The sequence below is a fragment of the Eumetopias jubatus genome, unplaced genomic scaffold (assembly GCF_037043125.1).
Source record: "Eumetopias jubatus isolate StellerSeaLion01/CBP00866 unplaced genomic scaffold, mEumJub1_p1.0 scaffold_3, whole genome shotgun sequence".
In the NCBI taxonomy this organism is placed as follows: domain Eukaryota; kingdom Metazoa; phylum Chordata; class Mammalia; order Carnivora; family Otariidae; genus Eumetopias; species Eumetopias jubatus.
In genome coordinates this window covers 3,989,254-4,131,670 of record NW_028274809.1, presented here as the reverse complement: position 1 = coordinate 4,131,670, position 142,417 = coordinate 3,989,254, and the positions used below count along the sequence as shown (strand labels likewise).

The 142,417-nt window shown below is 49.2% G+C and overlaps 1 protein-coding gene across 7 annotated transcripts; it reads left to right on the top strand.

Annotated features, from left to right (window-relative positions):
- The first annotated feature begins 60,559 nt into the window (after positions 1–60,559).
- LRRFIP1 (LRR binding FLII interacting protein 1) lies at positions 60,560–141,628 on the top strand. Of its 7 annotated transcripts, XM_088021474.1 has the most exons (19): positions 60,828–61,136; positions 77,504–77,590; positions 88,692–88,736; positions 89,281–89,331; positions 91,916–91,954; positions 95,893–95,952; positions 98,201–98,263; positions 100,778–100,855; positions 102,172–102,216; positions 103,426–103,494; positions 107,942–108,019; positions 115,613–115,648; positions 116,050–116,172; positions 117,669–117,740; positions 119,511–119,681; positions 121,525–121,617; positions 123,797–123,889; positions 125,147–125,288; positions 127,600–130,590. In XM_088021474.1, exons 1-19 carry the CDS (start codon positions 61,071–61,073, stop codon positions 129,291–129,293), a joined length of 3,105 nt encoding a protein of 1,034 aa, XP_087877600.1. In that variant the 5' UTR covers positions 60,828–61,070; the 3' UTR covers positions 129,294–130,590. The 7 variants fall into 7 exon arrangements, with proteins under 7 accessions (XP_087877599.1, XP_087877600.1, XP_027961148.2 ...); XM_028105346.2 differs by lacking the exons at positions 88,692–88,736; positions 89,281–89,331; positions 91,916–91,954; ... (7 more) ...; positions 123,797–123,889; positions 127,600–130,590 and adding exons at positions 135,371–135,420; positions 136,948–137,065; positions 137,754–137,833; positions 138,932–139,036; positions 140,757–141,628 and having other exon boundaries at positions 60,838–61,136; XM_088021473.1 differs by lacking the exons at positions 91,916–91,954; positions 95,893–95,952; positions 98,201–98,263; ... (4 more) ...; positions 117,669–117,740; positions 123,797–123,889 and adding an exon at positions 60,560–60,651 and having other exon boundaries at positions 60,955–61,136.
- The last annotated feature ends 789 nt before the right edge of the window (positions 141,629–142,417 follow it).

The following is a 142,417-nucleotide window of genomic DNA, read 5'->3' as shown; positions in this document are numbered from 1 at the left end:
CCGCTGTCTCCACGTCTGGCGTCCCCGAGCGTCCCAGGCCCAGTCCCACCTGGCGTCCCCGCAGGTCCCCGGCGCCCCAGCGCCCGTGTCCCCGCTGCTCCGACATGTCCCCCGGCCCCCGCGTCCCCTCTGCTCCGGCGTGTCGCCGCGCCCCCGGCCCCACGTCCCCCCCTCCCGCTTGTCCCTGGCGCCCCGGCCCCGCGTCTCCCGCTCCGACGTGTCCCCGCGCCCCAGCCCCCGTGTGCCCTCCACCCTCCGGCGTGTCGCCGCGCCCCCGGCCCCACGTCCCCCCCTCCGGCGTGTCCCCGCGTCCCCGGCCCGCGCCCGCTGACGCCATGACGCCGCGGCGGAGGGAGGGGCGGAGCGGGGCCGGGGCCGGCCCGAGAGGGGCGCGAGCGGCGGGAGCGGCGGGCCCCGCGGCAGTAGCGGGCGGCGCGGCGGATGGACATGGGCACGCAGGGCTCGGGGCGCAAGCGGCTCCCCAACCGGGAGCGGCTGACGGCGGAGGACGACGCGCTGAACCAGATCGCGCGCGAGGTGGGCGGCCCGCGGGCCCGCGGTGCAGGGGGCGGGCGGGGGCGCCGCCGCAGCGGTCGCGCTTCGGTCGGTCGCTCTGTCCGTCCGCCTGCGGCGCGGGCGGGGGGTGGGGCGCGGGCCCGGCGGGATGTCGGCGGGCCAGACACCGGCCTTCTGGCCCCTGGGGACAGGCTGGCGACGCTGACCCCTCCCCCACTGTGGGGCCACTGTGTCCCCCTCCGGTAGCGGAGCTGGGGTGGCGGCGCGGAGAGGGGCGGGACCGTGGGGTCGGGGCTGAGCGCCCCGCTTTGTCGTGCCGCTTGGTGGGGGTGGAGTAGGCCGCCCCCCGGAGGCCCGTGGACCGTCCCCGGAGGCCACATGGCCCTGGCGAAATGGCCTGTTTCTTGTCTGTGACCATGGGTCATCGATTGTCACGCAGGTGCGTGACATGGACATGAGCTTGGGGTCACTGTGAATCTTGTTTCTGGAGGGAGCCTGAGAACGGGTCCAGGCGCACTGAGGGGCTTTCGTCCAAGCTTTCTGGACAGTTCATTTGAAAGATTGGTGGTGAACTTTAAGCGTGGCAAATTAAAGGAGCACTGTGTGCGCGCTGGACAAGTGCCTTTCCCTCTAAGGATCCAACCTTCAGGTGAAATAAACCGGTGACATGGGAAAGTTGCCCCTGGGATTGGCGGCGGCAGCTCCCTGGGGAAGGGGAGCCCACTGGGCCCCAGTGACAAAGGATGCCTGATTTTTCTCGCATACCCTTTTGTACCTTTCCAGTGTCCCGTGTGTGTGTGTGTGTGTGTGTGTGTGTGTGTGTGTGTGTGCGTGCGCGCGCGCGCTAACTATAGAGCTGCAGCTCATCCCTCCTCATGCGCTCCCTTCCAAGTGTTCCATATGATGTGGAGTTCGTCGGCATACCACACTGCTCTCAAGTGGAAAAACTTCCAGGCCATTTAGGCTGTGGGCTCTGGTTGCGTCATTCAGCTATTTACTGAGGTCCACTCTATAACAAGTTCTTAGGTGTTTTTAGTTGCCAATACTCGATTTTGCTTTTATGGACATAGGGCTGTCAGTCAGTATTTGTTGAATATTGAAATGGATAAAGACTTCGGTTTTTCTCTGTATGAAAAGAAAAGGGCTTTCCGGGCAAACTCTTATACATCCCTTAAAACCCACTGCAGATTGGTGGCCTCTGTGAGACCGCCCCCATCACCCCAGGCAAAAGGCTCCCTGCCTCCATCTGGCTCCTCTAGCTCTTCTCCCTGCACCTGGTATGGGAGTCACCTCTCCTCAGCATAATCTGCTCATGCTGTAGAAGGTGACACCCAGGCAGGCGAAATCTTTCTCTTCTGTTTCCCCAGAGCTCCACACAGTCAGGCGTGTAGTAGGTGCTCCGAAGTGTGTTGCGCTAATTAACAAACAAAAGAAGTACCAGGACTTAAAGTACATTGGGCTAAATAAAGACATTGGCTAAATGCAGTAGCTTGAATATAATCCCCACTCCTGTGAGGACAGTCACTTAGGTATGTATTTGACCCTAAGACCAAACGAGTGTTCCCTGGGAGGACAGAGGTGACGGGTGACCCCTGGGCCTCGTCTTTCTGTCGGTGCTTATGGACAAAGGAACAAGAAGAATGAGAGCTCCCAAAGTCTACTTCGTACCTACTGGTTTGGATTGGAAGCAAAGGCTAGAGATGCTCCCTGGGTTGACATCCTGGAGGTCCCGAGGATTGGGAGCCCGTGGTCTTGGCCCCCAGCCAGGGAGACGGTGGTGGGCAGTGACAGATTCAGACTGGGGAGTCAGTGCGGGGCTATGACAACACACACACCTCATGGAGGAGCTATGCGATCCTGGGGAAGTGAGTCATTCAACCCCCCTGAGTGTCTGTTCTCTTGTCTCTAAAGTGCGGGAAAGAAATCCCCCTTGGCAGTCAGGATTAAAGAAAAGGGCTTTCCGGGCAAACTCTTATACATCCCTTAAAACCCACTGCAGATTGGTGGCCTTTCATACAGTGAGTAACCAGGTAAATGTGAGCCTCAGCCACCTATCCTCCCGATAAAACCAACCACAGATGGGCTTGTTATAAGCACTAAGTGGCAGGTATCTATAATGTTGGAGGGAGCAGGTGCAACATTTTATGTTTTACCACAAATTGAATTATATTTCCCAACTGTAAAAATTAGAATCACGATCGAAATGGCAAGTATCTGTTCACCGTCGAGTTCTTGAGTGCTTATAAAAATTAACAAAATTGTCTTAAGTTTAGTACATTCTTATTTGTGCATTGATTCAGCAGATGCCTGCCGTGCTCTCCAAACACCTGTCCTAGGGAGACTGGGATTCAGAGATGGACCTGAAGAGGATCCACCCATGAAGAGTTGGGTCAGAAAGGGGTCTGACCTGTAGATCAATAAGAGAGCGGAAGATAGGAAGAGATCTGATAGTAAAAGGCCATGGATATTGTGCCCTGAAAGTTTGGAAATGAGAGAGTTCCAGTTTATTGAGGGGACTAGGAGTGGCAATCAGAAGTGGCTTCCTGGAGGAAGTGGCATGTCGAGTTATTTTGAAGTGACAGAAACGCTGACCTGGACTGGCCTCCACAAGGGGAAATATATTGGCTGGAGCATGGATTCCTGGCCACCAGCCCCACCAGTGGCTGCTTCCCTCCATAGCACCTTGCAGCTGGATCTGCTGCGCTGTCCTTTTTGGGTGGCCTCACCTTCAGGCTCACATGCGTCTGCCGTGTTCCCACACTGCCCTCCATGAGCCCACACCCAGTCTCTCTCTTGAGAGCTAGAAGTATCTTCCCTGACAAATCTCCACGTGGCTCCCTGGCTACCCCCGAGCCAAACTGTGAGCAGGACTGTGGACTCAGCCGCCCACGGCAGTCCCTGGGCCAGGGTGTGCAGGGCCGGGGGAGTCCTACCTGGTGACCCGTCAGGCCCATCCTGGAAATGGGGGGAGTTGGCTGTTGCCTCTGAAGCCCTCGGGGAGGTGTGGGAGACTCAATGAAAACTGGGGACTGTTTCGGAAGGTGGCAGGGGGTGGGTGGGCATGGGCCAGGCGTCCGGGAAGGCGCCCTCTAGAGAATAAGCAGAGCCTTCTGGGCTGGGGTGACCTGGGGCCCACGGGCAGGGTCACTGGGCAGGAGGGAGAGCGGGTGGGCAGGGCTGGGAGGGGAGCTCAGCTGCCCCTGCAGAGGGCTCGAGAAGCGCACCCTGACCGGTGGAAGCTGACACAGTCCTGTTTCTGCAGTTACGCTGTGGTTTAACCCGAGGCCGGTTTTTAGTAAATGGACTCGTAACTTGAAAACACTGTAGATGTGTTAGCACAGGTACTCGCTTCTGAGGTGGAATTCGGGCAAGACGTTGTCAGGAAGAAGGTCCAGTAAGCACCTGGAGATGCTCATCGCCGCTGAAGGCGTGAGCAGTGTTTCTCACACCCTGGGGAAAGGTGTTTTGAAAGCAGATATATTTTTCTCTCCTGCCATGTTTAACATTCGGCTCAAGATTTTTGGTAGCATCCCACATTGCTCATTCAGCACTCGGCCACGGAGGGGCATGAGCCTGCTCTCACGATGCCTGAGGCAATTCAGAGCATTCCTCTCAAACGGAGAGCGACAACAAAATTTTAACAAATAGTGATAACACACAAGCTGCCTTGTGAGTCATGCCCTGTGGCCACACGGGCCCTGGTCCGATGCCCTTCCCCGCTCACAGCACAGTGCCCTCCCCGAGACTGTCCCCACGGCCGCCTCTCCAAGACCCACCCACTGCGAGGTGGTCCCTTGGGCACCGATGGTGCCCACCCAGCTCCCCCCTGTGGGCGGGTGCTGACTCCCTGGCCTGTGAGCGCCCTTGGCCACCCAGCAGTCGCTGTGGGGGAGGGGTATGAGCCCACCCCCACCCCTACCCCCCGGGGCAGTCTGCAGCTGTTGCCTGAGGGGTTGAGGATATAAATGTCCCCTCCGCTCGCTTCGAGTTCGAGTTGGAACCCACTCTGGTGCCGTTCCGGCTCCAGAGCTCCCTGTGGGATGGGGCTGAGGGCACACTCCAGCGGAGGCCCCCTCCTGCCCCTGCCCCCTCAACCCCTCTTCTGCGGGCTGTGCTCCCCGGATATAGAGCCACAGACAGATCCCTGCCTCAGGCTCTGCCTCTGGGGACCCCGGCTTCGGACGACCCCGTGCTTCATTCTGCGTGGTCCTGTACACACAGGACATTCTCATCCTCAAACCCCTTTCATGTTACCCCCTCACCACACCCTTCCCAAATAGCCTTCACAGGCCAGCTTGTCTTGAGGGACCCGTCTCCTTTCTCCTCAAGCCTCAAGGCGTCTGTGGGCCCAGCTGGGGGGGGTGGATACACAAGTGCTTTTCCAGAACGGCCCCGGGGAACCGGCTTCAGCTTGGAGCCTCCGTTTCACCTTGCTCTGGCTCTCGGCAGGTCCGGCGCCTCTGGGATGGTGCAGCCCAGGAGTGAGCCCACAGCTGGCGTGACACCCACTCCTGGTCTCCCGGTGCCGTCGCCTGCCCTCAGTGAGAGGACAGAGCGCAGCATTTAACCGGACATTTAACCCTTGCTGCTACAGCCGAGCGGTCCCCCTCAGGCCTTAGTTCCAGGTGAAGTTGCTTTTCTGAGGTGGGCCGCCAGCTCAAAACATGGTGGCCACGGCCTGGATGGTGTCCTCGGGTGTTGCCAGTGGTTTGCGAGCGGGGACACTGTCGTGCCCCCTTCTTCCCGGGAGTGGGAAGGGATGAGGGGAGTCAAGACGCCGAGCACCGTGGGAAGAGCTGTCCTGCCCCCACTTCTAACACAGGCCCTCCCCGAGCTCACCTTCCCAGACAGACTCGCAGAGCCTGGTGCACCATCAGTGAGCGCTGGGAACACGAGCGTTCACGGGGGATGTGTCGCACGGAGTCTGGGCCCCGGGGGAGCTGCACGTGGCGCCCGTGACCTTGGGCCATCTCGGTGATTCCCAAAAAGATGGTCCTGGTGGGAGTGGAATCAGAAACTCAGCTGTGGACGGTCCTGCCGGTGGCGATGGCGTGCGGGCCCCGCCCCACAGCTATTTCTGTCAGAGAGCCAGCCATCTGTCTCCCTCTCCCCCTTCTGGGTGACCCTCATGATTCACTGGTTTTGTGGCTGGGGCTGTGATTTGTATGTGGGTGGCCTGCAGAGGTGGCACGGTGGGTAGAAATCAGGGGACCTGTGTTCCAGTGGAGCCTAGTTGCTAGTGAGCCTGGTCAGGGTATGGGGGTGGAAAGGGGGCAGGTGGGAGCTGAGGTAGCTTCGGAGGCCTGCAGGGTGCCAGGCACTCCCAGAAGCTTCCCCCCATAATTACATTAAGTCCCACCAGCAGAGCTGAGAGTATCTCTGTTTGACACGCAGAAGCGGGCTCACAGGTGCTAGTGACTTGCCCAAGGTAACTGAGAAGGTGCCCATTCAGCATCCAGGCTGCTGCCACTTCCTGGATCCAGTCCTTGGCTCCATCCGGGGCCCAGCTACCGGCCCTGTCCTGCAGTCAAGCCGACTTGCTTCCCATCTCTGGGACTGTTGTCCCCAGCTGACCTCTGGCCACCGGGCTTGACGGTTCATGGGAAAGCTGATACTCTTCTGTCCTTGCTACATCTCTCCCCATTTTTTTTTTTCATTCTCTCAACTTCTAAAATGTAATGTTTATTTAACTAAGGTGATACGTGTTTTTACCCTTGTCCCACATTCTCAGGCCATTCTCCACACAGCAGCTGGGGGATCCTTTGAAATATGTCAGCTCATGTCGCCTCTCTAATTAAAACTCTCCAGCAGCTTCTCATATCACTGCATAAAGGCCAAGTTCTTAATGACCCGATGAGACCCTGAACAATCTGGCGATTAGCTCCGTGTTTATAAATAATACGCGTGCGTACTCTATTGATCGCCTGAGTGTAGCCGTGGACCGCTGCAGGTCCTGGCTGGGAGGCTGGGGCCCTGCTCAGGCCCTCTGCCGGTTCTGTCTCCCCTCATCTGCACACCACAATAATGTTGTAGTAGAACCACAGACCGGTACAGGGTATGGTGCTAGGAGGGTCAGATTCCCGGGTTCGAACCCTGGTCCTGCCACATGCTCTGTGACCTCGGGCAAGTTGCTTCACCGCTTTGTGCCTCAGTTGTCCCGTAGGTAAGATGGGAAAATTTTGAGTGCACTTTCCACAGGTGTTTATGAGGGTAAATGAGCTCTTTCATGAAAAGACCCCAGCACGAGGACGGGTGCCTTGTCAAGGCAGGTGGTGATGGGGACGTCACATGAGGTGTGGCTGCGGAGCCAAGCAGCACACTCTGACGTTTCTCTCCTTGGACAGCTTTCTGCCTTTTCTGGAGTTCGTGACTTGTTTTTTTTTTTTTTTCCCCCAATTGCTCTTCTGTCTACATATCAGTCACATCCAGTTCTTCAAAAACTTTTCAACAGGACCCCTCACAGTACTATTTCCTGTGTAACTCAGCAAACCAGGCAGCCTACCATTTCCCCTTCGTCCCCTCCTGGATATGGACCCCTGGGGACGTCTGTCCTCTAGACCCTCTCCGGACTTCGGCTGTTCTTCCCTTTGCCACCATTCTGGAGCTCCCCACTTTTCTGTTGTTGTTCGATCCCTCTTTGCCAGATGCCGTATCAAATTCTTCCTCAGACTACTCTCTCATTTTGCTGGAACACGTCCTTCAGTAGCTTCCTGAGAAAGAGTGCCTTTTCCAAGTATTTGCATGTCTGAAAATGTCTGTATTCTACCCTCATACTTGAGTGATAGTTTGGCTGACTATAGCGTTCTAGGTTAAAAATAATTTTCCAAAGAACGACAAAGATTTCTACGCATTCTTTGAAATGATTTCCAGCATGTATTATCAACTGAAAGAAGCAAGGTGCAGAAAACAAAACTCGCGTGCTGTCCCTTTCGTGAGAAAGGCGGTGATTTGTCTGCATTTGCACAAAGAAACCCTGGGAGACCAACGGAGTGTGGGGTGTGAGTGGAAGCAGATTCATCAAGTGTCACTTTTCATGCTCTTTGGATATTTTTTTAAGATTTATTTATTTATTTTAGAGAAAGAGAGAGAGTGAGGGATGGAGGGGCAGAGGGAGAGAGAGAATTTCAAGCACACTCCCTGCTGAGCGTGGAGCTCTATCTCACGACACTGAGATCATGACCTGAGCAGAAATCAAGAGTAGTACACTCAAGCAACTGAGCCGCCCACGAGACCTGAGGCTCTTTGGTTGTTGAACCATGTGACCGAATTGCCTCTTCAATAAAATAAACTAATAGTGATCAAGAAAGTAAAATTTAAAGGTATTTTCTACCACAATTTTAAGACATTTTTTTCCACTTGATTCCAGCCTTCAGGATTGCTTTGAGAATTTTGATGCATTGTGTATTTCCAGTATCTTGTATAATCTCTGCTTTTACTCTGTAGTGACTTTTAGGAACTTCTCTTGATCTTTAGTATTTTGGATGGGTTATTTTCCATTTATTGAGCATTCACTGGGGTCATTGGGTCTGAAAACATGTATCTTAAAGTTTTGGGAAATTTTCTGAATTTTCTCCTCCCCATCATTTCCTCTGCTCTCTTTTACGTCATTTCCTTTGCTGGGAATAACTTTCTTTTCATTCCACTTCTCTAAATTTCTTCTCTTGGTGGTGCTTTACAGGAGATAACTCACCTTTATCTTCCACGCCTTCTGCTAAACTTATCTGTTCTGTATTTAATTTCTAAAAGGTGGGGGGTTTTTTGGTTGTTGTTCTTTGTTCCTTCTTTATGGCATTCTTTCTGATTCACAAATGTGGCTCCTTTTCTTATCATTCTGAGGATATTAATTTGTTGTTGTTTTCTCCAAAACTTTTCTTTTGTCTCCTGTACTGTGGTCTGTTTCTTTTGGTCCTTTGTCTGCGGTGGCCTCTGTCTTTCATCTTGACCTCTCCCAGATGCATGGTGATCTTCGGCTGTCCATTCAGCTCTGAGAATGAGTCACTAAAACACTGTGAGAACAATTTTGTGAAAGGCCAGGAGGAGAGGTGCCATAGGATGCAAGCAGGACAGCACCAGGGGTGCAGTAGGGTGGCTCAAGTGCTGGTACATTCACTACCTTCTCAGGGGACAGGCACACAGCTTGGATCTGAACCCAGGTCCCCCAGCTGCCAAGCCAATGCCCCGGACTGCTTCAGTGTTAGAAGGGAATACTGCTTAATGCTAGCAAGCCAAACCTCTCTAATTTGGTGCCTACAGATAGAGTTCTATTTTCGCTTAAGGGGGTGGTGGGATTGAGAAGAATGCCAAAAATTAATCTGAGATTTATACCGGGACAAAATAATCTCTAATGTCCATACAGCCCAGACAAGGGAACCGGTCATTATGATATTCTTTCATTGAGAGTGGAATAAAATATCAAACTAGGTGAGCAAACAAAGGGAGTTATAAAAAATAAAATTTTCATAGCTGTACGCATCAAGGATAATTCACTTATTTGTTAGGAAAATTCTCTAAGATCTGAGATATAAAACAAACATAAAACACCTGGAGAGTTTAGGTAGGCAGAATGTGATATGGTCTTGGCAGTGGGTAAACTCTCAGATCAGCAAGTATGGAAGAGCCAGAGCCATTTGCTGGAGTATTATATTGCAATGCTTCCACCCACTTCTTGGCTTGGGGGAGTAAATGAAAAATCACACAGTGGTCATGTAGAATAGTTAAACCTAAAAGAACCAGGAAATCTAAAGTTTTTGTTTTGCTTTTAAGCTGCATCTTATAAGTTTACCCCCCCCCTTTTTTTTTTACCATCCCCCTTGATTTATTTTTATTTTTCGCCTCCTTTTATGAGATCCCTTAGACATAGGGGAGGATGGGGAGTTTTCCAGGTTGATAGAGAGATGGGATTTCCATGCTGACTGAACAGCTAACGTGTCTCTACCCCGGGTTCCCTAAGATACTGCTTTAAGTGATGCCAGATATGTCTAAAATCATCCAGAACGGTGCTGGTTAGTAGGACCTTCGGCAGTGACGGCAGCCCTCTCTCTCCCTGCTGCGTGTTGTGGTAGCCGCCAGCCCTGGGTGGCTGTGGAGCACCTGCATCATGGCTAGTGTGTCTGAGAAATGCATCTTAAATTTTTTTTTAAGATTTTATTTATTTATTTACTTGAGAGAGAGCGAGCATGAGCAGGGGGAGGGGCAGAGGAAGAGAGAGAGAGAAAAACAGATTCCACGCTGAGCACAGAGCCCGACACGGGGCTCGATCCCACAACACTGAGACCTGAGCTGAAATCAGGATCCAGACGCTCAACCAACGACGACGGAGCCACCCAGGCGCCCCTTGCATCTTAAATTTTATTTAATTTTAATTCATTTAAATTTAAATAGCCACTTACGGCTCGTGGCCGCCAGATGGGCAGCCAGGCTTTAGAGCGATGATTTCTTCTTTGCCGAAATATGCCGTGACAGAGGTGTGTTCCGTCATGCAGAGCAGGGCTGAGCATCAGAGGGAGGAGAGCCCTGGGGCCCCAGCGGCAGGACTGCGCGGGAACCCAGTCCGGCCTGGGGACACGTTTGGTCTGTGGGAGGAGCACCATCAGCCTTCTGAAGTTGGGGGACCACAGGGGGTATCGTATCCCTGTATCCGAGCCTCCTTTCCTTATATTTCCTGGGGGGGGTTGGGTAATGAGCGGTCCCAGGGAAATGCAGCGATGGCAGCCTGGCCCATGTGGGCGCTAACTGAACCCTGGGGTCCCCTGCCTCCTGGGGGCGGGGTCCACCTCCAGAGAGAGACCGCAGCACCGCCTGACTGGCCAGCATGTGCCCCGGGGGAGGACAGTGCCCGTGTGCAGGGGGCGGCCACGGTCCTGGGACTGGCTAGATGGACGCCGAGTGAGCACATGGACCGTGGCCACCTCAGCTCCGCGTGCACCTTCAGGGTCCCGTGGCTTTCTTAGCATCCGGAGCACAGGTGCAGCTGAGCATCGGGACAGGACAGGCGTTCTGTTTTCAACGGCACTTTTGCTTCTTGGCCTTGAATTTAAGAATCCGGAGTAAGACGCCACCAGGCTTTTCTGGCTGCTTCGTCATCAGGCAGCCTGGCCTCCGGGCCTGTGGTCCACATGCTGGAGGCAGCGGGCCCGCCACCCGCTGTAGGGTTTATCTCTGGGCTTCTCTGACCTCTCAGAAGGTCGCAGGGAAGCGGTGGTCACGCGGCCTTCCTGTTACTCGTCCTGTGCTTCAGGGACTCCCAGCCTCTACACTGCGGACATTCAGAGGGATCCCTCTCTGCTGGGGGGCCGTCCTGTGCCTTGTAGGAGATTTAACAGCCTCCCTGTCTTCTATCCGAGAGTGACAACAGAAATGCTCCAGACATTGGCAGATGCCGCGAGGGACAAGAAGGCCCCATGGAGAAGCTCCCCTTCCCTTTTCCCACCACTGTGCCACTCACTGTGGCCCCACAAATGGGACCTTTGTGCAGCTGTCTGTGGGCACAGCAGTCCCGCTGCTGAGGGAGGAGGGAAGCCTTATGGGGGGGGATGCTGGCAGCCCATCAGGACTCCAGAGTCCCCCCCCAGACCCCCCCAGGTAGAAGGGGGCGAGGTGTGGGACAGCGGGAAGGCCAGCAACAGCACATTTCCATAGGATTAAAAGTGTCCCCATATTTCCTAAAAAGTATGTTGCTTTTGCCGTTCACAGCTGAATTTCTTAAAATAGACCGCTAGACCGTGGGTGGTCCCGTGCAGGGTCCCTGCCTGGTGCCCAGACACTTGTCCCTGAGAAGGTGGCATGCAGACCACCTCTCCCTTCCCCCCCAGTGACAGTGTGAAAATGGGTGCTGTCCCAGCCCTCTCCTTCCCTCTGCCCTCTCTGTGCCCTTGGCCCCAGGGCATGTGTGTCCCCCTCAGGCTGCAGGGTGAGACAGGAGTGACTTAACCATGACAATGTTCTGTGCCCGTCATATTCCCCTCCGTGGCTTAGACCCCTGGCTTCCACTGTGATGTGCAGTTTGTTAAGGAAAACATGCTGTGTACCCTCCCTCTCCATAACTGAAAATTCAGCTTTAGGATTCCTTTTGGCTTAATAGATCTTTTTTGCTTGGATTTTTTGGGTTGTGTGTGTGTGTGTGTGTGTGTGTGTGTGTGTGTGTGTGTGTTGAACAATGTCACTATTTTAGTGTATTCTTTCTTTCCTAAACATTTTTCCAACTTCTCCTAGATAGAACATGGTGGTTCATAATTATATAGAGTGGAGGACAGAGTGGGGGCACTGCCTTGCAGTTTGGCAGGCCATACCCTAGACTGTCTGATTACTGACTTGTTAAAATGATGTCACATAGAAAAGTGTAACAGGTAAGAGCATCACGTATGTTAAAAACTAAAATCCAGCGGAGTAAATGTGAAGACCCGATCGGCTTCGTTCAGTGATCCATGAATGGGCAGCATCCCATCTAGAAGTAAAGGGAGCCCCTCGGAGCAGAAGGAAATGAAGTCTTGTCTGGGCCAGAGGGGCAGGGAAAGGAAGTCTCTGGTGAAGAGTGGATTGTTTCAGTCAAGACCGTCTCCATGTGGGGATGGCAGGGAACTGGCTGGCAGGTCACCTCCCTGGTAACTCCAGCCTGACTGGCTAAGGTTACGCTCCTGGGAGGGGCTGAAACTGCAGTTAGGTGGAGTTCTAAGTCTTGGTTTGCCGACGTGGGGCTTAGCACAAGTGACTCCATTTTGGGCCTGTCGTCTCTTTTTTGATGCACGTGATAATACGCCATCAATGATACAGTAATAACTAATTCTGTTTATCCAGTTTTATATCCAGCTTTTTAAAATTCTGAGTTACTGGATTTCACAGACACCGTCAGGCCTCCTTCCTTACGCCCGTGCCGTGTTCTCTGTGGATGGTTTATCTCTTCAGGAGACATAGAAGCAGGCCAGCTCTGCCACTCAGGGGCTCTGGGACGTGGGCCTTCGCTGGCTTGAAGCTTCAGTTCCTCAGCTGTAGGATGAAGACGGGGTAGCTGGGGGCCTCGTGAGATGAGGCACGTCGGTTGCCGAGGTCTGGGCCTCCTCTGGGAGTGCTCAGTCCCCTCCACCCTCACCCGGCTGGCTCTGCCTTCTCCTGGGAAGTCTCAGGCCTGCGCAGCTCCCACCCAGGGCCTGAGGTGGCAGTACGGGTTCCCCACCCCCCCACCCCCCCCCGCCCCTTCACCTCCCATCACACTTCTATTCTCTGGGCTGCACTTTCCTTTAGCAGCTCCAGTCTCCAGTCAGAGGGGGGCGCTCTCAGGGGCTGCACCAGACCCCATGGCCGGGGGACCCCCGAGCCCAGCATGTAGGAGCCACTTGAAAACCACCTGCTGAGTGAATGCAGGTCAAAGCAGAAAGGGGAATTCCTCGGCAGTGTGATGGTGACTGGTCTTCGTACTGATACGAAAACCTTTGAATGTGGGATTTTTCTTCCAAGTGGTTGGAGCTACTTTTGTCAGAATTCATGCATGGATTACACGGAGTGGCTTTCACTGATGACTTTTTCTAAATCCTGAAACCTCATCCACTGTCACAAGAGATCAGGAGATAGAATCGTCCGTCTTCATACTGATAACCTCGTCAGAATTCATCAGCAAGAGGCCAGTACCACCCACAAACCACAGTTATCCCCGATGTCACACCGAACTGTGCCACTGAGGCCGGGGCTGTGTTAGTTGCTTTTGGGTTTCCCTTGGCATGATAGCTACTTTCAGTAATGGATGGCAGTGTGGGAAAGCCTAAAAAAAAACCAGTGAAATAAATTTCCCTCCTGATTCCCATGAGGAGAGATACTTTGCACACCCTTAAGAAAATACAGCCTAGAGGGTCAGGGTTGGACTCTGAGTCAGAAGACCTGGGTCTGAGGCCTGGTGTCACCATTTACTGCTTTTGCCACCTTGGACAAGCCACGTGGCCCCTCGGTGTTCCCACCTATAAAGTGGCAGTGATGATTTGTGGTTGTGAGGACCAGATGAGGGGATACACACACAATGCTTGGGGCAGGGACTCCTGCTGCTCACCAAGGCACCTGTGTCTCCTCACACCCCCCCCCGGAAACAAGGCAGGGGGTCATTGTGGCCACCGACCATGTGTGTTCACTGGCCCCCTGCCTGTCACCCACCCACATTTACAGAGATCCAGACTGACAGACAGAGGCTTGGCTCCCACCCTCAGCTCCAGGCCCTACTCCAGGCTTCAGGCTCCAGGTTCTAGGTTCAAGGCTCTGGGCTCTACTCCAGGCTCCAGGCCCCAGCTCCAGGCTCCAGGCTCCAGCTCCAGGCCCTACTCCAGGCTCCAGGTTCTAGGTTCTAGGCTCTGGGCTCTACTCCAGGCTCCAGCTCCAGGCTCCAGGCTCTGAGCTGCCTGACTAGGGACTAGGCCTGGAGACAAGCCCCACTCAGCTGGCCTCCTTAACCGTAAGGAGGGATAGCACCTGCTGCCTGTCTCACAGCATTTGCATGGGGCACAAGTGAGAAAATAGTTGAGATCATGCACGCAGAGCCTCAAGGGCTTTGCAAATGTAAGGTGGCAGTGGTATTACTGTCAGAAAAGTGTAGAAAAGATTCTTAACACTTAGATGTTTTGTGCTGGTTTGTAGCTGCTTCTGAACTTGGAGCAGATTAACCTCGGGAGCTGTGCATTTTTCTTTACGCAGAGCACTCTCTATTTCTTTTTTGGTGGTGCTGTTGCCTTCTTCTAAAAGTAGGGGAGGAAGCAGATGCAAGCCTAGTGTGGGAGTCAGGGAAGGTGGGAGGTAGAGTTGTTGGGGGGGAGGGCAGGAGCCGCTCTCTGCAGGCGGTCCTTCTCTGAGCTTCCAGACCCCTGATTCTTTCAGGTCCTTGTGGAGGTGAGGAGGAAACAGACAGGGGTCACCATCACCACGACGACCACAGACCCCCCCCCGCCATGTTCCAGGCTCTTCAGGGAGGGCTGGGGGGGGGCAGCAAGGGCCCAGGCCTTCTCCAGCCTTCACTGAAATCTCTTCATGCCTCAGTTTCCCTGTGGTCTGACCCAGTTTGCAGCCTGCATTGTGCCGGGAAGGCATAAGCGTGACAAGACCCCATCCATGGGAGAGCAGCTTCGCTTCTTTCTCCTTTCAGAGTCCTGTCCGTTACAGAAGGGAGTCGCTGAATCAAGCCTTTCCTCAAGAGCAAAGGAAGACCCTGGACTCTTCAACCTTTATTTGGACGTTGCAGTAAATGGCATCTATTTGGCTCTGTGCCTTCTCTTGCTAACCACTGGTCCCTCATGGGGTGGAATCAGGGCAGCCTGTCACCTAGATGGTTCTAATCACTCAGATAGGGACGTTTCCAATAGCGTCTCTGAAGGAAGGTGGCTGTTGAGTTGCTTGACCAACTTTGAGAAAACAAAGCACGTTGGGCTGGAATTGAAGGCGGTAGATTGTACCTAAGATCAATGGTCCTCAAAATGGGGCCTCCGGACACAGTGCCCACAGCACTCGGATGACGTTAGAAATGCTGCCTCTTGGCATCCGTCCTACTGCACCAGAGCCCTGGGGGCAAGCCGGGCCATCTGTGCTCGGAAGAGCCCCCCGGGGGTTCTGATGCACACTGAAGATTAAGAGGGGCTGCCTTACGTGAGCTGCTCTACTGCTGGGTCTGCTTCCAGAGCTCAGGAACGGCGGTGACGCTAGGGTTCCTGTTTGAACAGTGTGGCTTTTTCCTGCTCACCTGCCTGGGGACTGGATGATTCGTTCTAGTCACAGATATGAGTGTTGTCATGCCCTTCCGGCTGGCGAGGCTGCCATGGAGGAGCTCCCCTCCTGAGAGGCCTCCCCCCTCCCCAGACAAGAGCCCGGAGTATCCTCCCCCTCCCCCGAGGGGCAGCCTCCGGGTTCTGGTGAGTGAGCAAGCAGAGAGATGGATGGACGACGGACGGACAGACGGACAGCATTAACCTGACTTCAGTCACATTGGACAGTTCAGTTTCTTCTGAGACTAGAGCAAGATTTCAGCAATCATCAGTGGTCACCTATGTGCAAATGAGATTTAGTAGAAGGCCATGGCGAGCAGGATCTGGCTCGGCCAGGCGTCGAGTCTCTGAAGTGTGCATTTTGGGGCCAGCATAGTGAGCCCCCCTGTCTCCCTCTCACATAACAGGACCTAGAAGGAGCGGTCAAGCAGGCAGCTTTCTGACCGCCCCCCTCCTGATTATCTGATAATTGCTCCCTCTTTCCTTGTTTTGTGACCTTTTCTCTCTTGTGCTTCTCCAGTGACTTTTTGTGTTATGTGGGCACTTGGAAAAAATCTCTGAACGATCCTGGGGATGGGGCTTTGATTTCGTTGGCTGGCGTGTGGGCGATCGGGTTGCGCTGCACGTTGCCAGCACAGTGAGCTCTCGTTCCCTAAAAAAGGCACACACTGTGTCCAGGAAAGCTCTCCTGAGGTTGATGGCACGCTACCAGGGGCTGAAGAAACTTGGATCGTGTTTGCAGAACATTCTATTGTGTGACTTCCCTGTTGGGGTGCAGGGTTGGGACTGGAGGAAGTGAGGTGTGTTAATAAGCCTGCCAGGTGCAATAAATAGCTGTCTTTGCCTGACCTTAACCTCACGTAAGCGACGTGGTTCTAAAAAGCCCTGTGCACACCAGGAGTCACTGGAAACATCTAGAGGGGAATGGTGCTGGCCTGCGCGCAAGAGACGTCGAGAGCATGCAGGTGGACGTTTCTGTGAAATGTTCTCAATTTGGATTTGCCTAATTAGACTGAGCTTATGGATGTGGAGGGAGAATTTCATGGAGATGAAGGACCCTCTTGCTCACGTCATAGCAGGCAGTGCCGTGATGTCATCACTGACGACATTGACCTGGACCACTGGGCTAGGGAGGGGTTGGGTATACTCCGCTGCAGGGTTAGTATACCCACCCCCAGCTCTGTTCCCTGGAAGTGAGTCCCTACATGCAGCCCCCACCCAGGGAGGGGACTTCAGCTCCCCGTTCCTAAAAAAAGGTGTAATCCTAGGTTGAAACGTTCACCATAATTAGTAAATTTGAGAGGGATACTTTGAGGCTGTGCAAATGTCCTGTCCCACTCTGAAGTCCATCAGCGGATCAGTAATTCTTTGTGACATGTGGATGCAAAAAGCAGGTTATTTGGTGTGAGCAGTGAATCGGAGAGCCAGGATGGGGAAGCCCTCGAGCGTGTCGTGGTGTCATGGTGCCTGATCTTGGCCCAGCCCCGTGGCCTTCACCTCTTCCCCTACTGCCGGCACGCCAGCCAGCTCTCTGGGCCTCATGAGCAACTGTACGTGTGCTGCTCACTGCTGTGGATGCAGACGCCTCTAACCTTCTTTCCGTGCTCCCAGAGCCCCTTCTCCTGCTTTCCACTGGCACTCCGGCTTTCACCTTGGTGTGGCCGGGAGAAGTCATGCTCCTTCCCAGTGCAAACCAGATAGGCAGCGAAGATAATGCTGTGAAATTTCTGGTTTTGGAGGGATGGGGAGAGACTAAATAGTGGGTCATTTTTTGAATGAAGGTCTTGCATGATGAGTAGAAAGAACAATGACTTTCTTCTTTACTCTCTGTCACTTTTCATAATCTGGTCATTTATGGCCTCAGTTTCAGGAGAGAACTCAATGTTTAACAGCACAGGTTTGGCTTGGAAATGCTTTTTGATACGTGACATTGACAAACGTCACAGTAGGGAACAATCCCGTTAGCCAAAGTTGCTTTGCCAGTCAACCCCAGATAACTGTTATTCAGCGGATGGCGTTTTTTGCTTATTTTGTTTCCTGCTTTCTACTGTTAGAGTAACTGAAAATGAGGGGAGAAGTCTGATGGGAAGAAGTGAAAATGCAGTATCTGTCTTTCAGAAAACATCTTAAATACAAGCATACCTCAGAGATACTGCGGGTTTGGTTCCAGACTGCAGCGGTAAAGCAAGTTACCGAATTAAAGCGAGTCAAATCACATTTGTGGTTTCCCAGTGCACATAATGGTTTTGTGTACACGATACTCTAGTCTGTTAATGCAATAGTAATGCAATAGCATTTTTTTAAATGTACACACCTTAATTAAAAAATACCTTATTGCTAAAAAAATGCACACCGTCATCTGAGCTCTCAGCGAGTCGTAGTCCTTTCGCTGGAGGAGTTTCTTTCGTTGATGTTCGCGGCCGCTGATGGATCGGGGTGGTGGCTGCTGAAGGCTGGGGTGTCTGTGGCAGGTTCCCAAAATAAGACAACAATATGCCACATTGATTTATTTCCTTTCACGATTTCTCTGTCGCATGTGAGGCTGTTTGATGGCATTTCACCTACAGGAGAACTTCCTGCCACCGCTTTATCCCCTAAGCCTACGTAATATCCTAAATCCTCTGTTGTCCCTTCAACAGTCTTCGTGACATCGTCACCAGGACTAGATTCCGTCTCAGGAAACCGCTTTCTTTGTCCATCCATAGGAAGCAACTCCTCACCCCTCGCGTTTTATCACAAGATTGCAGCAATCCAGTCCCTTCTTCCGGCTCCACTTGTAATTCCAGTTCTCCTGTTCCCAGCCCATCTGCAGTGGCTTCCTCATAGAAGGATTGAACTCTCCATGTCATCCATGAGGGCTGGAATCAGCTTCTTCCAAACTCTTATTAATGTTGATATTTTGACTTCTTCCCATGAGTCATGACTGTTTTAATATAAAACATATAGAATGGTAAATCCTTCCCAGAAGGTTTTCAGTTTACTTTGCCCAGATCCATCAGCGGAGCCACAATGACAGCTAGAGCCTCATGAAATGTATTTCTTAAATAATAAGACCTGAAAGTCAAAATGACTCCTTGATCCATGGGCTGCAGGATGGTTGTTGTGTGGGCAGGAATGAAAACAACATTCATCTCGTCCATCTCCATCAGAGCTCTTGGGTGACCCAGTACGCTGTCAGTGAGCAGTCATATTTTGAAAGGAGTCTTTTTTTATGAGCAGTAGGTCTCAACAGTGGGCTTAAAATATTCAGCAAACCATGTTGTACACAGATGTGCTATCGTATTTATAGAGCACAAGCAGAGTAGATTTCCCCCGGAGTAGATTTGGGGATTTCTAATCCCCAAATCCCCAGGATTTTCAGAATGGTCAGTGAGCATTGGCTTTAAGTCAGCAGCTGCATGAGCCTCTAACAAGAGAGGCAGCTGGTCCTTTGAAGCTTTGACGCCAAGCACTGACCTCTCTAGCTGTCGAAGTCCTAGATAACCTCTTCTTCCAACATAAGGCTGCTTCGTCTACAGGGAAGATCTGTTGTTTAGTGTAGCCACGTTCATTCATTATCTCACTAGATCTGGACAACTTGCTGCAGCTTCTCCATCAGCACCTGCTGCTTCACCTTGCACTTGTATGTTATGGAGACTGACGACTGACTTCTTTCCTTAAACCTCCTGAACCAACCTCTGCCAGCTTCCGACTTCTCTCCTGCAGCTTCTTCACCTCTCTCAGCCTTCACAGAATTGAAGAGAGTCAGGGCCTTGCTCTGGACTGGGCTTTGGCTTAAGGGAATGTTGATCTTCTACCCAGACCATGAAAACTGTCTCCACATCAGCAATAAGCCTGTCTTGCTTTTTCTCAACCGTGTGTTCACTGGCGTGGCCCTTCTAATTTCCCCAAGAACTTCTCTTTTGCATTCACAACTGGGAGGACTGTTTGGTGCAAGAGGCCTAGCCTTTGACCGGTCTCAGTTTCGACATGCCTGCCTCACTAAGCGTCAACATTTCTAGCTTTTGATTGAAAGTGAGAGACATGTGACTGTTCCTTTCACTTGAGCACTTAGAGGCCATTGCAGGGTTATTAACTGACCTAATTTCAATATTGTTGTGTCTCAGGGAACAGGGAGGCCCGAGGAGAGGGAGCGGGATGGGGAACAGCCAGTTAGTGGGTGGAGCAGTGAGGACACACACGACATTTATTGGTCACATTTGTTGTCTTCTATGGGCGCCATTCATGGTGCCCAAAAAGATTGCAGTAGTAACATCAAAGATCACTGAGCACAGATCATTATAACGAATATAAGGAACAAGTTTGAAATATTGTGAGAATACCAAATGTGACACAGAGACACAAAGTGAGCAAATGCTATTGGAAAAATGGCGCCAGTAGACTTGCTTGACAATGGATTGCCCCAAACCCTCCATTTGTAAAAACTACCGTATCTGTGATGCACAATAAAGTAAAGCACAATAAAATGAGGTATGCCTGTAACGGTGATAGAATGTGAGAAAGATTGAAGAAAACACAGACCCGATCATTAAAGACAAAATGTCTGGATTGCAGAGAATTATAAACCTCTCCGTAGAAAGTGTCAACGCTAAATCATGCAAAGTAGTGTCGATGGCATTCTGAGGAGCACAAGAATTGCCTACGTGCTGGTCTAGGTAGTTCTTCCCTCCTGTGATACAGCACCTCTCCCCACCCTTAGCTCGATCATTCATGTGGGCGCCCTTGATGATAAGATCACAACAACAACAGACCAGCGGCGTCAGCAGTGAGCATGTCCTGGGTGGTTTGTACCCTTTGTACTCACTAAACCTTCACATGAAGTAGTGTGTATACAGAATGTTTAGGCGCCCCCAAATTCCTACACGGAAGCTCTAATCTCTAGTGTGGCTGTATTTGGAGATGGGCTCTCCACAGAAGTAATTCCGTCTAGAAGAGGTCATGAAGGTGAGGCCCTGATCCAGTAAGATTCGTGTCCTCGTCAGAAGACACCCCAGGAAGTGATCTCCCACTGTGTGTGCACAAAGAACCATGCGAGCAGGGAGGTGGTTGTCTACAAGCCAGGAGAAGAGCCCTCACCAGAAACCACACTTGCTGGCACCTTGATATTGGATTTCTAGCCTCCAAACCGTTGTGTAAGCCACCCAGGAGGTCGCATTTTGGTGTAGCTGCTGGTGCAGACTACGACAGGTAGATGCAGGTGGGATGTTATTCCCACCTCAAAAGGGAAGAAACGGTCATAGAAAGGAGCAATGACCTGCCGGGATCATTTATTATCAATCTGCCCACTTGCCATCACATGGCTTTTCCATGGTTGACCTTTTTCACTCTGAATTTCCTGCATCATCAGGATAGGCTAGGTTATGATGTGGGAGCAAACACCCCCAATCTCAGAGGCCTACAGTGGCACAGGCTTCTCTCTTGCTCCCGCATGAGACACCCATCACAGGTCTGGGAGGCCTCACAGGCTCACCGCTGGGTGACTCCCTCTGCAAGGACTTCAGCACGGCAGGGACAGAGGCCACTGACTTGTTCACTGGCTCTCGGCCTTTCTACCCCGCATGACACACCATTTCCAGGTGCAGTTGGCGGAGGGTGCCTGACTTGCTCCTCAAGCCAACATGAGGGCCTCTGTACAAAGTAGAAAGGGAAGGAAGACCCACCTGCCAGGTGCAGGGCCAGACGGGAGAAAGCACCCCTCCCCTTAGATGAGGCAGCCCCCGAAGGGGGTGTATGGGACTCAGGATCAGGGGCTGGATTTCACCCCTTGGGCCCCAGAGCCTGGTGCTGCCATGAGGGGAAGCCATCTGGACTTTTCTTCTAGCCCCTCTGCCGGCTTTCCATTAGCATGGACTCGCCCGGGTCCTGCCTGCAGCTGAGGTGGTGGAAGGTTTGCCTTACAAACGATTATGCCTTCGTGGGTATTTTTGTGAGAAGTTGGGGTTGCTGGCAAGACTGCATTTCACACTGTTCCTAAGGCAGGAGCCACATCTGTGTGTGGATGTTTCCAGAATCTGGGAGAAGAACTTACTCTTTTCTTCGATATTCTCGAATACTGAGTGCTGGTTCTGAGTACAGCAGCATCTAAACCTACAATTGAGACAGCGTATAAATACACTGGTCGTTTTGCTTGGCTCTGCTTTCTTTGTTTTTTAGCTGGGGGGGGGGGGATAGAGGGAGAGAGAACCTCAGCCAGGCTCCACGCACAGCATGGAGCCCGACGCGGGGCTCGATCTCACGACCCTGAGATCACGACCTGAGCCGAAATCAAGAGTCAGCCACTCAACCGCCTGCACCCAGGCGCCTGTGGTTCTGCTTTCTTACTTGGGTTCTAGTGTTACACTCGTTTTGTTCCTGTGTTGAAGCTGCCCCTCAGCCAGCTGGGGGTGGAGGCGAGCCCCGAGCCCCCCCACCCCCACCCCATGAACGTGCAACGGCCACACTTGGTGTCGTAAGAATGTGGAGACCGGAAATAGCCACCCTGCCCACCACGTCTTCCTGCAACTGCTGATTCTCCGGACGCCCGAATGCTCCTCTTTCCCCTATTTTTAGAGACTGCTCTTTTCTGAAATTGTGTGGCAACACATCAAAAGTATGTTGCTTCTCGAGTGCCCAGTGTGTCCACTGCACTCCGGACACTTGAGAAACAAGTGACATTAAACAGGACCTGGCATTTAATTTCAAGTCACAGAGTCTCAGCTTTGGTTCTCTGGGGAGCAACTGCAACCATTTTTCCTTGAACCCGCCTGGGCCGCCGCCTCCCCCTGCCGGAGCAGCCTAGATGGGGGAGGGATGGGAGTGTGTGGCGTGCTTGGAGAGCATCCCCCAAAACACAGGTGATGTCGGGGTTCCATGAGAAGGACGGAAAAAGCGCTGAAATCAAGCAGTTTATGACCTCTGACCTCATTGTCTCAGAATCCTGGAAGACTCAGATCTTTTCAGGATTTTCTTCCTTTTGCCTTCTGGGTGTGATGGTGTGGCGGCAGCCAGAGCTTCCATTCTGCTGTTCTGGCTGCCCCAAGGAATTCTTTATTTTATTAGTTATTTTTTTGAGAAAAGGGGAGACACAGAGGGGCAGAGGGAGAGGGAGAGCAATCTCAAGCAGAGTCTGCACCCAGCACAGAGCTCAGTGTGGGGCTCCATCCCATGACCCTGAGATCATGACCTGAGCTGAAATCAAGAGTCAGAGGCTCAATGGACTGCACCTCCCAGGCACCCCAGAATCTCAAGTAGACTCCCCACTGAGCATGGAGCCCGATGAGGGGCTTGATCCCACAACCCTGAGATCATGACCCTGAGATCATGACCTGAGCCAAAACCAAGAGTCAGATGCTCAATGGACTGCACCACCCAGGCGACACCCCCCCCACCCCCCGCCAAGGAATGCTCAGAGCAGACAAGCCTACGCTCTAACGGGGGCTTTCCTTCACTGCCCGGCCTCCGTGCTCAGTGCTGTGGCTTCTACAGGAGCAGGAGGGAGAGCTGCAGAGTGGGGGCGTCCACACCGCTGCTTGGCCCGGAGCCGGCCCCCTCTCCCTGGTGCATTCACAGGGTGGGCACTATTTAATCAGTTGGACTCAGCTAAGAGCGTGGTGACGTTAGATGCAATTATAGGCCAACCTTGGGCCACTCAGTGTATTTTTAGGTTTCATTTCCTAAAAAGAAGATGGTGTTTTTCAGGCTGCTGTTGCCAGTGTCAGTGTCTTGACATTGTTTTATTTTTCATTTCATGCCCCCGGTCTTTGCCTCCTCCCTCTCGTGGTTCAGAACAGCATGGGGGACGGCATCACTCTGGCCTCACGAGCCCGGGGCTGCCTTTCTGTGTGTTGACCTGTACGTTCATCTCTTCATTCCTTTGCTGATTCAACAAATCTCTGACCAGCCCCACCGGGGAGCAACGTGCTGGGGCCAGAACGTACGATGTGGTCCTTACCTCAGCCACCTTTCTTTCAACACCCATCCGTCCTCTGGGCAGGTTTCTGCTGATCATGTCCTCTGTGCCAGGGCCACAGCAATGCACGAGGCAAAGCCGTCACCCTCCCCGCCCCCAACCCTAAAGATAAACTTCTGAACAGACAATTCTGTAACAGGTCAGGTGTTGAAAAGTGCAGGGAAGAAAAGCGGGGACGTAAGGAGGGAAAAGGGGGGTTGCTGTTGTGATGGGGTGTCAGCAGAGGGCGCCCTGATAAGCTGCTATTCCAGGCAGAAGGAACATCGGTGCCAAGGCTGCAGGTGGAGAGCAGACCTGAGCAGGGAGGCTGTGTGGCTGAGTAGGGAGAGAGACAGCGGGGAGCTGGATCCTATGGGACCTTCCAGGCCACTGTTAGACTCGAGCTTCTTCCCCTAGGGAAATGGGTGGTTGTTGGACGCCTCCAGTGGAAGACAGGTCTGCTCTGGCCTCTGTTTTAAGAGGGTTCTTCATGGTGCTGTGTGTAAGACCGTTGTATATGGCTGTGTAGGTTGTGCACTGCAAAACCCAAGCGCACACCCTTCACGCTGACTCCTGTATGGATGGCCATCAGCTCTGTGAGCAAGGCTGGCCCTGCTTGAGGAGCACACTCGGGGTGGGGCGGGGGGGACCAGACTGGATGCAGGTGCAGTGAGCTGGTGGAAAGGTGGTAGTTGCTGCATCAAGTGGAGCAGTGGTGGTGGTGAGAAGTGGTCAGATTCTGCATTCCTTCCACAAGCAGAGCCCACAGGGCTTGCTAACCGATCGAACACAGGAGAGGAGAGAAACAGAGACACCAGAGATGACCCCAGGGGTTTTGCCCTGAGCCACCGAGTGAGTGGATGTGGGGGTTTGACACAAGCTAGCCTGGGTGTTGAGTAAAGTCAGTTTTAGAAGAAAACCCCAACTGCTCTCTTGGCACCTCTGCCCTCCATCCCCCACATGCTCCTCTGAAATGGTCACAGGTCACTCTGGGGTGCAGATTTTTGATTAGGAGAGTTCAGAGGCAAATTCGTAGTCCCCAAGATGCATGCCAGAATTAGTTTCTACAATGTGGATCACAGTCTTTATGTTGGAAGTTTTTAAAAATGAATTGTAATATAAAAAACTTGAAACATACCCAAATTAGGGAGATGACTACAATAAACACCTGCACGTTGAGTAGCTAGATTCCACGAGACTTTGCCCTATGAGCTTCCCCTAGCTCTCTTTTTCTTTTGTCCTTGCTCGTTCGAAGCACATTCCGGAGACCGTGTCGCTTCACTCCTGCACGCTCCAGTGCACGGAACTTCAGAGCAGGACGTTCGCTCCCACAGCCACAGTTCTCTCCCAAATAGCCAATCTGACGTGAATTCATCCCATCGTCCAGTCGGCAAACCCTAATAACACTTTCCTAATAATCTCCAAAATATCATTTGACAGTTGGTTTCCCTGAATCAGGATCTACCAGCATCCAGGCATCACGGTTGGGCATTCTGCCTTGTCAGTGCCTTTCCATCTGTGGCAGCCCACCGTCCCTGCCATGTTGTGGAAACCGGGTCCCCCGACCACGAGACTGTCCTGCAATCTCGACTTAGGGGTGGCTCCCTTCTGCTGTCATTATACTCATTCCTCTCTCCTCTGTATTTCCTGTGGAGGAGAGTTAGCTCCAGAGTAGTGCCATCCAAAACGTGGTGTGAGCCACAGTGTAATTTTATAGTAGCCACATTGACAAGAAGCAAAAAGAAATAGGTGAAATTAATTTTTATAATATATTGGCTATAACCCGATATATCCAAAATAGTACCGGTTCAACATTAATCAATTAAAAATTATTAATGAGATATTTTACAATCTTTGTATCTCACCAAGCCTTGAAATCTGGAGTGTGTTTTGCTCTGGTGGCTCAGCTGGGTTTGGCTGTTCCCCTGCTCAGTAGCCACATGGAGCTGGTGTGAGAAGTGATTCTGCAAATCCTGGCGCACCTGTCCCTCCTGGGCAGTGCTGTGTGCTTCCTTCTGTGTCACATCAGAGGTCCTCAGCGGTGGTGCCACTTTTAGTGATCACTGGGCACAGGTGGTGACAACAGATCCTTCCACTGTAAATGTGTCCATCTGAAAAGCAATGGGCTCCCACTCTCTGAGTTGGGAAGGCTGGGAAAATCGGGGAGTGAGGAGTTGCATTTGGCACATGCAATATCTGAAAATCCTATTTTACATCCAAGGAGAGAAGTAAATGGGGCAGGTGGATGTGAGTCTGGAATTCAAGAGAGAGATCTCAGCTGGGGGTATAAATTTGGGAGTCGCCCATGTACCGATGGGACAAGACGAAGTGAGATCACCCATGGAACAAGGACTAGGGCTGAGGGGTCAGTGGGGTAGGGAGCCAGCAGGCGGAGCTGCTGCCCCGACTCCAAATGGGGAAAGTGTTTAAAGAAGGAAAGAATCACCTGTGTCGGGTAACACCCATGGATCAGGGAAGGGTCGGGTTGAGAGGTACCCAGTGGATTTGGAAATGACTTTGTTGAGAGCTGGTTCATGGAGTCATGGGGGTGGACCCCCAATTGAAGCAGTCTCAAGAGAGAATGGGATTCCTCAAGAATTAAGCATAGAATTACCATATGATTCAGCAGTTCCACTTCTGGGTACATACCCAAGAGAATTGAAATCAGTACCTAAAAAAGCTATCTGGGCACCCATGTTCATAGGAGCGTTATTCACAAGAGCCAAAATGTGGAAGCAACTGCAGTGTCCATCAGCAGATGAATGGAGAAGCGAATGTGGTCCATCCATACAAGAAAATATGACTCGGCCTTAAAAAAGAAGGAAATCCTGTGCCATGCTACATCATGCAGGAACCTGGAGGACATTGTGCTCAGTCAAGTAAGCAAGTCACAAAAGGACACACTGTAGGATTCCACTTATAGGAAGTCCCCAGAGGAGTCAGATTCAGAGATAGCAAGTAGAGTGGTGGGTGCCAGGGGCTGGGGGAGTCGGTAGTCGGTAGGCACAGGGTTTTGGTTTGGGAAGATGAGAAAGTTCTGGAGATGATGATGGTGGTGGTACAATGTAAATGTCCTGAATGCCGCTGCACCCCACACCTAAAAATGGTTAGAAAGGTAAAATTTTATGTTATGTGTATTTACCACAAAAGAAAAGGCACAAGGCACGGGGTTGGGGTTGAGATAGGGCTGCGCTGTGGGTCAAGGTGGGTAGTGGGAGCCGGAGTGCCTGATGGGGGTGGGGATGAGCGTGTGGGGACCAGAGAGAAATAAAAAACAGGGGGAAATGGGGCGTCATTCTGTGAGGGAGCGCAGCTGTGTAGAAGATCAAGGGCGACACATAAAAAATGTCACCAAGTTAAGGAGAGGAAGTGATTGATTTTGACTACTCCATGGTGGCCTTGGAGGTAGTAAAAACTCCAGTAAAGTCTGGATACCAAATATCTCAGGCTGGGCTAAAAGTGCTTCTGGGGAGTGCGTCTGCACAGCAGACTGTACCAAAGAGATTATATAAAACATATCCTTGGGGTGATGGAAATGTTCTAAAATTAGATTGTGCTGATGGTCGGGCCGCTCTGTAAATTTGCTAGGACTCCGTGGCTTGCGGATGAGTAGATCATGAAGTAGATGAACCTTACGGTGTGTGATTACACGTCATGGAGCTGGTCGGTCCTGCTGCCCGTTGTCCGCAGCTGAGCCCTTGGACAGAGGCGCCCTGGCCCACTGTCCCCCTGTCACCGTGAAAGGACCGCAGTCTGGGGGAGCGGGCCACGCCTCCCCGCATCTGTGCCGTGTGTCCAGGCCCCTTGCCGTGTTACGACTGTCCAGTGTTCTCAGCTGGGTGCAGTGACCTCATCAGAGGCCATGCCCCAGGGGCCTGGCGCCTCCTGGCTCTCCTTCTGGCTCTGTGATTAAGACTTCCCCACAGTTGGGGGCCATCAGATCCACTCCCACAGATGACAAGGAGACTCGGAGGGTGGCCCGGGCTCCTCCTCACCCCCACTGGTCGCTCGGGACCTCCTGTGGCTCCCATTGTCTGCCTCCCCACCCCTAACCAGGCTTCGGCCCAAGAAGCAGCCCCTGGCTCAGCAGCTAGGAACTCAGCAAGGCAGGCCTGCCGCCGAGAGCCTGAACTTCCCTGAGACACTGTCTGTCTGCAAATAGCTCTGAGGCCGGCCTTTTGTGTTCGAGCCATGCACCACTTCATTCCTTTCCATTCTGTCACTTGGCCCGCGGACACAGAGGGCGGGCCGACCCGGGGTGTTTATTAGCGGGGAGGCATTCGGGCCTCTTGGTGACTGGATGGGGAGCAGCTGCTCCCGCCCGGGTTCTGACTCCATAAAAGGTACGTATTAAAAAGCATCGCTGAGCTGCCTGCTCAGACCAAACAGGGACAGCTGTGAGGTGCCCTCCTAGATGAATGGCATTAAATCAAATGACCACAGTAACTTAGCTGGAAGGGGTCTTAGAGATGATTTATCTCTGCCCCATCCCCTTTATTTGAAAAATGAGATTCTTCCATTGCCCACGGTTGTCCAAGAACTCAGCGTCAGGACTCAGACTCGCCCCCCGGGGCCGCTGGTGGCTCACGTCAGGCCCCATGCCCCCTTCCTGCTACATATCGACGCCTTGACAGTGCTGTTGTCCATGACCTTCAACAGGCCCCAACAGGCCCATTCCTGGAGGAGGTAACACACACATTCATCGTAATAGCAACCTGACTGTGTTAAGGAGCTCGGTGCGTGGCTGTGAGTCTCGGTGGAAGTAAGATCTTGATCTAGAATGAAATGAGATCAAACTCATGGTCCAAGTCGCAGATGGAGTTGTTATCCACATGATTTTAAGGTTCCTGAGTATTTAGTTGGTTTCAGGGTTTATGAGGGACTTTTTCAAATGTTAAGGGTGTGTGGCCCGGAAAAAACACGTTTAAAGGTTAGCTATTATTTCACGGTGTGAGTCACTAATTTGAAAAGCAGCACATGATTTCGAGAGGCCGCCCCTCTGGGAGGGACATGCAGCCCGGGAGGCTGGGAGCTACGGATGGGCCCGGGGTGGGCTTGGGCACCTCCCCTGGTGAAAGAAAGTACTCCTGTGCACAGTGACTTAGGAACTACGATCTAGGGCACAACAATCAAAAATAATGCTTTGAAATCACAATTGCACAGCAAGGAGGCTGAAGTGATTTTAGTTAGGCTTTCATTTGAGAAGACTCTCAAGGCCACCCTCAAGAGAGAGCATCGCTCACATTTTCATGGAGAGTGTTTTTATGCTTAAAAGGAAGGTGGAAGGTGGATATTTACAATTTTTCAAAGAAACTGAGTTCCTAGTGGCAATTCGATGAATCTAAAATCCCCATTTTGTGGAGTGCTGAGTGACGTTCCCATTGTTTTATTTTTAAGATTTTATTTATTTATTTGATGGGGCAGGGGGGAAGAGAGCACAAGCAGGGGGAGCAGCAGAGGGAGAGGGAGAAGCAAACTCCCCGCTGAGCAGAGAGCCCAACATGGGACTTTATCCCAGGACCCTGAGACCATGACCCAAGCTGAAAGAGACGCTTAACTGACTGAGCCACCCAGGCGCCCCCCCCATTGATTCTTAAGTTAGCCATAACTCTGCCATGTTTAAACAAGAGAAAAAGCTCTGGGCAGGTCATCTAAATCTACTAAATCAGGGGAAGCTCATCTGCTCACTTGTGTTGTGATCAGAAGTAGATGGTCCATCTTTTTAATCCCATAATATGATTTAACCAAAGCCAGCTCTGTGTACTCACTGTAGACAACAATATGGCAGGTTGGTATCGATTGAAACCCAATCGTACGAACAAAAGAAAAAATATCCAAAGATATTTTTATGTCTTTTTATATCCAAAAATATCCAAATCCTCAGTTGAAATTATAGAAAACAAGAGAAAGACTGCTGTTTTTTCCTCATTAGATTGTGGTTGAAGACCATGATTCTATAACCAGGGTAGACGTCTCCTTCTGGCCTTGATTCTCAACTCTAAGTTCTACGTTCCCAGTCTGAGGTGCATTTTTTTTTTTTAATTTATTTGTCAGAGAGAGAGAGCACAAGCAAGGGGAGTGAGAGAGGGGCTTGATCCCAGGACCCTGGGATCATGACCTGAGCCGAAGGCAGACACTTCACCAACTGAGCCACCCAGGCGTCCCAGTCTGAGGTGTATTTGTGCAGCAAACTGTTGGTTTTGCTCCTGAGGTTGTTTCTGTTTTATTTCATCTCATTTCTCACCTTGACTCCCTGGACCTACAGTTCCTGTGCAGGGGTTGGGAGATTGGGGGTGGGGGAGGGAGGTGTCTACCTGGTAGGAATTACAGCTGTAGCCTTAAAGAAGAAAAAAAAAAAGACTGATTTTTGATGCATTCTACATTATGTATTAAAAATCAAAATAAAACAAATATTGCCTAAGCAAGTCAGTACTACCTATATAATTCCCTTTTGCTTATTTGGGATTGCAGACTTCTTTTTTATGCAGTTCCAGGTTACCATAAGAAAAATGAAAGGAAAGGTAATAGCTATTATCCTGGGTAGCAATGGGGCATGAATTTTAGGATATTCAAATAGATTTACTCAAATTACATTTATGCCCTTTTATGGCAAGTGAAGCTACATGGTTTTTACATCTATTGAAATACCTTCTCAAAGGTGCCTGGGTGGCTCAGTCATTAAGCATCTGCCTTCAGCTCAGGTCATGATCCCAGGGTCCTGGGATCGAGCCCCGCATCGGGCTCCCTGCTCGGCGGGAAGCCTGCTTCTCCCTCTCCCGCTCCCCCTGCTTGTGTTCCCTCTCCTGCTGTGTCTCTCTCTGTCAAATCAATCAATCAATCAATCTTTAACAAAAAAAAAAATACACATGTACAGTTACTTACTTATAAGTTATACATGTCCCAGTGCAATAAAAATGAACTCATTGTATGGTGCAAATAAAAACAGAAAGGCAAAAGGAGGACAGAAAATATAACTAGAATGTGCATTTCACTTTGGGGAAGCGGGCGCACAGAGTAAAAATAAATATGCCTTGTATCTGTGTGTACTTATACTTTTTACACCTTTGTAGATGCTATTGTGATTAATAAAACAAGCAGGGGAGAGTCAACTTTTGCAAAATTGGAGTCTCCAAAGAAGAAAACCAAAATAAAAGGAACAGAATGAATATTTCAAAATATAAATTAATAAAGCATTCCAGAAAGAAAAAGAGATTTGAATCTACACTGTATCCCAGAAAACATAGTCCTAGTGCAGTCGATACTGAGACACATCAAGTTTCTCAACAGCCATAATAAAGATTTCCTTGGGCAGTGAGCAAAAAGATCAGGTCACTTGTAAGGGGAAAAATATTCACATTGGCCTCAGACTTCCCATGGCAACATTCAAAGTAAAGGACAGTTGGAAAGGAAGTATGACCGAGAATTGTATACCCCGACCTGTCATTCAAACATAAAAGAGGAAAAAGTTGTATTTGTTTATACATGCATAGAATTTCTCTGAAAGGATATGTAAGGAAATAGAATTCCATTTTTGAAAGTGCAAGAATTCAGGAATGTCCCTCACATAAGCCCTTTGTGAACAAACTATTGTAGATAGTGTTTTCCATTTCACGTTGCTCAGTGGAATCACTTGGAGATCCTTTAAATCCCGGTACTTGGGCCACACCCCATACTCACTAAGTCAGGAGCTCGGGTGTTGGCACTGAGTTAGCAGTGTCTTTTAAAAAACCCAAGTCTGAGAATCAATGCAACCAAGAGATAAGTTAAAAAATTGCACAAAAGGACTGGCTCTGAGCATTGCACTGCTTGAACTGCAGGACCAAGATTAAAACAGGTGAGGAAGTGCTGTTACCAAGGAAACCACCTGAGAAACTATTAGAGACAATGCAAGAAGTCCGTGAGACGGTGGGGCGTGAAGCCCTGCACCAAAGCCAGTAGCTTCCGTATGGTCGTGCAGTACTTGCTTAGAAAAAAATGACAGAGGGGGCGCCTGGGCTCTCAGTCCATTAAGCGTCTGCCTTCGGCTCAGGTCATGACCTCAGGGTCCTGGGATTGAGCCCCGCATTGGGCTCCCTGCTCAGGGGGGAGCCTGCTTCTCCCTCTCCCTCTCCCCTCCCCCCCTGCTCGTGCTCTCTCTCGTGCTGTCTCTCTCAAATAAATAAATAAAATCTTTAGAAAAAAAAGAAGAAATGATGGAGGATACGGCCCCATTTTTAATAACTGAGGAATACTGAAAATAGCAAGCAATAAGGCCGGCCTGAATACAATTTATGCAGTGAATACGGAAGGCATACTATGTTCCTGGATAGGATGATTTAACATTGTAAAACTATCAAGCCTCCTCGTGTTCATCTACATAATGCAAGGACCAATAAAAATAGTAATAGGATTTCTTTCCTTACTAGATAATCTGATTCCAAAATTTATATGGAAAAGTTAGCAGGCGGTAATAACCAGGAAATTCCAAAAAAAGTAAAATTAATATGGGCGATGAGCCCTAAGATATTAAACACATCACAAATCTATAATAAATAAAACTGTATGGCCCTAGCATACCTCATGAACAGGCAGGTCATGGCACAAAGTAGAAAATGCAGAAATGGATCCCAATAAATAATGTACTTTTGTATATGGCAAAAGGAGCATTTCAAACCAGTGGGGAAAACATAAATTATTAAATAATGGTATGGGCACAGATGGAGAACCATATGGAATAGAATAAAGTCAGTTAATACTTCACGATCTATATCAAAATAAATTACAAGAAAATCAAAGATTTTTTTTAAAGACTTTATTTATTTATTTGACACAGAGAGAGAGAGAGCATAAGCAGGGGGAACAGCAGAGGGAGAGGGAGAAGCAGGCTCCCCGAGGAGCGGGGTGCCTGATGCAGGACTCGATCCCAGGACCCTGGGATCATGCCCTGAACCGAAGACAGACGTTTAACTGACTGAGCCACCCAGGCGTCCCAAAAATCAAAGATTTAAATTTTTTTTTTAAGTAGGCTTCATGCCCTGGGTGGAGCCCATCGTGGGGCTTGAAGTCACGACCCCGAGATCAAGACCTGAGCTGAGGTCAAGAGCCACCCAGGTGCCCCAGATTTAAATATTTTTAAAAGTGAAACCATAAAATTACAGGAAGAAATGAGGGAATTTTAACATAGTATGGGAAAGCCTTTCAAAGTAAGGTATGAAACCTAGAAGTTACAGAAGGAAAAGTGTTTAGATTTGTTTTACATAAATGTATTCATTATGGCAAAAGCCACCATTAAAAAGGTGAAAAGACAGCGAACGGAACAAATATTTGCAGCTTGCATCACTGAGGCCAATCTTCCTGATACATGTGAAAAAAACTCAAAAGTATCGTTAAGGAGACCAGCACTACTGGAGAACAGGCAAGAGAAAGTGAGGTCACTCCCGAGAGTGAACCCCCTCCTTCGTCCTCTTCGAAGCCGGGCCCCCAGCTCCAGACAGGAACCCCTCCTCCATCCTCTTCGAAGCTGGGCTCCTGCTGCACCTGCAGCCCGGGCACTGGCCTGAGCTCTGCTCTAAGGGGAGCCGGCCTCCCTCAGGAAGAGAGCCCTCCAAGGCAGCGTCCTCGTGGGACCGGCGTGCGTGCATGGCTGCCCTCGGAGCCCTCAGGAGAGTTCTTCCTGTTCTGTTCACTGAGTGCCATGCAAGGTCAGGTCATTTGCGTGTCATCCAGGACGCCATCCAGACCAAATCAACAAAGAAGGAGGCGGCATGCTAGATCCGGGAGGAAACAGGGCAGTGCAGGCCACCTGCTGCCCTCCCAGAGGGTCAGCTCCAGCTGGGGCCCGGGTGCCGACAGGAAGGAAGATCAAGTCCTGAGTCACGGGCCAGCGCAGCAATGGTAAACTCATCCTAACGCAGCAGCTCCTTTGTTCCAACTGTTAAGGCTGAGGTTGCTGCCTGCTAGCCAGATGCAGAGAGCTTGTCTCGGCTCTGTCTCTGGAAGGGCACTCACTCACACGGTCCGGGGCCCGAAAGCCCCCGAGAAAGTCGTGAGGTGGGTGGAGTGGGTGGAGGGCTTCACTTGCAGATGAAATGGAAGATGGGAGGTGGGGGCGGGGAGCCAAAGACGCGGGGACAGTTTCAGGTTCCAGAAACCCTCAGTCCTGAGGTCCCGGGGCTGGGGCCAAGCATCCCCGTGTAGCACCGCGTCCCGGTTGACCGGTGCCTCATGGCCTCTCCCGTGAGGGACAGGGCGCTGGACCTGCAGGGACTTCTGTTCAGGTGCTCTCCAGGGAACCCAGGATCGTGCAGGGGAAAGGCCCTCATAACCACCCAATAAGAGCAGTCTGGAAGAGAATGAAGCTGGGCCGTCCACTTCTTAAGGAAAAAGGTGTAGCCGGGCTCAGCCTCACACTGAAGGTGGGCAGTCCCTGTGCCTGCGAGCCTGCCTTGCTCTTTCTCTGCCCCTGGGGAGCCTCCTGGGCTGGGGCTGCCTCACTGGGGCTGTACCTGAGGTGACATATGCCAGGGGCCAGCCCTGGGGGTGCTGGCCTGAAGCCCCCGAGGTAGCCGACTGTCCTTGGACCCCCCTGCTTCTTCCCTCTGATGGACGGTCAGCTTGGCCCAGTTGCTACTAGTTCTGGGGACACAGTGGAGACTGGCTGGGGTGTCCAGCCTGTCTAGGTGCCCCCACACCTCCGGGCTCCCCTCCTGCAGAGTCCAGACTGACTCCCCGATGCTGCTGCTGCAAGTTGTCCTCCCAGCAACCCGTCTGTCCTGCCCAATCTGAGTCAAATCTGGGACTTCGGCTGTCGCTCCATCATCCTTATCTCTCTGCCTTGCTCTCCACCCTGGGCCGGCTGCCACCCCCGCCCTGGGAGCGTTGGTTTATGGGCGTCTCTGTCCCCACTGTTGATCCTCTCGGGCAGGAGAACAGTGAAGATACCTACGGCCTCATCACCATGGTTGGTATTTCAAAATGATGCTAACATCTGTTATGGAGACGTAGGAGTTGATGAGCACATCCCAGGAGGAAGTCCGGGCCCCAGGTACAGAGCAGGGAGGTGAGTGCGCGGCCGTGTGCTTGCCCTAGGACAGCTCTGGAAAGCTGAGTGCACCATCTGCATCTCTGTGGCCAGGCATCGTGGCGAGGGCTGGCCTCACCCAGGTACCGGGAGGTCCCCAGAATATGAGTAAATGTAAAATCTGGCTGAAGGCCGTGTGTGCCCAGCTCGACATATGACAGTGTTTGGGTTCCCGAGGCTGCCATAGCAGATTGCCACAAACCGGGGGTTTCAAACAACATAAATGTATTATCTCACAGCTCTAGAGGCCAGAAATCCAAAATCAAGGTGCCAGCAGGATGAGATCCTTCTGGAAGCTCTGAGGGAGAGTCTGTTCCTTGTCTCTCTCCCAGCTTCTGGAGATTGCCAGAACAAAACTCGGCTTGAACACACGTCCCTCCGATCTCTGCCTCTGTCTTCACGTAGCGTCCTCCCTGTATGTCTGAGTCTCTGTGTCCAAGTTTCTCTCTTCTTATGAGGACACCAGTCACTGGATGCAGGACCACCCTAACCCGGCACGACCTCCTCTTAAGCTTGATTGCATCTGTAAAGAGCCATTTCCAGATAAGGTCCCATGCACAAGTTCTGGGTAGACATGAATTTTTGGAGGACGATATTCACCTGGCACGGTGTTCTTAAGCATCACCTGTATGATTTTGTTCTTCAGGGTTGAAGTATGTGGTGTGTGCTATGTGCTCTTAAGCCCTTAGATGACATAAGGAAAGCCTTTTTTTTTTCCCTTCGGGTCCAACGACTGAATGCATTTTTTCCTTTCTCTTGGGAAGATGTATAATGATATGTCATAAACTGACCTGAAATAATTGTTTGTCCTGCAACACCATCCATTAATAACACCTTGTAACTGGGACAGTTTTATGCTCCCATTTTCCATCTGGCTATTTATAGTGAAACCTATTTTCTCTGAATTAAAATGCATTGATTAACACTAACAACTATAACTGATTTAATGAAAAGGACCAGGATTGGGGGCTTTAAAAAATGATTGATAAAGATCCCTTCTGTAGGACAAGGAGGGAAAGAGGTATACAGCAGAACTTCCAGGCTTCCGGTGAGCGTGCTTGGGGTGGATAGTGCGAGGTCACTGCACCATTTATGGAGACTGGGGAGCTACTGGGTTGGTGGGCAGGGTGGGGAACAAGGGAAGAGTTAGGTTCTGGAAGTGTTGTGCTTGAGGTGGTGGAGGGCTGCCCTAATGGAACGATCCAGCAAACGTCCACCGAACATGTTGGCCTGGATCATAGAGGAGACAGGGAGGTCATCCAAGTTCAGGGATGGTGGGAGCCACGTGGGCCCATGAGATGAACTAAGGAGATCAGGAGAGCGGGGTGCTGAGGACGGAGCACTGGGGCTCTCGGAGAGACGAAGCAGATGAGCAGGAGGTTCACCTGGCCCATGCCTGGAGCTGGGGGCAGAGGAGCGTCACCCGGCAGGGAAATGGGCAGTGCAGTGAGCGGCCGAAAGACCAAAGGGCCACAGGGAGAAGAATGTTGCTGGCACTTTTCGGTCGGGAGGCCCCTGGTGGCCTCAGTCTGAGCAGGGTCCGTGACATCGTGGAGGGGGCAGAATCCCAGGGGACCGCAGCTGCCAGGGGCCCGAGACCAGGCTTGGGATGATGGCAGACACCCTGGGGTGTCCGGCCAAAGCTCCAAGGAAGCAAGGCTTTATTCTGGATAAAAAGGAGCTTTCCACCAAGAAATGCTGCTCAGAAGCTAAAGGCACTTCCTTTCCAAACTGTGAGTGTCTGATCTCTGGAAGTGTGTTGTTGCCTTCTTTTAATTTCTCTGTTTGAATTTTTAGATTTTGAGGAAACGACGTTTTATAAAATACTCATTTTACTTTTTCTGCCCAGTGGCTGCATTGTATTTTATGTGTATTTACCACAATTATCTCCTTAAGCCCCTGTTTTCCTCTACTATAAATAATATGGAAATGAGCACCCGTGTTCAGTCATCTGCGTGCATCTCTGATTGCCGCCGGCAGTAAGAAGTAAGATTGCTAGGTTCAAAGGCTGTGCACATCTGTGGAGACTTTTGGAGCATACTAATGTTCACGCCGCCTTAATTTGGTTTTCCATTACACTGCAGAATTTCATGACAGCCAAGAATTTCTATTTATAAAATTGAGTGTAGGGATTTTTCTGGAAGCTAATAAATGACTTCAGACTTATCATCGGCCATTGCACTGTGCTGACTCTGAAAGATTTTAAGTTTCTCCCACATCTTAAAGAATACTTACAATTTTAATTACTCATGAAACATTTAAATAAGCTTCTTACTCAATGTCAAAAAATGCCGCATTACTTTTTGTGGAAAAAACTGTGTGATGCTTTTTGAAGTTAATGAAATTAAACTCTGGGAGTTTCACATAAATGTTAAGGTAAAATACAACACTAATTTAGTTTAAGAAAAACAACAGTGATTTTCTTATTTACCAGAGTGAATTTTCTCCTGCTGTGTTTATATTTTAAAATAATTTTTAATTTAAGGGGCACCTGGGTGGCACAGTCGGGTAAGCCTCTGACTCTTGGTTTTGGCTCAGGTCATGATCTCAGGGTCATGATCTCAAGGTCGTGGGATCAAGCCCCACATTGGGCTTCGAGCTCAATGGGGAGTTGGCTTGGGATTCTCTCTCCTTACTCGTGCTCTCTCTCTGTCTCTAAAATAAATAAATAAATCTTTAAAAATAATGATTTTAAGAGCCTGCGATTCTGAATAAAACATATATAAATGAAGTAATCTGTAACCTACAAAACACAGAGATCCGAACTTTTCTCACAGATTTTAGAGAGAGAGCCAGGGTCGGCATCCACTCTTTACATAAGAATGAGTTGCTTCCCAGATGTAGCTACAAGCCAAAATATCTTTTTTTCTTTAAATTTTTTTATTGTTATGTTAATCACCATACATTACATCATTAGTTTTTGATGTAGTGTTCCATGGTTCATTGTTTGTGCATAACACCCAGTGCTCCACGCAGACTGTGCCCTCTTTAATACCCATCACCAGGCTAACCCATTCCCCCACCCCCCTCCCCTCTAGAACCCTCAGTTTGTTTTTCAGAGTCCATCGTCTCTCATGGTTCGTCTCCCCCTCCGATTTCCCCCCCTTCATTCTTCCCCTCCTGCTATCTTCTTCTTCTTTTTTTTTTCTTAACATATATTGCATTATTTGTTTCAGAGGTACAGATCTGTGATTCAACAGCCTTGCACAATTCACAGCGCTCACCATAGCACATACCCTCCCCAATGTCTATCACCCAGCCACTCCATCCCTCCCACCCCCCCACCACTCCAGCAACCCTCAGTTTGTTTCCTGAGATTAAGAATTCCTCATATCAGTGAGGTCATATGATACATGTCTTTCTCTGACTGACTTATTTCACTCAGCATAACACTCTCCAGTTCTATCCACGTCATTGCAAATGGCAAGATCTCATTCCTTTTGATGGCTGCATAATATTCCAGTGTGTGTGTGTGTGTGTGTGTGTGTGTGTGTGTGTGTGTGTGTGTGTACACACACCACATTTTCTTTATCCATTCATCTGTCGATGGACATCTTGGCTCTTTCCACAGTTTGGCTATTGTGGACATTGCTGCTATAAACATTGGGGTGCACGTACCCCTTCGTATCCCTACATTTGTATCTTTGGGGTAAATACCCAGTAGTGCAATTGCTGGATCGTATGGTAGCTCTAATTTCAACTGTTTGAGGACCCTCCATACTGTTTTCCAGAGTGGCTGCACCAGCTTGCATTCCCACCAACAGTGTAGGAGGGTTCCCCTTTCTCCGCATCCCCACCAACATCTGTCATTTCCTGACTTGTTAATTTTAGCCATTCTGGCTGGTGTGGGGTGGTATCTCATTGAGCTTTTGATTTGGATTTCCCTGGTGCCGAGTGACGTTGAGCACTTTTTCATGTGTCTGTTGGCCATTTGGATGTCTTCTGTGGAAAAATGTCTGTTCATGTCTTCTGCCCATTTCTTGATTGGATTATTTGTTCTTTGGGTGTTGAGTTTGATAAGTTCTTTATAGATTTTGGATACTAGCCCTTTATCTCATATGTCATTTGCAAATATTTTCTCCCCTCTGTTGGTTTTGTGGACTGTTTCTTTTGCTGTGCAAAAGCTTTTTATCTTGATGAAATCCCAATAGTTCATTTTGCCCTGGCTTCCCTTGCCTTTGGCGATGTTTCTAGGAAGAAGTTGCTGCGGCTGAGGTCGAAGAGGTTCTAGCCAAAATATCTTAATATGATACCTTATTTATTAGCAGCCGAACATTTAAAATTGGGATTTTGTTCTGAGTGGCTCATTTTATGGCACAAAACTGCCAAAAGGTACTACAAAAATAAAATAATTCTACGCTCTTCACAAACTTTATTAGTATTAAAACTGGATGCCATGCAAAGTGATCTTGTGTGTCAGGGGCCGGGGGCTTGTTACGCCTATTTCAGCGTGAGCTGGCTCGCTTATCAGATGGAAGGATGAAAGGCCTTGCAGCCTGGCTGGGTGATGCCGCCTCCAGGCAGCAAGCATGGACAGGCATCCTTTGTTGTTGGAAAATGGGCTCCAACTGCCCTCAGTACTATAGGATCCTCTGGGGCAGGCTCTTCCTTGCAGCTGGATTTGCAGGAGAGTTTCTATGCCGACGTCCACCCTGCTCCGTGACCCCTTACCATGAAGTGTCTTTGGTGCAAAACTCCTCGGGGCCTGCAGCCCCCCCAGGAGGTGCCCCGGGCCCCGGCTGCACCACCAGCGCGGGGGCAGGTTATTACACCTTTTTGTGCCTCAGTGTCCTTACTTGAAAAACACTAATTCGTGAGCTTGTTGTTAGAACTCAGTAAGAGAATCCAGGTGCGGTGCTCAGCAGAGCCGGGCACTGGGCGAGCTCCAGAGCCGGCTCCTTGCCCCGAGTCCAGCACCTTGGCTGTGTGCGCGTGGGACGCTGACCAATCCCACCGAGCAGCACTGGCGTGGTGACAGGTCCCACCGAGCAGCGACAGCGAGGCACCTCCGTTGTTATCGTGTTTAGGCTCCTGGGACAGCTGTCGGGCGGCCCCGACTGACTGGTATTTCATTCTTCCTGTCCCTCTTCTGGGGCAGTGGGGTTCCATCTCTCCCCGAGAGGTGGGGTGGGGGCCGAGGGGTGCGAGGCAAGCCCCGGGTCACACTGCAGAGGCCACCCTGAGCACCGGTCCTCCGACATGACGCTGCCCACGTGGGACGCCGACGGGAAATGACTGGAACGGGCGCCACCAGGCGGGCCAGCGCCCCCACCTGGCTTCCAGACACCGCCTGCCCTGTCCCCTCCACGTCCCCAGCTGCCTGGCCCTGCTGCGGCCCCCTTGTCAGTCCTCGGGCCTGTGCAGCAGCTCCAACCATGCTGACGGCCTTGATCCCTCACGACTCCTCCACGTCCTGCCCCGACCCCGCTCTGAGCTCCCCCAGCTGGCCGGCTGTCCCTGCCATGTCTCAGAGCTGCCTGAGCCGGAGCGCCCCCATTTCCCTCCCTCTGCAGAGCGGGGACCCCGGCTCAGCTGAGGCCCAGTCACCTCACGTGGCTGCCTCCACGGCCTGCTAGTCTGTCTGCCCCCAAGATCTCCCACCTCAGATCTGTCTTCGTCTCGCTGTCCCCCTGACCCCAGAACACAAACCTCATGCCATGCACCCCCTCTTTACCACACTTATTAATGGTTCCCTGGAGCTGCCAGAATAGATTTCGAACCTTAGCCTCCTCCTGCAGCCTCAGTCGGTTGAGCATCCGACTTTTGATTTCGGCTCAGGTCATAATCTCAGGGTTGTGGGATCGAGCCCCTCAGTGGGCTCTCAGCTGAACATGGAGCCTGCTTGAGGCTCTCTCTCTCTCTCCCCCTCCCTCTGCACTCACCCCTGCTTGCACACTCTCTCTCTCAAAAAAAATAAAATAAAATCTTTAAAAATCTTAGCCTCCCCTCTCTCCTCATTTCCATCTCCCTCCCACGGCATCTTGCATGCCAAACATACTGAGCTATGCAACAACAGTGTCTCCCATCGCTCTCCTTCCAGACTCAGTTCCTCCTTCCTCCAGAAAGCCCTCCCTGGTTTCACAGGGGTGGCATAGGGCCATATTATCCTCACAGCATTTGTCCTAAGGTTTGGCTAAAACAAGTTTTTTTGTTGAATAAATGAAGCAATTACTGAAAAAGATAAATATTGTTGATGAAAAGAAATACTTGATTTATTATATTAACTGTAATACATGTTTATTGTAGGAAATAACAAGGAAAATTCAGACAATAGAAAATAAATATTATGCCCTGTACTGTGACCAAGTGTAAAACCTGTTAACGCTTTGTTTTATTCTCCTCTGATCTTTTACCTATGGACGTTTTTGAACATAGTCTCAATTGCGTGTTTGGAAATACTGCATTTTTATTCTCTCTCTTTTTAAATATTTTATTTATTTGTTTGACAGAGAGAGAGAGAGAGCTAGAGAGGGAACACAAGCAGGGGGAGTGGGAGAGGGCGAAGCAGACTCCCCGCCGAGCAGACTCCCCGCTGAGCCCGATGCGGAGCTCGATCCCAGGACCCTGGGATCGTGACCTGAGCCGAAGGCAGATGCTTAACGACTGAGCCACCCAGGCACCTCTATTCTCTTTTTAAGGAAAGAAATAAGCTCAACTTTTGTATCAAATGCTCTGAAAACCGCTGTAATGGTCACAGAATGTGGCACAAAGGACGTCGCATCAGATCCTTGTTTTCGTATTGTTGGACACAAAGAGGTTGCGTTTTGTGTTTGTTCACAGTTGTGAATAACATGGCAGCAAATGTCTTTATGAGTAAATACTTTCTGGTACTTAAACTTACCTCCTCAAATCAGAATATTACATGAGCAAATACAAATGTGAGAAGCATAAACCTGTGTGAGGATCCTGAGACTTGTTCCCAAAATGCTTTCCTGAAAGTCTGTATCCGTTTACACTCGCCTCCCTGTGGTCTGGAAGCGGCTTCTCCTCCGCAGGGTCAAGAGCTGTGATTATTCTTAGCCTTTGTGAGTTTGGCAGCAATAAACTGGTAGCTCTTTGATGCTTTGGTTTTGGAAGCTCTTTTGCTAATTGTCAAAGCATGTCTTGGAGGATTAGGTTTTTTTGCTTTTGTTTTGGTGATCTGCAGATTATTTATTTACCTTTCCGTAGCCATGGCGAATGTTTTTCTCCATTGAGACTGCCCAGGCAGATGCTTGACAGCCCTAAGAGTGATTCTCAGCTGGGCTTCCTCCTGTAAGAAGTTCAAGTTCTCAGGGCAAGCTGAGCAGATGAAAGAGAGCCGAAGGGTGGGGCTAAGTAGGATTGAAATGAGGGCTCCACCTTTGGGTAAACACTTACACACACCTGTCTTTCAAAATCACAGTGTCCTGCTGGCCGTCCCGGCACACTGTTCCCTAGGAAACAGCTGTTGACGAGCAGAGGCCCACAGGACTCCTTCATTCCCACCCCCATGTGAGGTGCCTTCACCTGGCCCTGTGTCCCACATCGCGGCCTCCAGAGTCAGTCGGCTTCGGGCAGGAGACCAGGGGCGCCGGGATGAAAGAGAGCACCAAACCTGTCAACACAACCCAGCAGGGAGGAGCAGGTTTTCTGTGCTTTTGGACATCTGAAAAAGGGTGGTGGGTGGCTACAATTCTAAAAGGGAAAAAGTAATGCATACTCTAAGGATGATCTGTCAACTGGATTTTTTCACAGAGAGGAAGACAACTGTCCCAAATGAAGCTATTTGCTGTCGCTATAAACACAGCTGGGGGCCAAAAGCAGTATTGTTCAAATGGCGGTCACTCTGTTCTAGGACGTGTGCGCCCTGACACGTTGGTGTGTCTGCTTGGCCGCGAGGCCTTAAGTCACTTGTCAAGACTGGAATAATGACATCTCCTGTAGGAGCTGGATTGGGTTTGGAGGCCCCTCCCAGCTGTGGTTTTAAGAGAGGGAATAAACATTTGTCCGACGGTAGCCAGGGACGGGGTGGGAAAGAGTCAGGACCATGGATAGTCCTGCACCGCTTGAGTACACTACTCACCCCCAAGCCTCAGTTTCCACCATGATGCCACGGGAACAATTACGCTGACCTTTCAGGGCCGCCGAGGCTTCAGTGAGCTCGAAGGGCGCCTGCGTGAGCCAGGCTCCGGCATCCGGGAGGCTTGTGCAGCAGTGATCACATGGACTCTCCCCCCTCTCCTGTTCTCTCTCCCTCCTTCGCTCTCTCTCAAATACATAAGTAATATTTATTTATGTATTTGCCAGAGAGAGAGAGAGAGAGAGAGCACAAGCAGGCGGGAGGGGCAGAGGCAGAGGGAGAAGCAGGCTCCCCGCTGAGCAGGGGATGCGGAACTTCATCCCAGGACCCTGGGATCATGACCTGAGCCGAAGGCAAACGCTTAACCGACTGAGCCACCCAGGTGCCCGAAATAAAACCTTAAAAAAAAAAAAAAGTAAAGAAAAAGAAACCCAGGATAGCCCAAAGAGGTTCTCGCTGGCATACAGGTGCGGTTGGTTGAACACTTAAGTCGGACAATTTCCAATCAGAAGTGAACCATTACAACGACAAAATGTGTGTAGTCTTTTATATTCTAGCAACGACTAAAGAGAAATGTAGTAGGAGGAGCTGGGAGCGCACAGGGAGCGAGGGCTTCTCTGGGGTGCAGGGGCTTCTCTGAGCGGTGCACCAGCTGCGCGCTCCTCCTGCCCCCAGTTCCCGCGGCCCCGGGGGGGGGGTGGGGGGGGGGAGCCGGCCAGGGGCTGGGGCCCACCACCAGCGCCTTCGTCTAGTCAGTACCTGTACTGGCTTTGTGTGCCTGGGCGCGCGCGTCTGTCACTGGTTTTCCTTTGAAATATCTTCAACCACCTAAGTAAATTATATTTCAGTGATGTTACTGACCAGTCTGACAACATGTTTCTTAACGCTTTTTCACTGTTCAGCAGGTGGGAAAGAAAACTCTCCCTCGCTTTGATATCTGCATCTTTTACTAAGTGATAGAAGGGAAATGGTAGTAAGTCCTCACAGTTTCTAGAATTCTGTGGATGCACACAGCCGGCTGTCTCAGCCTCGGGACCCTCAGTCGCTGACGGACCCGCTTTGCAGAGGAAGGGCCAACACCGTCGATTTCTTGTTAGAAACTTGTTAGTGACTTTTTAAATATAGTAGACCACAAAACAGAGCTTCTTAAAACAAAAATGGAACATGCAATTTTTGTGCAAGAGAGTTAGACTTTTGTGTTCAATGAAAACTGAATATTTGAAAAATAAAATATTGGGTAAAATAAAAGATTAAAAATTCTTAGGTATCTGATGCCATATTAGTTGTTCAAAATGGAAAGCAGAGAATTTTCTGCACCCCTGAAATACTAATTTTATCTTGACCTTAAAGAAAAAATTGACTGGGGCACCTGGCAGGTGTGGGACACTTGATCTCGGGGATGTGAGTTCAAGCCCCACGTTGGGGGTAGAGTTTACTTGAAAAAAAATATTGACTTAAGTTTAATTGTTCTAAATTTGGGTTATTATTCTGATTTTTTTTGAAGGTTTTATTTATTTATTTGATAGACAGAGAGGGAACACAAGCAGGGGGAGTGGGAGAGGGAGAAGCAGGCTTCCCGCAGAGCAGGGAGCCCAATGCAGGGCTCGATCCCAGGACCCTGGGATCATGACCTGAGCCGAAGGCAGACGTCTAATGACTGAGCCACCCAGGGGCCCCTATTCTGATTATTCTAGGAAAGTAACTATCATATATTGAAATAAAATCTTACAAATATCTAAAAATGGATGATATGTAATTTTAAAATATTTCCCTTAGCTTGAAGGTCTAAACAAAGCCCTTCTGTATTTTCAGTGTGATTCATCTTGTCTTTTCAAGTATTGCTATACGTAACCCGCAAAGTACTGACTTTCATTCTCTTTAATAGGTAGTTGCCGTGTTTTCCTAGAGCTTGATGGAATTCTGTTACAATATGGGCAATAGAAGGGTTCAAACTTTTTAGATTAAAAATAGACTTATCAATGCATGTATGTTCACTGTACAAGACGTAAAAAAGTGAGCTTGTTTTTATATTAAATAAAACTCTGCTATGGATTAGATTGCTAACTAAATTCTTCAGCCAAGGGTTGGGCCCTCCTTTATTACAAATACTTAAATTTTTGTAAGTTGCTTTAGTAAAAAAAAAAAAGAGAGAGAGAGAAATTTGGGGGTTCTCTCTCTAAGGCTGGAGTCACCACCAGGAGGCAGAGTGGATTCACCTGTCACTGGTCGGTGAGCTGAGAGGGACAGTGTAGGCGTGGCCCGTGGCAGGGCGCCTCATCAAGGAGAGCTGGACGGACATCTAAAAGGCCTTCGGGCTTCACCCCATTCTCCAGGGGAAGGCCGTCAGAGGTTTCACAAGAGGGCTTAGTTTTTCTCCCAGACAGGCTACTCACTTCTCACTTCCTCAGAAGGCCCCAAGCTTTGTGTCCCCATCGGCATTCCCCAAGCCTGGCACCCTGTGGGCACATTTCTGTTTAATGTCATGGCACTTCTCACAATTATAATTAATTACTTGCGATTATCTAACACCCGTCTTCCCCCTGGGATGTGTGATGGCCTGTTGTCATTGTTAATCCAGAGTTGGCTTGGTACGTGACAAGTGGTAGGCCCTCGATCCGTGTTTGTTGACTGAATGAATGAGCGAACGAGGGGCTGGAAGGGATGGCGCTGGCAGCAGTGTTGGGGGCGCTGTTGGGGGGTAACTGAAATCACTGTGAGGAGGCCCGCTGAGACCTGACTGGTGGGAGGGCACCACGGTGGTACTGAAGCAGAAGCTGGCTGCCTGGGGAACTCAAGGGGGAAGCGGGGGTGCATCGTCCTTGAGAAGAGGGCCAACGGCAGGCGTGTGTGGGCGTTGAGGACATCAAAGCTCTGTGAGCGCACCGTGCAAGTGTGGTCTTCTTGAGTCCCTACAACAATCCTGTAAGGTCGGTGCCATTATTGCCACACCTTTACTTACGGGGGAACTGAGGCACAGAGACGTTAGGTAAAGCTTGCTTAGGGAGCGCTGGTTGGTCGTGTCCCCATGGGAGAGGAAATGCAGGAGGAGTCTCAGAGACAACAGGAGTTCTGCTTCGGAAGTGTCGAGTCTGAGATGCCTTTGGGACGGGCAAGGAGCAGGTGGACTGAAGCTTGGAGAAGTCAGGGGGAGAAATACTGCCCTGGTGCTCAGGACAGCGAGGTCATGGTCAACTTGGTGGGGCCAGGGGAGCCCCACCAAGAGGCAAGAGGCATTACAGGAAACACTCTGAAGACCACCCAGGAATCTGAAAAACCCACCTCCACCATGAGTGTGGGACAAGGGTGTAAGTGCAGTGTGTGTTCTCTTTACTTTCTGTGGCATTCAGAAATAGGTAATTCGTCAATAAAATGCAAAGATCACTATTCACTACTTGCAGGAGTGGTTGATAGTATCAATGAAATGAGAGGTATGCACAAAGGCATGAATTTGCATTATTTTTATTTTCTCTTTCAAAGCATAAAAGAGATGTGGTATCAATGATCAAGCATGTGATTTTTAAAAAAATATTTATTTATCCTTTTCAGAGGAAGAGCGCAAGTGGAGGGGCAGAGGGAGGTGGAGGGAAAATCTCAGGCAGACTCCGTACTGAGCCCAGTAGCTCAGGACCTGAGCCAAAACCGAGTCAGACACTCAACAGACTGAGCCACCCCAGGGGCCCCAAGTGTGCGATTTTTAAAAGCAAAATTAAACAAGACAAAGAACTGTATTTGACCTCTTAAAAGACCCAGAAAGATTCTTAACCTTGGGTCCACGAATCCCCCAAAAGGCTTCGGTTAGATCTCAAGAGATCCCTGAAATTGCATAGGAAAAACAACAGCATTACCTCCAATTTGAATATAGGCCAAACACCTCAGTGTATTCGAAGTGTGTGTGACTTGGCCACCAGTTGAGAGCCCGGGTGTTGCTTGGCACTTCTCAGTGGTTGCAGGCAGCTGGGGAAAGTGCACACCACTGTGTCAACACTATGGCAGGTACGAACTCTTGTTACTGAATGCACTAGTGCAGAAGCCCGCCTCTGTGCTAGCTGTTAAGCTCCAGCCCCCACTCCTTCCCCCTGCTGTGAGGCTGGGGCTGGGGCTCAGCCAGCAGGGCACGCGCGGCACAAAGAACCACTCCTCCTGCCTGCTTCCTGTTTCTCTGCGCGTCTCTGGGCAACGGCCGCAGGGTTCCGTTCTGCCTCCAGTGTTTGTCCCACACGGAGAAACTCCCGTCGTCGTCAGGGAGCCCTGCCAGATTCTAAAACACCCTGCTCAGAGCTCTGGGTACCCCCGGCCTTTGGAGCACGGTAACCCAGCCCTGGCTGTCCCCAAGGTCATTGCCTCCGTGCGACCTGAGCCCCTTTACCTTCTCAGGCATCCAGCACCTGCTCGTTGGGTCCCCTGTACGCAACCCTTCTGTTACCAGGACTGGTGTAGACTTCCTGATTGGACTCTGACTGATACACTGTAGCACGATTTAAAAATACATTTTAATAATATATTTCAGAATAACCCATTTACTTTGTAACCCAATATACTTTGCTTTAAGCATTTAAAAATATTATTCTGAGATCAGCCACAGGTCCCCACTGGCCTGCCGGAGGCGTGTGTGATAGAAAAGCAGGGATGAAGTAGAAGTGGTCGCCCACCTCATTCATTACAGTTTCTTTCATTAGGTTTAGAAGCCTCTAGGAACACAAAACATAAAGGTTTTTCTTTCCATTCTTCCTTCCTTTCTTTTCCAGTGAAGTTATGGAAGAAAATGAACTTTGTGTTATTTTTTTCCCCCTTTAAAAATAGTACATGCTCATCAAAAAAACAAAACATTTACCATGTAACCGTTCTAGGTGAGTGGCATCTCAGGTATATTCACATTGTTTTGCAACCATCACCACTGTTCATCCACAGAACGTTTTCACCTTCCCAAACTGAAACTCTGTCCCAATCAAACAATTCCCTGTCTCCTTCCGTGAGCTCCTGGAACCCACCATTCTTCTTTCTGTTTCTGTGAATCTGATTAACATGATTTTTACTATTGCGTGTTGCTTTCCCATGGTAAAATGGCTAAAATGTAAAATGTGATACTTAAAGCAAACAGTATTTGCCTCATGCCTGCCCCGCTCCCTTTTTTAAGTTAAATTAGCAGCTGTCCGCATAGAATGCCATCCTGCCGGTCCTAATTGTTCTTGTTGTGCTGATGGTATCTGAAAACTCATGTAGGGCCGTGATGACTTAAATCTTTCGACTTCCATGAACTGCAGCTTTAGAGAGGTCATGGCAGGGAGATGGCTTTAAAATATGTGCACTGGTCACATACTTGGAAGATTTCTTCCACACGGATTTCCAGATCTTCCGTGTGGCCAATTTCACGTGGAGTGCAGACTCTTGGAACTCACACCATATAACTTCAGTTTTCTGGGGAGAACTCCACACTGACGTTCCTCTTCCTTCTTTTGTGATACTGCATAAACAGAGTAAATTGGAGTTTTTTTACCACTATTTTTAAAATTGTGCTAAATACACATAACAAAGGTTAGCATCTTTACTGTTTTAAAGTGCATTCATGCTGTTCAGTCATCACTGCCATCCGTCTCCAGAACTTTCTCATCTTCCCCAAACTAAAACTCTGTCCCCATGACACACGGACTCCCTACCCTCCTCCCCCAGCTCCTGGTGCCCACCCTTCTGCTTCCTGTCTCTGTGAATTTCACAATTCCGGGGATCTTGTATAAGTGGAATCGGACAATATTTGTCCTTCTGTGTCTGGCTTCCTTCACTTTGCATAATGTCTTCAAGTCTCATCCACATGGTAGCAGGTGTTGAAATCTCCCTCCTTTTTAAGGCCCAGTAATATTTCCATCGTGTGGATGGATCACACTGTGTTTATTTACTCATCTGCTGATGGACACTCGGGGTTACTTCCACTTATGAAGGAATAAATTGGTTTTTGTATTTAATATGAATTAATTAGAATTTCTTACGTGGATTGACATAAAGAGAACATGGGTGCTAAGGCCCCATTTTATCATTATATTATCTGATATTATTAAGCAAATTTGGAACATTTATCTCAGGGCCCCTGGAAATGCTCCCCTGTGGCCACCAGGAGGCAGGTCTTAGAGTTGGACCACCCCTCCCCTGCCTTTTCTCCCAGACTTCTGTTCTTCACTGCCTACTTGCCTTTGCCTTCTTCCAGAGATAAAGATAGTTCTATTATGTTTTAGTCTAAATGTAGGACATATATGTTAGGTAATCATAGAATATTAGAGCTGAAATCTCTGAATATTTCTATCTTTTTAATGTTCTTGATTGCAGGGGGCGCCTGGGTGACTCAGTCGTTGGGCGTCTGCCTTCAGCTCAGGTCATGATCCCAGGGTCCTGGGATCGAGCCCCACATTAGGCTCCCTGCTCCACGGGAGGCCTGCTTCTCCCTCTCCCACTCCTCCCTGCTTGTGTTCCCTCTCTCACTGTCTGTCTCTCTCTCTCTCTCTCTGTCAAAAAATGGATGGAATCTTAAAAAAAAAGATTTAATATTCTTAGTTGCAGATAATTTCTTCTTTTTCAAAAACCCATACCTACTGTAGGAGAGCCTCTTTACCCGAAAAGAGAAGTTCATGAGCTTCTCTTGCCTAACACCATTCTTTGGAGACACAGTCATATCTCCTTATCGGGCCTGTGAAGTTCAAGCCCAGCATCTAGATTAGAATCGCAACTAGGAAGTGACCATGCACCTCAAAGAAAGTAACGGTGGCCAAGTTCAGGCCTCTTGTTCTAGGAAGGTAACTTGGTCACTTCTGCAAGAGCCCCCTGACGTGGAATTCCAGTTAGTATTAGGATTCTAAGGGTTGAACCAGCGCCAGGGGGTACATGCAAGCTGTGCATTCTGAGCAGGAGACTGGGCAGGCAGAGCCGTGCTGGGCGGGGCAGGAAGGCTCATAGGGAGGGGCGGTTGGTCTGGGACAAAAGTTAACTCCCACACCCTTTGGTAAATGACTGGATATGTAAGATTTAGATTGCATGCTCCTGAAATTATTTTGTAACATTGTGCATTATAGAGACCAAGAATCTGCCCTGCATTTACAGTTGGCTTTTTATTTAGTTAAATATTGATTACGAACAATTACCCATTTGATGCTTATAAGGCCATACGAAGTAGGTAACATCATTACTCCTATCTTACAGATGAAAACACCGAGGCCTAGAAAGGAGTTGTATCACTGGCCGGAGGCCAGCAGTGAGTTTATCTATTTATTATTATTTTTTAAGATTTATTTTATTTATTTGACAGAGAGAGAGAGAGCATGTACAAGCAGGGGGAGCAGCAGAGGGAGAGGGAGAAGCAGGCTCCTGGCTGAGCAAGGAGCCCGATGCGGGGCTCGATCCCAGGACCCCGGGATCATGACCTGAGCCGAGGGCAGCCGCTTAACCGACTGAGCCACCCAGGCGCCCCCAGCAGCAAGTTTAGACAGACTCGAAGCTTTCCGCCCAGGCAGGGCTGGCCCTACAGACCTGAGCCCGGTGTGTTCCTCCACAGGGGCCTCGCCCTGCAAAAAGCAATTGTATTCAAACACCAACAATAATTAACTTTCCACCCTCTTCAGTGCTAGTCCTTCTACAAATTGCTTTGACTATGTATCTTTTATTGATCAAAATTAGATTCTAGCCTTTAGCCAAGAGCGTCTTATTCTCAGACTTGTCATTTGCTTCCTTTTGGGTCCCTCGGCAGGTGACTGACAACAGATCCTGTGCTTACCTTATTGGCAACTTTAATGCTATTTAAATTCTAACAAGCTCTGAGTCCTGCCCTGCGTGATTACAGCACAAGCACTAACTCGCGAAGCTGCTGCATCCTTGCTGTTTTGCTGGGTGTGGAGGACCCATGTTAAGATGAGACCAGTAGACCAGGGCCGCTGGAATTTTATTCTGACAGCCCTTCTGATGTGCAGACAGGACAAAGAAATCCGCAGTGTAACTCCGGAGAGGAGGTAGAATGTGTAACCACCCGCAGATTGTGCGTATGCCTGATGCAAAAAATCAGTCAAAAGCTGGGAGCTCAGTTTGCAATCGTTTGTAATGACATTAAAAAAAAAAAAAAAACCCACAGGGGCGCCTGGGTGGCTCAGTCAGTTAAGCATCTGCCTTCGGCTCAGGTCATGATCCCAGGGTCCTGGGATCGAGCCCCGCATCGGACTCCCTGCTCCGTGGGGAGCCTGCTTCTCCCTCTCCCACTCCCCCTGCTTGTGTTCCCTCTCTCTCTCTCTCTCTGGCAAATAAATAAATAAAATATTAAAAAAAAAAAAACCCATAGCACTGCCATATCCCACAATGATTTTTTTTTTTTTTTACTTAAGGTAAAAAGGTAGTATTTAGGACTAAAGAAATACGCAGGACCTATATGAGGAAAACTATTACAGTATACTGAAGGACACATCAGATTTTAAAATGGAGAGAGACACGCCTTGTTTCTGAATGAGAAAACCCAATGTTGTAAAGATGTTAATCCATCCCCAAATAATTTATAAATATAATGTAATTCAAATAAAATTCCAGTTTAGGGGACAGGACTGGTTCTGTGTTTGACAAGTGGGCTCTAACATTAATCTAGAAGAGTAAATAGTGAAACCATCAAGAAATTTTTGGAAAAGAATGAGGGCGATTTTCAACTTGTTTTGTAGCCTACAGGTTCTTTGTTCAAACAAAATCCTACCTCCCTATTCAAATACTTTCAGTGAGTCCTTTACTGCTCCCGGAATAAAGTTCAAGTTCCTTAACCTGTTACAAAAAAAGAACATTCTAACATATCTAAATGTGCTCTGAAAAGCAATAAAATTCCCACGATGCCATTGCTTGCATAGGACAGCTGTGTTGCTTATTGTGTTTCCTTCCAGTCTTTGTCTATATGCATCCATTTTTACCTAGTCATATTCATAATATACTTGTCTAAGGGCGAGAACACCGAAAGCCTGGCTTTGGGAAGAGCAGTAGGCAATGCCAAAATTCTGGGCTTGAGCGGGGGCAGCTGCCTGACAGAGGGCAGAGCTCCCTGAGTGCTCCAAAAATGCTGATTAAAGTTTTAAACCTAATCCAAACTAATTAAATGACCAAGACTACCTACGGCTTCTCTAAACCTGTATGTGAACTGTAATTCCAGAGTCCCTTATCTTGCAGGAAATATAGTCTGTGTGCTTTGGAAGAACAGACAGAATGTGCCGCAAGCTCTTCGGGCCAGCCTGGGGTCCCACTGTGAGCTGCCCTCCTATATGGTAGCTGCGTCCCTCCCCTTTTACATAGGACGCTGGAAGGGGTCACGGGAGTCCCCGAAACTACAAACTAATAAGCAGCAAAGCAGGGATTCCAGCCAGATGTCCCACCACCACCCCCCCAATCTCCACTTTGGAGGTTTGAGGGCTTTCTGCAGGAATCGCTGGGCCTCCGGGTCAGCTGTGCAGGCTGCTGGGGATCCCCTCAGCCCCGACTCCTTGGCCCTTACCCGCCCAGATGGGCCAGGAAGCAAAACTCCATTCTTTGACCTTCTTGCTTGCAAGGCTCTTACTTCCACCATTACCCCTTGGCCTTGGCCTTGGCCTTGGCATGACTGTACTACATCTGAAATCTCAGCTTCCAACTTCCCACCCTGTGGCCCCCACGTCCTGTCTCGCAGTGCCTGGTGCTGACTTTCTTCCTGCTACAACTAACCTTGCTTTTGAGTTCTCACTTAAAGAAAAAAAGAGGACCAGAGATACTAGGCGGTGGCTTGAAATAGTTCTTCTTGACCATGATTTCTGTGCATGGGTAGCTGTGAATCTATTGGAGCATGACTTATTTGGATAAGTTGATAAGTCACTGTTCTGGTACAACGTGGATGCCTTTGATGAAGGTATAAGCCCCTCTAGACCAGGACTTCTCCCCGGGGGCATTGTGCAATATCTGGAGACGTTCTGGGTTGTCACAAGTAGGGTGGAGAGGCCAAGGACTCTGCTAAACATCCGTGACAGATGCCACAGCAAAGAATGGTTTGGCCCACAATGTCCACACTGTTGAGGTTAAGAAACCCTGCTCTCTCTTTATGTTAGAGTTCCCTCATAAAGTCTAATCCCACATTTGATACCGGATGCCTCCACGGAAGTGGGGTTAAGAGGAGGGTGCTTCAGTATAATCTGAGTAGCTAAAACCAAACCTCCTGGTCAGAAGAAGCATTTCGAGAGCCTCCAGTGGGCTCAGAGAACCACGCCCTCCCCTTGTTCAAAGGCGGGTCGAAGCCGCCCCACAAGATGTTGGGTATAAAAGTGCCTGTAATTGACCTCTTCGCTGGTACTGGGAGTGACGTGGTCAGGAGTGGCTATTTGATCTCCAGTTATTCCAGAATTTCCACTCTTGTGCCAAACATGCCTCTCCAGACTGCTGGTCTTTGCTCTTCCTCAAACTTCCCTTGAATTTCATCTGAAATACTCATTTTTCAAAGGTAAGACTTCTTGATTCTATGTTAAAGTCTTCTGTAAAGATACACAGTTCATACAAATTGATGATAAAGTAGTTGTTCATGATCTGATACTTTTCTGGCGTCTAGTAGCTGATGACTGATCTTGGCCCTGTATTTCAGGGCATCGGGTGCAGAGGGGAAATACCCTTATAGTAGGGTGTGGGCATGTGTTTCTAGTGCCATGCTGAAGTGTGCTAACTAGTCTTTATTTTCCTTAGAGAGATGATTTTAGGGGTGCTGTTTCAGGCGTTTCTGTACTTTGGGGTGGAAGGGGGCTCACTTCTGATGTTCTCATCTGTCCTTAAGTCAGGTCGTCTTTAAGTCAAACGGCTTATTAGTGGGAGTGCCTGATTTTTAAACCCTTGAATTCATGTCACCTGCCCTTAAATTTCCCCGTTGGCTGTGGGTACCACTTAAAATCACATCATAAAGGGCGCCTGGGTGGCTCAGTTGGTTGAGTGACTGCCTTCGGCTCAGGTCATGATCCTGGAGTCCCGGGATCGAGTCCCTCATCGGGCTCCCTGCTCAGCGGGGAGTCTGTTTCTCCCTCTGACCCTCCCCCCTCTCATGTGCTCTCATTCTCTCTCTCAAGTAAATAAATAAAATCTTTAAAAAAAATCACATCATAAAGTCCTATGTTCCCCACACTTCTTATCTGTGAATGACATTTGTCAATCACATCTGTAGCCTGATTGATTTCTGGAGGGTAAAAATTTGCTCCATGGCTCTGATTATAAGGAACGTTCTATCTTTTCTAGAATGTTAAACTCATAGGCAAGAGGACTAAGGCCCAAGCCAAATAAATGAGTGAGAACCTCAAAAAAATATTGCTTCCATTTATCTAATCACCACATTCTGTTCCTAAGTATATACCGAAGCATTTGGTTTATTTCTTATTGGTGGGGTGTTCGGTTAGCTAGGGAACACAGTTCTCCAGAGTAAAGCTTATTTTTCCTTGTCACTATTTATTCTGAGCAAAAGCATTTTAAATTGACTATTCAGAGAACATATATAGATGTATCTTTTTCTTTGCTTTGGAGTTAACTTAAGGGGATTTTTCACAATTTATTCCTACATGGCTGAGAAATACATGATGGATTTTAGTTGTTTTATTTTCCATCTTTTTAGAGAGTAATCAGTTGATGTTTGTGGTGTGTTGTGTTCATGAAAAACACGACTGGTTTTCGTAAGAAAATTCACATTCTGGTGAATGTGGCTGTTTCCTTGGTCAGGATATATGGGAGATGTTTCTGTGATCTCTCAGGTCCTCGGTCTGGCCTCGGATCACCAGTTCTGAGGGATGGCATGGAAAAATGGATACATTTTTCCCCTCAGGATTGCTGTGGACTTATGGCTGGACACTCTTAGAGATGAACTTATTTCCAGAGTACAATAAATTAGAAATTATGTTAAGTGTGGATCAGATTTTACCCTGTGACAGCATTGTTGGGCTTTCTGGGGCTCCGTGACGGGGCTCTGTGCTCGGGAACTGGAAACAGCATCACCCCGGTGGGGCCTCAGGCAGCTCCGTGGCGGGCCCAATCAGTTTCTCTTCTCCTGCCCTTCTTCCTCCCTCAGCTCTGTGGTCCAAGGTCCTTGTTATCTGGCCTCTCCTGGCCACATGATTTATTTCTCTCCATTCAGCTCAGAATCAGGGCCAAATCCCCAAGTCCATACATGCCCCACCCCCACCCCTTGGGCACCAGTCTCAGACCCGTCCCCACACCTACCCCAATTTCCCCCACTCTCCTTTGGCTCCTAACTTTCAGCCTCCAAAATCTCTCCCATCCTTAAAAAGAGAGAGACAAATGAACACGTACCCTACCTGGACCCTCCCCCAATCCCTTCTTCCTCGCAGGCTGCGATCTGCCATTCCTTACACATGCCCAAACCACTGAAAATGGCTGATTGTAGAATTTTAACAAGAGCATGCAGTAGCCAATGTTTTCCTAGTTGTAAATTAAAGGCTTCCTCAAACCCGTTCTCTTCCTTCCATCCGCCTTATGAAACACGGATCTTCACACCAGCCTTCTGGGGAAGCGCGTGAATGGTGGCTTTCGGGAGACGCCTTTTTCTCTGTTTCTCTGCCCACCCGTTGTCTGTCTTGGCGTATTGCTGACACGCCTCTCACTCCCTACATGTAGGAGCCCCGTGATTCCTCCCCCCTGCCTCTTTCCTCTTCTGTGCATGCTCCCATGTTCCTCAGCACCTTAACCCCGTTCGCACGTCCAACAGTGCAGCCGGGCCTGCTGGACCCCTCCCCAGGGCTTCCTGCCACCAATTCCAGTGAAGTCCAACCAAAACTCAAACTCACCACCTTCCTTAGAAAATCCAAACGGTTTGAAAGAAGTCTGGTGAATTGCTGAGTAGTAGGTAGTTATTAAAACAAACAAACAAAAAAGTCCTGGGGCGCCTGGGTGGCTCAGTCAGTTAAGCGTCTGCCTTCGGCTCAGGTCATGATCTCAGGGTCCTGGGATCGAGCCCCGCATCGGGCTCCCTGCTCGGCGGGGAGCCTGCTTCTCCCTCTGCCTCTGCCCCTCCCCACTCTCGTGCTCTCTTGCTCCCTCACTCTCACTCCCTCTACCTCAAATAAATAAATCTTAAAAAAAAAGAGTAGATCAGTGAGAGTTAATGATAACCTGCCAAAGTCCTCCATTTTATCAGGAGAATCATTCACGCACCCCTCCATCATTTGTGAAGTGCTTCCTGTGTCCCAAGGCGAGAACACCCTCCCATCCTGGAAGGGCCCACTCCTAGTGGAGGGGGGGTGAGCGCCAAGTCGTAGGCAGCTGAGAGAATGAAGGATGTGGTTGTATGACACCCAACACAGGCGAGTGCCCCATGAGCAGGAGCTATATGTGGGTATGTATGTATGTATTAGAGAGAGAGAGAAAGCGTGCGAGTAGGTAGGGGGAGGGGCAGGGGGAGAGGGAGAGCAGGAATTCCAAGCAGGTTCCATGCCCAGCACGGAGCCTGATTCGGGGCTCCATCTCACGACCCCGAGATCATGACCTGAGCTGAAACCAAGAATCAGATGCTTAGGTGCCTGAGCTACCCAGGCGCCTGAGCAGGAAACTAGCTCAGTCTTCTTTTCAGCTACTCTTGCTCCAGATGCTTCTATCCACTGGAGACAGTCCAGATTCTGGCCCGCCAGCTATGTTCACTGCTGCATGGGGTGCAGCTTCTCTGCAGATGCCAGGCAGCGTCTGCCCTCCATTAGATGCCCCCTACCAATGCCCTAAGTCTTTCTGGGGAAAGCTGGCTAGCACATTGATCTGGGTGTGTACACGGCTTTTTCAGCACCCCTGGAGTGGAAGAGGGGGTTACTGGTACAGGCTAAGCCCGGGGGGGGGCCACTGAGAACATTCACCTGGCCTGTCTGCTGACTGTCCATTCCCAGTGAGGACCCCTGGGTGGTGGCTGGGAGGAGGGCAACTCTGTTGTGCTGTGCACGGGATGCTAAGGGCTCAGACTTTTGGTGGGGACTTGGGTCAGTGAGCCCAGCCTCATTCTTACAGTGCAGGTCTGCGGACAAGTTATCCGACCTTTGTGGGCCTCGGTGTGTGTATAAAGTGCTTTGTAAATGGAAAAGTGCTGCGCAGGCCTGGGTAATCTCCTCATGAATCAGCTTTTTAATATGAGGTGTTCTGTGATATTAGTCAAAAGGATCCATATAAAGTAAAAAAAAAAAAAAAGTAAAATAAGCTCATTGTTTGTAAAAGTATTTAGAGTTGTTTATTTTGTTGTAATCAATATGAATGGTGATTCATGTTCACAAAAAATAGCAATTATGGGTGTGACTTAGAAAAATGGTTTCGGGTCAGTCATCTGACTAAAGGGGAGGCTGAGAGCCCCTCCCCCACCTCCACCGTCTGCCCTCTGCTCTGTGCTAAGATCCCAGGAAGGGCTTGTCTCTGTGGTTCTAGCACTTAGAACCAAACCACAGGAGGAGGCGAAGCTCGTGAATCAGGCAACAGGCCAACACTGTGGAGATGAGTAAACCAAGTTTGGGTGTGGCCACGTTGGTTAAATGTTCTGGCATTTGCTGGTTAGCTATGATTCTGATGTTCCCAGAACAAAGTGAGACAGCTCTATTTACCTTTGGTTCTTTTCTTAGGGGTTCCTTAAGAAATTTAAGTCCCTGCATATAATCTTACGGTACGTCGGAGGACTGTTTCTTTAGATGTTGGACATTTAACTTCTGTCGGGAGGGCACAGAGGATCCCAAGCTTGGCGGCTTCTAGGAATGCCTAGGACAAGGGAGAGCTTTTACAACACCTACAGCGCCTCCCCCGTACAGAGCTCCCCCGCCTGAGCAGTGACTGCCTGTCTGCAGGTCCTTAACCGCCTGGCACCTGGGAAGGGGCTGGAAACTCCCAGTCAACCTGTTACAAGGGGCACCCTGACCAACAGAGAGTGGAACTGGGAAATTGGACCAGTGTCCTTAACCTCACAGTTCCTCATATAAGGACCTGGGGGAGCACTGGTCCCGGCTAGGCGGAGGGCCGCCTTGTTCCTGAGCACCCCCACCCCATGCCACTCAGGCCTCTCGAAGACACCCTGGGAACCCAGGGCTTCCTAAGTGCTCCTTCTCACCTGACACTCTCAGGCGGTTTTAATTCTGTTACTGTGCCAAGCGTCTTTCAAGCTGTGAGCACGGGGAAAAGGTGTCTTGGAGTGTGTCCCATTCTACTGAACGTCACTTTTCACAGCTGCACCCCTGTCTCTGACGTCTTCGTGCACTTTCCAAAAACAAGTTTGTAGGTTCCAGTCACTCATTAATCATCCTCACAAGTGGCCTTGCTATGAGTTAAAAAAAAAAAAAAAAAAGGCCTGTTTGGGAAGGGGGCTTCAATGAGGGGCCCTTTCCATTAGAGACCTAGTTATAATCAAAACTAACAGAAGGCGACTAGATAGACCCTTTACGCGTTATTCTTGGGCCCCGAGATCTATATAATAACACCAAGAACTAGGATTCGGGGCTCGCTCTACTTACAGTATAGACTTTGCCACTTGCCCGTGGCTGGAATGGTTCTGAGGCTTGGCCATCTCACGGGGTCAGCTGGACTGAAACACACTCAGAGGCGCTGGTGTCCCATCTGGAAGGGCGTTAGAACAGCAGGTTTCTCTAATGTGCTACCACTCTGTGCAATAAGAAATCTCCTGGGCACTGACTCTTATTATTTTATTGCTGGTATCGTTAGTTTGTTCCTAGGACTAAAAGTAGTCGCTTCTTACTCCCTGACAGTCTCCTGCCACCCACAGCTTCTGCAGCCAGCCCTTCCCAAAGTTTCTCTGGTCATCCCGTTTCTCTGCTGTTTGAACCTATTGTTGCCCCACTTCCTTCCTGCTGTAGAGAAGGACAGGAAGGCCTGGGTGACTTGTATGGGGACTCTGGCGACCAAGGGAACAGAGTGGCTGACCAATAGTGTTGGTCTGCATTTCCAGCAAGCCAGCAGGGCTGCTGGGGGAGGGGGGGCGGTCTGCACGTGGGTGCCCTTGGTCCTCCCATACACTGGGGGCGCTACACCGGGGGCACTATCCTTACCATTGGCATGTTTCAGATGAAGCTTGAGACACAGGGCTAAGCAACTTGCTCTAGATCCCACAATAAGTGGCAGAGCCAGGAATTGAACCAGGTGCTTTTTTGTTTTTTAAGATTTTATTTATTGGGATGCCTGCCTGGGTGGCTCAGGCGGCTGAGCATCTGCCTTCAGCTCAGGTCATGATCCCAGGGTCTGGGATGGGGTCCCACATCAGGCTCCCTGCTCAGCGGGGAGCCTGCTTCTCCCTCTTCCTCTGCCTGCTCCCCCTGCTTGTGCTTTGTCAAATAAATAAAATCTTTTTAAAAAAAGATATTATTTATTTATTTGAGGCAGGGGCGCACGGCAGACCAATAGGGACAAGCAGACTCCCTGCTGAGTGCAGAGCCTGCTGCTGGGCTAGATCCCAGGACCCTGAGATCAGGACCTGAGCTGAAATCAAAAGTCAGATGCTTAAGCTACTAAGCCACCCCAGGTGCCTCTGAACCAGGTGCTTTAATTCCAGAGCCCATTTAACCCCTTCCCTGCATGGTTTCGTGGAGCTGATACCTAGAGACCGGATGGCTGCCTGGGGGTTGGGGAGAATGCAGATGCCTTCCAGGAAATGACACCTTTTCCCTGTGCCCTGCCCTGGGAGATGTGGTCACAGGGTTTAGGATGGTTAGTAGCTCTAGGATTTGCCTATCTAGATTGGAATATTCAAACTGAAGTCTCAAAGACGGCTATTTTATTGTCTGTTATTCTCATCTGTGGAGTTAAAACTAAAATTATAATTGCTTTCCATGATAAATTCCGTAAGTTCCGTACTTGTTTATGCAGAACAGTGTAAAATTATTTTCTTCAGTGAATTTAACTTTCAAGAATTAGGAATTGTAACATAGTAACATACTTAAAAAGAGGTATAGCAAGAAAACAGGTATTAAAATGTGGGCATTTCCATCTCTTTGAAAGTTATTTTGGGAAACCTAACGATGCTATCCGTCAAAGCTTGGAAAGCTTGGCGCTGTGTTCGTCTTAATCAAAGTTGAAGCCTGGTGAATTCCTCCCACAGCGGTCACTCCAGACATCTACTCAGCCTCTCTTTTCTGTGGCCCCTACCCTCTCAACTAGGTCGGATCCTCCTCGGGTACCTCCTCTGTCCGCCCACCCTCCGAGTTAACCCCTTCCTTTACGAGCCCCCTCCTGTGAAGCCTGGTGCTCAGGGGCGCCCGGTCCACAGTGGGAAGAAGGTCCGTGCGCACGGGTCTTGCGCTAACATGCTGGCGAGAATTGGATGAGGTGGCAGAGTAGGAAATTGGGGTACTGTAACATCGAAAGGTGAATCTGTGGTCTCGCAAGACCTTCTGGAGCCGCCTTTGCAGAGAATTAGGCCAAGCGATTCTGTTCAAAGTTCGGGTTTGGAGGCGGGGAGGTGGTCTTTCTGAGAAGGGGCTCCTGGGTAGGCGGGCAGCGTCGAAGGAGAGGGGGGGAAAGGAGGAGGGCGCGCAGTCAGGTTCCAGGCACCGCGGGCACAGGGCCTGGCCAGGACAGGTCAGCGTTCCCATGAAAATCTGCCCCAGCCTGGCGAGGTCGGGAAACGTGGCGTTGCTCTGCCCATTGGACTTTGAAAAGAAAGAGCCTCCTCCTGCGGCTGGAGGAGGCGCGTGCGGGGAAGGCCGTTGCCATCTCTCCTCTCGGCTCGGCCCCTGCCTCGCACCATCCTCCCGGCCGCGCTGCAGCCCCCCCGGATCCGCGCCGAACCGCTGGCACCCCAGCTTTTCGCTGCGCCGGCTTGCTGAGCGGGAGGCGGGCGCGGTTGGCGCGGTTTTGGGGTTCTGGAAGCCGGCCCTTCTCGGGGTGACCCGTTAACGGGGTACCCCCGCCGGCAAGTGCTGCTGTGCTCGGGCGGAGGTTGCGGCAACGTAGAAGCTCAGTTTGGCCCGAGTTCTGGGGACGTCGCGGGGTGGGAGCCGCGGGGAGCAGGGCGCAGACAGCTCCGGGGCGGGGCGGGGCGGGGCGGGGCGGGGGCGGGGTCAGGGCGGCAGTCCGCCCCGCCCCCGCGCAGGCCCCGCCCCCGTGCAGGCCCCGCCAGGCGCTGGCTCCTCCCCTGAGAACCCCTCCCCCGCGCAAACCGGCACAGGCCCCTCCGCAAGCGGGCCCCTCCCTCCGCAAGCGGACCCCTGCCCCGCGTGGGCTCTTCCGGCGAGCCCCCTCTTCCCACGGCCCCTCAACTTGCCCTTCCCCGACTTTGGGCGCGCAGCCGGGGCGGGGTTGTGGGCGGAGCCGGCTTTTTTTCTCCCCCGCCCACCTCCGCCTTTCCGGTATCTGGAGGAGGGGGTTGGGCGGTGATTGATAACCGCGCAGCTGGGGCGCGGGGCGGGTAGGACGGGGCGCACGGGCTGAACGGGATTGGGGGTGGGCGCGGGGGTGGGGGTGGGGGAGGACCCGCGGGGGCGGGGGGCGGGGGGTGCGCGCGCGCGGCTGGGCGGGGGACCCTCGGGGGCGGAACGCTCACGAGGCGGCCCGGGCTCCTCGGCCCCCGGGCGCCCCCGCCCCCGGCCCGGCCAGCCCCGGCCACCTGCGCCCCGCCCCGGCCGCGCCCGAGCCCGGGAAAGGCGGAGACGCGCCTCTGCTCTGGGAAGGGCGAGTTCCCGTTGCGAGCGCGCTCTGTCTCCGGGAACAGTAATCCCGCCACTCTGGGGATGCGGCTGCGCTGAGAGCCTGCCCGCCCGCGGATCCGAGGAGTTTACCGAGTCTCTTTCCCGGTTGTTCGAGAAGGCGGACTTATAGCTGGGCAGGATGACCAACCCTGCGGCCACGCAGAACAAGGAAATAGACTGTCTGAGCCCAGAAGCTCAGAAACTGGTAAGAGGAAAGCACGTTTTCCAAACTTTCGCTTTGCTTCTGTTTGCCGTTCTAAGGCTCGGGGCAGCGGGCACCTTCCGCCGCAGTCGTCTGTGCCTGGTGAAGTGCGGGGTGGGCTCCGCGTGGCCGGCGCTCCCTGAAACGAACGTCCCTACGCTACGATGCGCGGGCGGGAGCGGGCTCTGCTGTCGGGGGCGTTCGCGGCTGCGTGTGCACTGTCCTCCTGGAGCGCTGGGAAACACATGTTACTGGACGAAGCCGCCCCTCGCCGGGACCAAAAGAAACTCGGTCGCTCCCCTGTGCCTGTAGTGGCGGCCTTGGACGTGCTTAACCCAGCCGGCGATGGCCGTGGGTCCAGCCCAGGTCTCAGACCTGCGCGTGGTCGAGTTTCAGTCGCAGCTGCTGGTTTGGTGTTTTACAAAATACAGCACCTGAGAACTGGTGCCCGAAGCCGGTGCCCTCACCCCGAGGCTGGTACCACCAGTGGCCGGGGTAGTTTGGGGTACTTATCTTGCTCTGGACCTTAGGACCAGTGGGGCTGAGCCCGATTGCTCCAAATACCTCCAGGGTCTCCGGTCACAAAATCCACCTTGGTTAGTCTCCTGGGGTCTCCAGGTCTGGGCAGGATCCTCCATGCATGGGATTTTGCAGTTATCCAGCTCAATACCCACCCAATACTGGGATCCATGTATATAGGGATAGTTGGGCCTTAAAATTGGTCATGGGGTAAGGTAGGGGAGTTTTGTAATTACCCATTTTCTGGCAGCTTGTGGTTGACTGCGAATGGAAATATAAAGGCAGAAGGGTGCACTTTGGAAAAGAACCATGAGGTCGGTACTGCAGAGACCCTACCTAGATTTTCACTTTTCCTGGCTTTTGTGGAAGCCTTGATAGAAGTGTGAGCAGGACACAATCACTCCTTCATCAGGCAGAAATTAATCATCTACTAGGTGTTTGTGGAGGATCCAAGGTAAATAGGACCGCCCTGACCTTGGGGAGCTTCCTGGTAGACGCCAGGGAGAGGCATAGAAACAGACTTTGATGAATCCACACTTGAAGGTTGCTTTCCTTGCTGAGTACTGTCCGGTGGATGTTTTTAAAGTTTGGGTTAGTGTGCTGCTTCTATGGCCTCGGTTAAAGTTCCTGCCATGAGCCAGACCTTTGGAGCTGGTTCCCAGCCCTTCACCTGGCTGGTGTCTGGGGGCCTGGGAGCTTACGGAGAGATCCTTATGTCACCATCAGGGAAGGGCCCTCAGAAGAAGAAAGGAGGAGAAGCTTGCTGGGAGATGCTGGGGTTCTGCAGAGCCGCCTAGACAAACCATAGATGGCCAGAGCAGGGTGCTGTTAGCCCTGGACAAGAGTTGGGCTCAGAGGGACGAAGTGCTGGGCAGGGAGCTGTTGATGGAGAAAAGAGTAAACATGGAGAACCAGGATGTGAGCACAGGAGGGACAGGCCATCGGAGGAATGAGAAGTAACGTGGGCTGCCTGTGGCACTGGCTGCCAGGTCCCATTAACCCATGCACACTTCATCGAGGAGCTGTGGGGGTAAGTCACAGGAGAGTGTGGAGTGGGCTTTGATTGAGGTGCTTCACTGTACCCCCAATTCGAGGATCCAGTAAGCTCTGAAAACTGAAAATTGTTTTTGTTTTGTTGGTTGTGTTTTTTTCTTTTAAGTCTGTGGCAGAATTCATTTGGCAGGGAGGCCTGCCCTGGCTGATGGGAGGCTATTTTCTGTCTTTATCCCCCTCATTGTGAATATTCATACATTTCTCTGCAGCCTGGGGATGTCCTTGGTTGAGGGCTGTTACTCTGGTGATTGCGGACTATAAGGGCCTATGCAACATATTACTCTTCTAAAATCCAAAAACGTTGAATTCTGAAACCTATTTGGCCCCGGGGGTTTCCAGTAAGAAGTTGTAAACCTATTATAGGAGTTTTGTTTTGTTTTGTTTTTTAGTAAATAGCAGCAAAAAGTATTTTAGAGTGGGGCATGGGAAATAGAAGTAAAACTCAGTCCTTCTTTTATGAGGTTAAGGGTCTGGTTAAAAGAAGTGCTGAGGGGCGCCTGGGTGGCTCAGTCAGTTAAGCGTCTGCCTTCAGCTCAGGTCATGATATCGGGGTCCCGGGATCGAGCCCCACATCGGGCTTCTTGCTCAGAGGGGAGCCTGCTTCTCCCCCTCCCTCTGCCTGACGCTCCCCATGCTTGTGTTCTCTTTGTCAAATAAATAAATAAAATCTTTAAAAAAAATAAAATTATAAAAAAATAAAAAATAAAATAAATAAAAGGAAGTGCTGAATGGCCAGTTGGGGGGTGCCTTACACAACAGTGAGCTCTGGCCCTGGAGCTCTGTGAGTGTAGAAACCATACATTTCTTTAACTTTTGTAACTTCCTCATGCTTATGACGGGTTGTGTCACCTCTGGTCTCTTTCCACATACTGATTAGCACTAAGCCCTCACAACCACTGGTCCTGTCCTGAGGACAGCCTGTCTGGGCCGAACGTGGACACGGTCTCCCTAGCCCCATGTCATCATTGTAGGTAGCTGTGCCAAGGTCCCCAGCTCTTGGCGAGCGGGAGCATTAACCAGTGTGGGGGTTGCAGTCAGTGCAAAGGTGGTAAGCCTGGCTGTCGCTCAGTCTGAGATTTTGAGCCCTGGAAATCTGCCTTGTTTTAGATGGGTCACTTTCCCAAGCAGTTAAGACACAAAAATAGTGAAGTAAGGTCTTTTCTTACAGGATTAAGAGTGTTCCCCTAGGGCAGAGATGGAGACTAAATTTCCCTTTTGCTTTAAGAGTTACTTTCTCTTCAGCCTGAGCTAATTCAACATAGCGGAAGCCTCCTTAGCAAATTAAAACAAAACAAAACAAAACAAAAAAAAACAACCAACCCTGCAGTCTAAACTGCCACTTATAGGGAGCACAGGAAATCAAGTTATTTATAGTTGCAGAACTGTTCTCAAGTGAAGTTGATTGGAGTCTTAGCTGATTAGAGGTCCTTATCTAGTTTCTACAGAATTGTGGGGGCAAATGTTGGTGCAACAAGTGTGCTCCTCAAAAGGCAATGTTCAGGAGGAATTTGTTATCCCTGAAAAATCAGGCTATGTGACTCAGCAGAGGCATTGTTTATGACTAGTTACTCAGTGTTTCCAAGTATCTGTTCATATTTAAAAGTATTAATCTTGGAACCTCAGAGGCCATAAGGTTCAAATCACTAACCTGTTATCGACTAAGCCTGTTACACCCCCACTACAGGTTGGAATGGGGTAGGGAGCAAAGGAGTTTTTATTACCTACAGCTTTTACTTTGGGCCACCAAAATCTTGTTTTTGTTTTTTTAAATAAAGAAACTAATTTTCATGGAACGGATTTACTAAATTTTCATTATTTATTTTCTAGATAAAATTACATTGGCTTCTTTTTCCACGTTGTTAAACAACTATTTTTTACTACATCCATGATGTAATAATTCAGAATTGCCATGCATTTGATTGAGACCACTACTAAAATCCCCTTCCCCTGGCCAAATTCCAGAATAAATAAACAAGAAAACCAACAACAACACAAATGTGTATTCTGAGACTCATACATTCATTTGGGTGAGAGCCAGAGTTCAAGTGGTTTTCTCCTTAATACAGTAACTTGACAGTTCTAAAGCCATGTAAGTGGTTTTGCCTTGAGTCGAAAAGCACAACTACTTTGTAGTAGGGAAGCAATTTATCTTAAATTACTGTAATGAGGACTTTTAATTATAACCAAAATGTTTCATTTGTATGTTTGTGTAATCAGACTTCTCAAAGCAACCTCGTTTCTGATCCTCATGTCTTTTTTATTTTGTGGCAAATGGGTGTGTAATCTTCCAAGGGGAAGAGAAATAGAGTGGCCTTTTGGTGTGGGCTGGGAACCTCCCCTCCCTCCTCTGAAATTCCCCTGTGCCCATTCTCCTGGTGGGTGCCTCTGCTTGCTTGTCTTCTCCCAGTGCCTTTATTTTTATTATTATTTTTTTGAAGATTTTCTTTGTCAGAGAGAGAGAGAGAGCATAAGCAGGGGGAGAGGCAGGCTCCCCTCAGAGCAAGGAGCCTGGTGTGGGGCTCGATTCCAGGACCCCGGGATCATGACCTGAGCTGAAGACAGACACTTAAACAACTGAGCCACCCAGGCGCCCCTCTCCCAGTGCCTTTGAACTCAGTCTGAGCTGAATTTGCCCTGCTGGATCCCTAGCTGCTGGAGGGGATGCTGTGTAAGTATTCATAGCAGGCAACATCCCCAGACCCTGCAGTGTCAGCCCTGCTAAATGTTTTCTGTAGACAGCTTCCCTAACCCTTGCCAGAACCTTGTTTGGTTATCTCCACATACAGATAAAGGGGAAACTGAGGCTCAGAACCGTCAGGGGACTTTCCCAAGTGCACCCAGCTAGCAGGCGGTAGAGCCAGCTCAGGCCCAGGCCTGCTGACTCAGAGCTGGTGCTGATACTTGTCACCAGTGTAGCCTTCACGGAGGGTCTGGCGAGCAGCTACTGCTGTGAGCTTCTCTCTGCAGCCCCTGGGGTTTCACATCCCCATGTGGGGCGGAAGCATTTCTTGTTACTGAGGCAGCCTCTTAGGACACATGGCCTTGCCCCCGAATGCATAGTGAGACATTTTCATTTTATCAGACATATCCTTTCTCTCTGGTAGTTATTAGACAAAAGAACTTTCCTTTTTTTAAGATTTTTTATTGGGCTGCCTGGGTGGCTCAGTCAGTTAAGTGTCTGCCTTGGGCTCAGGTCATAATGGGATGGAGCTCTACATCCGGCTCCCTGCTCAGCGGGGAGTCTACTTCTCCCTCTCCCTCTGCTCCTCCCCCCACTTTGCTCGCTCTCTCTCTCTCTCCCTCAAATAAATAAAGCCTTTTAAAAAAGATTTTTTATTCATTTGAGGGAGAGAGAGCGAGAGCCCAAGCAGGGGGGAGGGGCAGAGGGAGAAGCAGACTCCCAGCACAGCAGGGAGCCCTACAGGGGCTCCATCCCAGGACCCCACCCTGGGAAGACACATTTAACCAACTAAGCCACGCAGGCACCGCAGACAAAAGAACTTTCAGTGGACTTTATTTTTCTAAATAAGGAAAAGAGTAAAAATGGAAGAGCCACAGAAATTTCTATTTTTCTATTTTCACACTGCCCTAACTTTGTAACTCTTACGTGTGTCGGCATCCCCCAGGAGCCTCCTTCCTGGGTGTTGTGTGGCTCTACCCCACCCCACCCAGACAGATAAGCTCACTGAGAATTGAAATGATGGCCTCTGGGGGCGCCTGGGTGGCTCAGTCGGTTAAGCATCTGCCTTCAGCTCCAGTCGTGGTCCCAGGGTCCTGGGATCGAGCCCCGCATCCAGCTCCCTGCTCCAGGGAGCCTGCTTCTCCTTCTCCCACTCCCCCACTCATGCTCTCTCTCACTATCTCTCTCTTTCTTAGATAAATAAAATCTTAAAAAAAAAGAAAGAAAGAAAAAGAAATGATGCAGTCAGTCTCTGTTTCTCTCCTGGCTTGGTTCCAGGAGTATCGCTTGAATAGGGGGAAGGTTGTAAATGGTTGTGCGCTGCCCGGTGTAGGAAAGCCCTGGTGCTACCGGAGTGTCCAGCCTTATTCTGAGAAGGAACAATGTCAATGTTTCATGACACCTTAAAATGTGGGGTTTGCAGGGAAGACCATCTGTAGAGCAGGTTGAGGTGAAAGGAGTGGAGCCCAGATGCGTTGGCTGGAGGGTACCTGTCACCTGGAGGGCCAGCCGCACAGGTGGGGCCAAGCTGCTCTCACCTGTCAGTCACACATGGTTATTTGTGACTGTCATGCTTTCCTTTGTCTTTCCAGCACATTGAGGCTATTGAAGGAAATGTGAACCTTCTCTCAGCTCAGAAAAAACTCTCTCTCCTCTTCTGTTAACAGCAAGAGGAGAAATGTATCCACATGGAGGATACTGTGCAACTGTTTATTCATCCACATCAGTATGAGTAGTTGCTAAACTGAAGATTGTGTTGGGATGACTGGGTAAATGTCAGTTTGTAAAGTTTGGATGAATGTTACTAGTCATTGCTTTCTATAAAGTAACATGAATAATACTGTTCCTGAATCATACCAGTTTGTTATTTTGGTATGTGGGGTGCTTTTAAGAAGTTCATTATTCAGAAGGCAAAGTCAGGAGATCTCTAGTAGCAAAATGGGGAAAGAGAACTGACAGTCTCACTGTAGAAACAATTCACCCCTGGTGTACAAGGCACAGCATTTTAGAAGTAAAGGAAGCTCCCAGAGATCACATAGCCTGGTTCCTCCATTCCCTATGATGAGGGCTAACGTCCAAAAGTGATGCAGTTTCCAAAAAACAGACTGTTAACTAGAGAGAACACACTGATGGTCACCAGAGGGGAGGGGGCTGGAGGGGGGCAGTAAGTGATGGGGTTGAAGGAGCTCACTTACCATGATGAGCACAGAGTAATGTATGGAGCTGTTAAATCCCTATATTGTATACCTGAAACTAATATAATATGGTACGTTAATTACCGTGGAAATAAGATAAAATGAAGGATGTAAATAAATAAATATTGCATGATTAATACCACCACCACCAACAACAAAAAAGGTGATGTAGTTTGTCAGAGTCCATGTGACTGATAAACAGTAGAGCAGAACCAGAGGCTGGGTGTTGAGGCCCCTCTCTGGGTGGTCTCCGCATGCAGAGACCCGGAGCCCTGTGGCCCAGCCTGTGGAGAGGTGGTGCTGGATGCTCTGGGCTTTTCTACCAGGTGCCCTGGTCTGGGCTCCTGGAGGCCCATGGCCCAAGCCTTGCAAGGTAGAGACCTCTCTGAAGGCTGGTGTTTGTTTTATCATAAAACTCTTTGATGATTTTACAGTCGACTCCAGAACTCATTGGACTTGGTTTTGATGGAAACATGGTGTTGTAGATAACTAGTTAAACCTGAGTCTTTTAAAACAAAAAATACTTACTTATTTATTTATTTATTTATTTGAGAGAGATTGAGAGTGAGCAGAGGGAGGGGCAGAGGGAAAGAATCCCAAGCAGACACCACCACCACCACCCCCAACACAGAGCCAGATGCGGGGCTCGATCCTACAACCCTGAGATCATGACCTGAGCCGAAATCAAGAGTTGGACGCTCAGCCGACTGAGCCACCTAGGCGCCCCTAAACTTTAGTCTTTAACTTTCTGTTTTCCAAACCTTCAAGTAAAATGGACAAAGCGTGTCATGTTTCATTTGTGGCTCACACAGCAGCCTCCAGCCCCGTGCCCTTAACCTATGGCTGGGCTGTTTGGACCGCGGCCGAGCCGTAGAGAGTCTCAGCTCCCCCATTCCACTCTGCACTTTCAAAGCTATGGTTCTCAACCCAGTCGGACCCAGTGCCCCCTTTTTGTAACAAGTTTTTAACATCCTTGTTGCTAACCTGAAATGGAATTCATACGTGGTAAAATCTGCTGGTACACATAACGTCAAGTCAATATAATATGTCAACTGTTGCATTGCAAAGAAATAAAATAAAGGTAAATCTCAGTAACAGAAAGTGGATTGGATAGAGAAACGCTCCAGCCCTTTCTGGGTGTGCCAGAAGACCAGGGGAGCAGTCATGGGTGTGCAAACGTGTGCCCCGAGCCATAGCCGCAAACACAGATAGATGCAGGTGTGTGGTGCTGACTCAGACGCCATGCGTTCTGTTGCTGTTGGTGACTTGACATTCCTAAGTGGTCATTAACTCTTGAGAAAGTTCTGAACGGAGCCAAGTCATTTTCCCTCAATTTTAATGCTGATTGCATTCCTGGAACATCCAATGTATGTTAAAACTGTGCAAATTGTATTTTGATTTTATGCGTAAGTTGGAATCAGTTTGTAGATCTAAAAATTATTTTTCTTCTCTCCGTCTGAATCGTCAGTGGGAAAGTTCTTCAATGTGCAGGCCTGTCTGAATGCAGGATGCTTGGCCTGCCATGTCCTGCCCCTTACATGCTATCCGTGCCTGCCTCCAGTCATCATGACATCCTCACAATGCCCCCCACATTTCCAAAATGCCCTCTAACGAGTTGGCCCTGCCCCCATCAACAAATGCAGTCCCAAAGCATCTTCCCCTCCATGGTGATTGTACTTACAGGCATGGCCATGAAGCATGCGGCCCTTCACTGGGGGAACGGACAGTAATCGTGTAAGCAAGGGTTTGGGAAAGATGAGCATGTCTTTTGAGACTGGCATGAAGTGCACATGGCGGCCGAGGGCCACGGGGTGGTGGGTGCGGGGTACAGAGGCGGCACCAGTCACTGTGTGTGAGCTGCTAGCGAGCACGCTCCCTTCCCTGTTCGTGGCCCTGTGGGAGAACACGTCCCTTGTTCCACTTGGTTGCTTTGAAGAGCAGCCCATCTCGAGAATCTGCCACACACAAGGGATTAGGGATTTACCCAGAAAACAAGCTGGCTGTTGCCACTTCCTGTAGCAAAGGCCACTCTGGGAAGGAACTCTGTCAGCCTCGCGGTTACTCTGCACAGCCGTCCACTCCAGGTGGGAAATGGGCAGCGCATTATGAGGCACTTTCACATGGGCCCGTGTATGCGGGCTTCAGCGATTTGGTGGCTTCCAGCCTGCCCCGGCGGGAGCCGTGAGCCTTTGTCATCCTGGGGCAGAATCTCACATGGACAGAAGGCTCTGCTTGTTTCCAAACAAAATTGGTTCTTTGTCATAGCTTCAGGCTTCAGCTGCATGAGATTCCTATTACCTTCGCAGGAGCGAACCTTTCCCTGAGAGCTGATGAGCTCTGGTTAGATTATGCGGCCTGGAGAGAAGTCCGGTTTCTCAGTTCTGCTTGATTCTAAAACCTGAAGGCCAAAATGAATGTGTACAATCAATACCAAAACTTCCTCCTAATTCTAGAATGCTCTACAGCCGACAGATTGCATGTGGCTCATTCCCACGTTACGTCTGAGCAAACAGAACAAAGAGGTGGCAGTCACTGGGGTCCCTGAGGTGTGGCCACGGCCCAGCCCTCTCTCCATGGACCCCAGCGGTGTTCTTAATGTGTGGGGACAGTCTCCTCCCGAACACCTGTTCTAGAATGGCAGCACACATGGTCACAGAGCGTGGCGCACCGTGGGCAGCACGTCAGCAGTGTGCGTGAGCCTGCCCAGGGTTCTGCATCATAGTCGTGGCAGCTCGCTTCTGGAGCCCTTGTCGTGGTGCCTTTCCAGCCCCCAGGAGATGCAGACAGTCGGGGACAGAAGCCTCTTAGCCCCCTTGGAGGAAGGAACAGAAGCGCATCTCAGTCCCGTTTCTCAAGAACCACCCCCGAGTTGGGGCTTGTAAACCCAGACGGGATCCAGCTCCCGCGTAGAGTTCTGGAACCCCTGGGAGCAACTGCAGAGTTGCAGAGAGAGTGAGACCATTTTCTGTGGCCGCAGGATGCGCGGTCTCGGGATATAGAATTCCATGCTCCGCTGGACTCCTAGGAAAGCGTCGAAGCCGAGGACGCGTACGCACGGAGCCGGGCTGCCGTGAAGCAGCACAAGGCTCTCCAGGAAGTGACCGAGTCTTCCTCCCACAGCCGCAGATCCTGCTCTGGGACTCCCGTTCCACGGGTGTTCATCACCTTGTGGCTCTGTGAGCATTATCGCACGGGGTCCTCCGGGTAGTTAAACGGGTAGGAGCTACAAGAAAGATACAGACACCCTTAGAGCTCTTCGAGCCCCCAAGATGTCCTCGGGATTGGGGGACGAGGTATCGGGGCTGGTGTGTGGCTGCCCCAGGCTGGGCAGCGTCCCGTCCCGCAGGCAGAATCTCCCCCAGCCGGCGGGAGCGCAGGTAAGGTTGGCCGGGGCGGCCGGGCGTGCGGAGGGCCTTACTCCTCCTTGCCGTTCTGCTCAGCCTCACGGTCCCTTGCCGAGCGGGGCAGTCCCTGAGCTCCAGCCAGCACCCTGGGACGGCTGTCACACCGTGGACCGTCCGGGGCTCTGAGCAGGAGGCCTGGCCCGTTCTGGCTGTTCCTCTCACTGCTGTCTCCCGGGTCCTGCTCGTGGGGAACCCACTCTGGAACCGGAGTCCATCGAGGCTGCGGGCAGAACGTAGTGACCCTGCTAAAGGACTCCTGCTTGCCCCCTGGTTTGTTCACTTCGCTCCCCGGCCTGGTCAGGCCTATGCTGCGGGGATGGGGCTTGTGGGGGAGACATGTGTCGTCCCCCCCCCGGCCACCTGTGCACCTCTGCGGCCAACCCCAGGCTGGGGGCCTCGGTGCCTCCGGAGACCCCGCTGGGAGAGCCGGGGTGTGTGAGCCGCTTGTGAGGAGGACCCAGGGTCAGGCCTGTGCTGCTCTGTGTCTGCAGCAGCTCTGGAAGCGCACACGACACCCTCGCGTCGGAGAGCTGTCCTACCTGCAGTACAATAAATTATAACAGAGGCCCTGGGGAGTCAAGGGCTCTGCTGTTTAGAATTATTCTAGGGCACCTCTGGTGATGAGTGGAGGCTTCTTTTCTCGACTGTTTCCATTATCAGCGGGCACCTTGCTTAAAAGCCCAGCAGCTCTGAAGCTCCATTTGTGGGGTTCCAGGCCAGGGCAGCGGGTCCTGGGGGAGAAGGGCGTGGCTGGCCCGTCAGGGGAGAGGACGACACTGCATTCTGGCCGGGAGCCTGGCTGGATCAGCTCCTCCCCAGACCCTGGAGGGGCCTGCTGGGGGGGCGGCAGGGGGAGCGGCAGGGGGGCTGGGGGAGCAGCAGCCCTGCAGGAGTTTCCAGCAACACCCCCGGCCACCTTCTAGCAGCCCTGAGCGTGGTTTTGGTTTGGGGGCTCCTTCCTTTCCTTCCTTCCTGTCGCTCTGCCTGCCTCCCCCTTTCTCCCTTCCTTTTAAAATTTTGCTATTTATTATGAAAAATGTCAAACGTACCCAAACATAGATGGGATAACAGAAGACAGAGGTCCCCACACTTGAGGAAGTGTTGCCCCCCCACACACACACACTGGGAGCATGTTGAAGCCCAGCTGCCTGGGCCCCACCCCAGAGGTTCTGATGGGGGGGCCAGGGGGGGAATTCTGCATCTCTAACTCATCCCCAGGTGTGCGGATCCTCGGGGTGGGGGGCACACTGTGACAGAAGGGCCCAGCAGTTGTCAGCGTACAGCCCTTTAGACCCCTCTCCCCCTAGTTCTCAGAAGGCAAATCTGATGGAGATGATACTATTTCAGTCTTAAATATTTTAGTATGTTCTCAAAAACGCTGTGGGGAGGAGGCTTGGGGCCCAGAGCTGTGCCTTCTCTGGAGCCGGTGAGAGCAGATGCTGAAGGCTTGGCGCCCCTCTCCTGTTGGCTCTTGTAGGAAGGGAAGAGGGCCGCCCAGGACCCCGGAGGAGGGGCCCAGCCAGCTTGCCCTGCTGCTGCCCCAGCAGGTGCCCTGAGGTCACAGAATGAGCTTGGTCGCAGGTCACTCAGGGGAGCAGCCAAGAAGCTCCATGGGGGCTGAAGAATGATGGAGCAGACTGCTCACTGGGCAGGGGTGCGCCGTCTTGTTTTCCAAGCTTGCTTTTCTGAACCCCTGTGCCATTTGTACTTTCTGTCCTGAATTCCACAAACCCATCCCTTCCCTTTTCTCTGTCCCTTCCGTTCGTCCTTCCAGCTTCGATGGACCATTGTCATCTCCCTTGAGTTTGGGAGTTTGGGGGTATCGAGGTAGCGGCACACCCCGACTCTGAGACCCACACAGGCCCTGGAGGCGTGCCGGGGTCAGCAGGCTGGGTGCTCGGCACGTCCAGGTTTGGGGCAGCACCCTGCGCGTCACAAGCATCCGGACGTGGTACGTGGGGATTCTTCACCAGGGTTCTCTGGCTGCTGGAGCACACGGGCTCTCCTCAGGACCTTGGGCTCCTGGCACCCTTTCCAGCGCCCTCTGTGGCCACGCCACTTTGCTTCATCCCACCTGTTCACGTTCACGGGCTTGCTTCCTGGATTCCATACAGACTCAGCACCTTCTCGTTCCCCACGTTTCAGCCAGAACGGTGGTTCTCAGAGGTCGACCCCACTGTGTCCCTTTGTAACACCCTCCAGTGGCTTCACATTCCTTCAGGATAAGCTTCCAGATACAGGGCCTGAGAGCTAGGGTCTACACCCCAGGCCCTCAGGCTTCTCCACCTTGTCCCCCCCCCCCCGCCACATCACTATACTCCCCAGCCCTGGCTCTCTCCTCCGGAGACTGGGGACCCCCACCGCGGTCTGCAGGTCCTTCCCTGGCCATGTCTGAAGGTGTGGCAAGGTTGGGTGGGCCTGGGCTGGTGATAACCAAGAGCTGCAGTCCCCACCAGCTAAGTACAGAAGTGAAAGTCAGCATTTGGAAACTCTCCTACAAACTGACATGGCTGTGACCTCAAGAATGTGAGTTTGTATTTCACAAAAGTGGCGGGTGGTGATGGGTTTGTCCCGTACATAGGAGCAGTGGCCCGAGGCACAGGGAGGCCAAGAGAAAGCCTTTACCTGGCCTGGGGCAATCGGAGGGCAGGGCTGGGCCTCCCAGGAAATGCTGCAGGGGAATGAATTCGTGTTTGCTTCTCACTCTGGTGGACCAGAGCTATTTTGTAGTTGTTGTTCATTTGATGACTTGATCAAACAGATTTTTTTCTGGTGATTTGGCAAGGATCATTTGGGTGATCACTGTCTCTTAGGCTCTGGGTCAGGCTCTTTGGTGTTCTTGACAATGTCATTGTTTTAGGGTGAATTGTGTTGTCAGAACTCTCTAGTTTTTCCTTCAGGCATCTCAGGCCAGGGCCAGGCTTCTGATGCTGGTCTAGTCTTGTGCTCACAAAGTTGGGTGTGCAGAGTTTCTGGACCGGTTTAAATGTTGGCCTGTATGTCTGTTGGTTTTTAATTTGCCAGATTCCCAGAAGCGAGCATGATTGTTACCACTTCCTATATCACGGGCATCTTGCTTCCTGCCTGAGTCCCATGTGAATCCTAAAAGAGGAAGGTGTTTCATAAGGTGGCAATTGCAAGGATTTGAAATTGTACTAAATTAGAAATTTCTCCCCTGGGTGCCTGGGTGGCTCAGTTGGTTAAGCGACTGCCTTCGGCTCAGGTCATGATCCTGGAGTCCCGGGATCGAGTCCCGCATCGGGTTCCCTGCTCAGCGGGGAGTCTGCTTCTCCCTCTGACCCTCTTCCCTCTCGTGCTCTCTCTCATTCTCTCTCTCTCAAATAAATAAATAAAATCTTTAAAAAAGAAAAAAGAAAGGTTTCCCCTTTCTGAATTCTAATCTGAGGTCGATTGACTACAGTTGGTGTGTCTCCAAGGCTGGCTGATGTGTCCTCCTAAGGAATTTACTCCATGACTTGGTTCATGCACATGGTTCCTTTTTACCTTCCCCAGCCCGGGTCCCTCAAGTTGGGGGCTGGTGGGGTTTGGTCTGTTGACGCCATTGTCCTCTCATAGCCAGGACAGACGTCCTGGGTTGGACATGAGGACCACAGGAGTGGGCGGGCCATGACCGGAGCCTTTTCCTGGGTGCAGGGAGGCCCACGGGGTAGCTGGGATGTAGTCTGTGTGGTCTGATGGCATGTTATTTTGGAGGCCTGCCCGTCTGGTGGGGAGGTCGCGCCAGGGGTCAGGGACTGCATGTTCACGTAGGTGGTCTCTTGAGGGCTCTTCGGCCCAGTCCCAAGCAGAGCTAGATGAGAGTAGGGCAGGACAGGGCGGGTGTGTAAGTGCTCAGATCCCCCGCAGCTTGGAGACACTAACCCTGTGCGAGCCGACCCCGCCTCCTTATCTCCTTCTCTCTGCTCTGTAACAAATATCCCAAATATCCAGAAACCTAAAACACACATTTATCATATTAGGCTCTGTGGTCACAGTTCTGGGCACAGCTTACCGGCTCCTCTGCTCACGGTCACACGGGCTGTGGTCCTTTCTGGAGCCTGAGGTCCTCTCGAGCTCACAGGGTCATAGGCACAATTTAGCTCCTTATTGTTGCAAAACCAAGGTCCCATTTTCCCACTGGCTGTCTACCGGGGCCGCTCGCGGCTCTTACAGCCCACCGGCTGGTCCTTGTCACGTGGCCCCTGACGTGGTCCTCTCACACAGGCCACCATGCTCTCTCCAGGCCAGCAGGAGAGTCTGTCTGACTTCCAGACCCTCTTTTAAAGGCCTCGCCTGATTAGGTGAGGCCCACCTAGGATAATCTGTCTTTTGATTGAGTCAGCTAATGAGGGACCTTAATTATTTTTGCGTTTCTCTTTGCCATGCGATGAAACCCAGTCACAGGAGGGGCATCTTTCCTACTCACAGTGCTGCCCACACTCAAGGGGAGAGGATTATGTGGAGCAAGTGCACCAGGGCAGGAATCTTGGGGACCCCCTGAGAATCGGGCCTGCCACACTCCTCTCTGCCTGTGTCCCCCCTGGCAGCCCTCCCTTCTTCTGTTCCCTTTCCTGTTTCTCACATTCCCGCTCCGCCCCTGGCCTTCGCCCACCTCCATGCCCCCCGCTGCCGCCCCGGTCCCAAGCTGGAGGCTATGGTGGCCTGGTCTGTACCAGCTTAGACATAGCCCCAGAGCTGGCAGGCAGGGAGCCCCGGCCTCCCCGCAGGAAGGCAGGGAAGCAGGCTGCACTCAGGGTGAACCCAGTCGTCTTGCTGGCCCGGCCATGGGACTGTAACATCTCATCATGGCCAGATATCAAACAAACCTTCCCTTCCCCTCCCTGTGAGCTTTGCTGGATCTTTTTATAGACCCCGAGTGGCCCTTCACACAGTGTAACATGGTTTAGAAAATTGAAAATGGCACCAAGGTATCAATGTTCTGAGGCAGTTGTGATATTTGACACCACCTCCCCCCCCCCCCCCCCCGCCGCCCCTGACTTGAGGGACCTGGGCTTGGGTTGTTAAAGGAACCACACGAGTGAACCAAGTTACAGAAGAAATTCCTTATAAGGCCACACACCAGCCAATCTCTGACACATCAGCTACGGTCAGTTTTCACCCTAGGTTCGAATTTGGACAGAAGATAAATTTGTAAGTCAGTACAAGTATGGCATGGGGGACATGGACATCCTTGACCCCAGGCCCCGCCCCCCTGATGTGAGCCTGGTCCTGTGGGAGAAGCTGGGCGATGACTTTTGGGCCACCTCCTGCTTGCTGGACCACTGGCCACACTTCTCATGGCCCTAGTTTAACACCTGAAACTGTATCTACAGAACTGTCGGTGGGAGAATTACAAGTGTATTCATTCCCCCAAAAAAACGGTGGAAAGAAGGTGGCATTTGCTTGACACCGAAAAACCCGAATCCGGGTACACCTGCACCAGGTCCTCACTGAGCCGTGTGCTGTGTCGGCTGAAATAGTGAATAGACAGAGGATCTGTGAAGCGGGAAGTAGTGTTTGAGTGGCAGGTTGAAGGGCGCAGGTCAGCCCTGGTCCAACATTTTAAGTGGTCTTCAGCAGTTTGGCTAAATAGCTATCCAAGTTGATAAAGAGTTGCATGGAGATGGTTTGTTTTGTTTTGTTTTAATGTAATGCTTCTAATAGCTAGGTCTCACTGACCGTCCTGCTCTGGTCTTACTTGTCTTGAGAAAAGACGAGCTGCCCAGCACTGCAGGTGTTTGAGGGGGGGAGCTGAGGGCAGCAGGGCGTCCTGAGAGGTGACTAGACAGGAGTTTTGGAAAGCAGCGTCAGAGTCTCAGCCCTGTGCCCTGCTCTGTAAAAGGGAGGGGTTGAACCAGTGGCCTGTGGTCCTGCCCAGCTCTAATGCTTTGCCCCGGGCAGTTGTCTGTTGTAGCTCCGGAGGAAGGCACACCGCCCAGCATTGCCACTTACAGGCTGTGTGACCTTGGTCAAGTTACGTACCCTCTCTGTGCCATAGTTCCCGCCTCTATAAACTGGGGATGGGAATAGTGTCTACCTAATAGGCTGTTGCAAGGGGTATATGGCACAATATATATAAAGTCCTTAGAACTGTGCCCACTTAGGGGCGCGTGCGTGGCTCAGTTGGTGAAGCGTCTGTCTTCTGCTCAGGTCATGGTCTCAGGGTTCTGGGATCACCCCATCTCAGGCTCCCTGATCAGTGGGGAGTCTTCTTCTCCCTCTGCCTCTGCCCCTTCCCCCAGCTTCTACTCTGTCTCTCGCTCTCAAATAAATAAAATCTTTAAAAAGAAAACAAACCTGTGCCTGCCTGGCATTTAGTAAGGGCTCCATAAACAGTAGGGATCCTTATTACTGTAACCACTGCTACTGTCATTCCTGATGACCTTTAACTCATATGAGTCTGCGATGTGTTATTGTATATTTATTAAACCCCAAACAAAGTCTCTTACTAACAGCCTCACTGTTCACACGAAACGAGCCACTGGTCTGTCTTCTCATGAAATCTCCCATCTGTTTCAGGCGGAGGCGAGGCTGGCCGCGAAGCGGGCAGCCCGCGCCGAGGCTCGAGAGATCCGAATGAAGGAGCTGGAGCGGCAGCAGAAAGAGGTAACACTTGAAGTTCTGCGTTGGTTCCTTTCACGGGCATTTTTATTTTAGGTAGAGCATGCAAGTGCAGAGACACCTGTTGCTATTGACGCACCTGTCCGCTTGACGTTGCTCATGATCGGAATGCACCGGGCCTGTGACTTTTGTTCAAGGTCAGGCCGGGGAGTGCACATAGCACGGATACCAGGCGTGCCTGTCCCAGTCCTCAACCTGCCAGATCCTGAGACAGCCTCCCGCACGGCCACTTGCCTGCATACATGCAGCCCAGCCTTCTGGCTGAAAGGAGCCAAGAGGTGCTGGTTCTGAACCTCAAGGTCCCAACTGTCCAGCTAGAATATCAAGCTTCTTGAGTTAAAATGTGAAAGGACAGAATATTACTTTTTTAAACTCACCAAACTATTTTGTTTACAAATATTTCTCCTGTGGCTTTTACCTGTTTTAATAAGTTTCATGATGCCTGAAACCCACATGTGATGCAGAAAACAGAATATACACCATGGTGGAATAGTTAGGGAAGAAACTGTCCCTCCCCCACCCCGGGGAAAGTGTTCAGGCATGGGCTTACACACCTGTTCATGTTGTTTGCGACTTACTTTCATAATCTCGAGCTCGGCCGAGGTCATATGGACAGCACGAGGACTCTTGAACTTGTGGTTAGAGCAGTGAGCTTTTCTGTGACCTTGAAGTCAGGGTGGTAGAGGAAGCAAGTCCCCGTCTACCAGACCTGTGTTCTCTGTGGGCCACACCCTGCTGGAGCATCCACACCAGACCCCACTCGAGGGCTTTTCTTGTTCAGAACATTTGGATTTATTGAGCCAGAGAGAGGCAGCCAGGTGCTTTTCCTAGGGCTGATTTCACATAGCCAGAATTTTAAAGCTGAGCCAGTGTTTTAAAGCATGTGAGATTTCCGATAAAAACCTACATTTCCAGTTTCTCTTCAAATCCTTGCAGATTCCAGCGCACGCCCTCACATTCCCCGTAGGGGGAGGCCCGGCCACCAGCCTGACGTGCTCATGGCCACTCCCTGTGTGTGGAGGGGTTCCACACCACATGGTGGGCAGGTTCACGCAGGGAAGGGGCATGACCAGATTCAAATCTGGGGAAGAAACCTCTTCCCCGGGGTTTGAAGAATGGATTGAAGATTGCTAGAAGCTCCAGGCCAGGATGTTACTTAGGAGAGTCAAACCACAGGCCCAGTGGTGGGAGGGCAGGGGGGCCCCCGAGGGGGGACGTGGGGGGACGTGGTTTCCAAGAGAAGGGCCACACCACGCTCCAGCGGTGCCTGGGAAGCGACTCAAGCAGATGAGCGAGCTGCCACCCTGCAACAAGGCTTTAGCTACTACTCATCCTGTGTTTACAACGTGGGTAAAGCCTCAACAAATATTTGAAGGTAATTCACCACGTCCTCCCCCCTCGTTAGAAATACAAACACAGTCAGAACTAAGTCTAGTTTCTAAGATATTCTGCCTGTAGAATTACTTCTGCTTTGATTTCTTGTACTTTTTCTCTTAATTTATGCAAAGCACGGGTTTGGCATTTTCCCAGTGCCTTCCCCCCGAGAATCACAGTTGTCATTTTAAAACTGGAAATAGGCACTCTGGAATTTTCACGTGGGTGATTTGGACTCGCCCGTTGCACTGATGACTACCGTGAAGCACCCCTTCCTGTCACCTCACTTAAGGGTGAGGTTTGGCCCCAGTCGGGATGGGGGCCTGATGGATACCCGTCCACCAGCTTAGGGGACACGTCTCACCAGGAGCGATGGTCGAAGATCATTCAGAGACACATTTTCAGAACATTTCTGGAGAGAAGTATCTGAACGGGAGGTCGAGAAAAAGTATAGATCTGGTTGCTTGTAGACTTTGTCATGTACCTGTCTGAGACCCTGTCACCATGCTGGAGGAGCCCCCCCCGACACCAGGCAGCTTCTGCAAACTCAGACGCTGGTATTAATAGTAACTAGAGGCCACCCAATGGAAAAGTTCTTTTAGCCTGAACTGGTTTTTAAAAATAGATATTTTTCCTTTTTCAGATGCTTATTTCAAACTGCCTGGTGTCCGTTTCCCGTTAGAATATTTCCGTTCGTTCAGCAAATACTTGCACACGCACTGTGTGCAGGACGCTGCTACCCCCTGCCCCGCTTTAGAAAGGAGCACGTCAGTGGGGCGGTAAGGTGGCCACGACCTGGGCCACGAACTCTGCCTTGCAGGCTGCTCCACCGTCAGGGGCCCACGGCCACCGCCCTCTTGGGGCTCATTTGGTTTTAATCCGCTCTCCTGGTTCTGCAACAGGCCCCCAGTTCCTTGGTATATTAAGGTCGCAAAAGCCTTGTAGGGAGAACTTCCCAACACGTGTTCCTGCTCTACCAGCTTCTCCACAGTTGACTGAGTCCCAGCAGCGTTGCTGTCTCTGGCGGCCTGTGGCTGCATCTGAGCCCGCTGCTGGAGCCGGCGGGCCGGCCCTGGGCAGAGCGGGGGGCGGTCAGGCACTCAGGATGGTGTTAGCCGACGGGCCGGCCCTGGGCAGAGCGGGGACCGTCAGGCACTCAGGCTGGTGTTAGGAATCGTAATTTTATCATCGTCCTCCAGTGTAAGAGAAACTTACACTCACCAAGAGTACGATGTGAAATTTCTACAAAACCGAGACAAGAATGAATTATGCGGTATGTATATACACATCTGTTTTCCAAATTATGTGTTTAGATTAACTATGGCCTGTCCTTAATGACGGGTGGAGCTGATTTAAATACATGCTTGATAACATAAGTGGCTTATCACTCACAAAGTTCTTTAGCAAAAGTTCTTGATTTAGAAAACGAAAGTGAAGAATTGAGCCGCGAAAATGACTGTTTGAGTGGCCTCCTTTAGAAGCAGAGCCCCCCCTGCTCCCTTCGGCTCCCACTGTCCCTCACAGCAGCCTCACAAGGCCAGGAAGCCCCCACTGGGCACACGGGGCAGGGGAGCCCCCTGTCTCCCGCCCCAGGGCACTTGAACCTGGGCCTGTGCGCTGGCAGAGCCCCGCTCCTGGGCAGCACAGCCCGTCCCCGGCATTTGGTGCTGGCCGAGGAGCTCAGCTTTGCAGAGAAAAGCTGATTAAAACCAGGGATCTGATCAAAAACGCCACGGTTGGCCTCCGAGGTCGTACACATATTAGAACTGTGACATTCTCCATTTTAACCACATGTTTCATGTCTATTGTCAAGACGTTGAAGTGGTTCCTGGGAATCAGATGTTGTATCTTGAGTTGAATTCCAAGGAACGTCTCACACAAAAGCAGGTGGTCATTGGGGTCCCTTCAGTGTTCAGCTACACCACAGAGGGGCTTGCAGACGCGGGAGCGGGTTTCCACAGCGAGTGGGTTTGAGTTCTGAGGGGCCAGCAGGAAAGCTTGGCTTTGCCTGTGAGAAGGTACCTCTGGTGAACACCAGTTTCTTAATTCTCTTCCCTGGGTGATGTCACCCTCCTCCCTGGGTGATCCCACCCTCCTCCCTGGGTGATCCCACCCTCCTCCCTGGGTGATCCCACCCTGCTCCCTGGGTGATCCCACCCTCCTCCCTGGGTGATCCCACCCTCCTCCCTGGGTGATCCCACAGACCACCTGTGCTCACCTTGCTCCCTGGGTGATCCCACCCTCCTCCCTGGGTGATCCCACCCTCCTCCCTGGGTGATCTCACCCTCCTCCCTGGGTGATCCCACCCTCCTCCCTGGGTGATCTCACCCTGCTCCCTGGGTGATCCCACCCTCCTCCCTGTGTGATGTCACCCTCCTCCCTGGGTGATCCCACCCTGCTCCCTGGGTGATCCCACAAACTGGCAGTGAGTTAGCGGAGGCACCTCTACAGTTCCTTCTCTGCTCACCTCAGACTCTTATTCGGGGTCAGTCACATGCCTGATGACCAGCTCCCATGGTGGGATTTATTAGTGTGCACAGTGATAATCTGTATGTGTCAGGGAGTCAGCAGAGAAACTAACCCTGGTCCACACAGCCTGTTGGGACGCTGAGTGAAGGAGTGGCATGTGGGCTAAGGCAGAACACAAGCACAGCCAGGTCAAGGAAGGGATGAAGCATGGAGGGAGCCCCCCCACACCCTGCCCCAGTCTGTCCTGCAGTTTATACTGATCTGGTTGGCTCAGCAGCAGCACTGAACCATCCAAATGATGATTTTGCTAGCAGAAATTTAGGGTCTTTGAAATATGAAAGCATTGATATTTAAAGTTTATCTAATGCTTCAAAAAAGGGGGGATTTGAAAGGTTTAAATTAAAATAGATGCATATTTTATTGCTAGTCGAAGAGAGCTGAGGTGGGGCAGAGGGGAACCACAGGGACGTCCTAGAGCCCCTGGTCCAGGGCAGCAGCACACCTGGGTGCTGTCACAATCTGTGAGGGACTCTGCCCGAGTTTGACTTACAGGGGAGGAGAGTGGACAGTTATCCCTACAGCTAAGAAATGGGCAAGCCCAGATTCGCATGTAGGCCTGACGGCTTCAAAGTGTGGTCCTCCTGGTGTGCCCTCTACCTCCAAAGACAAATGTGTAATTAACAAGAAAAATCCAGGGCGGAGTCTCTGGGATTCCGGTTGTCTGGGAGCTGGCTGGCACCCACAGCAGAGGGGAAAGAGAAGATGCACATAATCCCGGTCATTTTACAAGCAGAAGCATACCCCGGGAAACCAGTTTTTCCACTGGTGTGGCCTTGGAAGCGCAGTATAGTAAACACAGAATAGGCAGCTTGGTTAGCAAGAACACAGAAGCTTTAGCTGTTCATCTAGCTCTTTCTTGATGTGAGCCAAGTCCGGAGGGGGGCACTGTACCTGTGTGCACGCATGTGCACACGTGAGTGTTTGTGTCTACCTCTAGAGGGGGAAGCGAGACAAGCTAGCAGGGTCTAAGGATTTAGGAAGGTGTACAGACAACACTTCTTTCAGCCCGCCGTTTGCATATCATATCTCTGGGCCTGGCTTTTATTAGAACTAGCTAACGCAATTTGAGGTTATACAATCTGATAGCCCCAGCCATTGGCATTTAAGTTGTTGATTAAGTGGAAATGAATATGCTTTGGAAGGCCAGTGTTTAACTAGTAGGGTTGATATTTTGGTGTAAGAAAATTGAGAAACACGATCTCTGTTTTCATCTGGTGGCAAGCCATCCACCTCTACACAGGTATTTCTGAGCAGGGGCGAGGCTTTCCTGGAGAGGGAGCTCAGATCCAGGGACGGTGGACAGAGCCTTGACTCCTTGGAGGAGGAGGGGTGATTGTCCTTGGGGGCCAGGAAGCAGGAAGCCAGTGACAAAGGTTGGGGGTTTTGGAGGTGGGTTGTGGTTGGAACCACACTAGTGCCTGGGATACCCCAAGTCGGGCGTGGAGAGTGCACAGAGGGGTGAGGGGAGCAAGCAGATATTATGCTGGAGCATAGATCTGACCTCGAGGCCCACAGACCCTGAGGACGCAGGGCTTGTGGCCTGGCTGTGGATTTACCTGGACCACCCAGGCCTGCCCAGCCCTCCCGTGGTGGTCCCTAGCTCTCTCCATCATGGTTCTTCTCTGTGCAAATTGAGACCCGACTATGACCTATGTTCCCTGTGCTGTGGGACTGTTTAAAAGGATTATGAGCTCCTTTTGAATGGATTCATTAGGGAAGAATAATATGTAGATATTCTTTGGGAACTCCAAGTGAACCTTTTACTTCACATGAGGACCTCCACTAACGGAAACAAAATGGTAATAGATGACCAGCCAATATGATGAACAGGATGCATCTCTTTCATTGCTACTGACTTGATAAACGTTTTCATGGAGAGTACTGTGTGTCATATGGTCATAATGTTGAATATACTCACCTGTGCCACCTGTGTAAGACCAGAAATGCCAAGCGTTGACAGTGCCTTGAATAAAGCCTGACTCAGCAAATGTTTTGTTCTATGAATGAGTCTGAAATCTCAGTCTTACCTAATGATTACTACACAATTAGGAGAAACATCTGAAGCAAATGAATGTGTCAGTGTGCAATAATCCGCTTTTTAAAAAAATATTTCAATTCTATTCTAGTGATTGCTTTTCCTTTACCTGTCATTTTCCTGGCATTGTTTGTACCTGCATGAATCAGAACAGGAAAGCATCTTCCTTCCCTATATGTGAACTTGACCAGTTGACTTTCCAATTCTGTTTCTTTACTTTCTAGTGGAACTTTTATCACTGGGCAAAGAGATTTCGAATTGAAGATGAAGTGCTTTTAATGGGTTACACGGACCACTGCTGGTAATGGGTCACATGGACCCGTGCAGTGGAATCATACCAGGATTCTTGCAGGGACCCCATGTGTGTGTGCCCAGGTTTCACCATTGTATCTGAAATAGAATGTAAAATGAGTTAGGAAATTAATAATTCTTTCATTGAGACTTCAAACATTTTTCGTGTTCTACTGGTATTCAGTGTTGGGTTTTTTTCCAGTATGGCTTTTCTTCACATTTCCGGAGACTTAGAGAACCTATCTTTCTGACATAACTACTTCTGTAATTAGATTTCATATTTCTTTTCCTGTTTCTTTTGCCCTTCTCTGTAGATCTATCAGGTTCAAAAGGTAGGCTCTTTGTTCTTTGTTTTCTAATTTGCATGCACTCGTTTTTTTTTTTTTTGCCTTGCCAAGGGCCTGGTCACCTTTCAGAAATAATGCCTTTCATTGAAAATACATAGAATTTTTTACTGCTTTGTTTACAAATTGGTTTGATCAAGAATGCTGAAGTCATCTCTACTTCCACCCCAGAAAAAAGCAACCATCAGATGCACCTCTGTCCACAGAATGTTTTCCTCATCTCTGCTTTTCTCAAGGAATTAGAAAATTGTTTCTTTGGGGAAAAACAAATTCTAAGACAAAATAAAATCACACTTCAGAATTGGGGATACCTTTGAAGTCAGATATGTAAAGAGAAAGATTATTCTTCCATATGATTTTATTAGAAAAATTTTAAAATCTCAGTGCAGATTATCACACATTTAGAGATTGTTATATACTGATTTAAAAATCTGATTAAAAAAGAAAATGACACAACAGTAAAATCCAATAGCTTAAAATAAACATGCCCTCTATCCCTAAACATTCATGGTGGTAGCATGCATGTCTATTTCCTAGGCACTTAGAAGCAGCTGAGATTTAAAGAGAAATACACTAGCAGGCCAGGCACACAAATTAAGGTCGAAACAACTAGATCAGTGGTTCCTGATTCCGCGACGATGATGGAGGGAGTGGTTGGTTCCCTGATAATTTATAGTGTATGTCTACAGTGAATCTTTCCCAAACCTGAATCTAGTTTGTTACTTCTGACATCTATCATCGTTGCTTTTTATAAATCTAAGAACTGTATTTTTTTTTTCTTTTAGAGCAGCTAAGAAAATCAAAATAAGATGACCGTTTCAGAGGTTAGAATAAGCAGGTCCTTTTAAATACACGGTCAGTAAATTTAAAATTCCGGCCATGGATTCCTTTACTGGCTACAATACTGGATTGCCTTTGCTTCCTGTCCCCCACCCCCAGTCTGCATAACTACTGTCTAGAAGAGTGTGGACAAATCAGATAAATGGGTGCCAGAATCTATTTGCACTTTATTAGTTTTTGTAGGGTCTGGTATTGGAATGCATGTTGAAGCTAGATCCAAACATACTTACAGAGTGCCGGGAAGAATTTAACAAGAGGCAAAGCTGGCAAGGCTGGGGAACCCTCCCTGTAACAAACTGTCCAAAACCTAGGAAAGAGACCCGCCTAGTAATTAACACTTTGGCCCATTCCTTTCTGGTTCCAGAGCACTATTATTTTTCTGTTTAGTAACCCACCAGGGATATAATGTTAGACCTTCCTTAGAATGTTAACTGGTATACAAAGTAACCTAGAAAGGAGCTCAGGAAGTCCACAGTAGAAAAGCAGATGCACATTTTTATAACAAAGATGTGCCAAGGGAAGGGAAGGCTTTCCTTATCATTAAGATTTGAGAAAAGAAAGAGGAGGCAGTAAACGTCTCTCTCGGTCCACTTGGCTATTCTGTGTGATGGTTTCTCTTCTACTGAACCAAAGCTATTTCTGAAAGTCGAGCACCTTTTGTGTTGTAAGTCTGGTTCTTGCTTCCTCTGCATGACTCACTGGCTAATCATAGTCGTTTACATTTGAAACATTGTATGCTTTCCGCACTTGGCTGTGCTGCCTGCTCACTAACATCAGAACTTCCAGTTAGTTGCACTTTCCGCTGGGGGAGGGGGGTGCTCTCTCTCCCTGAAATGACGGGGAAATGTAGCTACAGGCGCAGCAGTGATGTGTAGGGTCACCATAAACTAGATGGAAGATTTTGAATGCTAGTTCTTATTTTTATCACAAAAAGAGCAAGAGATGGTGTGCAGTATTTGATACAAGTATAGAATTGGCAAAAAAAGGGAAATATGAAAATAGAAGAACAGATCATACAGACTTCTGTTGGAATTGAAATATTTTTTGTGCCTTTATATAGGCCCCCATTAAAAACAAAAACTGTCTTCTTTCTATCTTTGTAATCAAGCCATGAGCTGAAGAGGGCTGATGGTGTCACATTTTACAGGTGAGAAACCTGGAATTTGGCTATGAGAGCAGGGCCAACATTAGCTGAATGCAAAATGGCTTTAAGCTGTTGCATTTCCCTTCAGTCGAAGTTAGGAGAGTGACTTACAGAAAAAGACTAGGTGCATGTAGTTTTGATATGTTACATTTTTGTATTGGTTGAAATTTGGAAAGCATGGTTAAATTCTCCCTTCAGTTTTTTTTCTTTTCCACTAGGCCTACTTAGCACCCTAAGAGAAAGGGGCAAGACTGTCGGGAAGCCATTATATTTAAAATCTGGCCACCCTTCAAAATAAACTGAAACTAAGCCAAACATAGCAGCATGTTTTGGCAATTAGAAAACAACTTCAAAACGTGTCTTGGACTTCTAGCATCTAATATTTTTTCTGATTATGAAGTTTTAACGTATAAAGAGGAAAACCACATCTGTGTTAGATGATATGGAGGTTTGGTTGGTCATCCCTTGCTTTTTCTATTGGAATTGTGGGAAAAGTGAGGAGAAATGCAAAACCCCATTATTGGAGACTAGACTTGGGCTCCTGCCTATCTTGGGAATGACTATATTTAGTAAGCGCAGTAGCCTTCTGAATCTGCTTTCTAATTTTAACTTGGACCACCGGGGCTGAGACAAGCAAGGTAAAAACATGGAGGCAGTTGCTAAAGAAAATGTCAAATATAACCTGCTACCATAAATTTTTTTTTCTGTTCCAAGCCCCTTCTTAGCCACTCAGTCATCTTTCCATCAGTGACATGCTATGAAGACATCCAAAGAACATAAATTATCATGGGCCTAAGTTTAGTGTAGATATCAGATAGCTGGAGCAAGGGCACCAGAAACCTAGGGGTCATCACGCGCTCTCTCCCCGTCCCCTGGGCTTTCTCGCTGCTGTAGCAGCTCGAGTACCTTGGCTCCGCAGGCTTGAACAGCCTCACACAGGGGCTGCACGGGCAAATTTCAGCTCCGCTCCGCAGCGCTCCGCTCCACCCTGGCCCAGTGGGCTTGCCTGGGAGGGGCTGAGATGAGGAGGTCTCTCTGCATGGGCCCCCCTCACTGGAGGCACTTCCCTGCATAGCCCCGAATGTGGTATTTACTGCTGTGCCTCAGCATGCTCCCTTCCCCGTGTGGCTTGGGCAGCAGTTTGGAAATGCATGTCAGAACAGTATCTTATGTGGTTACTGTTTCACGTCTTGCCTAATTTTCTTTCCCTTCTGTCTATAGAAGTATTATGGGCTGGATACAAAATGGGGTGACATCGAGCAGTGGATGGTAGGCCTTGAATACAATTTTAAGAAACTGAAATAGTTTATAATTTGATTCTTAGGAAGTTTAATTATATTGATAGATTCCTACTGTACCATAATTTAATACTGAGAGATTTTCTTCCAGGGACTTCTGCATCTGGCCTGATTGTTTATATCCGTATGAAGCTGGGTTAGAACTGGTCCTGGCTGGCGTTTTTGTCTGGTCTGGTCAGTAGCTGCTGACTCCTGGAGTCTCCAGGCTAGCCGCTGGTGGTCTCCAGTGCCACCCTGCCCTGTCTCCTCAGGCCAAGGGCTCTCCATTAGCACACTCAGGAGGAGATGGTGCCCCAGGCATGAGGCTCTAGAAGGGGGAGCATTCCCCTTGCTGTCCACTGGCCCCAAAAGAACGTGGACCCACTCCTCTCCTTAATTCGTCCACATGAGTTCCTCCCACCTCCTACTGTCCTTGACACTTACTGAATGGCCTTATGAACATCATCACATACTTTTAGCAACTGAGAACCTGGAAATGTCATATTCGATGTCTCTTATGCATAAATAATCCAAGGAAATGTAAAACTATCTCCTAATATCTTAGACACCTGTGTAGAACGGTAAAGAGAATAGTTCCTGAAATATGAACAGTATACACTTCTTCTATTGAAAGAAATGATTAATTTCGGCCTTTAGTATGTGTAAACCATTGTTTTAAGCTTCCATGGCAGATGTATGTTTATCGCATCTTAAGACCCAGGTAAAAGATGCCTCATTGTTTTCTATACCACTGAGAAAGAAAAAAACGCTGCTAATTTTAATGTGAACGACTTTGATGGTAAGATATACCCCTACTTCAGAGCTATCCAAATGTGAAAAACTGTGTGTCTCAGAATGCACAAAATATAGTAGATTGGGTGACATCCTTACCCGAGCTTTTATGGAAATGATTTATCTTCTGATTCCCAAAGGGAAGAGAATAAGGTTCTGAATGTAGGTGGAAAAGTAGGTTGGTTAAAATGGACCACATTGTAGAGGTTAGGGACAAACAAAGGCCCATCTTTTCCCACTTTTAAAGCCAGAATGAAATATGCCAACTGCTTGTGTGCTTACATGCCCCCCAAAGAAAATATTCTTCCTCAGTGGTTTAATTGAAGCCTTTTTAATGGCATCAAAGAAAATATTTATTTGACATTTATATCAGAAATACTGTATTGTGTCACAACCAGACTATGGCTTCTGTTTTGTTTGTATCTGACCTTTAATACTGTTTCTTCCATTGCTTTGGTAGGAAGACAGTGAGCGCTATTCGCGTAGATCCAGAAGAAACACATCGGTTAGTACTGTGTTCACTTTGATTGAAGTCTAATTTATAGTTGTAGTGGCTGAAATACGTGAATCACATATACCTTAGTGATGATTATGGAAGAAACTAACTACTCTTGATACTATTATCTAAACAAAGATTGTGAACTCGACTTCTAGCATTTTGACCTAACTTTGTGAGGGGAGAAAGGGAAATTTCTGAGTATTAATATATATTCATGACAGTTTTAATGCTCTTTTGCTATCCAGTACCCACAAATAATTTGCAGAGTGATATGCATTGAGGCTCTGTTTGTAGATTACCCCCAAAGTAAATAACACCACTTCAGTGAAATTAACTTGAAGCGGTAGCATCCTAAAAACAGCCCTCTGTAAACAGAGGTGCACACACAAGGCCCATTTGGGGAAGACGTAGGCTCACGTCCACTGAGGTTTCCAGAGGCGCCTGATCTGCCCCACTGCTGTGGTGTCAGATCGGCCGCATCTCTCTGGAAGCTGGACATGGGTTTCTTTGTATTATGCTTCATGGTTGTTTTCATCCTTTCTTTTACTAGGCTTCTGATGAAGATGAGCGCATGTCAGTGGGTAGTCGTGGAAGTCTGAGGGTTAGTAACCAGAATGATTGGGTTTGCATGGTACAGTTTATGGTTGGCCATCCTTGTGCTGTATCCCTGTGTTCACATTTCCTATTCATTACCCCAGAGTCTAACTGAGAAGCGGCTCATTTGAAATCTAATCAAAGGTGGGGCATTTCCTTGTGTTGCAGAGAGATTATTGATAAGCATAGGGCCCTCTGTTGTGTCTCTCTCCCAAGAGTGGACATCATAATGTCTGTATATTTCTCCACATCACAGCACTGCCACGCCTTGATTAAGCTTCTTGGCGATGCTGCTGTGATGAAGGGGTCTATTGGCATACGTGCTCCCAGTCAGATTTGCATCTCAGGTAAAGTAACCGTTCTTCAGTGCTATTTTTGCGTAGCTCCTTGAAAGCTGCTGTAGGCTGCCCGGTGGGAAATTGGCACAGGCTGGATCCATGAGCCCCAGGACTGCTCACCCTCAGGAGTCTTACCTTTGGTCAACTGTGATGAAATCTCTTCATCACTGACAGCTTGATGGTTGACAAAGACAAATACATATTTTTCCTTAAATATTCCCCAAATCTCCATAATGAGACTTGAAAACATTGCATGCCTTGGGAAGTGAAGTAGAGAAACTGTGTTTTGCTTCGCTCTTAAAGTCAGTACATTACTCTGAGCTTGTCAGTTTTATTTACGACCAGGTTACAATTGCTGTCACTGCTGCCAGGAAGTAGGTCTCAATGCAGCCGTCTGTTTCGCTTAAGAAGTGTATAGAGCAGAAGGCTTGTTTTTGATCACCATGACAATTAAATTAGACAATTAAACCTAGACTTGCTATATGCACCGTGAATGTGTATTTCATCTGGCTTCAAAACAGTAAGTGTAAAGGTAACACGTTGTTGTTCTGTTGAGCAATCATTGTCATGGTCTTAGCAGTGCCCAGAGCAGATCATAGTGATTTTGCCAGAAAGTAACAGTTCAGATGTGAAGTCAGTTGAAGAGCTTCCTTGCTCTCTGAAACTTTCCCCTTAGCCATACGGTTATAACTTCCTCAAAGATCTTGTCTCTGACAAGAGTCAAGCTAGAGGAAGTAACATTTAACCAAAGCATTATAAATGCAAAACTCAGTTTGCAGAATCTGTGGCAGAGACACAGAAATGACAGATGTTGGGCAGGCGCAGGAGAAGGCTGAGTCCTTGAAACCAAGAGAAGAAGATACTGTTTTCAGGAGGAGGGGGAGGGGTCAAGGGAGCATAGGACTAAGGGCCAACCACTGGCCTTAGCGTCATGGAGGACGTCGGTGACCTTGACAAGGAAACTTTTGGTGGAAATGGTGAGAACAAAATCTGATTAATGCAGGCTCAAGAGAGAACAGCAGAGAAATTGGACACAGAATCCAAATCTATCACAGTATCCATTTTCAGATCTGTGATCCTCCTGAAATTGTATTCAAGATTTTGTGTGTACTTGGATTTTTCTGGGAAAAGAACTTGTCCCTTTCCTAAGATCCTCAGAAAGATTCCTGATCCCAAAGAGTTTAAAACTATTAAAATCATTGTTTATAGCATTCATTTCATTTTCAGTGATTTTAACCAGACATGAGTTAAGTTTCTTTGCTAGTCACCATTCTCTGCCAAGACTTCCAGGATATTTGTTTTAAGGTATAAAATTTTATAGAAGAGGCCCACAATCTGGACATGAAATAAGAGAGGAGCAGAAAGTGGAAAATCAACAGTGGACAGGATTCTTGTGTTTAGCCAGGTGGCTTCCTACACTATTTTTCCCATGATATACTTTGTTTAAAGAAATAATACTTTAAAAAAAAATCACAGACCTTGAGAACTTGGATCCTGGAAGTAAGATGACAGATGAAGTAACCTTTGACAGTTTCAGGACAAGCACAGAGCAGTGAGGAGGTGACAGCATCAGTCCCCAAGCCCTCAGGGGCCTGGGAGCTCTGGCCTCCGTTCATTGGCGGGCCAGCTGCCCTGCAGAGAGGAACCTCCTTTCACGCACTCCCTATGCAGGGTCAGTGTGTTCTGCTTTGATATATGTTAATATTCTGAAATCTTTAGTTTGTAAAGTTCAAAGATCGTATCTTTTATTTCTTGACATTCTCAAAATACAGGCCTTCTTCATTCAACTGGCAGCGATAGTAAACCCTTAAAGATGGGGGGAAATTTTACTTTCCCAGTGTTTGCATGGGCATTCTTCTCAGTAAACCTAGATTTTGGATATCATAAGATTTTAATTTTTCTTATTTAAAAATTGATAGTGATGTATGTGTTCACATTTTGCCTAATATAAATAGAATGTATTTTATAGAGGAAGAAGTAAGATTGCTCAAACTGCTTCAGATTTCATGAATTATAGCAACATTTGCCATGCAAATTTTATTTAATGTTACTGGATTTTATGATGGCTCTTATTCTAATGTGATTCCTTTTGTAAATACACGTGAGATCCTGGAAGGCATGTAAAAATGTAATTTTTCACGATTTCAAGATTACCTGGGTTTTGCTTTATGTTTTCTGACATTTGGGTTCGCTTTGTAATTGATTTTGGCAACTGTTTTCTGTTCTTTTCCTCTTCCACCCTCATGCTGACAGTCGCAGCCTGACTTGGAGTATGGGGGTCCTTATGCCTGGGTGAGATGGTCGGATAGGTGTTGAGGCGTGATCCTAATAGCGCTGTGTGATGGGGACTAACCTGTGGTGTTTCCACTAATCTCGTGGGTGTGTTTGTCCAAAAAGCCAAGTCTGTCTTTGTCTAGAAAGACACACATGCTGTGCACCAGGCCCCCTGGGGTGGTGCCGCAGGCTGGAGGGCAGCTGTACCTACCAGAGTGAGCGTTCTTCTTGCAGAGACCCCTGGGTGTGTCTCTGATCCTCAGGGTCAGGCTCCGTGCTTGAACACACTCACTCGCCACGCGGTTTTCGAGTACCAGCTGTCTGCCACACGCTGTGCTAACAGCTGTGGGTACCAAGACAGGACTAGAGTGTCTTGCTTTCAAGGAACTCAAATCAAATCAAGAATTCCCAAAACTTCTACATTTCCTTTTAAGAGATTAAAGTCAAAGTCATTTTCTCTAATGAAAAATCCATTATTTTTTAATCTGCATCCATTCAAATTAAATGTGCAATTTGGCTCTTTTGCCAAAAAGTGCTGTTTTAGAAAAACTTCGGTTCCGGTACCAAAAATGAAATCTTTAGATTTTGATTTGGAACTTCCCTTCTTACATCTGTCTGTCTGCACCTTTTGCGCAGAAAAACCTGTGCATCTGAAAACCTGTACATTTAAATGACGCCAAAAAGGAGAGAAATCGAATCTCGCCAGAAATGAGCAATAAAGTGCCTCTGCACTGAAGTGATACAGCAGATTATGCACTACTTCATGTTTTAGGACTTCTTCTGAAAGCATTTTGTGCTTCATTCATTCCACTGCCTTTGAAAATTACTTAGCAACTTTTTGTTAAAATGTAGTTTTTACCTTGAAGACGGTAATGAATAGTGCCATATTTCTGCACCACACACTTGCCCCCTGAGCCTCCTGGAAGGGCTGCAGTTCACCGCTTTACAGACAGAAGCTGGTGGCCACGGAGGAGCCGGGCATTCCAGCCCGGTCTTGGACTCAGCCACTGGCGAGCAATAGATCCGCCGTGGAGAACGCGAGGCACAGAGGCACGTAACAAGATTCAGGAAGTGCCCTTCACAGAATTTCCCACGGCACTTCAGAGTGACTCGGTTCTAGCAGCTCTTTTGTTCTCTTAAGTAAATGTCTGCACAGTGTATTTCCAGATTTTTAGCCTTCTTATTTTAAACTGATAATAAACTGTACTTAAGGGCCAGTCCTGGTGGAATGAATGAGTACATGTGTTAGCAATAGTCAGAAATACGTTCTGGATTTTGTTTTTCTTTTCCATTTTCATTCTGTTTTCAAACTAAGTTGAGTGCATCAAATATTGCACTTCAGAGGTTTGATTTGGCCTTTCTTATTTTGCTTCCCGTCTCTCCTGCCCTTGGATGTGATCTTTTGACAGTATAAAAATGATCTAACATCATTAATCGAACAAGATAGCGGTCGATGTTTGCTTGCATGGTCAGTGTGAAGTGCGCTGGTGCTTTGATAGCAACGGCAGGGTGGTTGGTAGCATTCTGACTAATCACAAGGTACCACTGGAATCATTGGTGTTGATAAGGTTTTCATTCTTGTATGTTACTTACACTCTTTTAGAAAATACTAATTTGTGAATGTCTTATGTATTTCATTCTCTCTGAGAGCAGCGCTCCGCAGTGTTACTGTGTGTAAGATTCACATACCCTGGCCCCAGCTTTAGGTGTTCTGACTGCCCAGGTCAGGGGCACATGAGGTCACCATGATGCACAGTAAGGGGTGTTGAAAAAACAGTCTCTGCGGCAAAGAAGATTGACCATCTGTGAGACCTGACTTCAGATGAAGTTGATACACCATCTGTGGACTTTTTATTCTACTGTGTTAATTTTCAACTCTCCTTATCCTGTTATGGGCTACATATAAAAACCGCTCCACCCACCCAAATCCAACACATAAAAACTATCCAAGAGGAAAACGGTGGTGTCCTTTAAGAGGTCAAAGTCATTTTCACTATAGGGATGTCAGTGAGCTCCTATGGATTTGAGAATTCATGCTAGGAATATATTCCCAATGACAGAATTGCATTACAACAGAAAGTGCGGATGTCCACAGAGCCTGTGAAGGGAGAGTTTTTCCTGCATGGCCACAGAAGGCTGGAAGAGAAACAGTGACAGATGAGGGGTGCACTCGCTCTCCTGTCCTTTGCCCTGCTCTGCTGGCATAGAAAGTGAGATGACCAGAGGGAACGGTTTATCTAGAGCAGCATGTAGTCCACAAAACAACTGTGGAAAGCCAGGGGGCTTATATATGTGGTATGTTTTACTTCCTCGCTGATTAGAAAACTCAAAGTCATCTACAATTGATTGATGTTAGCCTTTATTATTATATTAATTTTTTTCCAGGAACAAGTCTCTAAACAGCCACCAAAAGAATAAGACTGTGGTCTGAAATCTACAAGTCCCTGACACACATTTCCATCTCAGATAGTCTTGTCGGTCGGTCGAGAGGAAAGGGAAGTAGATTGAGTAAAATTCCTGCCTATCTCCAAGGATTTTTTACTATCAAATTTATTTCAGAGATGTCTTAACGTTACTCATCAGAGTTTTCAGATTTAAAGTTGAGGGATTTCACACTCTCCTGTTTGATTTAGAAACCTCAAATTGACTTGTTTTTGAGTTGTAACTAAATAGGTAGTTTGATCGTCACGATTTCATGAATCTGGACTTACGATCTGTCTAGAAATTGATTTATTTATTCTTCATGAGTGTCGTAGCTGCAACATACATGCTAACCAGTCTCCTGTCGCCAGACCCTGTGAACAAGGACACGCTCCTGTTCCCCGTGGGCTCTGGGGACCTGCCAGCACACAGCTCAGGAGGGCACTGCTCCAGGCACTTGGGATACTCATTTTAATCAGAATTAGCCTTCAGTGGCCTTGTCAAGTACGGATTTCTGTGCACATTTCCACAGCTGAGGAAGTAGAGGTGCCAGAGGATTAAGCAAACCTGTTTAATCATGTCACGTGACAGAGCACTGACTGGGAATTTGGACTCCCTTCCCTTACGCCCTGGCACCTCCTTCCAGTTGTACCAGTTGTGTGGACTGCTTTCCGTTTTCTATCTCTAGAGCGGGTTATGTCTCTGACACTTGGCAGCTCTTGTCTTCGATCAGCAGAAACGTCCTTATAGATGAATGAGACCAATTCTAGAAAGGCTGGGCTTTGGCTGCGGGCATGTGGGTGTAGAGGTAGGAAGAGAAGGGAGGTGGGCACACACTTACTCATTCTCTCTTCTGAAGGACACATTAGGAACTCGCGAAATGCGCCTCAGATTTCATTTTGAAAAGTAACTCAGGAAGACTAGATGAATGAGGAGCTCCTATAGAGGATCCTATAGAGGATACACACCCACAATAAACATTTTTTCCATGATGAACCTTTGCACTGAATTATAGATTGAACAGAGGCTATTTCCGAACCTTCTGGATACAACTTCATAATGGGCCATAATTTTCAAGGACCTACCTATGAACCAAGAGCCGAAACCTGATTGACGCAGGCTGGGTCGTGACCCTGCTTCCTGGCGCTCAGGCTGCTGCAAAGCTAGGACTTCTGTGGCATCGTCACAAACCTGGAGACAGGAAAACTGCCGACAAAAGCAGCCGCGCCCATGCCCATGTGCTGCACCCCACAGAAGTCCTAGAGTGACCTGTAGTTACAAGTAATACTGCCTGGGCTGATCGGATGAGCCCGACTGTCCCGAGATTTGTCTCGGATTTCTCCTGAGTCGTAATAGAGCGGATCAGAGGCACGGAGGCATCTAGGGGCATGCTGAGATTTGTGTTATCCTGGGCTTGTCATTCCTCTGCTCCACTAAGAAAGCTCAGTTTATACCCAGCTAATTCTTCCTTGCTGATTGGTGCCTGTGTCTTCATTTGTATACTGATGTCAGTGTTCTTTTCTTCACTGAAACAGACAAATGGTTGTGATGGAGACTTCTATGGATCCCAGTCCCTGAATAGAAGATCTGGCAGGGTTAGTATAGTAAATTTACATGACACAAAATGCCAACAGGTTGCTGCAAAGCTTAAACAAAATATCGCTAAATTTAGCTTATTTTTCTTTGTTATAGTGGGTCACTACCCGCTCCCCAGCCCCACCCCATAAATGAATGAAAACTAATTTTTCAACTGGTAAACATTCTTGGAATGTTAGCCTTCTAACATTCAAAGTGTTACTGCAAGAGATCGGTATTAAAAAGAATCTCTTAGGTTTAAAAATGTGTTGAATTAAATACTTGCTCTTTCATTATTTTGCTGCCCTAGGTGTATGTGCACAACGTCTATATTAAGTATATTCAGCTTTTTCAGGTATACTTAGTTTCAGCATATTCTCACCCTCTGTGCCCATCTCTCATTTGTCATTTTATTTCTTTATTTTTTAAGATTTTATTTATTTGACAGAGAGAGAGAGCACAAGCAGGGGGAGCGGCATGCAGAGAGAGAGGGAGAAGCAGGCTTCCTGCCGAGCGGGACCTGAGCTGAAGGCAGACACTTAACTGAGCCACCCAGGCGCCCCTCCTTTGTCATCTTAAAGACATGTATTTTAGGGTCCATGTGCCCCTGAATACTGGTCACGGGATGCCCCCAGTGCAGGCTCAGGAGGCAGTGGAAGAGCAGTGTAATGCCCTGTGGTGGGAGAAAGGAGAAAGGGACCAGTGGCAGGAGAGTCCAGGAGAAGCGGGGAGGGCTTTGGATTTAGCAGGGAGACTTAAGGGACTTTACGAAGTGAAACTGCGTACATTCTTATTAAGTTTTGTGACTTGCAGATCTACTATATGTGAAATTAACTAAAATCTTCGTATTCCTATATTTGCTTTACTTTTTTCCTTATAGTAAATTTTACTAGTTGTGCAAATGGTATTTCTTTTTAATTTATCTTAATTATATTAAGATATATATACACTTGAATTATATTTTCAGGTTTCAGAGGGGTAACCCAGTCCCATCTAACTTTCTGAAACTGGCTGATGAGGTTTTTCGCCTCTCGTCCTATTATGGATGGCATACATGTCCATTTTACGTAAACTTTTCTCGTTCCAAACTAAAACAATCCTCCCGGTTTAAAGGCTGCGTCTTCCTATTTATGTTTTTACATGGACGGCCTTTGGATTATGTTTTTTGCGAAGGCAGTAGTCCAGGGGCAGAACCAAGCAGCATGCCATTCTGTGCTTGTGGGGCGTGGACAGTTGCGTTTCCTGCTCAGCCTTCCCGCGGACTGTTCCCTGCCGGCTTTTTAGGACAGGAGCCGCACTACTCTCTCCCGGCCCCGGACTGCTTGTTGGGGCTACGTTGACTAATTGGCAACTTTTCACCAGAACTGATCGTAAGGACCCCTCGTTTAGAGCTGGAAGTTACTATAGAAGTCCTGTAATCCACTTTCTACCCACTGGTATCATTCTTCTCTAGAATATCCCGGCCATGTGGCTGCCCGCACGCCAGGGACAAAAGGGAGAGCACCAAGCTCTATGTCATACGTACACCCGTATATCTTCATCTTTGATTTTTACGTTCAAACGGCAAAAATGTTCTCTATGATTTGGTTTGAGATCTAAGCAGTGCCTCTAGACATCAGATGCAAAAGAACTTGATTATAAAATTGTTCACCACAAAGTAAAATTGCACATAAAATGGATTTAATAAACAATCAGGAAATACACCGATTGAAGAACCACAGAGCCTCTCCATGCAGACTCTGATCTTGATAAAGTAGATGCCGGTCACTCTGAAGATGGCTGCAGGCCACCGCATTCTGGGGGTGACCCCCCCAGGCTGCAGCTCCCCCCTCCCCCGGTCTCGGGAGAGCTGAAGCCTTCACGTGCTGGGCTGAGGAAAGATTGCAAATCTGCCACAGACGTAATCTTAGTTCCCTAAGAGAGTATGTAATGAGGAAAGTCCACGTTGGGAGGTGATAGACGCCTCATCATGAGATTTAGTAAGTAAGTACAAGTAATACGAGAGATGAAAAATTGTGAGAACCAGTAAGAGTTAAACCATAGGCCATTGCCAAGATACAGACACTGAAATGTAAACTGTAGCCTAGAACTTCTAGTTGGTAAGCATTTCTGCCGTAGCAGAGTGTCTTGATTCTTACACTATGTTGGTATTCCTGGAGTACCAATACTGGTTCGGTCATTTTATATTTGCCTTTTGACTGGGACAGGCAGTGCTTTGGGGACAGTAAGAAAGTGCTCACCACTTACCATGTCTTCTTTGGTTCTCAGAATTCCAGCTACAGCGGTGAGGGCAGATTCTCTACCTTGTCATCATCCAGAGAGGAGACGTTGGTTGGTTCTCATTTAAATCTTTCACACCCTCTCTTCAGAAACCACAGGTTTTGGAGCATGCCATCTTGTGTGTGAACTCAGCTCTCTTTTCATTTTTAACACCTATTTTATGAATTTTCATTTGGATGGATGTTAAGGTACATTTTTGAGCAGTAACTAACATGATACATTTAATTCAGGCTTACCCCCCCCCATCTTGCACTTGAATCATATTTGCATTCAGTTGGACACAGGAAAGAAAGGATTCATGTGGATATTTTGTAGTCAGAAGCAATCAAAAGGGGAAAAAATAAGAAAAACCTTGTAATTCTTGAGCGTTCCTGAAAACAATTACTTTGTAGGGTACATGCAAACTTTGTTGCAATTTCTCAGGGATGTACTAGGAATGGAAATCAGACCAAATCCAAATCCAAATGTCTGCACAACAGGGTTCCTTCCCATACTTCAAGGACATGCATCAATCTCGACAGGCACAAATATTTCTAAATTATTTAGGAGCCCTTTATCATAGGTAAGGCTTGTTTGTTTTAGGTAAGTTTCATAATCACTTAGCAAACACTAGGGACCTAATTCAGGTAGGAGGGTCACAAAGATAAACAGGTGAGATAGGTAGGTACTCTGGAAGCATTTACTAGAAGACAGACCCACCTAGCAGGTAGACTAGTGCAGCGGCAGTAGGATGATGGGGAGAAGTAAGTGTCGTAACAAAGGATGTGAACTGAATCATGAGGAATACATAGGAAGAAAATAAAGAGAAACTAAGCAGGTGGAGCTCCACCCTCCCTTGTCATGCTTCACCCCTTACCCTTTTCACCCCTGCTGCGGGGGGCTCCAGGCGTGGCTGGCAGCTCCATCTCCCCATCAGCTTGCTTGCCCACTTTCCAAACTCCCACTGGTGCCTCCCAGCCTCATATGTGACATATAGGACAAAATGGGGGACATCCCCCATCCCTTCTTCCGCCAGTAGGTGAATTTTGACTGAATATCATCAGATCTGCTGTAAGCACCAACTATTGGTGGGTTTCACCATCTTGAATTTTTTTGTGTGTTGTGTGTATTTCGGTGGGAGATTTGCTATTGCAAAGAGCACTTTCTCATTCGGAAAACTTTACTTCCTGCTCACTTTCCGAGCTGAGATACTTGCTCTAAAGTAGAAGATGGTGAGAGGTACCTAATATGCAGATGTGAATTATTCACCAAAGTTAAGCATGTCTCTGACTCACTTAAATTCATTTAAGAGATATAACCCACATTCAGAGCGTTAAAGTCAAAATTAGAGTGGATCCGTTCCAAACATTAAACATCAGAACTTTCGTGAGGCCGCATGTCCCCGCCCTTGTTCTTCCTGAGATCTTATCTTACTCACCGGCCCGCAGAATCTTCCGGTAATTATCATGCTCTTTAGGTATATCTATTGCTGCACAACACACAGGCTTGTTTGATTTTATTTAAATATAAAAACAGAAAGGTATTAATGTTGTATGGAGTACTGAAGACTCTTCTACATATTTCTCCAGTCTTTTTGGATTTGTCAGACCCATACCCTGGGCATGGCGGCCGCAGCTGTGGGCGCTTTTTCCCCCACCCGGGTCGTGGGCTTTCCATGTCCCCCAGAGGGGCGGACAAAATGGTTTCTACACAGAATGTTCTCCCAACCACTGGAACAAGTTTCAGTATTTGTGGGAAACATTAGAAAGTTTCTCCCTGTCCCCCCCTCCCCCCGCAGAGTTCCACCTGCTGGCCCCTCAGGTCACATGGGTGTAGCTTATGCCACACAGAGGAATGACAGGCACAAGTTTGGGACCTTGAAGGGATGGCGGGATATCTTCAGGGGCCATCAGGTTCCTGGAAGGGAACCACTTCACCTTCAAGGACTGCGCCATGCTTGTTCGCGTGGTAGAACATTGCCGGGCAGCCTGAAGTTGCTGGCTTCCTTCTCGAGGAGCCTTTAATTTGGATAGAACGTTTTATTTGGGGAAACCATGGATACCGTAGTATTCCCCAGAAATGTTGAGAGACTGTTGGTCTCAGAATTAGACCCTGAATCTATCCTGTCTTCTCTGAATCCTGAACACGCACACGCATCACGTCAGTACCTAAGGAAGCCACGCCAGAGATCACGTCCACTGAAATATTTTATTACATAAAGGTTGATATCTCTGCTGATTCTTAGTTTTGAATTTCCCCCACCAAACTTTAAAACTTAGAGCTTCAGTTACAAAGACCTTGAAAACCCCGATGGTCTCACTATCAATTAAAATTAATGAAATCTAATTTTGCCTATATGTCGACTCAGAACTCCTGATTCAGTCCCACGTCACAGTTTTGTCGATTAACTAGACTGTCTTTATTTCCTTCTGACTGTCCTTTCTCCCTGCTCCATTAAGTGCATGCCCTTTACCGATTTTGTTGTAAAAAAGCAGATTTGTGTGAATTTACGATACCGTTGGACCTTTGAGGTGAAACGAAGCTGTGAGCCCTTCTCCCCCTCCCACCCATTTTCTCTGATTACAGGGACTGTCCTGCTCCGACCTCGGGCTTCCTGGTGCTGGCCTTGCTCCCAAACCCCTGTCTGCCCAGAGTGGAAACCGGGTCTGTTCTCCGTGTCACCCGCTTCCTCCCTCTTTGCTTCTGCGTATGTCCCTTCACTTTCCGAGCAAAGGTATGAGGACACTTCAACCTCCTCCATCTGAAGTCCAGACACCAGAGTTCAGCAGGCGTTTTATTCGTCTGGACTAACTTGCTAAGACTTTTCTCAGCGTTTTGAAACTTATCAGAATAATCTGCGACCTTATATAGAAAAAAGGGAATTGAGGAAGAAGGAGGCTCTATTAAACGTATATTTCCAAAAGCTCAGGTTCAAAGAATTGGTCCCTTGGGTCTCTCCTCCTTTTCCAGCAATTGTTCCCCATTTGGGGTTTCATTTGTTTCTTTAAAAATATTTTTCTCTTGTAAATGTGTCCAGGAAGCAATTTGGAAGGCTTTTGTGCTTAATCTGACTCCTCCGTCTTTGAGAAGTGGGCGAACGGGGATATTCTCTTTGGCTGAGTCGCCCTGTTTCCTGTTTTTCCAAGGCCGGTGTGCGGGTCAGGCCCTGAGGGGCCCGGCCTTTTCAGCTGTAGGCATATGAGTCCCGTTCTCACACGGGGCTCTCGGTGTCGGAGTCCGGGACAGATCACGCTGTGGAGGTTGAACTGTCATCCCCCCGAGCTGCTGAGCGATTCACCCCTGGTCATGCACATCCCTGACTGGCTTGGTGGCCCTGGACTGCGGGCTTACATGGCCTCTGCCTGCAAATGAGTCATGATCCTGTTCTGGACCCAGGGCCCGGCTGCCCCGGGAGCTGCCCTTCGCTCTGGCACCTGCCCACCCGGGCACGACTCTGCCTGATCCGTGCTGTGGGTCCGGGTCCTCTGACCCAGGGGGCTGCCAGACCTCGCCGGCCGGCACCGTCTGGCAGCTCCTTTTGGGTCCTCACGACCGTGACTGGGATCACGTGATGGAAATAAAAGCGCCATTTCCGTCGCGCTCCTCCTGTGTGGAAATTTATGCATTAACACCCCTGAGTGCGTGATTAACCTGGGCTTTTGAGTTGTGGGTTTGGTGGCTGCTCGTGGTGTTTTCACTCTGTCACCATTGTCTCACTCCCTGGCCCTTTCCTCCAGGAACGCCTGGAAAGAAGCGACTAGAAAATAGTCCTATTTCAGAGATCCTGGGGGCCGTGGCCATTTTAAAAGTTGGATTTGCATCTATTGATTTACTGAAACATGGGCCCTGCATTGACTTCTTTTTTCTTCTAACCGTTGGGCAATAATTTGGCTGTCAGCGCGTCGTGATTTTCTTGTCACTAGTATTTGTTGCTGTTTTCTCAAGGCTTTTAAAACCTGCCATTTGCTCTTGTCCTCCAGCCCTCCTATATCTACAGCGCTGCCCGGCCTGCTGGGAGTTACCGGGTGCGTGTGCTGCCCGCCCCCCTGCCCCCACGCCCCTCCCCCGTCCGCTGACCTGCCCCCACCCCATTCCCCATCCCCCGCCCCCACCACAGTCCCCTGACCTGCACCCCCCACCCCCCACCCCCCTGCACACGCGCACTCCACTCCATTACACACCTGCTCTGGGAGCATGGATGCACATGTCTGCAGCCCCGCTACTTGGGAATTACGCCTTTACGTGGAGCTCACACATGCCATGGTATCCGCCAGTCCCCTTTGGCCAGATCTGGGTTTTCTCTCTCCCCGAAGCTGACAGTAGCTGTCATACCACTTCAGGCTCCAGGAAGACATGTGCTCGCATAGGGTTGTTAGCTAGGAATGGAGCAGTGACATCTTTTACTTAATCTGCTGGCAGAAAGAAAGATGGCTTTTTATTGCGTTGGTAACCTTAACAGATGTTAATGTATTGTGCTGTATTACTTGGGAAATTTCCAGTTTTAAATACAAGGTACTTACGCCTTGCAGGAAACTTATACTAAACAAAGTAGTTATACTGTATTGCTAAAAAGTTTCTGAATTTCCATCAGATTTCACACTTAAGAAATAGTATATAACTGGCTGAACAGACCAGCTGTGTCCTCCAGGGGAAATAGGGAAAATTGAAGTTCCTTTAAGCTGGGAAAAGTTTCAGATGGCCATTCGCGGCATTGTAAACTCCCGTTCACCCTTGGGGCTTAATTATATGGGATTTTCAGGTTAATCAAATATTGTTTTGTAGTTAGCAATTTTTTAAAAATTATAAAATACTGAACTATATGAACATGCTGTTTTATTCCAGAGTCATTTTCTATTAGTGTCATTTTCTAAATACCAAGTATGAGGATGCCATGACAAAATTCAGGATATTTGAAATATCTGCTCCCTCGAAGTCTGGATTAACAAGTTCCTACTTAGCAAGGGATGTTTTTCAGAATAATACGTTTTAAGGACCTAGCGGAGAGTACACTGCATGCCGGTTGACAGCAACTGGTTTCTCTCTTAGATTTTTGCATGTGCCTGTTCTGCTCAGCTCTTTGCCTGTGAAGGCAGTTGAAGGCCTTCCCTGCATGTCTGATTTGTGCAGGACAGTTCTCCTCACGGGTCAGCCTTCCTTTGCTTACCTTTTCCTGTGTCGTGGGTACTGAGGAGGGGGAAGGGTGCCCTGACCTGCCCGTCTGTTTTTCGTCACAGGTGTCTGTGTTTGATGAGAGCAGCCCGCTCGGCGGGGCTCTGCGGAGCAGTGCCTGCAGTTTCTATGCTGTAAGGCATTTTCTCTGGTTCCCGAATTTCTTCCCGTGTGCTGCATGCCCCTGAGTGGCTTGCTGGGCACAGGTCCAGCCACTGGAGAGAACTAACCGGGGTTCTAGGGAGGAAGCACTGTCTCATCTCAACTTTCTGTTGTAGCGAGGGTCACGGATGCCTCTGGCTGGTGGGCTGATGTCTTCACACATCAATTTACATTGAGTTCAAGGGAGAAGACGGACCTTAGTTGAGGTTCCTGGGCCCTTTCCCTGCAACACACTAACAGTACTCACACGGGGTGAGGTGCGCTTAAAGTAACAATAGGAAAGAGAGGGGCGTTCCACGGGCCACAGTTATTGTCGCCTCTGGATAATCGAGGAAAAGGAACAAATTTAAAGACTCAGGATCTTACCCGTACATAATTCCCTTTTATTTTGCTGTCTTTCCACCTCCTCTAAGGATTTGAAATAACAGACTCGGCTCTCACGATAAAGGTGTGGTACAAGAGATGCTTGTTGAGTGAAAAAAATGAGTGAATGAAAGAGGGAAGCAAAATAGAAAAATGGAGTCAGTCCATGGAAGTGAGGAGGCTGGTTGGCTCTGTCCTGAGGGGCAGGTGAAACTGAACACCCATCTGGTGTGGATGCTTCTGCATGCAGGGGCTGCTCTCCGAGGGGGCTCCTCCTCCGCGGGGGGCTGCTCTCCGCGGGGGTTCCTCCTCCGCGGGGGCTGCTCTCCGCAGGTCCTGTGCAAGTCCCGTGCAGGCACACCACCCGGGGCCCACAGGGGTTACAAAGAACTACTCGAACGTGCTTTTTATAATGTTGCTTTTGATGTTAATTGACTACTAAATTAGTTAAATAATCCCATTTCTGGCTTATTGTAGTTCATAAATATTCAGGAATTCTTACAGAGCTGCCACACCTACTGTTTTCTTTAGAATGTAAATTTTATAAATATTGTACATAGCATTAGTTTCTGTTGACGTCTAATTAAACATTTATTAATTTTATATTGCATACCGTTTGAAACGTGGCGGAGCCCACTATATTATATCTTAGTTCTCAGTTCTTAAACATTTGTGTAGGCCGTTAAGAAGCTCACAAATCATGCCTACTGGAGAAATAGCTCTGGCCTGCGTGTGACAGATAAAATGCAACTAAAGGATTTTCTCTTATCAGAAAAAAAGACCGCATAGTAATTTTTCAAGAGAATGAAACTTTCCCCAAGCACTGGGTACTTTCCGAAGACTGAAGTAGAGCTTCCGAGCAGGTGGGGTGCCTGTTCTCCTTCAGTTCCACTTTGCCTCTGCAGGTGGACTTTCAGAGCAGCCGAGCCCCCGATTCTTCTCAAGCATCGCTGAGCACTCTTACTTCTGTGCTTTCTGCCTCCTGTAGGAACCACCTAGGAGTGGTGGCGTTCGGGAACTTCAGGAAGTCAAACGTCTTCTTGTCCCAACAGCACAAATGTCTAAAATACGGCCACATGTCCCTGGCATCAAGCCATGCAGAAGAAGTCAAAGAGTAAAAAGTTTTTTCCTGCACTTAACACTGCGCTCCCATGCAGAAAGAGCTCAGCAGGCATTTGTTGAATTAAGTTGGACAAATGGAACCCTGGGGTAAAACCCCTCAGAAGAGATCTTTGGCAGCAAATTAGCAGGCTGGATGGGAGGGGCGTTCGTTCACTGAGCTCCATCCTCGGTGTCTCCCCAAGCCCCGACATTGCCCTCCCGGTGGATGCCAGTGTCCCACGTTTGGGAATGTGGCTGGGGTGAGAGCTTCCTCAGGCTCTGGTCCAGCCTGCAGCTGTGACCGCTGGCTGATACGCATACCTGTAGTGAGGAGGCTGACCCCCCCCTCGGGGGTCCCGGCTGATGTCCTTCAGCCCAAGACAGAGCTGAAGAGAAGGACCCTCTGCTTCGACCTGAGTCCAGGCTGACCCCACGCCTGCACGGGATGGTCCTGATCCCGGTTTGGAAGGTTCATCCCCATCTCCAGAGCGTCTAGCTTCTGTTAGCCTCCCCTGGAAGGTAGCGTCATCTACAGTGTATGTTCACAATTAAATGACTTCGTTACAGTTTAACGATTAGAGAGTAAATGACTAGCTCTCTTTTAAGTATCACTATTTTGCTTGAAAACCTTTCTATTTTATATCTTCCTCACCGTCCTTAAGCTGTGTGCATGGTGGCTGTGTGTGACATGCCGGGGAGCAGTCACTACCGGTGCCATCGGATCCAGTTGCTTGTGGCAGAAAAGGAAAGCAGGGGAGAGCCCCCCCCGCCCAGGTTCTCTGCATAACCCCCAGCACCTCTGTGTGGCCAGCATCCTGACAATTCTGTGTCCCAGGTGACAGGCTGAGAAACTTTTCCAAAGTCCCATGGCCCGTAAGAGATGGAGCCTGGACAGAGTCTTTATAATATATGACAGCCCCACACCAGCCATGCTGGCTTCCAAACACAAGCTGTTCAAAGTTGACACATGGACCAGGGTGATACAGACCCGAAACTTATTCCTTCCCGCATGATCCGTCAGTTGATTTGAGAGCAGTTTTGACTAGGGAAGTAGGAACACCTGGGCTGTGGTGAGCACTGTGAGTTGTGTGAGACTGTTGAATCACAGACTTGTACCTCTGAAACAAATAATACGTTACATGTTAAAAAAAAAAAAGTAGGAAGGGAAAAATGAAGAGGGGGAAGTCGGAGGGGGAGATGAACCATGAGAGACTGTGGACTCTTGAGAAACAAACTGAGGGTTCTAGAGGGGAGGGGTGTGGGGGATGGGTTAGCCTGGTGATGGGTATTAAAGAGGGCACGTATTGAATGGAGCACTGGGTGTTAAACAGTGAATCATGGAACACTACATCAAAAACTAATGATGTAATGTATGGTGATTAACTTAACATAATAAAATAAAATTAAAAAAATCAAAAACAAAAAAACAAAAAAAAAGGAACACCTGGGCCAGCAGTCAGCCCTGTTAACAGCAACCTGTCCTGTCTCTGCACGGTTAACCAGAACGCGAATGACAGAGAACACAGTAGGATTTTTCCAGAGGACAGTTTTCCTAGCTCTTGTGTCAGTGAACCCAAAGGCAAAATTCTTTTCTTAAAGTACTAACCTTAAGTATTTCCTTTTATGTTGCATAATAAAGCAAAAGCTGAGAGTAGTAAAAGTGGTAAATTTCTTATGTGTGCCAAGTGTGGCAATGACTGTCTTATACGGCGTGTGCACAGGTGTCTTTATCTGTGCATCGGAAACAATGTGTTGCATATAAGTGTTAACTATGTAGTAAATCGTAATCGGATAAAGGAATGAGAAGAATGATGAATAGGTAGGGTGGGTCTGGCTATTTATAGTCTGAAATTGAAATTGTTTATTCAACAAGTATTTCTTAAGGTTACACTGTGTGTCAGGCCTCATCTGGTCCCTGCAGATTCAGCAGAGAATAGACACAGACCTGCCCTCAGGGGATTACGTTCTGGTGGAAAAATGTGCAAACTAAAAGGTGATGTTTAAGATGGGAGTCACGAGCACCTCTGCAGTTAGGTGCCTGCTAGAATTTGCAGTAGGGAGAATGCCTGCAGGGCCCAGTGGGGTGGTGTGGGCAGCAGAGAGAACAGTCAGCCCCTGCCTGGCAGGATGCCTGGTGTTCAGCGGGGAGGGGGGGGGTGCTGGATGGGGAGGGGCCGCTATTACTCTGGGACTATCCCCCTGAGGCCACGCCACAATCCACTGGGTGCCTGTGGCCCTCAGTCGGGTTTGAATCCTGCCTCCCCTCCTCGCCCACCTCACTCAAGAGGAAAGGAAGATTAAAACAAAAACACACAAAAATCTATGTAGGACCGGAACAAAGGTAAATAGAAGTCAAAGTTAAGAGGGCATCGCTTCCAGGTCAGTGAGTTACGGTGTTTTCTTTTGCTAGAAGAGAGAACGTTCAGGCAGGTGGAGAGACAGATTAAAAAAAAACAAAACAAAAAACCTTCATTCAGGCAACCCGACCAGTAACCTGGCACTTTAAACAAGCCATGCCTGACTTTGGAGGAGCCCTAGATCTTACGTTGTTTTCCCCTGGAAAGAGCAACGAAGCAAACTTTCCCACCGCTGAAAAGCCAAGCACCCTACCAGGTGCTCGGAAACTGTCATCTCCCCGTGGCCAAGGGGGCTTTCTGTGCCGGCACCAGGCATGACTCCACGCCCGGCTTGAACGGGATGCCTTGTATTACTTTCTTCTCACTAACCAAGAATCCTGTGTTCTTCTGATATTATGACTAATTTTTTTCTGTTCTTAGTGGGCATGTATTTGCAGCTGTGGCCGACACAGCCTTCCTTTCCAAGGGGAGCCAGCTCTCCACACTCACCCTTGTCCTTTCTGCATGGTGTGCGGCTGACCTCCGCGCTCACTGTAGCTCTGCTGACCCTGTCCCTTTGTTTCTGTCTGCGTCCCCGTGGCGGCGGCTGTGTGGGCAGCCCTCAGAGCACGGCGGCCACCTCAACTCCAGCTCCCGAGCCTCGTCCAGAGCCAGCTCGGCGCGGGCCAGCCCAGTGGTGAGTGCGCCTCCTGCCCCGCTACCTTCCGCTTTGTTCCTTCCCCCCTCCTGCCCCTTATGCTCTTGACTCCACTGTCCTGCAAAAGGAACCCTCCGCCTCCAAAGGGCCCAAACGCAGCGTAAAGTAGGAGGGCTTTTCTGTGACTTACTCCAGGTCTGAGCAGAAACGCAACTGGGAAAAATGCTTCCGAATTTAGAATACTACTATTCCGTGATAGCAGAATCGCATTGCTACATGTCTAAAGGATCGTGGAAGAAGTTAGTGCGTGGGGCTGCCTGGGAGGAGGGACGCTTTGTACAGTGGGAGGAATGTAGCCGGGTACGTGATGTGTGGGGGTTCTTATGACTTAAAAGTTGGAAGGATTGGCTTTTAACTTTGTTTGTAATGTCATCTGTTACTGGACCCAGACGGTTTTTAGAACAAAAAATCACCAGGAAGGGCCGTGCTGCCATTGTGCCATTGGCTCTCGCACTACTCGGGATCGGGGAGAGTACAGAGCTGCCTTCCTGTTCCTCACCAGCTAGTTCCTGCCCTTTCCGTGTCCTTGGTCCGTGTTTGTCCCAGGGTCTTTGCAATTTCAGACGGTTTCTCTTCATCCGATGCTTTGTGCGAGGGCGCCGTATGTTCTTTTAATGAGAAGGCTGTGCAGGGCAGTTGCCGGGGGACACCTGGGCTGGCTGGCACAACGTCCAGTGGGCAGGCGCTGGGCTGTGTGGTACGCATGCCCACGCCGTGCGGCTGAGGATCGCCACGTCAAAGGCCAGTGGCGCCCTCCTTGATAAACCCCAACTACGAGAAAGCCAAGCCGGCAAAATGGATCTCTTGCCCTAGTCCCCAGTTACAGAGAAGCTCGAATGTGGTTCTCAACTTAGTGATACAGCACCAGGGTTAGATGTGCGGACGCCTGGAATTTAGGGAGTGTTCCTCAGCATCAGCGAAGAGGCCGTCAAGCTGAGGTTTCCTGCTGGTATAGATGCACCTGTTGGTTGCTGGTGATTTGCTCCTTTTTTAAATTAGATAGTCTTTTTCGAGCCTTGATGTTTCATGCAAATGCAGATACCGGATCCGCTTCTGCAGATCCCTGGCAGCTGAGCCCGTATCTGTGAGTGGGGCAGCCACACTGCCCCGTGCTCTGTTGTCCCTGACTCCAAGGCCAAGGCCAGAGCCGTCATCCCTGGGCCTGCACTGGCGTTTTCCTGATGGGGAAGAGTGTTCCCGGCCACCGTTTACACATGGAGGATGAGGAAACAAGAGACAGACCAAGGGGCCCAAGATTAAAACAGGAGAGCCTAGTTCTTCATGGAAGTGAAGACTGCCTGCTCTGTAAACACCAGCGCCGGTCCCTGCCGCCTCCACGTTTCACGCACCCACCAGCCACCTTCACGGCCATGAGAGCCCCTGGAGCCTAGCCCTGAGGAGGCTAGGCGAGCCACGGCCTGACCGCTCAGGCTGTGCGGGAAGGTGTGGTGGCAGGCGCCCCACGGGGCCCAGGGGCTCATTGCTCCACTGATGACCAGCCCAGCAAGAATAGGAAGATACTCATTGTTCAATATCACATGACGTCAGTTTTTAAATCGGACAAGTTGCTTTGTGCGGTGTCCTTCATATTCTGTGGTAGCACCGCATGTTACACTCATCCATGGGGAGCCTTGGAGCTACTGGGAAGAAAACTTTTCCACGGTAAATTTAACGGAGATCGTCTTCTTTAGGCATGATACTCACTCACGCTCAGTCACGTTTTGGGAAGTATCTGCAGTTGACAGAAGGCGGCCCTGGCCTGCCCTGCGAAGGAGCACGAGCCCCCCTGGGTCCAGCTCCTTGGTGCAGCTCCCGGGAAGCACGGAGCCATGAATGCCATGATTATTTCACTGCTTTGGGTCTCTTCAGACATTAGGACAAGGCCACAGCATAAGGGGACTTCATCTAGTCGCTTAGACTGAAGTGGCCAAGATCAGACACAAATTTCGGTGTCCTGTGCTTTCTACATTTGTGGAAAATGTACCCACATAAAGCGAGTTCCGTGGGTGACCGTAACCAGAGAGGCGGCGTGAAACGTGCCCGCGTCCCCGGGACCTGGTGAGCAAGGCGGGCCGGCCGGGAGAGGCCTGGCCTCAGCTGTGCCCGTCCTCAGGGCTTCTCCAGGTACCGTCAGGGGAAAAAGCAGCAGGTACCGGGGCTGCCGGGCCCCTCTGATCCTAAAGCTCTTTCTCGTTTAGTTCTCTGGGTTTACAGCACAGGAAACACAATGGAGCTCTGAAGGGAAGGTGGGCAGAAGAGCTCTGAGTGAGTGACGCCATTAGGTGTGTGGCCAAGCTGATTTTTCAGTTCACTACAAACATATAAACCATCTTTATCTCTTCTCTGAGACAACCGCTCATTTACGAAGGTCAGCCGACTGCCCTACCGTTGGCACATTTCACAAGCGAAGGTCAGCATCTCGCAGGCTGTGTGGGACTGGCCATCGTCCCGCCCCATCTGGGCATCGACGGCTCCCGCCGCTGCTCCCCTGGCTCCTGGGGAGTGATCCGTGGCCTGCTGATTCATCAGGAATGTGGATCCAGGGGAGTGTGAGAGTGGACGGGGGACAGGAGCCGCCCTGGGAAGGCAGTAGGACTCGGGCAAGGGCCAGCCCTGGAAGGCTGGGTGTGGAGGAAAGCCCTGTGCCCCCCCCCCCGGAGGGGGGCACTCTTAAAGAGCAAACGTAACCAGAATGGAGGAAGTGGTTGCTCCTCCCACTCGAAGACAATAAAGGTGCCTCGGCACCCAAAGACCTCCCCCAGCCCTCGGTCCTCTCAGCAGATGCCTGCGCCACCTCAGGACCTCAGTCACATTGTTCCCGTTCTGCAGATAAGCTGGAAGTGCTTCTCCAACAAGTCTGGGCTCTTCCCCTTGAGGAAGCTCTGGGGTTCTTTCCTTCAGTCAGTGTTTACTGAGAATCTAGAATGTTCTAGGCATGGGGCTGCAGTGGTGAGCAAGATATGGGATGCATAGGCCGGAGGAGACAGGCAGGCAACAAACGGGCACGCATATGATGCAGCCTCCCGGGGAGAGATGCAGGAAGCTCTGAGAGTTGGAATCGGGAGGTGTGGTGGTCGCGCGGAGGGCCTCGCCTGGTGACACCCACACCCCTGTGTCATCCATGCCCCAGAATCCTGCCGGGCATCCAGCAGAGGCTGCCGTGTTCCTGACACATCCACCAGAGGTGTCCTGAGCGGAGCCCAGATTCGTGTTCCTGTGTGTATTTAGAGAAAACATGAGTGACAAACTGGAACCTCCAGCCCGTTTAGCTAGAAAAACAAAAGACCGTAGTGACCCATGTTTTCTGTTGTATGAAGAGGCAGGGGCAGCAGGTGGAAACACAGGTCATGGTGTGACTCCAGGAGTCCAAGGGTAAGTCAGGAGAACGTCAATATCATTGGATGAAAACCCGAAATTTCCACGCCAATGGAAGACTTGACTACTATTTATATCTGAAGGAAGATTGCCCTTAAAATGGGTGTTTTCTGAGCAATGTTCGCTGTTGTCAGTTTGTTTGTTGAGAGGGACTGTGTGCGGACACAGCTCCTCTGGTCCCATTTTGCATCTGGGGCCTGGGGTTGCCCAGCAGGAGGCTGGGGACACCGTGAGGAATAGATCCTTTGTGCCTGGCCTCTCTGCTAGGGTCCAGCCATGCTCACGTGTCGTGTTGTCTCTGGGCAGATGGGCAGGCCGGCTGATGATAGGGAAGCCTGGGAACTGTAGGCCTCAGCAGACTCGATGTTGAAGTGAGGCTGAGTAGCATGCTCGTGTAGACACAATGTCAGAAGGTAGGAATTAATAAAATACTTAATGTGCTACTTGGATCACCTGTTTTTGAAAGGAAGCGTTGCCATAAATCTAAAATTCAACAGAAATTGTTTAGAAGTGACTATTTCTGGTTGATTTTAAAAGCTGTCTTTGTGGACACTCGGTTGTGATTGTAAAATGCTGGTACACACACATGTCATAAATCTGTTACTGTGAAGTTTTCACGCCGACCTCAAAGGTTTAGAATTGCTGGTTCGGGGGAGTGACAAAGCGAAGGCCTGCCGGGTGTGGGGCCCCGTTGCCCTGGCGTGGACCAGGACGCCGGTGTTCACGGAGGCCCCGTGGCTTGGCCCAGGCCCCGCGCAGGTATGGGCCTCAGTGGCTTGCAGCAGGTGCACCTGACGGCATCCCCTGGGTCTTGCTCTGCCCCGTGTCTGCACCATGGCCTCCCCCACACCATGTCACGCAGCGACTAGGACAGTGTTCAGAATGTTCTTTGATTCTGTTTCTTTCTATTATTATTTTCAGAGGTGAAGCGGCGTGCTTTATGTCAAAATTCAACGCACCACCTTGCTTCCTTATCTGTCCCTTTGCTTAGGGGAAGGTGAGTGGGGACAGTGCCCGGCCCTCCCGCCCAGCTCTGTACAGGCTGCCATCTAGTGGCAGCTAACGGGACTGCGGCAGCTCCTTGCTGCAGGGTCGCTGTCCCCGGGGCTCCTTGTCCTTCCGAATTCAGAAAGGCCCGTGAGCACACGTATCCTTTGTCGTTCAGAAACGGACTAAGGGCACTTACCCTAATGTGTACACAAGAGATTGGAACAGCGGTTAAGCAGAGATTGGCTATAACTCTTGAGAGTTTCATTTTTTTCCCTGCATGGTCTCTACTTAAAAACACAGCCTAAATTTTCCCATTCTGGGTCCATTATGTATTTCTGAGCAAAGGCTTTTTTAAAACTATTTTAAAACTATTTTTAGACTTTTTTTTTGAAAACCAAAAAACTAGCTGTGGTTTTAGGTTTTTTTCTTCCTTATTTGATGTTTTGCAAATTACAAAAGTAATATTTACGTTGGTGGTATCGAGGGAAACAAGGTAGAACACAGCAGTGTTAAAGGACTGCCCCCCCACCCCCCCCAAAACAGTGTTTTTGGTCTGGTCTGTATTCTTCCTCATCTTTATCACAAGAAATACTGAAAAAACGTGGGGTCCTTCTTTTACGGGCACAGATATCTCTGTAGGTGGATTTCTGGACTTTCATTTGTATACAGAATATTTACCTGCTGCTGACCAGCACTTGGAAAGATTCTGTGTAACCCACAGAGGCAAGGAGCAGCCAGCTTCTCGGCGGTAACTGAGAGTCAGTGCCGCTGGCTCTTCCTATTTGACTAGTAGTTACATTACCTTCCTTGTTTTCGTCTCATGAGTACGTGCCCTGCCAACTAAGCGATTCTAGGGAGTGAGGGCCTCGGGCCCAGGGGACTTAATACATTGATTCCCCTGCACACCAGCTGATACATAGTCAGCTTTTCCTCAGTGATTTGAAGTTTTCAGGAATATTTTCATTCCCGAGTGGAGAGAAGAACCACACTTGACGTGCTGGAATCGTCACAGTGAGAACATTGGCCCCGGGCTCTCTGGGGCTCTGCCAGGGACCAGGAGATAGAACCATCTTGACCGAAGGCCACCTCAGCCCCCCCCCCCCCCCCGGAGCGTCTGCTCAGGCTGCTGTGGCATGCACGTCTAGAAAGAATAGTAATTCTAGGTGTGTGTGTTTACACTACCAAACACACATGCCAACAAATGGCAGGAGGCATGGCACACGGTTGGAGAGTGAGCTCTCCGTAATGGGCTGTCACTGGTCCACGTCAAGCAGTGGAACAGGGCATGTGCAGGCTGAGATTGCCTGGGAAACTTGCGGGAGACGCACGGGCTGGCGTGGGCCCTCGGAGGATAGCCAGCTGTGGCCAAGCGGAAAGGAGAGCCCTCTGGGCAGGGCGGGACTAGCATCCAAAGCCCCCACCCCCACCCCAGGGCTTATTTAACAAACCGGGAGTGAGGCCAGTCTGTTCTTGGATCCATCCCCCCAGCCTGGGGATGGGCCTCTTCACTCTAGTTTCTTCTCCTGCTCTTAGGACAGTAAGGAGACCAGCGAGATGAAAATAGGGGGTTCTTGCTGAAGACCCAAGTGTGGGCCTTGTCGGGGAGACCAGATGGGGTGGCTTTGGGAATGAGACCCCGGGGCTGAACTTGGATCTGTTGAGTAGGAGACCCTTGAGCTTGGCTGAGCTAGGAGCTGGTTTTGAAAATTACCTCCTTTTGGATTAATCGAGTATATTCTGTGGGAATTCCATTTGAGCTGCGTGGTTGGCTGATCCGCTCTTACACTTCGCGGTCTCGTTTTACTATTTGCTTTAGGTGTCCTGCCCTCGAAGAGAAAGGTGAAGGTGTGATGGGTTTGGAGGAGAGAAGGTAGCTGTTAGTGGGGGACAGGTTGGTGAGGCCTTGAGCGTCCAGCCCACTGTGGGCCCAGGGTGGGCACAAGACAGGGTGTGTTGGTCTTCCCAGAACTCTGCGGTGTCCCGACCAGTGCTTAGCCCCACATCTTCATGCTCTCCCGAGTCCAGCTTCATGATGGGCTGTTTTTTGTGTCCGTGAGCCACTCCGCCACGTCCTCCCAGCCAGCTCTGTTTGGACTCCTCGACCTGAGTTCAGACTGTCTGTGGTTGAATGTGCGAGTGAGTGTACCTGCAGAGCTCCTGGCTGCCCACCGGGTCTGCCGAGGCAGAGCTGTGGTCTGCAGTCGGCTCCACGGAGGTCAAAGTTAAGAACATCTGGGCTACAGGAAGGAGGATCGGAGACATGCTAGTTGTCAGCTTCCCCCAGAGGATTTGGAGACAAGTGGGCACGGGGTTTTCTCACCCTCTGTGACCTTCCCAGTGGGTTTATGGAAAGGAGCCCTCAATGTGCAGAAAAAAGAAAGTTGGCCTTTGTGGGATGCTCAGCAAAGAGACGTGGCACCATTGCCAGCCTCAGCCTGTTGGCGCCCAGACCCCTTCGAGGTGCAGGGTCTCCCTTGGGGGCAAAGCTACGGCCCACAAGCTGCTCTGGGTCCCCCGAGAGTCCTGCCTGAAGAAGGGACAGAGCAGCCTCAGAGACACGTGAAAAGCCAGATTCTGGGGTCTCACTTTTCACCTGGCAGATTCTCCTGTGCCTTCACCCCCTGCCGGCTCCCCACTTCTGGGCATCAATCCCAAGATGGTTAAACCAGAATCTTCACTTCGGCTCCATTATTCAGGAGAAGTAGGAAAAGTTGCAGTGGGCTCCGCTGCTTCCTCTTGCCTTAGAGACCCAGGCAGCAAGAGGCCTGGTCCTGCTCTCTGGCTGTAACCATAGTAACAGCGGGGGGAACAGGCTTGGAGCTTGTCATCATTACCCGCCCCCCCCCCATCAGGACCAACACGCAGGGCTGTGGGAAGCTGTGAAGGAAACCTGTGCCAATTTGGTTCATTCACAAATCCCTGCTTAGGCTCTTCCTGCGGTCGGTGTGTATGTCGTTCAGACGTCGTGTTCCCGTGGAAATTACGAACGTTGAAAAACCACCCGGTGAAGTTCACAGTGGCACCGTGAGCTGCCTGCAAGCCACCACCGTGCCCGGCATGGCCTGGCAGAAGCGGATCCGCGGGTCTCGTTGGCAAAGCAGTTTTTAAATTACAAAGGAAGCTAATGTGTTACCATCTTATCCTCTAAACCCATATTGTCCATTTAATGCTCTTAACTATTTCGTATTTGTCCATTTTCCTCCACAGGTGGAAGAGAGACCAGAAAAAGATTTCACCGAGAAGGTAAGGAATCTCTGGAAGCCTTTATGTTGTGTTGTTGATAAACCACGTGAGGCCCAACGTGTATGGACAAAACTGACAAGAGAATACGTTGGTTAACCTTGAATGAAGATGCCCACCCGGGAGTGAACAGGGCGTGCATGTGGCACCACAAACTCCAGGGAGTCCCCCAGAGCCACTTCCAGCCTGGGTGTTAAAGCCTGCAAAGAGCAGAGGCATCCACCGTGGACCCAGGCATGAGCTTCGGGTTGACCCAGACTAATTCCCAGGTCTCCATGAGGCCCCTCAAAGTGAACCTCTCTTTATTGCTTTCCATAAGCCCCTGGAGATTTGACAACATGCAGTAGACTTGCAGGGGACTCTGGTTTTGTCTGAAATCACATTTGGACCTTGTGGCTTTGCAGGGCTCACGTAGCCTGCCCGGCCTGTCTGCAGCCGCCCTGGCCTCCCTGGGCGGGACCTCTCGGAGGGGAAGTGGGGACACCTCCATCTCTGTTGACACAGAGGCGTCCATTAGGGAAATCAAGGTAAGGCTGCCTACCTACTTGTGTCCTAGAGGAGCCTCTTAGGAAAATCGGTCTTCGAGCGTAAGTTTGTAAAGGTCTGGATCTTTCTTCTGGGTCCAGGCTCCCCCACGTTCACATGTTCTAGTCACACTAAGACCAGCTCAGATTGGGTCTCCCGCAAGAAGCTGCTGCACCTGCCCGCCCCACCCCGGCTGGGCAGACCCGTGCCCTCTGCCCTCCCTGGGCCCTCGGGCACACCCTGCGGTGCTCGGCTCCTTCCGTATACCTGGCGTGCACAGACAGGTGGTCTCCGTTTTTCTGGAATAGTCTCCATTTTTCTGGACCCCAGATTACTCAACTGCTCCCGACAACACTCCCCTGCCCTTTGAGTGTCCCCCCTCCCCTGCCTAGAATATGCCCCTCCTTTCTATCTGTAGTATGCACACTGTGCCTCGAATAGATCATCGTTGTGTTTTAGTGATTTTTTTTTCTCCTCCCACTGGAATGTAAGCATCATTCTGTGCTCCAACCTCACCACTCGATGGGGGCCACTCTGAGCATGTAAGAGACAAAGGCAGGACTGTCTGGAAAAGTAATTAGGAAGCTCAAGAGACTGGCTGTCCTCTGGAGAGCAGAGCCAAGGCCCGAGGGGGAAATGTCAAGGATGGGATTTGGCTTCGTTGAGGGAAGAATTTTCTATTAATTAAAACTGGTGAAAAGGGAACCCCGCTGCAGGTGGTATCTGAAGCTGGATGACCACCTGCCAGGGAGGTTAGAGAAGGGATCTAGCATCAGCCAGGGCGGGGTCTGGGCTCCCTAAAAGTGCCTTCAGAGTCCTGTGCTTTGTAAGGACAGTTTTTGTGGGCTGCTCTTCCTAAAACGTCCGCGCGCCCTCCCTGGGCCTCCAGCGGCTCTTTGCCCGTCCCTTTGCTGCGTCCAAGTGCAGTTTGCTGCAATCCTGAGTCGTCTCTGCTCGTAGTCTTGAGAGCACCGTTCATTCGCTCGGCGAGCGTGTATTGAGAGTCCAGCTCAGACCAGACGCCGGGCCCCAGGAGTGCGGAGCAGAGACGCGAGCGAGGCCCTGTAAATGCAGGGGCGGAGCTCGGCTGAGTCCCACCTTTAGTATTTTCCTCTATCTAGCACCAGGTAGCAACCCAAAGAGTCTGAGTTTTAACTATCAAATATGAGTAAAAGAACCTGTTCCACTTTTGGAAACTCCTTTGTCTGTTTTATAAAAAATTGTGCAAAAACATAATGATATAGATCTGCATTTTGTAAAATTTTGTGACAATATCATATGAGATAGACTTCAGTTTTAAGCTTTGTGATTTTGAAATTCATTTTATTTTCCTTCAACACTTAAAAAAAGAGAGAAGAAAAGAAAATCACTGCCCAGACTCCCCAAACGAGGGAAACGACCCAGAAGTAGAAAAGATTTAGGGGGCGGCTTCTCTTTCTTTGTGGTCGTGCTCACTTTTCTCCCCCCGATGTCATTTGCCTCTTTTGCCAATTCCTAGGAACTGAATGAGTTAAAGGACCAGATTCAGGACGTAGAAGGCAAATACATGCGGGGGTTGAAAGAGATGAAGGTATACCAGTTTCTGGAAGTGTGGGCTGATGGTATTAACCCAGTTTAACTTCAGAAAACCTGAAGAAGACACATAGACTGCATGCTCGCTCTCAAGAGCCTCCAGACTACAGAATTCGAGGTGGCAGGAACACGGGCGTGGCCTTGTGCCCTGACTGGTCTCCCTGATGCAGCTTTTGAACCGAGACCTGGGCCCTGTAACCCTCAGTAGAAACAGTTACTAACACGCTTCCTGATGCATGTTTCTGACTCACCCTCCTCGCCCGGCCCACACCCAGGTTTCTTCTCACTTCCCACAGAAGTGCACCGTATGCTTGCAGAAGGGTTTGAGGGTTTTTCTTCACTGTCTGTAGTCGCTCCATACAAATAATGCTTCACTTAATTTGCTTCTCAAAGCATCGGATGTGTACCAGGAAGGCTGTCATTATTGCCATGCTTCTGAAACACCCAAAGGACTTGCTTGCATGTTGTAAAGTTCCACTAATTGAAGCAGCGTCCGAACGTGCACCCTCTCGGGTTTATCTGAGCAAATAGACACTACTGTAAGAATGTGTTATCACTGCCGTGTGCCAACCAGGAAATTTAGTTGCCGTATTCCTCGGTGGTGAGGTGGGTAGTTGAGGACTGTGTTCTCTGTGGTTCTAGCAGTAGATGGCAAGCCTGTTACTTCCTCTTCAGGTCCCCAGAAAGGGCCCCCAGAATAGTCTTGAGTTTTCTATCACAGGGGCACCAACCAGAGGCCATGTTTGTTTTAAAATGACGAATTAATCCCTGGCATGCTTGTCACCTCTCCTTGAAGAGAGGGGGAAGTTATGGTTGACTTTGAATGCATGCTGAGAAGGGGGTCACGGAACCAGCCCAGGAGCCACGGGTCCCACCTAAAATTGTCACCCTGGTTCGCAAGTGCAGGCGAGCGTAGCACGGATCTCCGTGAGGCCTCCTCAGAGGCCCTAACCACGCAGTGCCCACCCCTCTTTAGCTTCGGGTGGTTCCCACCCCCAGGGATTCACCCTCCCTGTTCTGGGGTCCCCTTCCTCTGATCTGTGCTTGGGGACGAACTTGCTGCTCCCCTCCATTGCCTGGCCAGTGAGAGTTTGAGCCGCAGGAGGGCCGTGTTTCCTCTGCAGGCCTCTCTCCCCGGGGCTGTCCTTCCAAAGGAATGCCGTCTGTCCTTCCAGGACAGACCCAGTGAGACGTGTGTAGCTTGTTGAGTCGTCCTGTAGGTCGAAACTTAAAATTCCACCTAATCCTCTCCTGGTTCACAAGCCCAGACAGGGGCAGCCGACAGTGGCAGGTGTCGCGTTCTCTCAGCCGACACTCACTGGCTCTTGCTGGGGTTCTGGTCACATTTCCTGAGGGACTACTTCCGAAACCTGTCAAACGGCCCAAGCTGCTACAACGGGCGCCACCGAGTCCCGCGGTCAGGTCACGGGGTCAGGCCCAGAGCCTCCCCGTCACGTGTCTCCCTTGTGCTGATGGCCATGGAAGCCGTCTTCTTCCCAGATACAATTAAGAACTAACTTTCTAAGTTAATAACTAATATTCTGAGTGGTTAATAACCGACTTGACCCCATTGAAAGGGGGGAATTTCTGTGCATTTGAAATTATCGTGTGTTTCTTATTCTGATCCATTTGCCCTAAGAAATAAAGTCTAAAAATAGGGCTAGTTTTTTGGTTTTTTTTTTTTTTTTTATTTTCTTCAAAGAGCACTGAGCTAATCTCTGTTTTTGTTCTCTTATACAATTTCAAAAACATGACACGGTTTCTGCAGGACTCATTAGCAGAAGTTGAAGAGAAATATAAGAAGGCTATGGTTTCCAATGCTCAGCTGGACAATGAAAAGACGAACTTCCTGTACCAGGTCGATACCCTAAAGGATATGTTGCTGGAGCTTGAAGAGCAGCTGGCTGAGTCCAGGCGGCAGTATGATGAGAAAAACAAAGTAAGCACCAGTGTGAGAGAAAACAGTGGGTGGGGAGTGTGTGTGTGTGTGGCATACGGCGTGTCTGTGGGGGGGGGTGTGTATGTGTGTGCGTGTCTGTGTGTAGATACCAGTTCTCCACTTGTCCAGGAAACCCGAACATCTGTGAATAAAAATGCCATGCTCTTTGTAGAGGGCTTTGAAATATTAATATGCACAATTTCACTCTGTAAACTGGAGACAGTTTTACTGGTAGAACATTGTGTTTTGTATGTAAGATAAAGTTGTAACCAGGAAAAACCAAGCCTACAGAGAACCAGCGTGTTCGGATGGACATAATCGGGTGCTTCAGGATTTTCCTGTCGGAGCACCCGGCTGGCTCAGCCAGTAGACCAGGCAACTCTTGATCTCGGAGTCATACACTTGAGCCCCACGTTGGGTGTAGAGATGACTTAATAATATCTTTTTTAAAAAAAAATAATTTCCTGTTAAGATACATTTCTGGATTTTTATTTTGTTATCTTTTAACAGCATCGAGAGATAGCCAGTTACAAATATATTCATTTATTTTATTCCATTTAAGAGTTACATACCTTCATTAAAGCTAAATTAAGTTGTTATGATAGCAGCAAGAAGTCTGAGCCTATGTTGAAATCAATGACAAAAGACTAATTAGATGTTCTTTGTGGGATATAAAGCAAGGAATACTTGTTTTTCAGTTTTAGGAATTAGTTGGTCTGTCAAACCCTAGGATATTGTCCAATTTTTCAGAGTTGCTGAGGTAAACAGAAAACCTAATTTGTGTCACTTTTTTTTTTTTTTAAACGGGCTTTATCCCCTAAATCCCAAAGGGTTAAAACCAAGGTGCCATTAACAACTCAAAGGTCTCCTTCTTTGACGGCTATAGAATTTAGGAGCTAAAGAAGAATTTTACTTATGAAGTTCCTGAGAACTAAACTCTGAAACAAAGGAGGAGTTTCCCATGAGACCCGATGATGACGTAGGTTATACAGTCATAGGAGCAGATGCTCACTGTGGACCCCACTGTGGGGAGGGTACTCTGATGCATCCTAAACACCCCTAGGATGTCCTCAATCAGGCATCAGGAAGTAGACCAAGAACCCCCAAGTCTAATTCCAGAGAATTTGGATGATCCTGGAATGTTGTCCCAAGCGGGGGAACAGGGACCAAGCAGAGCCCAATAGGCAGGCCCTTGTCACAGCTAGGAGGGGACCGGTCACCCTCGAAGTTCAGAAAGTGGGTGAGCAGGTGAGGCCAGGGTGAGAAGCGAAGGTCACGTCCCTTCCAGGTTAACCCCCTGACTGACCTGGCAGGTATACACCCTGCTGTCCTAAACGGCTGGGTACCAGACCATCCTCATGGATTGTGCAGTACTGTGCTTTTGTCCCTGGAGTGGGGGCGCCGGGGTACAGGGTTGGCCATCCACTTAATAAGATAAGCTTACCAAAGGAGACCCTATTTACCTCCCTTTTTATCCTAAAGAGTATTCATTGTCAGATTTCGAAATCAGGGCTAGTTCCAACCGAAGTCCTTCACAGAGCTGCCTCCTCCAGGCCCCCCGCACAGACGGCCCCCATGGAGAGGGCCCCCCTCCCCACCCCGCCAGGCCCTGCCGTCCTGGAAAGATTCAGGGAGCACCTGTCTGATGCATCAGGTCCACAGGGAAGTTTACAGGAAATCAGAGAGTCCAGAGGAGTGGGCTCGTGTTGCTAAAAAGGCCTTGAAAATTGTGATGATGTGGTAATAGGTAGTTTGTTCCAAGGTCAGCGTAAGTCGTGGGGACGTGACCTTGAAAGAAAGTGTGGTTCCGTCACCGTGTCCATGTTCTTTCCCTCCCGTGTAGGAGTTTGAGAGGGAAAAGCATGCCCACAGCATCCTGCAGTTCCAGTTTGCCGAAGCGAAGGAGGCCTTGAAGCGGCGGGAAGAGTTGCTGGAGGTGAGTGGCGCTCCCTCGTTTGCTCTTCCTTCTGTGTCTTAGGAGTATTTGGGGAGTTCATTACAAAAGTTAACCATTTCCTCGAAAATTGAGAGTTTAGGCTAATTCTCCATGCCTCACTTAAGGAAAATGGTTCCTTTCATTGGTGAAGATTCTCATTCTTTGGGGGGACTTTGTGTTTGTTTTGGGAGGCATGGCCGACAGAATGATGGCCCCCTGAGATGTCCAGGTCCCAATCCCCAGGACCTCGGATGTGGCACCTTACACACCAGAAGGGACGTTGCAGGTGTGGTGCAGTGAAGGGCCTTGTGATGGGGAGTGACCCTAAATTATCTGGGGGCCCACTGTCATCACAGGGTCCTTATGCTGGGAGGCGAGAGAGGTAGCAGGAGGAGGTCCGGTGGGGGGGAGGGGGGTAGCAAGGCTGGTCCCACGTGAGGAAGGGGCCAAGAGCCAAAGAATGCGGTGGCTTCTGGAAGCCAAAAAAAAAAAAAAAAAAAAGGCGGGGAGGGCATGGGTTCTCCCCTAGCGCTTCCAGAAGAGAATCCAGACCTGCCCACACCTTGATTCTAGTGCATCAGACTCATTGACTTATTTTGGACTTCTGAGTTCCAGAACTGTAAGAGAATAAATTCGCGTTGTTTTTAAGCCACTGACTTAATGGCACCTTGTGACCTTAGCAGTAGGAAACTGATACAGGGTTGGTTCTAACTTTTGAACTCGATCAGAACTTGAACTAGTGCCTGTAAGTAAGAATGTGCCCCAGGCAGGGTCTCTGCCCGCTTCTCTGGCCGCTGGAGGCTAAGGCCAAGGAAGAGGTTCCAGCGTTGAGAGGCGAATCCGGGCTAACGCAGGAAGTGGGGCTGGTACCTCCTCCACACGTGTCTGTGGGCTCACCGGCAGTCACCGCTCTTGGATTATCGGATTATCGAGCCCTGCACTTTGTCTTCCTGCTTAACCCTTTATCTGCTTTCTTTCTATCTGTTCCTATTCCTCAGGAAATCCGACAGCTACAGCAGAAGCAGGCGAGTTATATCAGGGAGATTTCTGATCTTCAGGAAACAATAGAGTGGAAAGACAAGAAGATAGGGGTAGGACTCCCGAGTCTGTGAAACTGTTCAAAGGGGCAGTCCACTAGCAGATGCAGAAACGCTTGTGTGAGCATGCATGCACCCCCACGTGACACAGAACTGATAATACGGAGAATACACTCGTTTACTCAAGCTGACAGTAACTCTGAACTTGAAGTGCACTTCCGACATGGTGTGGGCACCTTGTTGACGCTAACTGGGTTCTGAGCCTGCACCGAGCGGGCCAGCAGCAGCCTGAGCTACAAGGAGTGAGGGAGGCACCCTAGGGCAGGTGGGACATGGGGAGGCTCGGGCCTCTCGGATTCTCTGTCCGGTGTGGCCTGGGCCTTTCTTGAAGGCATTTGAGGAAGCTGCAAGGTGGCAGGTGCTGTGCCCGTGTGTTCCCCCCTTGACCTGTCCCCGTGGAGACCCCAGGCCCCTCTCCTTTAACAAGAAAAGCAACCACAGCCCACCTGCCTTTAGGAGTGACGAGTAGGAAGACCGGAGCCCACTTAGAGTAACCGCCATGCTTCCCAGTGACAAATGGCTTCCAAAACACAGCAGCCCATCCCGCACCGCTCTGATGCGGATCTCCAGGTGTTGGGGCCCAGCGTCGTGCTTGTGCCGCGGGAGGCTGTGCTGGTTTTCCCTTCTGTATCCCCATCCACCCTCATTTAGGACTTGGCAAGCGTGCGCACGTGTGTTTGCCTTAGCACTACTTTATGTTCGTCTGCGACAGCGAACACCAAGAATCAATGTAGAAAAAGAGTCTTAAGTCATCACTTGGGGTTTCTTACGCATTTCTTCTTATTCCGCGTTTCTCTCTCATTTGAATGGGTGCATGGCTTGTGTCCATTCTCTCACCGCGCTAGAAAGCTGTGCACATACAGCGGCCTCTTAGTGCCTTTAAGGCGGCAGGAGGGAACGTTCCTTGGCTGCCACAAATTCATGAGAAGCTTAGTATTTGCCTCTTGTCTGTGTCTTGAAGCGCCTCTACACAGTGCTTTAACTCTGGCAGTGTTCTACGTAGTGGGACCCTCCTTGTTCTCGTTTCAGTCACCTGCTCACCCACGCAAACTTCTCTCTCTCTTTGCTCTGCTCACACTCAGGCTTTAGAGAGGCAGAAAGAGTTCTTTGATTCCATAAGGAGTGACCGAGATGATCTTAGAGAAGAAGTAGTCATACTGCAAGAGGAATTAAAGGTATGAAGCCAAAGCATAGTTTAAAAAAAAAAAAAAAAATCCATGTTCTCAAGAATGACTGTGTGTGTGTACTGGTGTTAATTAGTTGTGTTCATTGATTTGAGTTCTGTTAATCAATTCAAATCTTCGGTTAACTGACACCGAAGAGACCCGTGAAATGAATGAACGTAGGTTTGGTCGGGTCTGCCCGTTCCCTTTAGATGTTCACAAGCATATCTGATCTTGAAAGCCACTCTGATTTCCAAGAATTTTTTATATACTGCTTACATTTTTTTCTCATACCCATTGATAAATTCTCCAGGACATTACTCCAAGTTAGACAATGTGTATGTTTCTTTATATTAAAGGCTCAAATTTAAGGACTTCTCCAACTGGTTGGTGGCGTGGGGGAGGCTCACACTAATTAGACTTTGAGACCCCGTGGGTTGAGGAACGTTCCACGTCCTGTTTGCACCATGTCAAGGGGTCTTCAGCTGCTGGCTGGACACCGAGTGAAGGAAAACGGGCTCGGGGTGGGTTATCAACATCGTTGGAGACAGTGTTGAAAAGAGGGGGTATGGCCATGGCAAATTCTGAGATCATCAGTGGAAACAGATCAGGGTCAGCTGCTCATTATCAGGGGTCAAGGCCAGAGCAGTCAACCAGGGGGAGAGGTTCCTATCACGCTTCTCCCAGGGCTGTGAGCCTGGCGCTGGGGCCTCCTCCAAGCTCAAGGAGAGAGCTGCAAGCACGGGGGTAGCAAGTGAGTCCGTGATCCATGTGAAGTGTGACTGTTTCTAGAGTGTTTCACAGTGTAGTGAGGACGAATTATATTTCCCTTGAAGATACCAAACATTCTAGCCGCTTCTGTATTCCTTCTGTAACATAAGTTGTGTTTATTCCTTCCAGAACACACATGTATCTCTTTCTTTATCTCGGTCTCTCTTTTTAAAGAATGCAACCAGGGTTTTAAAAGTGAGGTCACTTTGCGGTGATTTGCCTGCTGCAGTACCGTGTGGCGGCCTGCAGGCCCTTACCTCCGGTTAAAAAGGATGCATGTTAATAGTGTCTCATCACCAGCCCATTGAGATGTGGATTGGAGCGTGGCGGAAGACATCCCAGATTTGTGTGTGTTGAGAGGACACTGACGAGTGTGGTGTCTACCACTTCTCTGATTCTGTTCCAACTTCAGGAAAAATAACTTCCTTTTCATTATTATTAATAAAATAGAGTTTAACCTAGTATCAGTCAGTATTACGAGTCTGTTTTTGTTCCCAGAAACATGGAATAGTCCTAAATTCAGAGCTAGCTACCAATGGAGAGACTTCAGACACTCTAAATGACGTCGGACACCAACGTCCTTCCAAGATAACGAAAGAAGAGTTAAACGCCCTCAGGACGGCAGGGGATGGGACGCTAGGTAAGTGCTCACCTTCCTTTGGGTCTTTTCATCCTCTAGTCCGCATCAATTCACCCTCCGTGCATTATTAGAATTGACGTAATCATCACTGATCAATTAACACTCACACAGCATGCCATGCGTCCTGCCACTTCTGGGGAGTGCCCTTGCCACACGATGTGATCACCCACGCGTGTTGTCTGGTGTGCATCTCTGTGCAGTGCTCCCCACCGATGGCTAAGGAATACATTTCTCTTGCTTCTCAAAGCCACCACGTGAAACTGTGAATGCAAGGAGAATTGTCTCAGAAATTAAGGGACAGTTCTGACAGTGCTAGTTGGTTCTCCTCAGCCACGGGCCGAGGATGGCTTCCTAACTTACTCCGTTACGGACATTTCCAAAGATCAGAATAGCAGAGGCTGTAAAGTAAGATAGTTAACCCTGGTTCGAAGCCAACACTGCACATCCTACACACACCATGAAGTGTTTTGAGGGTGTGAGGTGCCGTGGACAGAAGATGGCTTGTGACAGAGTATGTCTTGGGTGCCATTCTCAGGCTACCGCTCAGTGGCCCTGGGCTGGGGGGGCGGGGGGAGGGGCGAGGCGGACAGGCAGCCCCCGGTGGGGAGTGTGGGCAGGGTGGAAGGGGTGCCTTCCCCTTCGTCAGAGGTGATGTTCCTTTGTCCGTCAGTTTTTGCTTCGGGAGGAATATAAATTGGGGAATCCAGTAAATTGTAAGAATACTTGATACAATTTGCAAATATCTGAAAAGATTCACCGATTAATATTGGTCATAATATTTGGCTTTTGGATAAAATAAGCCTTCTGAATCCGGAGTGCAGCCTGGAGTTGCAGCCGGCAGGTAAGGCTCCCTTGTCCCTCATTACCCATTGCATTCCTGCTTTCTACAGTGAGGCTGGAATGTGCTCAGACCCCGTGTCTCTTAATTTCCATATAGAAGCTTTCACCTTATTTTTTTTTTTATTTATGGAAATGTAGAAACCTGTAGGCCGCAGCTTCTCAGGACTTGCTTCATAGGGAGATGTACCTCATTATCTCGATGATTCCTAAAGGGACACGGCGCTTTCAATTGCTTAAAAGTTACTGAAAGACGATAAATTGATTGGTTTTCATCCTACCTGTATATAAACTGTGTGAGCAGCTAGGAATTTGATCATGTTGCTCTTGTTCAAACATACGTTTTATAAATCTTTGTTAACCGTTACGAAACCAACCCTTAAAGAACCAGAAATATCACTTTCGTAAGTGGTGTCCAAATGTTTTTTGATCACATATCCCTATCAGTAAAGAATTGTGGGAACTTTCCAATACGTGTATTTTTAATTTATATATACACATACTATTCATCAATACAAAGTGTGTGTTATAAAACATATTCACTGACAGACATCTTTAAAGGGTGAAGCAAAACTAACTAGAAGCCCTGCTACTTCTCCCATTTTCTCTGGGGTAAGTGCACCCACCTGTGGAGACCACGGTGTAATAAAATTATCAGGCTTTGACTTTCAACAACATGGCATCTGATATGCCGGCGGTTGGTTTGTTTGGAGAATCTAAAACATAAGCCTCCATTCCAAAGTCGTAGCATGTTCTTAGTTTGTACTTCTTCAGTGGATGAATAACTTATTATTGATTAAGTGGTCATCTTGATCGTAAGCAGTTGCCACCTGCTGGCCCTCCCGCCAGACCCTGTGGGGATGGAGCAGAGGAGTTTAGGGCACCAGGCTACTTTCTCAGGAACACAGTGATTAGATGGTGGGGGGTGGATTTCTTTTCACCTCACATGAGCTATTTCAGGTTAGTATCTTCCTTGAGATTGACCTTGAGGCTGAGTTTCTTAAGGTGGAGTGAAGGTTTCTTTTAAAAATTTCTTGAAGGTGGTTTTAGGCCTATGTGACGCACAGTGCAGTTTGACAGGCAAAGAAGTGTGAGTTGTCCAGCTGTGCATTTAGAAACGAACTTTAGGTCGTTCCTAAACCCATTATTTTGGATTGTTTGGCTGCCTGATCCAGAGCTCTATTTGTTAAAACTTAACTGCACTTTTTGAAAACCAGTTCACACCGGACGGCACCAGCAGCCACTCTCACCTTCGAGATGGTGGCGGTGGCCTCCGCGCATCGAATGCTGGCTGATTTAATGACTGATTTGCCGCACAGACCTGGCCAAGGCTTCTGTTCCGTGTGATTCTTTGATGACTCTCTCTCCTTAGGAATGGGGTCGGGTGGGAGAGAGAACGTGTGTTTACGCTGTAATGTATGTTAAGTGGTCACCACATCATGGGGTCCCTTCAATTTTCTCAATGGTCTTTTAGGAAGAGCCAGTGAAGTGGAGGTGAAAAGTGAAATTGTGGAGAATGTGGGGAAAAAAGAAATCTTGCAGAATACTGAGCAAGAACAGCACAAAGAGGACCCCGCACAGGAGTGTATGGACACAGAGGTGTTCCATCCTGGTGGAAATGCCAAGGACCAGAAAGCCTCTGAAGACAGTGCCCCCTCCCTAGGAGTATTAGCAGATGCCACAAATGAGGAGCAGGCTCAAAACCAGATCCTAGAGAACGCTTCCTTCCTTGAAAATACAGAGCAGGTTGAGTCCAATGAGGTCATAAACACACCAGATGATAGGACTGGGGCTTCCCTTGAGCAGTCTGAATGTTTGCGTGATGGTGAAATCCCAGGTCCCGGGACTGGGCAGGACAGTTACGATGCCTTGGATATCAAAAACCACAGTAAAGAATCTGCAGAAAACCAGGAAGACTTGAAAACCCACTTGGGAGAGGGTAGCACAAAGCCATGTCAAGAATCTGCCTCTCTGCAACCATCTGAAGTCAGAGGGCTGGGCAGCGCAGACACTGGGGAGCAAGGTGGGAGCCCCACAGAGGACGTGGTGGAGGCAGGGCTAACGGGGCTCGGGGAGCAGGTGGGCACAGAAGCCTCCGGCCCTCCAACCTACAGCGATGACCACGTGAGTCCTGATGAAGAGTGTGCTGTAGAAGCCCCCGCGGAGCTGGACCCAAGCGCAGGGCAGGACCTAGACAAAGAGCTCCCCAAGCAGGAAGCTGCTGAGCCCCAGGAGCCCCCGAGCACAGCAGTAGGTGGGGAGAATGACGAAAAGGAGGAGGAGGAAAGGGGGTTGAGGGATGAGAAGCCAACCCAGACAGAAGTGCAGAACATTCCTCGTTGTCCAGAGGCAGAAAGCAGTTTGCGGGGAGCAGCAGGTCCTGCTGTGGCAGATGCCGAAAGCGAGCCCCTAGATGTGAAAGAACCCAAGGAAGAAAAGAATGACCAACAGGGAGAGGCACTGGATTCGTCACAGAAGAAGACAAAGAACAAGAAGAAAAACAAGAAGAAAAAAACACCGGTGCCTGTAGAAACCCTTAAAGATGCTAAGAAAGAGTTAACATTTCAGAACTCAGATTTAAGTGAGGTGAAGGACGACAAGCAAGTAGCTCTTACCGACAAAAAACCAGTTGTAGAAGCACAAAATGAGGTAACTGAAAGTCCAGAAGAGAAAAGCGTAGCAGGAAGTGGTGAAAATGTTGATTGTCCAGAAAATCCTAGAATTGAGTTGGATAAAAAACTTAACCGAGAAGATAATGATGTAAACGCTAAGGCGGGGGGAGAAACAGCTGACGGGGGCACATTAGGTGTGGGGGGTGACACAACCCCATCATCAGGCACGAGTGCCAGTGATAAGGATTTAGAGGAGGCTGTCCTAGAAGATGGCGCCGCTCCCGGCGGTCCTCCCGAACCGGGGAGTGGAGTGGTGCCCAGCGGTGCCCTGCCGGAGAGTGAAGGTCCCTCCAAGGCCGGTGATGGTGCCCCTCAAACAGGAAGTACAGAGCAGCATGAGATGGCAGGGGGGCCCAGTCAGGAAGTCAAAAAGGTCATAGAAAACGATGACTTAGCACCCACAGGGGAGCTGGGAGCCTCCACTTCAGAAGGCAGGGACGAGCTGAGAGGCGAAAGCGAGAAGGGCAGAAGCAAGGAAGACTGTACCATGTCGTAAGTGGACAGGGGCCAAGGACCGCACATGAAGCCCAGCTGCCAGAGGCTCGTCTGCTCTCTCCACGGGTGAGGTTCCTAAAACGTTCCACATTGAGATAGATGCACCATAGGACAGTCAGCTACCGAGCTATCCACCACGTTGAGTTATAGACTGTTACTTCTAGACGTATTCTTCCCCATTAAGGTTATCACCCAGATTAGAAAGAAAGACACACCTGTAATCAGTAGGAGTCCTAATGGAGAACATTCCGGCGTGTCAGACAATAGACACTGCGTGTTTCTGCTTACAATCCGAATGAAGCTCTTTAGCATTTGCCTTAGGCTGATATTCTTGACCAAATACACCAGCACCCGATTGAAATGACCAAATGGCATTCTGAGATTTGTGAGTATAGTTGATATTTAAGTTAATGTGTCTTCATTCAAATATATGTCCTTTCATATTTGATTTTGATGTGTACGTTATAATCTATACGGTATTTTATTTTAAAAGGAGGTAAATGACCCAATAGTGTATAGATCACTGAGTGATAAGATTTGCACCTTAGGACAGTAATTAATCATGGTAGGGATAAGAAATAAGTATCTTAAAGCACTGGGACATCTTAATTCCCTTTACCTCATATATAAGTATTTTATCTCAAACCCATACTTTTGATCTCATTGTTGGTGATACCTGAATTTATTTTGTAGATTTTGACTTCACTTCATGCTGATTATGTACCAGAGTCATTTTATACAAAAAAAAATTTTTTAATTTGTTTCTGGAAGAGACATACGTTGAAATTGCACTTCCTAATGCAGTTTTTGTGCAGGGGGACCATTTCTAAAATTTATTTTTTTAACTCTTAAATTACTCCTCTTTCTATTTGTCTTATATTCGAAAGAAAAATACAAAAGGTACCATTCTTGTGCAAACTGCTAATTGAACTATAACAGGATATTTTAAATAGTTGGATCACTTTTGGCATTTTGGTATAAATATTTTCATTTGTTTTATCTCAATATATTATTGGAAAATTCTTGATTTGGTCTTCCTGAAGGAAATACATATTTTCTGTACAAGGAAGCATTTTTTAAAATAGTTGTAAAGTTGAATAAAAAAAACAATTGTAAAATACTAAAATCACAAAGGACTGTACATTATGAATGCTGTTGACACTTTATAAGATTATATGAATTCATGTCACTGTTACAAGGTATAATTGAATGCAAAAAAGACCAAAACCTCAATAAAATCTGAGGTAAGCATAAGTGTTATTATGTAATTGAAATAAAAACATTTTATAATTTCACAAGCCTGTGATTCCACTCTTTGGGCTACTTGACTTCGGCTGTGGCTCCTGTTCTACATGATTATTATCTTCAAAGTAGCGCCTACTTCCAGGCTGCTAATTCCCAATCTGTGTTGTGTGAAAGACTCATTACTTCGTCAGTAATGAATGAACGTCTCTCCTGGTACCTAGACCGGGGCTAGTGTTGTGCCCTCCTGGGGAGAACTGGGAAGGTCTTCCCTCATAGAATATCCTGTGGTCTGTGGTTCCGGTGAGGAGCCCCAGCGAAGAAGGCTCTCCATTCTGGTGCTCTGCTCACGTGTGCCAATTCTAAGAATGCTGTGAAGGATATGGTGAAATTGGCAAGTAAGCATTGATCCCTCCCATGTCAGCGTCCTGAAGCAGGGGGACTGATACACCCCCACTTGGGCCACGGGAGTGGAAAACCACAAGGCTTGCTGGAGAGTCTCCAGCCCGAGGGCTGCAAAGGCCCTTGAAAGGGGGCAGCAGATGCCTCTAACTTTAGCAAAGCGCACTCAGCCTGGAATGGGCGTCAGAAAGAGCTCTCATTCCTACTTTCAGAGGCCCCTGGGGAGATGATTCAGTAACCCAGCTCACTGGACGGTGAGATCATCAACCCATTTTAAGGTCTTTTCCTCTGTTACGTAACAGCACATTTAAGGACATTGTGGCACACTTCATACCCCTCATGTCAGCTGTCCAGGCGTCTCGATTATTCACGCATCCATTTAAGTAATAGACGTTTTGATCACTTCATATCTGGAAGGCACTGTGCCAGTGGACGAGCGGAAGGGACCCAGCTTCTAGTGGAAGTGGAGAGCTGAGAATCAGGAAATGAGCAAAAAAAAAAAAAGGATTCTAAACAGCCAAGCCATTTCTTGATAATCTAAGAGGCTCCACTGTGAGCATCAGTTACCCTGCGCCAAGGGAGACGTGACATTGTAGCAGTAACTGATGTCCACGGGAAGGCCCTCAAGTTACCAAGAAGTGGGTAGGACCTTAGGGATGTTCAGGTGAAGAAGGCACAGAGGTGTATAAGGCAATTTGGAAAGATGCAGTGTCAAAAGATTCAGACTCAAGAGGATCGAAAGGCTACCTATCAGCCACATCCCCAGAGGAACCAAGGCCCCTGACGTTTCAGTCCCATACGGAGCAGAGGAAAATGTTCATCACTGATACCTTAATCAAAAAGGGATGTCTTCCAGCCCCAAACCAGAACATAGCCACTGTATATAAAGTGTACTTCCTTCAAAAGTATAATTAATTATAATCATGGGTGTACGTAGAAAATAGTTTAAGGCAACAAAATTTTGAATTAGAGGTTCTTTGATAATATACAAAGGTGGAGAAGCAATAACATGTTTTTCGGGCGTTTTTAGAAATGAGTTGTATTGCACTGAGTACTTTCTACTAATGTTTAGTGTTTCCAGCGAACGGAAAACCTAATGACCTGAACATTAAAATCTCTACTACCACTAGGACCCTGGAGTGCTAGTCCTGGGGGTTTATGCAGTTTGGGGTTCCTGTTTTCTACGGTAGACCCCTTTCCTAGGAGACCACCTTGAACAGCATGCCATGGAAACAGGGGAACACAGCAGTGAGATTCGTACCAAATGTCCAGGCTCCGGAAAAAAAGGAAGGGGTGTTCGTGCCTACGTTACGTTAGAATACATGCTTAATCAGTGTGATGATCATATAGAGAAAACTTTGTCTTTCAGGAGAAAGAACCCTCACTCTTGCCCTTTTTTTCTTTTCAGAGATTTTATTTATTTATTCATAAGAGACAGAGACAGAGAGAGAGACAGAAGGAGAAGCAGGTTCCCAGCTGAGCAGGGAGCCCGATGCGGGACTTGATCCCAGGACCCTGAGATCATGACCTGAGCCGAAGGCAGACGCTTACCCATCTGAGCCACCCAGGCGCCCATCACTCTTTCCCTTTTACCCTATCCAATGCCCCTTATATTTTTTATACATTATTTACATAGTATTTACATATATTTTTACACATATTATTTACATATATACATATTTTGCATATATATTTTTCAAGATGTGAACGGCTTCAGCGGTGGCTGACATAAACAGTACCCATCTGTACACACCTCCTGCGCCCTGTAAATAGGAGAAAAACCCTGTCCCTCTTCTGCCTTTTGCAGGAAGGAGGTGCTCTCCTGGCGTGGGAGGCTGGCCCCAGGGATGATGAAAACAGCCCACATGGATTATAATCAGACAAAGTCAGTGCAAGGCGGGAGTGGATTCCTTGAGAGACCTCGGCTTCCCCCTCACTATCTTTTCAATATGGAGAGGAGGTGATTTTCCTCTGCCTTGGGAGAGGAAGCCCGAGGCCCACGATGGCTGAAATTAACCCACAAAATGAAAATTCTGCTCCTGAGGGGGTGTTATTACGAGCCAGCTACTCACCCGCACTGTGTCTCATTTGCTCTCTGAAAATGGAGTTGGAACCTGCCCTCCAGGGCTGTGGGCCAGATCCAGGTAAAGCAGTGCAGAGAGAGGGAGTCCTTAGTGATTGGGGTCGTTGCTGGGGGTTGACCTTGCTGTCCCTGGACAGGTGAGGTGACAAGGTACAGGCCAGAAGAAAGACCAAGGAGAACAGGGGCTCAGAGAATTTCAAAGCTGCTTGCGCTGTCTGCCCCCGGGGACTGTCCTCAGACCTCGCCACTATAAGTGCATCTCATTTCACGGGCCTCTGGACATGTGTTCCAGAACGTTTATTGGAATTTAACCCAGAAAAAACAGACTTTTAAAAAATTGAAATCCTTTCATAGCCAACTCATTTTGACTTCTTCTCCGTATAAGAGAAAACTCTAAATTTGAGACACTGTGACTTCATGTTCTCCCCTGCCTTGTTTCTCAGCACTGCAATTGTGGCCTTAAATGAATAGTTTATGTCTGTTTATCATCGGGGATTATAGGCCAGCGATGAGCAGTGGAACTTTCTAAATGCAGGGCAATGGTAGGTCTGCAGCGCTCTGGGGAAGGAATGCAGTCAGCATCTCGATGATGAGCGGCTGTGCGCTCCACAAATCAGACTTGGTGATTTTTAAAACTACAAAAGTAGTGCCCGTTTTCTTCCTAGCCAATTAATTCGCTTTCTTTTTTTCCATTCCTTTCAAACGATGTAGTTTAAACTTCCTCTCCAGTTCTGCTGTAAAACTTTTCTCCCTTAAAATTTCACTTCTGTGTTTTTCATATTCTCCCCATACGAGTGAAGGCCATGTTACCCTTGTTTTGTGTTTGTTGGCCAGCTCCATTCTTCTATCTTAACATTTATTTGTCCTTGCTATCCAGGCTATAACAGAAGCTCTATAATAATAAAATTGTACAACAGATAGATGAGATTCAAGATCACTTTCTGACATACCCATTGCTGCTTAGGATGCCTACGGGTTTTGTATAGAGAATATAAGATAAAATAAAAAGTAATATTGAATAAAGAGCTGGGCTTATGACATTGATGTTTCAGTGTTGGATGGGCTTGTAGAAGAGAAAGAATAAACTATTGGAAGCAATTTGTGTAAATTAAAAGGGAACTCCAGAGGATCATAAATTTATCTTATGTTATGCTTGACATTTCTGGTTTAGTTTATTTTGTGGTTGTGCCTTTCAAAATAACGTAGGGTGCTTGGAAGAACAATTAGAGAAAGCATGTAACTTGGATGAGAATGTAGATAGGTGATTGTTTAGATGAAAACAAGTGCATTTTATACGGATTATTTATTTCCTTTCTCACACAGTGAATCAAAGCTGCGCCGAGTGAAAGCACAGTGCCCTCAGGAGAAAGGGTCTCGGGCCAGGAGTCCAGCTCCGACTCCAGGGTCTGGGTTTAGATCTGGAGCAATAGAGGAGTGCAGTGGTTAGAGGTGTGGGCCCTCGCCTGTGGAAGAGAGATAAAGTAGCAGGGCGCACCTGTAGGGCTGTGTGGGTGAAGGCGCAGCTGCTCGGGCGTGCCTGGCACAGCGTGACCCTGCAGTACCCATCAGCATCGCTGTCACCGCCACATCTTCCTGATTTGGCCTTTAAACTGGTGTAGGGTTTTGCTCACACCCCTAAACTGCACCCCTCCCCAGGCTTTGGTTTCCTCCTCTGTACTCTACAGATTACATCACTCGACACCCCTTCAGAGAAATGTCCGGGGGATTTTGAAAGGCTTCTGTGTATGACACTCTTCCATGTCTGGGTGGCAGGGGTGACAGAAACCCACAGCGTTACTGCATCTCTCCGGACAATACCTGCTCTGCACGAGCAGGGGAGCGGATGTGTTGTCCGCAGACCTCTGATTTGTAAACGTATAGTCAAAGCTGTGGCACTGGGGAGTCTCTGAGAAAAAAAGAAAGATCCATTCTTCTGGGAAGTGACCTTGGGAAGTCAAGGATAATGAAAATGCCGTTGATACCGATCGCGATGCTCCGTGTGTTTGTACCTTGCTAATGATGTTAAACTATGAATCCTGTGAGATCTTGTGTTGCAGTGTGGTTTGGCCCTAGAGCCCTTGCATGCTAACCCAAAGTAGAAGACTAGCCTGTTTGCATGCAGCCGGATGCTGCCCCTGACGAGATAAGCATGTTGTGGGAGGTTGACCCAACCCACCCTCCCTCGGCTGACACCTCCCCCAGCCCTGTGTGTGGCCTCATTCGCTGTGGTACGTGTATAATACCTTCATCATTAGTTTCACTAACCTGAATGCTCACTCTTCGATTTAGCATGCTGCCGAACGGTGCACTACGTGGATTCACCTCAACCTCTATCTTTCTGGTTTCTTTAGATATTAGGTTGAAAAAGCTTGTTGATGAACGGGAATGCTTATTGGAACAGGTAAATCATTTTATTACTTTATGAGTTCCCTGAGCAGCACCTGAGCCCGAGAACCTTCCCATACTTAACTTCTTGCTTTATCGGGAAAACCCTAACGCGTTATGCCTGAAAGCAATTACCAAGCCAACCTGTGTCCTTACTAGTTCTATCATCGTAAGTCACGTGAGGTTCAGAGAGGGTGTCCCAAAGACTCGAGGCCATGGAACCGAATGTGGTTCGCTCTATGCCATTTGCCGCCTAAAACCAGCATTTACTTAGAAGGGGCTAGAATAACCGTGGAGAGGCAGGAGCTTTACTGAGTTACTCCAGACACCAGGTCTCTGACTGCCGCTGGCTCAGGGAAGTCGGTCTTGGGATCCCTCAGTGATCAGCACCTCTTTCCAGAAGGTATTTCCTTGTTGCAGCTGATCAAAGTGGTTTTACTTGTGGTTCCCCTTCGTCACGTTCTTCCACCTCCAGAAACACTAACCGGCTGTCCTGTTTGGTCTTTTTATGTGCAGGGTAGTTACTCAGTCCTTCCACAGTCACTTTCTAAGGAAACTCAATTCCTCCCAGTCTCCTTCATAAGCCTAATCAAAGATATTTTGCCATACTGCTTACAGTTCCGCTGAAGGCTGCTCTCAAAATTGGGGAAAGCACTCAATGTGGTAGCCGCATTGAGGTTCCTGTGATCTTTTAAAAACACGTATCCATCCTAATTCTGTACGTATTTCCTTAGAGCAGCGTGGCATACTAGTGGGCAGTATGTGCCTGGGGCTCTGCTCTGCTTTGTGCTGGCTGTTGGGGGGCGGGGGCTTCCACAGGGTCCACAGAGGTCGGAGGTTAACAGGACAAGGGCTGGGAGACTGCCCATCAGACAGTGGAACTTCCTACAGTCGTGGCTGCTGACTACCAGGGAGAGCAGAGCCCTGCAGAAGCCAGCTCCCTGAGCATGGGCTCTGTGAGGGAGCACACAACTCAGCTAGGCCCTCGAGGACACTACTTTTGGGCCTGGAAGCCTCCAGAAGACCCTGCCCGGCTTCTAAGTGAATAACTCAAAGGTGACTAGTGCACTGACTAACTCTGAGATAAACGTTTAAAGCATGTTATGTACCATCTCCTCCTGAATTCAAGAGGAATTTCAAACTTAGAAATAACTTTTCACCCAGAGTAACAAAATAATTTCTGCCTGATACGGTGAATACAATTCCATTTTCACCCATTATGCTATTACTTCCTGAGAAGAGTACCAACTGGCCGAAGGTTGTTCATCTCTTTATTTGGATTGGTTATTAAAGGTGAGAGACTCCCTGTGGTGGCTGGTGCATTGTAACCATTTACTACATTTTTCTTGTGCTGAATTACATAACTCCTATCTCTTTGGTACCTTGGAGACCCACGAAATAACTCCACAGCAACATCTGATTGTATTTATGGGGTGTTGGTTTTTCCTCTACACACCGCTTCCTGTGTCATAGGCTCTACGCTCAACTTCCGGCCTCATTTAGAATAGAGAAATTCACGTATTTTATTGGTGGGTGTTTTCAGATTAAGAAACTCAAAGGACAGCTGGAAGAGAGACAGAAGAATGGCAAGCTAGACAACCTGCACCCTGGAAGTGATGTCTTAGAAAACGGGACAGACATGCATGTAATGGATCTGCAAAGTAAATGTCCCTCCTTGTGTACAAGTAAACCTTTAAGTGTCCTGTGTGTATTATACTTGGGCTACAGGAGAAAAAAACACCATGGCAAAGAACGCCTGGCGTTCCCCTTGGCCCCCAAAGCCCTTGAGCACAACAGTGCAAAGATGTTTCTGTGTGGGATTGAAAGGGATGGGCAGGTGGGCAGAGCGAGGAGGTCTTGTCTGAGCCTCAGGACTAGAGCAGGTGCCCCAAAACGTGCACCAAGTTGCCACCATAGGATGCGCTGTGAGAAACGGCGTTTTCCATGCTGGATACCACTGCCTTGTGATCAACTGATTGTATGGAAAAATTAGAAGGTATTTTCCAAACAAGTAAACTAGAAAGAGGCTTAAAGGGAGATAAAATTACCTGCAGCCTCCCCCCTTCTCCTCCCCCGACCACGTCTTTGTGTTCTGTGCTCCGGAGGGGCTTTCCTGCCTGGCGCTTACTTGCTCAGCCCGGGCACATGGAGCGAGAGAGTGCCTTCTCCTCTCTCAGCTTCAGCCCCCACCCCCCACACACACACCCCACCCCCCTGGTGGGGCCACAGGCCAGAACTTCCAGATTTGCATGCCAAGTACGCAGTAGGGGCTTGGATCCCAGGAATTATTGTTTTAACATTTTAAAAGCCCAAGAGCTTAACAAATTTTCCTTCTCTTTCAACCTTTAGGGGATGCCAACAGACAGATCAGCGACCTCAAATTTAAACTTGCAAAATCTGAGCAAGAGATAACCGCATTAGAACAAAATGTATGTGTGTGCACTTTTAAGCAATAACGGGCAGTGAAAGCGATGATTAACTGACTTGTACTTGCTAGAACTCACCCTGAAAGGCTGAGCACAAAGAGGAGCAGAGATTTACAGAACCAGAAAGGGCCCTCCGTGTATCTCCTGCAGAGAGAAAGTAGGGAAGGAGAGATCACTGGGAGGATCCGGGTTGTCATACTGGGTACTAACCCTTTATAAACGATGGCTGGTTGTGGAAAATCACTAATGTGGCTGGGCGGGGGGATGAGGGAGGGGGTTAAAAATGTGGTTCTTTAAAAATTATTTAGTTAAAAAGCACTTCATGTGGGGCCATCCCTCTTGCCTGCATTTTCTGCCTTTCTTTCCCAACCGGGTTTCTAGATTGGGGGTATTTATGCCTCTAGCACGTTGGGCCGATCTGGGGCAAGCTGCGTCCTCAGCCAAGGGAGAGATGAAGTCAGTATCAGTACTCTTCCCCTCGCAGTTAATGGGTCCCTGTGGCTCTCGCTTTGGGAAGTTTTTGAGGAAACAAATGAGAATAGCACGCCTGGGACGGGATGAGTTTAGGAAGCACGCTTTTGGTCTCAGCGGACTGAAAGTCTCCGGTGGGTTTTGGCTCTTCCTGTCCCGCGTCGCAGGCCTGGCCGTGGAATGCCATCCCCAAGGCTCCTTCTTTTCCTCTCTCCACTAGTTCCTGGCCTTTCCTTCTCCCCTGCTTCCTCCCCACCATGCTGCCCCAGGAGAGACTGGACAGGAGCTGAGGTCCTGGCTAAACCTTTGCCCACAGCATCGTTCTGCCTCGACCTACCTTCTCCTGCAGAATGGCCCCACGTCGGGGAGCGATGGCAGCCCTGTGGGAGCCACGAGTTTAGACTAGGGTCAGGGAGGGATGCGGCCCTCACAACTGGCAGCAGTAGGCTGCTCAGAACTGCTCACTTGGCTAGAACCTACACAGTAGCCCACGGGGCTAGATCATACCGGTTTGCATGGTCTGTCCTCCCATTTGATGAACCTCACCCTTTGATCCCACATGTGATAAAGCAACTGGAGAAAGAAAACAGGCCTGTTAATTTACACATATGATGTTTCCCTTCCTTTTAGGTAATAAGGTTAGAGAGTCAAGTATCACGTTATAAATCGGCTGCTGAAAATGCCGAAAAAATAGAAGATGAACTTAAGGCTGAAAAACGGAAACTCCAAAGAGAGGTAAATTTTCTAGGCCGTTTGCAGGGAAAGAATGGGAAATGATGGTCTACCTGGCAGCAGAGGGAGCATCTGCCCCTGCTCCCACCCGGGACTGTTTGGGGCCTGGTGCCAAGCCACCCCCCAGGGGCGGAGCCAATGCCCCGGGGAGCCTGGGGCTGAATCCCAGGCCTCCCCCGGGATGGTGGCCGTGGGGCCGCCCAGAGTCTGTCCTTCTCACCAGGGCCTTTGCAGGTGGCCTCTTCTCTCCTGGTTCTCTCAAGTTCTTTTTTGTCTTTGATCTTCCGCTGCTTCACCCTGATGTGTCCTATGCAGGTTTATTGCTGTTTGTTGTGCTCAGGATGTATGGTGTTTCTTGGATCCATGAAGTCTATTTCTAAATCAAGTTTAGAAAATTTTCACCCGTGACCTCCTTAAGTATTCATCTCCCCTGGTCTCTCCCCTTCCCCTCTGGGGCTCTAACCCGAGGCAGTCAGACCCTCTCCCTGCAGCCCCCGTATCTCTTAGTCACCTGTCCTTCCCTGCTCCTTACTGCTCTGCTGGTAGATCTTCCTGTTCGTCCTTCGTCTTTTTGAAGTGTATTCATTCCCGATGGTTGCTTGGTGTATGGTCGTGTACGCTTCTTTGTTAACTGTATCCTTCTTTCTTTTTTTTTTTTTTCAAGATTTTATTTATTTATTTGAGAGAGAGAGACAGAGATCATGAGCAGGGGAGAGGGGTAGAGGGAGAAGCAGACTCCCTGCCGAGCAGGGAGCCCAATGCGGAGCTCGATCCCAGGACCCTGGGATCATGACCTGAGCTGAAGGCAGATGCCCAACCGACTGAGCCACCCAGGTGCCCCGAGGTACCCTTATTTCTTTAAAGATGTCATACACAGCTGTTCCGTTTTTCACGTCCATCCGAGGACTGACACGTGTCAGTCCTGGAGGCTCTATTCTGTTGCTGGCTCAGATGGCTTGTCCTTCATGCATTTGGTGTCTCGTGAAGTAGTGATGCTTGACTTTGATTTGCAGGAGCACTCCAGGCCTGACTTGGGGAAATTTCCTGCAAAGAGGGTTTGCCTCTGCCTCTGCTAGTGACAAGGGGTGCAGGGAGACTAACCTGTTCCAGGACCCCAGCCACCCTCCCTGAGGGCTTTGGATCAGAAGCAGAGCCGCAGACTCTTCTGATGGTGCATGTCTCCACAACCACGGGGCTGTTGCACCCCCACCTTAGGGCACCTGCGCTCCGGCCTGCTGCCTGTTGGGCCAGATGGCTCCCTGCTGGTGTCGCCTCCACTCTGACTCCCAGGCTCTGGGGGCCTGGCTCCGGGGTGTGGCCGTCTTGGCCTCAGCCAGTCCCACTTTGGTTTCTGGTTGTAGAAACCTTGCTCCCGGTTGCCCACGCCTTGGGGACCAACTCCTCCAACTGGCTGGGGTTCAGCTCTTATCTGTTTGCCTCACTTGTGTTTCGTGAGACCATCAGGACCCCCAAGACTGTGCCATGTCTGGGGTCAAGTTGTTTCAGAGGAGGAGGGTTGCCTAGTCACTCCTGAGGCCAGAATCTTGTGCCTTGTACCCCTTAAGGAGTAGTTAAGAAATATGTGTGTGCCCGCACATAGGGATGCGTGCACTTCTGGGAGCTCGGTGGGTCCAGGCTCTGTCTTTTGCAGGAGGGAATCTTGGCAATCCTTTAATGTGGGGAGGAAGCACGTTCCTCAAAGCTGCCTTTCGTCTGTTTCCAGCTGCGCTGTGCACTGGACAAGACGGAAGAGCTTGAGGTGAGCAACGGCCACTTAGTGAAGCGTCTGGAGAAAATGAAAGCAAATAGGAGTGCGCTCTTGTCTCAGCAGTGAGCACCAGGTCTGCACAGGAACCCGGCCGGCGGATGGAGAGCATGGTGTCGTGGGCTTGCCTCTGTTACTGTCCGGGAGTGCTGCTAGGTCCCCTGCTTCTAAGAGCGCCCCGTGAGCGCTTGGCTCAGCCGCGGCCCCAGCAGCCACCAGATGCCTCTCTGACTGCGGACCCCGCCCCCCACCCCGACCCAGGCTGGGGCCGCCACCCCGGACCCGCGGGTATTTAACAAGCACACCGGGCCCACGGGAGCTGCGTGTCCCACGGCACGGCAGCCCCGCGACGCCACTGAACATGGCAATCTAGGTAAAGACTAAAATGGGACTTGAGTTTTCTTTTCACGTGTCTTGCTGAAAACTGAGGGGACGTGTTACAGTGTCGGGACTTCCTTTGGGGGCAGAATCTACAATTTGAGCGACTTCGGTAGTATCTCTTAGTCTACGCTTTTCATACACAAAACACTGTGGAACCACAAGCCATTACCAAGCAAAACTCTTTCACTAGAAACAAGGGGATGGTCTGGAAGTAAAAGTGACCTTAAGAAGACTCTTTACAGGCAACAAATGAAGCTTTTCTAAGGGATTTTTGCATCAGTTCAACCCTAAGAACACTTTTTTCCAGGGTAATTAGCCAGTAGCCCCCCTGAAAATGACAGCTTTTCCATTCGCACTATGTAACCCTTCTACTTGGACTTGAAGTTGTGAACTCCTTTTAAAGAATGTACTATTAGAACAATTAAAAAATGAAATGCTGAAAGATTTTAGCAACGTGGTTTTTATTTCTTTCCCCACTCCTAAAGATCTCTATTCCATATTCATTGTTCTGTACGTTTTGAGTCATCTCTATTTTTTTAAGTATATCAAATCAGTTTACCCTCTTTCCTTGGTTAAAAAAAATATATATATATATATATATTCACAATGAACAAATAGTGAGTGCACTTATAAGAGTCTTAGACTATAAAGCAAACCGAGGAAGTTACACACTAAAGTCCAACTACATGATCTTCAGGGGCAAAACAGAAAATTTGACTACTTACTGATTTCTAGTTCCTCCTTGTGGATGCTGTGCTTCAAGCTGGCTTGGTTAAGCAGGCCAGCTTTTCAGGATATTAGCCAGACAGTATCACCCGAAAGTATACCTTATGTTGACACTTGGGAGAATGCTGGTGTGGGGGACATGATATACCATTGAGACAGCGCTCCCAACATAGTGCTCGAAGTCATGAGGGTCTGTCCCCCAGCACCGTCTGGGTCCCAGGATACACAAGGCAACATTTCACTGGGCACAAGAGGAGTTCGTGTCTCCTGGTGCCAAGGACAGTTTATGATTCAGATCTCCTTCCTGTGCATGCCATAGATAAGATCATCCAATCCCCATCCACATGTTGGTGCCCACAGACGTGTTGTAGCTGCTGTATTCAAGACCAGTGTTTTTTAATACAGAAACCTACTCTTCCGTTAATCCCATGGAAGTGCCAACTCTCCACAGCAACGTGGTTTTTATATTTACCTAAGGTTTGTCAAAACACATTGGTTTCAAAAGACTTCTA

Coding starts and splice junctions, on each gene's coding strand:
- LRRFIP1 (XM_088021474.1), top strand. CDS start 61,071: ATGACCAACCCTGCGGCCACGCAGAACAAGGAAATAGACTGTCTGAGC. Junction 98,264..100,777: donor CATCCAGAGAGGAGACGTTG/GTTGGTTCTCAT, acceptor CTCTGATTACAG/GGACTGTCCTGCTCCGACCT. Junction 123,890..125,146: donor TACTGCAAGAGGAATTAAAG/GTATGAAGCCAA, acceptor TTTTGTTCCCAG/AAACATGGAATAGTCCTAAA.